Source organism: Pavona decussata, unplaced genomic scaffold (assembly GCF_977016875.1).
Source record: "Pavona decussata unplaced genomic scaffold, jaPavDecu1.1 SCAFFOLD_161, whole genome shotgun sequence".
NCBI lineage: Eukaryota > Metazoa > Cnidaria > Anthozoa > Scleractinia > Agariciidae > Pavona > Pavona decussata.
Window position 1 is genome coordinate 4,442,897 of NW_028145572.1, and position 144,179 is coordinate 4,587,075.

A 144,179-nucleotide genomic window follows, 5' to 3' on the forward strand; every position below is an offset into this window, starting at 1 on the left:
CTTCAAAATGGCGACTTTTTTTCATATACACAGTGGAAACTCGCCTTACGATCACTGTTCTACCGGACCACTTTGGGTGGCACGCTTCTCTGAGAGCGCGAATCCCATGTGAACCGCGTTAATGCGACCAACGAGCACTATGGAAGTTTCGTGCTTTTTAATTTTTCCGGGTTAAAACGACCACTCGCATCCGAAATACAAGGTGGCTTATCTAAAAAAAAACCAAACACAAAATTCACAATTCTCTTTTAATTGTTCTGTTGTTTTCATCTTGACGTCTTCTCAAGAAAAGGTATCAAAATTTGCACAGTTCCGTCTGTACGATCAACACGACCCGTCGTCAGGAGCTATTGGTTTCTATGATTGACGTCCACCAACTGGCGCAACTTTATCGGATTCTTTTGAAGGCGATAGGTCACGTGTTATTGGTAACCGCTGTAAACATTTTCAGTCAAACGCGTCTTCTTGGGATTTTGCTCTGAATTTTTGCTGGTTCATTTTCTGGCATAATTTAAGCTTCACTGTTAATTATTTTTCTAAGTGTTTCTGAGTTCGTACCGCGGGTTAGCCTGCTACTAGGTTTGAAGATACACCAGGAAAATAATGTCCACAGGATCTACCAGTTGTTTTGAACTATAATGCGCAATTTCTACTTTGCACAGGCTAGCTAGTCAACTAAAAGTAAATGATACATGTGAGCCGACCAACTATCATTCTTCAAAAATCAGTTCTACTCGAAAACGAAACTTCAATAGCAAACTTTCTCTATAATATTGTTGATATACTTACAATTCTGTAAGGCGTAAGTTATTTTTCCTTTTGTAAAAGTCACGAACACGCTGTTTTCAATAACAGGATTCTTTCTCTCTCTCTCTTCTTTCGGTTTTTTTTTTATCACGCTAGTCCACAAGCGAGCTATAATATGATTGGCTAAATATGATAAAAATGGCGGGAATCTCCCGTGACAGGTCTTATCGCTAAGAAAAACAACAAAAAAGGCTAAATGAAGTGCGGAAATCGGGGCCCTAATTAAGCAGCGATCAAATTAGTACGAAGTTTAACTCAACTATATCTTACGCCGATGCTAAAGGAACTCCACTGGTTGCCGATTGCTAAGCAACTGGAGGTTAGAGACACTTTAATGGCTTTTAAATGTATAAAGGGATTAGCCCCACCATCCTTGTGTAATAAGTTTACGACAAGAGGCCAGGTGCATACAAGAAATACTACGAATAAAGATAAGCTTAATATACCATCTTTTAGATCAGCAACAGGTCAGCGATCTTTCTCATATAGGGCTGCTCAGCTCTGGAATGACCTTCCAGAAAGTTTAGCAAACATAGAGTCATTTGATGTTTTTAAGAAAGCGATTAAAGGACGGGCCCTTGACGAATTGTAAGCCATTGACACTTAATAGGTGTGATTATGCGTAAATTAAGATTTTAAGATTTTAAGTTTATAAATAATATGGTAATGTTTTATCACTTTTTAAATGTTAAATTTTAGATTTCAATTGTTCATATTACATTTTATTGTAATTGGTATGTGAAAACCCATTTTGATTGGATGAACAAATAAAGATATTATTATGCGCAGTAAAACTATCTGTATGTACAGTATAAGAAAGCACCACAGGGCGCGTAGCGTAACCTGTGAGCCAAGCGAAACTTAAAATAGCACGTGAATAAAAATATAAAATATACAAAAATATATAAAAGTCATAGTCTAAAAATATAAAATATATAAAAATGTATAAAAGTCATAGCTGGTCTATTATTATTATTATTATTATTATAATTGCGACAATAACAAAATGCTTTAATATGATTGGTTCTTAAAAGCCCATATTTATAGCTTAATTTTGCTATGTAACTCCAAAACTGTCCGATTTGACCTGTCCGATTACTAGAAGCTTGTAATCGGACAGGTGAAATCGGACAGTTAAAGAACCAATGAAAATCAAGTAGCAAATGCCACTAGCCAATGAAATTTCACTACATGGCACATGATAACCGATAGAAATCAATGAAAAAATTGTGACCAGGTAAGCTGTCTAGCTTCAGCATTAACTGGAAAAGAAAAATGGTCACTGGTCCAGTGACTTTTATTCAGACATTTTTTTATTGGCACAATTAATTGGTAATAGGACTTTGTGTCGCACAATTCAGGGGTAATCAGGCTCGTAATTTCAAATCGGCCTTGCGCTACGCGCTTGGCCGATTTGAAATTACTTGCCTGATTACTCCCTGAATTGTACTCCACTCAGTCCTATTACCATGACTTATTATTATTATTATTATTATTATTATTATTATTATTATTATTATTATTATTATTATTATTATCAGCTATTATTATTATAAAACGTTCAGCGTTCTCGAGTAATATAGACTTTATATTATTGTTCATTTCCACTAAGTTCTTGCTTCGTCGCAATAACGCATAATTTGTGGATGGTGCGGTCATATTCGCCATTCTGGGTCCTAATGCGCGCCTTCCTGACCAATCCATCCTTGCCAGGATAGGTTTCGACGATCAGCGCCATCTCCAACTGGGACCTCTTACGGTTCGGATTAAAGGGGAAGTATCATCTGGTTTTGGTATCTTTTGTGAAAAATGATGAAATAAGACCTTCAATCAGCTGCCAAATAATTCTAGAATGACGAGAGGAAAGAAATCAACTCAATTCTTGAAAGGAATAACTCATGATCTGTTCTAGCGCATTTTGGAAACAAAAATGCGAGAACTTGAAAAACATTAGCCTAACATTTTTCAAGTTTCAATCCATACCTACCTACTCTGTCTCTGGTCAGAGGCACTAATCGACAGGTTTATTGCTCTGGGGTTATAATTTATAAGAAATTTGACAATTATTTCTCTTATTCTGCTGACAATCAAACATTTTTGGGTTTTGAAATGACAGCAAATTTGCATGATACTTCCTCTTTAAGCTCGAGGACTAAATCGCCGATTGCGACATTCTCTCGCATCTTAAACCACTTGTTCCGCGGTAGTAGCGTTCGCGCAAAGTACTTCATCCAGCAAGCCCAACATCGCCAACTTTGTTTTGGACACTCCTCAGTAAATGTCTTGGATTAACTCTGGATTCTTGCTCTGGTTGGGGAGGAGGGTTGTGCTGTCCGATCAGGATGTCGTTCGGCGTAATGGGTGGTTCCTCCCAGACGTCATCAGAGCGTCATTCGTGTGATGGGACACTCTTAGGCATTTCCGACATCTTCTATTCTCCCAGTCACGATCTCCCATCTTTTGTTGACAGTCGATTCTTGATATACAGTGCAGGAAGCGAGAAGATGCTTTGATTTACAACCAAGGGGACATGATTCGTCATCGGTCATGCTGGAATTATTAAAATGTTGTTCCGATCTCCTACGGTAAGGTTGCTCTCGCCCCCCTCGTTCTCCGACTATGCACGCTTTCAGCTTCGATTTCTTTTTTGCCCCTGGATCGGAGCGCTGCCTTTTGGTGGAGCCAAGTAACTAAATTGGTGACATTTTCTTCTTTCCCTAGGCGTTGCATCTCTCTGCCGAAGTTTGCATCATCCTTGGGTTCAAGTTTGGACAAGAGCCTCGACGTGACGAATGGCGCTTCAGAGGCTTCTCGAACAGGACATCCATTGTCCACAGATATAGAGGTGGCGTAACGAGCCAGATTCTTCGAGTCACCTTTTACAACACCGTAATTGGTGATCTCAGAAAGGAGCTCATCCATCAACTTCCTTTTGTGCGCGAACTCGATGTCAAGTATCTCCCCTGCTCTATCTATGTTTTTGCAGGTCTTCACTTGGTCTGTCCACCAAGATCCTTTGGGCATGGCCTTACGGAAGCGTTGTAGTTGCTCCTCTTTTTCTTGGTTGTATTTAGTCATCCAGTGCCTGAATTCTTTTTTCCAGGTTGCGTACGCTTTCCGTGATCCATCCCATAACGGAACGGACAGTCTTTCTAAGCCACTCACGTGTAGTTTTCTAGCCATACTTTCTGCCATTTGTTTGACTGCTTCTGCGAGTACCCCAAGGACTGCAGTGCTTTCAGAGGTGTTTTGCAATTGAGGGGCGGTGCTAAGTTCCTTTTGATAACTGGCATATTTTTGCAAAGTTTCGAGATGTTGTATTTTGATTTCTTCTCCAGCTTTTAGATTTTCTGTTATTTTTTCGTCCTCTGACGTGACACCCTCTTCGACAAATCTGTCAGCAATAGCTTCTATCTGTTTTTTAATCGCCCTGTACTTGGACTCTATTAGATGCTGCCAACAAGTTCAGTTCAGGTTTCACAGAACTAAGTGTTTCAAATTCGTCGAATAATATGTACAGCGTTATCTCTTTTCCCAGAGAGGGTCTTGATGTCGATCTTAGGAGGCATCGTGTTGCAATAAATTATTGGCGTTCTTTCTGCGTTCACGCCCTTAGCCTCGTTTTCATGCAAAGCAATTGACGTGTGGTCATGATATCCAATCTTGGAACCAAACAAGGCGGTAGTATTCACAAACACGCAAAGCAAAATCCACAATAAATCAGAGAGTTTCTACCTTTTCCGAGAGGTTTTGTCCTTTTGTGATGTGCAGGTTTTCAAAGACGGTCGGTCGCCCTTTTATGCTGTCAGTTGTTCTTGTTCCCTGTCGCTTTGACGCTCTTCTTGAACACGCTGTTTTCAATAACGGGATTCTTTCTCTCTCTCTTCGTTCGATTTTTTTTTTGATCACGCTAGTCCACAAGTTATAATATGATTGGCTAAATATGATAAAAAATGGCGGGAATCTCGCGTGACAGGTTTTATCGCTAAGAAAAACAATAATAAAAAGGCTTAAATTATATGCAGCTGTCAACGACGTGCAGAACACTAAGAAACAAAGGATGTTATTTCAATTCGGCGAAAGCCAAAATTTGCATTAATCGCGAAGCAATCTCGGGAGTTCCAGCGTTTATGATGAATTGATAGTGTTGTATCCGGTTAACATCGTAATGTCTGAGGTTGTCGAACATTTTCAGCAGGAGGCAAGGCTTACAGATGAAAATGAAGCCGGAGAAATTAGACATAAACTCGAAACTCTCGTGAATAACATTCTGGCAGAAGTAGAAAAGCGAGACATGCGATTTCAGGGCACATTGATCCAAAGCGGAAGTGTTTACGAAGGAGTGAAAGTCCACAAGCCAGACGAATTTGACTTCATGATCAGAATCAACTGCCTTACCAACAAGCCATTGTTGCATCCTTGCGACAAAGGTGATGGATATGTAAAACTCGCCCTGAATGAAGACGGATGGGTAGAGTTCAAGGACGAGCAAGGTTTCCTCAGCCCAAACCTACTGTCTCACCATTTTAAGAAGCTTGTTAGTGAATCTTTAAATGACACCGAGGTACCCGAAGGATTGGTTATCCTAAGAACCAACCAGCAGCTGCTGGACAGCACTTGGGGGCCCGTGTACTTTACCTTACTCGGAAACAGCAGTGGTCAAGACAATCCATCTGGACTGATGTATTCAGAAACGCACGGTCCAGCTACAACACTTTACCTCAGGTGGCAAGGTGGCGACAGTTACAATAATTTAGAAGTTACCATGGACTTGACGCTATCCCTGGAGTACCCTATATCCCAGCTTCCTGTTAAGTTGGCAAAACTTCCGCAGTCAGTAGACGAGCACCTCCAACAGACCGGGTTCCACGTCGTCCCTGCTGGATTTGACAGTTGGCGTATCTCGTTCTCCGTGGCCGAAAGAGAAATTCTTTGTACTTCTCCTGATGGGTTTAAAGTTTGCTTCCGAGTTCTGAAGGTCATGAGAAATACCATCTCAGAGCTCCTGGGTTTAGATCCATCCTTGGTGCCATCATACATTTTCAAGATAGTCCTCTTGTCTCAGTTGTTTATAGCAGATAATCGGTGGGATAAAGATTGTTGGGTACAGCAGATAGATAACGTCATAGAGGTTATTTTGCAGGGAATTAGACGCGAGGAAATCCCCAGCTTCTTTATTCCGGGATACAATCTGCTAACCATGACCGATCACGAAAACAAGCTACGACAGTGCATCCTGAGAGAAATGCAAAATGAGCTGCGAGGTTTGAAGATGAAACTCACACCGGAAGACGTGAAAGAAACAAGACAACAGATCAGGGTGTTAGAAATGATTGATTTGCTGGAGTACGTGGTGTCTAGCAGTCTCCATGGAAAGGATCCGACCACGGTGTGGAATAAAATGTTTGTCAACATTGATAATATTCCTCAATCTCACAAGTATGGCGACTTTTGGAATCAGGTCACCGACCTCAACACCAAAGAGCTTGACGAAAATGCCTACAACTTGCTCATTCGGATATGGAGCTTAGTCGAAGTTTTCTTCAAAAGGTTGCTCTCTTCTCTTCAAGGAGAACTGAACTTGTTGGCCCAGAAGTTCTATATGAGGACCTGCGAAAAGAAAAAGGAATACGAGCTTAAGCACAAGGTCACCCCTGGGCAGTGCGACGTCACGCAGATTCCTCTCCATCAACTCGTCTATGAGATCGCCCATGATCTTGCTGAATGTTACACTGACGATGAGGGTTATGCCTTTTGGTCAAATTTACACAAAGGAGTTCCTCCTGATAACAGGTCATCACGTTTCTTCCAGGACGTCGCTGAAGTCACTGTAAATTCAGGAAGTGATCAAGGCCTTGCGATGTTCAAGCAGCGCATGAAGGTGTATCTGGCCTTTGTTCCTGAAGCAGATTTGATGACTCTTGTTGTCAATTATGTCAGCCAGATAATTTCCTTTGCTCGGGATATCTTAAAATTAAAACTAGATTACATCACAATACCCGAGTTAGATTTGGACTAGTACTGTTAAAATTCTACGTCGTCTAATAATCAAGTTTGTAGAAACTAGGACTTTGAACCTTAATAAGTAGATCACCTGCTTCTTCTACCAGCTGGTCTTTTGCACTTTGTTTTGTTTTCGTATTTGTATTGAATGGTGTATTAGAGGAGAAGTTGGAAAAAGTTTTTTAAGACGTGTAGATACGTCAGGTTTTATTTGGCTCTTACTCGCTCAAAAATACTCCAAGTCAAATTAAATCGTGAAAATTTTTTGTCAGAACCACACCTTTAAAGTTTCTGCTAGTGTTATGAATATCTTGACTTTTTTTCACGGATGATGCAGATGAATGCAAGACGTGATTAACACGCACATGATAGGACAGTTTGGATAAAATATGTAAGGATCGATTGACGGAGTTCGTTTTCAAATGCATTAAAGGCTACAGAAACTATAGAATTCAAGGATTTTTTTGTGCAGAGAAATTCCGGCGGTGAAAACAGAAGAACTGGAGATATCATCCTTCCTAGACTAGATACTAACTTTACCAGAAACTCCATACAATACAGAGGAAGACGAGGAGCAGTAGCGTGGAACAGTCTATATAGCAAGGAATTGACGACCAACAACTTAAACAAATTCAAGCACCTACTAACTAAATTTAACATTGCAAAATATACTTTGATGTCATCGATTTAAAAATTACAAAATAACAATTTACAAGAGAACACAACTCTAGTTTTGAGATTAAGATCTTCTGAACAGACACTCACAGAAAAGAACTGTTGGGTGCCTCATGATTAAAAGAACAGTCGGCCACCACACAGGGAATGGTGTACCTCTGGCGTTGGTGCTTATTGGGGGCGGATGGTCCACAGGGTCTTGACTTCCCCTTTTCAAATTTGAACTTTGTCTTCAAATAATCAAGTATGATCGAACCAAAGAAAAACATGTGGGCCTAGTTAACCGGTAAATCGTATCAAGTAAATTTGCTTAAGGCGAAGAATGATAATGTTATTTTGGAAACCTCAAGTCAGATAAATTAATTATCATTTGAGAAAAAATTTTGTTCAGTTGGCACATTGACATCACCTGTTTTAACCCTCACTGACGAAAATTTGAGAGTGTTTACCACCAAATACAAGAGTTCAATATTACTGAAAGATCCTTCAAAGGAATTTTTCATTTTCAGTCTTGCATGACAACTGTCAAGAACAACCGTAGCGGGGGGGGGGGGGGGGGGGTCTAGTGGTTTTACACTTAGTACAGACACCCAAATTACCTTTGGAGTCCCGCAGCAACGACAACTTTTCTGGGGGAAAGGGTGGGGTGGAATCTTACTTATTGTCAGTTTCTGTACTGCCAAGTCAGGTAACATGACTAAGTGGAAAAAAAACGGTTATTTTATTTTTCAATTTGTAAAGAAAAATTTACTAAAATAAAAAGAACATAAAATGCTATCTACATTAGTTTAAAAAAGTTACGATAAAAGTTCGGTACTTAATATTTAAATTAGTTAAATTTGTAAAACGTAGAACAACAAAGCTAAGAACACAAAGTAAAAGGTCTCCTGAAACCTCAGCTAACAGTAGTAGTTTTTAAGTGTCATTTTACCCTCATAAAAACCATTCAGTACCTAGCTACCAGCGCAGTCATTTCAAAATATTACTTACAATAGGTTTTTACAGCCGCTATCTTGGATTAGGAGAGCAAAACCAGTTGGGAAGAGCGTAGGGACTTGCACTCCTCCCAACCAGACATGTTTTGGTGATCAAAAATGATGCACACGAGAGTCAATCTAGCGCTCTTTTGCAAAGAAAAAAAGATCAGATCACAAATTGAAAAAGATGTAAATTTCATGCTGTGTTTGACTCATGATTGGGTACAGGTATGCTTTACAGTTGGTACATTTTAGTAATAGACCTTTTCAAGGTCACGTTTCTGCGTCCTCTGAACCGACAAACTCGCATGCTAGTAATTTATTTTTGGGCGAGACCTCTTAATGGCATTTAGAGATCTGGGACAAATGAACTGGAAGAAAAAGGTCAAGAAAAGAAGAAAAATGGTATCATGAGAGGGTTCAAAGGGGGAAGAGAGTTTGTGAACAAAAAAAATCACTCAGAGGTGAGAGGACAGGAAATGGAAGAAAAAAAGGAAGATAAGGTTCCTGTCCTTCCCATCTACTTATTTATTTAATTAGTAAGCAACTGAAAGCATACAGTCAATTCTACACCACGCATGACCAATATTTTTAACATATGAATCAGTGAAAGATCTAGGACGTTAAGAGTGAAACATTTCAGCTAAAGTTAAAAATTATCACCCTCCGATACTTAGTTTTGCTAAGAATAAGGAAGGGCACTGTCACCACTATGAATAAAGTCTCCAAAATGTGGAGTAGTTTGAATAAAAAATTACACTATATAGTTACATTACATATTACACCTGTCAATGTTTTATTTCAATTTCAATCTCCACTGGATACACGACAAACTGTAATATTTCAGTATCTAGCATTGCATTGTTCATTTTGATATTGTTAAAAAGATGTTCAAAGCCAGCTACCTCTCTTCAGAGATATTAACTAATTTTCATGAATCAATTAAATAAGTTACATAATTTAATGTTTTGCACAAGGAGCTCCTAGGGTTTCATTTTGACGAATTTGCACACAAAAATAACTTATTTGATATTCACTTGTAAGAGCTCTCTATGTTAACCAGGGCTCTATTGCTTCAACAAACACTTCCTTTACTTTGTGCCAGTGAGTGTGGCTTATTCCTGAAAAGGTGTATTGGTGGAGTGACCCTCTTTTGTCCAGACTGTGCAGGCCAAATGTGTCTTCAAGATACACCTGCATAGATGATTCAATGATAATAAAAAACAATCATTGTATCATTGCCATCAAATGACAGGCCACAGGGTCCAAGGAACCACCTGTATAAAATTAATGTCTCCATACAATGTAACTTCTTGATCAAACATGCACGTGAAAAAAAAAAAATAAATAAAAAATAAAAAAATAAAAGAAGAGGAAAGAAAAAAGAAATGTTCATCAAGTTCCTCACACCAGAATGCCCTAACTAGCACCAAAAGGAATTTATATGCAGTGAAATTTTTTTTGATATTACAGAGTTAAATGATAATGCTGTTGTTTATCATGTGAGCAATCTTTGAATCATGATCAGCCCTCAGTCAAATGCTGTGCTTGGATTGTCTCATAACCAACCACATCACTTAAGCAACTCCTTTTCCTGATTCTATAACAATTCAATAATATTATTGTATTTAGGTAAGCATTCACTTTTCATGTCTACACACAATAAAGAAAATGGTGCTGTCACTGGGCCTTTCAAACCATTGGTGTCCAATTCTAAGATCTGTTCACATTTGATGTTCTTAGGAATTTATAAGGAACTTAACCCAGACCAAATAATTGTTGAACTTTACATGTGGTAGAGACTGTGCCAAACCTAATGTACATGGGGATTGAACAAAAACAATAGCAATTCTGCACATTTAAATTAGGTTTAGCACACAAAGTTTAACATTTGAACTAGGCCCATGGTAAATATCCAGAGCAGCTTTGAACAGTTATTTGAATTCTCCCACTGTGATCAAATTTTTACCAGTTGAATTTTAAGCTTTATCACATAGAATTCTAGGAAAGATTAAAAACGCCGTTTACCGTTTCTTAATATCTGCATTGGTTCCGGAGATATTTAACTTTGAAAAATGTGTAAAATATGTAAATGAGAGGACTGATGACGTCACACTATCAACTCAATATAACATCAAGTACATAAATAGAGATATCTCAGTCAATTTACAGCAGAGACCATTGAAACCTGGCAGGTTAATAGTTCTAAAGGCAATACACCTACGGCTTTAAAAAATTCGGTTCCCATGGCAACTCACTCTTTTCCAGTCCCCTCAAACCTGATTTCAATATTTTAGTGATTTTCAGCTTGAAAAACATTTAACAAGGCCACAAACTCGACCTAACATATTTATACGCTTGCTGGATCATGCAGATGAGGCACCATTGTCAAATATCAAAACAGAACGCCAACAGTGGCCAACAAAGCCTTACGTATCAGGGAGGACTGGAACCTGTTGCCATGGTAACAAAATTGATGAGCTCATATTGTGGAGCGCACCTAGAACAATGTCACTGCAAAGAATCAAGCATTTCTAATACAAATTGGCTGAGATATCTTTTTTCATAATATTTGATTAAAATTCGGTTGATATTATGACGTCATCACTTGGCTAATTTGCATATTCTAAAAACTTGAATATCTCTGGAACAAAAAGAGATATTTGAAAATAGTAAACAGCATTCTTCTTCTCGTACATACTACTTGTTTATGTTCTAAAATGGCTTAGATTTGAAAGACGCGAATTTCATCACAGTAGCACTTTAAGTATTTGCACTAATTTAAAAAGCAACTTACAAATTTTGCCAATATAACATGCAGTAAGGCTAGCCGCTAAAGCAGAGTGCATGTTACAACTATCTGTAAAACTGACAAAGAGCACCACTGACCTGTTGATACTTCATGTCCACAACTGTTAGGTTGGTGTTGTAAAACCCAAAATGACTGAAAAATAAAAGACCTCACAAGTCAGCCATTATCACTATCAACTGATTTGCTGGCTTCAGAATCTTCTTCTTCTTCGAGGCACTTTATTTAAGCCTCAATGTGCAGATGTGTATTCAGTGCAGAGCACTAGCTGGGGACACTCTCCAGATCAAATTGGAATTTGGAAATGCTGGTGTTTGAGGAGAGGGGACAACTGGAGCACCCGGAGAAAAACCTCCTGGAGCAAGGACAAGAACCAACAACAAACTCAAGCCACAACACAGGCCATGCATAAACTGATGATACTGGGACTTGTAAAGAGTGATTTAAGTGAGTCAAACGAGCGCCAAAAATTGACAGCAATAACTCTATAATAAAGAGTAAATGATGAGTGAAGTCACGAGGAAGGCAAAATGATTCTCAGACATAGACATCCACATTTGCAGCCATTTGCTGTATGAGAGGGATACGATATAACATTGCACAGTATGCAGAGAGTAAGGATGGTATAATGGTGAGATTACTTACCAGTCCCACCAAAACATGGCCTGGGTTTGATTCCATGGCCATACATAAGAGGTACCCAACGGTTCATTTTGGTGGATATCTTAGAAATTTGAATTTAGTCATAAAGAAAATGTACAGATTTTTTCAGCAAAAATGTCAGCTCAAATTGGAAAACTCATTCCTTTCATTTTTGAAGGTTAAAATATATTTCATTTAAAATGCAAAAAAAAAAAAAAAGAAAACAAAAAAACAAAGGTCAGCTAGCATAGCATTTTCGTAAAAACAACAACAACTGGTAATTTCGGGGAATAAAATTCTGTTTCTGCAACTTAAATTTTCAGCTAAACCTGATCAAAACACATCAACCTGAATACAGCTTACACAAATGTTCTCTATAACTATTGGGCACAATGTGATGTGGGAACACAGCAGACATTTTACAATTGCTTGAATGTTCCTGACCCTGCTCCATGGGTTTATTTTTTTTTAATCTCAACACAAAAACCAAAAATTATTTTCCAACTTCCAATTCAACCAGGAAACAGCAGATCAAGAGCCACTCGGTAGACATCCCCTGTAGACGCCTGTTTTTTTGTTATTTATATTTTTTGTATTATTTTGTTATGGCTATTTAAAGGCAGCTTCTCTTGGACTACTTCTTAGGTGCTAACAACTTTAATTTACTTACACGTACCTTGACTGCCATGGCATAATGACACCATCATCAGGTCCTCCAATCAGAACTAAGTTCTTGATCTGCAAGAAGTTCTTCTTATACCTTTCACTAACTGCAATAAATTAAAGAAAACTTTAAGATTTGGTAGGCTTGGAACTGAGCTTTTCTCATTTGTATGAACTAACTTAAGCTCCTAAATTAGAGCAGATCATCTGCCTGTGTACATGTACCTCTGTAACCATACATTCAGGCCAAATCAATGATCATAATCATGATGATGATGTATGTGTGTGTGCACATGGCAGAAAGGTTATTTTGTAAGAAATGATATTTTGTGACTCAGTCATAACATGAGTTGGTGAGATGGGTACATCTGATTATTATCTCAATTTCTGGTTATGTATTTACCAGTCTTTTAACACAAGCAAAACATAGCTGTAGCCAAGCTTGTGGGTAAGAAGTGTAAGGTGTCATGTGTGTTGAATGGGGTATCAGTTGAGGCCCTTTGGGACACAGATGCACAGGTATCTATTGCATCAAAAGGTTGGCTTAGAGGACATCTGCCTTCTTCAAATTAAAGAAACATTGAAGGGTTGCTTGGGGAGGAAGCAGGACTGAACCTAAAAGGAGCCAATGGTGGACCAATACCATTTGAGGGATGGGTAGAGGTACAGTTCCAGTTAGCCTCTAATACTCAATTATCAACCCCTCAGTGCCACTCCTGGACGCTAGAGACAAGCTGGAATATCCAATCATTGGTTATAATGTCATTGAAGAAGTGATCAAAAGTCAACATCAAATGGCACGACAAGTTCTGTAGGAAACCAAAACGAGTTTTGAAGAGAAGCAAATTGCCTGAGACTGACCACCAGATCCAAGCCGAGAAAGCAATTCTGATGAAGTGCCTGATGGGATACTAACATTTTACTCCAGTCCAGAATGAAGAAATAAGGGGAGCTGAAATCTTCACAAGTTTCCCACCTACCAACAAGGCAGTTAGCTACCCAGCAGCAAACCATCACGTTTCTCATGAGGAGACATGTCACAGTGAAGATGCAGTTGAATCCCAAGTACCAACAGAACCTGTGGATGAATCTTCCAAGGGGAACCAGCCAGACAATGAAGAAACCACTGAACGGCTAACTATGCAGCGGAGAGCACCTGCGTTGTTTACCTATGACACCTTAGGAACACCCAGTTTCTATCACCCAACAGTGCCAAGTACAACAAACCATATTGCACGTGTGATGCCTTTATCAATAGCTATTTCAACAGGAACAGTCAGAGGACAACCTTATACATGGCTGAACTGTGTCTGGCCATGGAGATATCCTGCCCCCTGTTGACATGTTTGAGCGTATCCTTACTCGACCAATTGAACATTAATCCTGATGCATATGAAACTGTGAAACTGTTTAGTTAATTTCATTGAATCCTTACATTAAGTGCGGACTGAGAACATTTTTTCTTCCTCTTTAAACTGAGGAATTTATCAGTCAAAGTCCTTGAACTTTGGTACATGTAATACTTTAAACTAGTTTGAAGAAGTCTTAAGGTTGTTTTACGTTGCTTCAAGTTGTTTGTGTAGTGTCCATTGGTTTGGGCCTGATCACCCCTTTCCAAAACAAAGTCCAGCCGTGTAGTTCAAACTAGTATATTATAATTGTAAGAGAGACAATGGTCACCACAGTCTTATGTCGAGGACGACATCTATTACTGACAGTGGGGGAGTGTGTTAGGGATGAAAAGACATCAGCACCACCCCTCCCCCCTAAAACAAATTATAAGTCGCTAAGTATCTTGGGAAAAATAAAACGCACAAGGTTCATTTTGCCGCCATTTAGATTGTTTTATTTTACCTCTGAGCGTGTGAATCGAGACCTCCCTGCTGCAGCCGCTAACACAAAACTACATGAAGAAGTATAATTTATAGTTCACAGTTTTCCCACCTTGCCCTACCAAGTGTCACACACATACTCATACCCTGTTCAACAACTTTGTTTGGAATAAATGTGATGGAATATTTCAAGCCTGATGAATAAATGAGAATGACGTATTATTCACGTACGTGACACAGGCATACTTGGAAACCAACTAGCCAACCAACCAACTACATTATTTAGTTTTACTGAAATTATATCAAATTACCTGTTACATTGAAAAACTTTGAAGAGTTGAGATTGTTTACAACTGGCAAAAAGATGTTGTGCTCATAATCTTTGTCTTCATGAAATGGATCTGTGGATGTAGAATACAATATTGTGTTATTTAATGTGACACCCTCTGCTAAGAGATTTGAATGTGATCTTTTACTTACTAAAAGATCTTAAGAGCTTGAAATCAAATCATGAATGGGAACTGAACCCATAAACATGACCTTCTGCATACTGGTTGAATGCTTTAACCACTAAGCTACTAGGAACTTGTGGTGAGCTTGGCCATAACAATGTTGAAAGGACCCTTTGGATATTACTAATTCTTATAGCTGCAGTGTATGAACCTACAGTTCGGTACAATAAATGAGGTCATGGGCTTGATTCCCGCCAAGATAAAATATTTTTTCTCTTCCCCATGCGGTGTCCCATTTCTTTACTGGGGCTAATGCTTAGTAGGAAATTAATGGCCTCACTTTACCATACACTGCAGAGTTAATTCTCTGATCCATCATGATCATTACAGTAGGTGTACACTATCTGGCTTACCATGAGTTTGCAGTAATTAAGTCAGAGGTTAAAGCATTTGACAGGTGTCTGGAAGATTGTAGGCTCAATTCTCATTGGTCACTACATTTTTTTTGTCCATGCTCATGACAAAGTAAATACTGGCAGGATCTCTTGTATTTTACTTATAATGGAGTTAAAATTTACAGCCTTCCTTCCTTTACCACCACACTGTTCTTCTGTGTTGCTGATTCCAGCAGCATACCAGACAGGTGTAACATATGAACCTAGTAAATAAGTAATGAACTAAGGAAGTCACGAGTCTCCCAGAAGATCAGTGGTTTAAAGAGCACCCAATGGGAGTGGGGTGAAATCTCATGGGTTCAATTCCCATCAGGGACACCCATGCTCGTCACATTATGGACATTTTATTTTTCTGACTGTCTTATTAAAGAACTTAAAATTTGCCATCTTTGATTATTCAATATAAATAAAATGAGATTGACAAATTAAAGTAATCACCAGTGAGTAGTTTATATTTTTTAATTGGATTCTTACCATTCCAGTAATTTGCCAGGGACAATTTTTTTTGGAAATAGTCACTGTAGAACAATCTGAAACAGAAGTGGAGAAATTAACTTATTACAAGCAAGTTAAAAAACTGAATTACATTTAATTACAAAATCATTTAACCTGCATTTAGAGTTCAAATCAAAACCTCCCTGCTCAACTGGTGAGTACAACTGTATGTAGAAGGATTGCTACAGTGCATCATATTTTTTGTCTGGTGGTTGGTTGTTTACGCATGGTCTGTTATGAGATCTACTTAAATACAAGAAACTTGGCCACACACTACCTCTTGCCTCCCAAGAGTACATTGTTAAATGAGAATACCTGCAGTGAACTGTTAGTGAGATTTAACAGTAAGCTGGGGGTAGCCCAAAATGGTCTAGAATCTCATCCAGGAGGGTTGACACCAATACTCATGAAGGGATTTTATTAGAATCTAGCTATACAATACAATACAATACAATACAATACAATACAATACAATACAATACAATACAATACAATACAATACAATACAATACAATACAATACCTGAATTGACACTCCTCTTGCAGGACTTTTCAGTGACAATGCTAAAATTAATTACAATTAACCCTAACCCTAAAAATAACTAGGATATAATTAGTGAAAAAACACAGTAAAATCTTGAAATCAGTCCCTGTTTAGAAAGTTTTCCATTAAACTAGATCTAAAATTGAGTTTAAAAGAGGAGATAGTTTCCAAAGTTCTTAGGTTTTGATCCAGATTGTTCCAGATGTTCACTGTTTGACAGTAAAAAGTCCTCTGTCTAGTGGTAATTTTGAAAAAGTGAATGTTTAAAAGCTGAAAATTCAATATTTTGCTTTCAGAGACCTCAACATGGGTGTAAAGCCAATCGCTAAGGTAGCAAGGCACGCATCCAGTCATGCATTTAAAATTAATCTTAACACGGTGTTACAAAAGTATAGAATGTGGTTTCACTGGCAGCCAACAAAGTTCTTTCAGTGCAGGCGTAATAAATTATGGTCAAATTTGTTTGTTCCTGTGATCATACATGCGGTAAAGTTTTGAACATATTGCAGTTAACTAATGTTGTTTTCCCAAAGTGTTGCTCTGACCATAACAACTGTTTTAATACTCACATGTAAATGTCTTTGAAGGCAACTGGAGGGAGGTAAGGTTTTAAGTAGCTGGTATCTACAAAGACAAAAAAAAAAAAAAAAAAAACAGAAAATATGACCTTTAGTATTTCTTATGGGATTGGACAAATATTGGTCTGAGCTAACAAAATATACGATTTCAGTTTGAAACTGTGACATTCTAATTTGCTACCATAATTATACATGTTTAGGTATTAGTAAAACTGGTTTGTTTTGCATTTAAAACAATATGTACCTCCATATTGTCCCATCTGGGGGCTTGATAATGAGACAAAACTATCTACATTGTGACCATCCATTGTCTCTATGATAGCTCGTACTGTCAATCCACCTAAAGAAGCATAGAGAAATAATGACCAGACAACAGGCAAAATCTGCTAAACAGGATCCAAATAATAGGGGGTGGGGTGGAGGACTCATGGGCTGGTTGTATAAACAAATAAACAACAGTGGTAAAATATTTGACCAGTTTTCACTTTAGGTTGTCATAGCAACCCCAAGATTTTGCTACCACTTTTGAGGCATAATATCAGCACATTCCTGTGGTTATTTCTGTGAGCATTTGTGTGTTTTTGCTGATCTTTGACATATGTTTGAGATTGCTATGGGAGAAAAGTTGGTGTAACTTTGGTCTCACTCAGATAGTTTATTGCAAATCTGTCATGCAGGTCATGGAATGGGTGGGATGGGTATGTCTTCAAATCTTTTGTTGAGGACTCATGTTTGTTGATTGAAACCCGGAAGCAACTTGCTTATTGTCAACCGTCGGGGTGGGAAGGGAAGTTCTGCAATTCCGATGGTTTTATTTTTGACAAGTTAGACTACAATTTTCCCTCTTGTGTTTGCACCATGATAAAGCTTATGCTAGCACGTGCGTTGATAGCCTGCACATACAGCCGCCTCTCATCACTCCCTATCAGGAGAGGCGGCTGTGGGTATTCGCAGGCTAGTGCGTTGATCTTTTGTCGTTGTTTCACAAATGTAGCACCGTAAAAGTCCCATACAAAGTGAAGTCAATAAACTCAATACCACAAAATTCTGAAATTTGAAAAAAAGCCAGTCAGGCAATGTCATAATCCCAAAAGATTTCTCAGTTTTGTTGCGTGACAGGCAGTAAACAATGAAAAATTAAATCACCATGACCTTCGATTAAAAAAAAGAAGGGAATTGCATACTGCACTTAACCGTTTAATTACTGTTATTGAGAACGATGACTTGCATAATACCTTGGGAGAATCCGATGATGTGAACTCCATCCTTGGCGTATTGCATAACGGCTCGAATTTTCTCGGTCATAGCTGATACTTGTGTCCACAAAGGGGCAAAACTATCCAGCTCTTCGTACAACTTTATCAGGGTGATGTTCGTGCCCGGGTGTGCCTGTGTTATAAAAGAAGCTAAATCTTTCAGGTCTGATGCATGATCGAGGATTCCGTGAACAATGATCACCGGTTTATAACAAGAGCTTTTGACTACAAGCACACACAACACACCAAATAGAAGGTTCGCCATTTTGAAGTTGGACTTCTTCCTTTCACCCTTTGTTCATTCTGTTTTTACAAGGTCACTGATTGGCTCCGGTTTGTAGTCTGATCCAGATCAACCAATCAAAAATCACGGTCTATTAAGGGAAGACCCCTTGCCTTCCCAGGAGATTTAGCGAGTAATTTGGCGCCAACTTCAAGCAAAAATGGCGGCCGCCAGCATAAAGATTTTTTGGGACCACTTTTCGACGGCGCTTGGTAACCGTTCACAAAAATTACGGGTGTGACCTGGGCTCCAGTTATGTTTTCTACTCAAAATGGCGGCTGTCTGTTTCGAATTCTTGAACACTGCTGTACGCGTCTGCTCACCGCGTTTCATCAGATTCTTATTTTAATGGGGGAAAAACGAATAAGCGAGGTTCATACTGGTGGAGTGCAAGGTAAGCAAACCTTTCCCATTCGTATTTCTAAAAAAAAAGAACATGCTAAAAAGTGGTCCCAAAAGGTTGGTCCGTAGCCACATTTTGGGACCACTTTGATGTCAAACATTTAACGTCAAAAGAAACTCACTAAAATGTACTGTTTATGCCCATAAACTGTTAAACTGAAATGTTTTCCAAAAATTACACTTTTTTAATCTTCCAACTGTACATGAAGTAAACATGCTTTATGCATCAGTCAATTAATTAGAGCAGTGCCCATCATCCCACCGCCCCCCCCCCCCCCCCGGGTATTAGTGGTACAATTTTCTAGCCTGGGTATTAGCCAACCCCAGAACATTTGACGGTCTTGTAATTTTTGCTTCATAGCATTCTCACTTTGTTTTGGTGATGGGTTCAGCAAAGAAAATATATTTTTTGTGATTACCTATGCCTATGGCGGGCAAAAATGAGATGGTATATTGATTTCACAGAATGAAAGATCACTGGAACACTAATAAGAAATAAGGCTTAGTTTAGCCTTACGTAACTTTCATTTACAAATATGAAGGTAAGCCCTGGAACAAAGAAATCAACTAGTTTTTTAATGTACACCATGGGTGAGCTGGAATAGGGGGGTGGGGGAGGAGGAGAAGATGGGTACCACTGAAAAATGATGGATGCAAATTATATACTAACTGGATTTGCAAGAACATAATGTACAGAAAACTGGGCACATTTTCCACAATAAAAACCACAGGAATCTTTGGCATGAGCAAAAATGATCTCACCTAGAAATCATCTCTAAGTCTACCTACTTTCTACTGTTACCTCCTGAAGAAAAACCCTAAATATCAACCCTGAATCTCAGCTTAGTAAAGTTAACCATTTTCTTCATAACCATTACCAGTATATAATTTAATGCCAGCCTATTAATTTTGTTATTTTACCTAATTTTATTATTAATACTGTAATCAAATAACACAGCAACAACCTAAAAATGTGACTTTCATTCTTCTTTTTTTTTGTCAATACAATCAAGTGTCAGTGCCTGATTAAATCCATCTGATTTTATTGCAGGTGACATGTTGCTTCCAATGAGAGTGCACAAAAATTAATCCCTGGTAAGAATAGATAATGAACTAACGTGTGCGCCCAGCATTAGGAAGATTTAGTTTTATCCCTTTAAAACTTAGCTGCTTGTGCTGTTGATGCTTTTATCTTTGATTTTCTTCTTGATATCAAAGTGGGTTGTACCCTGATTCTGGCCCTGCCATTGTGGAGAATAGGTAGAACGAGTCCATTTTGATATTTCCCAAAATTTACAAAAGCTGTTGCAAGTGCTGCTAGCGGGGCCTGTCCTCTTGATTTTAAAATGCTTTCCAATCATGTGTCGGCTATTTAATTGGTAAATTACTACTTACTTTTAAGCCAGAATTTGGCACTGATGTCTAATAACTAACTTTTATTACACTTATTGCACAGGTTATACCTTGACAAGATGAAGAGGAAGCAGTGTTTCCATGGTAGAGTTGCAACTTACATTGTTGCAAGTTAAGCACAGCACTTCACTTCTTAGGTTGAAGAAAAATGTTTTGAGAAATGAGAGTTTAAAGTGTTGGGAGATTAAACCATTGCTTTGGCATTGACTGGTACAGTGAACCAGCATTCGGCTGAATTCCTGAAAAAACTCAGAAGCACACTGCTGTTCCCCTTTTTGAAACCTGCTGTTAATGCTGGGAAGCATGCTCATAAGAGAGATGGGATGAACTAATCCAGGGGCAGTCTTGTAGGTACTGATGAAGGATTTGGTACTTCACAAAATGCAGGGCTCTCCTGTGGAACATTGATTAACTTATAAGCTAGTGTACTGCAAATACTGTACATGGATATTAATATTATTTTATGTCTTTTACTTGGTGATAAGAAAACGATTTTGAAGATGGTGGAAAACAATGAGCCCCATTATTAAGGATAGTACAGTACCTCTTCCAGACCTCTATTTTCATAGGTCCCCTAGTACTGTAGCTCCCATTGTTATCTGCTGGGGATCCGTTGTTCTCAACCAATGACCTATTGTTTCGTTCTCCAATCACAGACCTCGTCTAGATAGCTACTGTCTTTCTCATTATTAACAAGTACATTCTCCTAACTGTTGTTGTTCTCTTGTGGTGATTGTTGGCGATTGGAGAATTTGTTTCAACATCAAGGTCATTTATGCTGTCTTTGGTAATCATCACCCGGTCTCCTGTACATGTATATTTGATCAAGTGGTGATTTGTAAGCCACTCTGAAACCACTGCATTCATATTTGAGCTACAAGGGTTAATTATTCTAACAAGAACTGAGTAAATAACAGTTCATTCTGGTGAAAGTACATTCAAGTAGAGTGACACATTTACCAGACCCTGTATGCATTTTTTGTTGTTAGACTTTTACTCGGTTGCCTTACTTGGTTTACAGGGGGAGAATAGCAGGCTAGGGGGTGGAGAGATGTCTTACAGAATGGGTTCATTTCAGTGGGGACAAAACACCAAACATTCTCAGTGGAGCAAATATTAAATTGTGTTTTAATGCATTTCTCTAAATATCATGTTATTTGTACCTAAGATACATTCCTTGCAAATCATGGTGCTTAAGATGTAACCTAGTTAATAGCTAATACAGCCTGTATTTTGAAAAAGTCAGACTATGTTTAACACAGCACTGTATCTTGTCCTATGCAGATTACCCCACCTTTCACACATTCCGTTGAAGGACATCCGTGAACTTTATTGAATTTTGATCTTACCATTGCATTTCGGTCTCTGATCTTATTATCAAGAGTCATGTGTAAGGACTGTGAACTTATTTTCTTGTGGGCTTCTTCTGAGCTTTTCCACAACCTGGTAAATAAAAATAACTTTAAAATGGATGTTGGTGTCATTGCATTTGTTTGTCTTTCTACCCAAGGGAAATCACCTTTTGGGATACAATTTAATTTTTTACTCTTTTGTGTAAATACTTGGGTCAGTGTAGCTAATTTGGTACGTCACTGGACCTTCTACCTAGATCCAGAGGACTCTGAGATTTTGAATTCTAGATTTCAGTCAGGTTTCATATTTCAAACCTAGAGACACAAGAGACAAAAATGCAGGGGTACCCATTATTATGCTTCATCTCACCTGTTCTTTTAGCAAAACATTTCTCTCTGTTGTGCTGAATGCTGTCAAGACCCTTTGAAAACCTTTGTACTGAAAGCATTGCTTGCAAAATACTATTTGCAAAGCAAGTATTGTTTAAATTTTGAATGCCTTTTGGTGTTAGACACATCTTGAATTGAATGCAACAGCAATTACAACTGAGGAAGGTAAAATCCAAAGAGTTGAGTGCGAAATTCCCGCCAAATATTGCGTTAAAGTACGTCATAAGCCATGTATCAGATTTCAAAAGTGGTCCCAAATAATTGCTCGTGTGGTTGTATTAAAGCATACTTTGGGACCAGTTTTTGTTCACCACATCTTCACGTTTGGGGTTCTAGAATTAAGCTGATGACTCAGCGACGCTTAATTTCCCTGCGTTTTACCAGTGTGAGCTCCCTTGTTCATTTTTTTCCTTAAAAATGTATGGATCAAGATAAAACAGAGCTCTAAAAGCCGCCGCCATTTTGAATAGAAAACATAACTGGAGTCCAGGTCACTCCCGTCATTTTTGTGAACGGTTACCAAGCGCGGTCGAAAAGTGGTCCCAAAAAATCTTTCTGCCGGCCGCCATTACTGGCTGATTATTCTTTTCTGTTTTTCTTCTTCTGGCGTGATTTCCGCATTATGGATGAAAAGATCATTCGGTTGTGTGAAGAGGATAATGTGCCTGCTCTCGTTCAGGCTCTTTCAACTCTAAAAAATCAGAAGGTAAGTAATTTCTTCGTTCATCTGTGATTATAAGCTTGTTGTTGCAGCGGCCAAAAGAAATTTAGAACCGTCTGTGGAAGCTTATCAGAACTGAAATACGGTAAATACCCCATATCTGATGGCAGGTGTTCAGTGAGCCTTCAAGGCAACCACAGTGGGATGATTCGAATATGGGCTCAAGGGATCAGGCATCTGCTCCCAGAACGCTTGACAGGCAATTTCTTTTTAATTCTTTTGAACTCTAACCGCATTAAAATGTTGAGAGATGTGTTTAAAGAACTTATGTCTTCTTCTTCTTCTTCTTCTTCTTCTTCTTCTTCTTCTTCTTCTTCTTCTTCTCCTCCTCCTCCTCCTCCTCCTCCTCCTCCTCCTCCTCCTCCTCCTCCTCCTTCTTCTCATTAAAGTTTGCCGTATTAAAACATAGATACATTAAAAAACCCTTCCACATAGAGCACAAAGGCGTAACCTAAACGTCTCCTAAAAGTGGCTGCAATACAAAAGGATACAACTATAAAATGTGCTATGCTTTAAAAAGAACATAAGAAAGGAATAAAATTAAAAAAAGATACTTTTGTAATAAAAAACGTTTCAACATCAATATTTAAATAAATAAAATAAATAAATGACTTAATATAAGTGTTGAAGCATTTGGCACTGTAGCGCTGATTTGGGACACTATAAATCAGTGAAATAAATATACAAACTGAAAATAACATGGTAAAAATCCCACTGGTGGGAGGCAAACCAGTTGGCTATTTACAAAGTGTGGCCTTGGATTTGAAAACGGGGCTACCGTGAAACAAGTTCAAGAGATCAGAGCAGGACTTGAACCCGGACCTCCAGACCACCACTAGGCCACACTGCTTCCCTTCGAATAATCTGGCTTAAAGGTTTAACTGAAATAATCATGTAAAAAGTACTAAATAGCATTTGCTGTGTCTTTCAGTGAAAACTAATCCAGTTATTAGACAGACGGTGACTTTATATGTCCTTGCTATATTGACAGTACTTGAGATCACTGATTTTGCATGTTCATTAATACATTCTGTCCTTTATCTCCAAGTAACTTTCTGTTAATGTGTCCAGCTCTTTGCACCATCCTCCCAGTACACCCATTATAATGTAAAATTGTTCAACTTTGTAACCTGGGGCTCGTTTCTCGAAAGTCCCGGTAACTTACCGGACCGGATAAGTATATTTTTAAATTTTTTTTTTTTTGACGATTACATAGTGATTACAGACATGGTACTTGGTCAATGTTTTTATAGAATTATAAGATTTTAAAATTCAATTCCCATTGCAGGGGTCTGTACTTTAAAAGACATACTTCAGTATCCATGAACATCCTTGAACTGGCAATGGATACTGAAGTATCAGAAACATGTATTCCAAACTTAAGGTTGTGTCGGCATTGTTTTGAAATGTCTGTTACTATGTTTACCTGGTGACTACCTTTTGATACATCAATTTCAACAGGTTGCAGATCTGCTAGAGGGCAGAGCAGTTGATGGAAGGGGTGAACCAGTTCCTTATCTTCAAGCTGTATTCAAAGGCAAGTAGGCATCACTGATGACAAAAATTTTTATAAAACTTTGATTTGATAATTTTGTTTTGCTAAATTTTATAGCTTTAGTCGTAAGTCACTGGCAACTGTTTAATTTTTTCATTTTTGCTGTACCAGGTTTGAAGTTTGAAGCTCTAAGGATCATGGCACTGTAGAAATTCTACGTTATTATATTAATATCATTATTTGTTGTCACTTCTTGTTATTTTTAAAAGTTATTACTTCTGTGCACGACAGGCTCACCTTGTAGCACCAGAGTTGGCTTAGACAGACGTACATTTGTGTTCAAGCATGCTATTCAAATATTAAATGATGGCGACCTAAGTAACAAGGTATGTTTGTAATATACATGTACTTTCATAATGAGTACATGTAGTTTCAAAACAATTTTCCAAATGAAAGCATAGTTAGTGGAGTACTGTATTTTGAATTATAAAAATCTAAATTCTTCACATTACAAAGTTTAAACACATTTTCTTCTTTTTTATTACCGAATAAGAAAACTGTAAATCCAAAGCTTTATTTCGGGGAATGTTTATTGCTTCATGACCAAATAGACAAAATCATGATCAAATTCCTGCTTGCAATTCATTTGTGTTGTCTTTGATTGATTCTCTTCCACCTGTTCATGTTGTTCTTAGTTGCACAGTAAAGCAACTGAGTCATTTACCAGTCTGTATTAATTGAGAAGCATAAGATTTACTCCTGTAAGTACAGTGCAATAAATTATTTACTTGTGGTGGAATGAAATTTAAGTAAAGCCAATCTAGAGTGAATGAATGTGGTCTGTGTTCTATTCCCCTGTTGTACACTCTAATATTGTTAACTGGAGGGTGACTTCAAGGGCTTAATTTCATGTTCCATGGCTTAATTGTTACATTCAGTTCACCCTTCAACCCAATGCTAATGGTTTGTAGTTAGATCAAGTAAGTAGCCAAATTCCTTCAGTTTGATGCAGGGCTGTCAACTCTCCTGGATAATGTGGGAGTCTCCAGATTTTGAACCGTATCTCCCGGTCTCCAGATGTATGTCTGTAATCTCCAGATTTTGAGCCATATCTCCCGGTCTCCAGATTTATGTCTGTAATCTCCCGGTTTTGAGCCAGATTTCTCTAGATTTATGCCTGTAACTTCTCGGATAATTGACAAAGTTTGCGATTTGTCCGAGACTCGACTTTGTGAGAAGAAAATCTGAAATGTGTAGCGTTGTTTCTGGTACTGTTTAATATATGCCCCCCCCCCCCCATCACACTGAACCCGTGAATTTTGCCTTGATGCAACGCCTCTGTAAGGCACTTTGTTATTGCTGGCCGGGGAAGTCATTCTCCATATTTTAAGACGTGTGAGGTTGACAGCCCTGGTGATGGGTGCTAGTTAGTTGGCTTCTGGCAGGGGTGCTTCTGGCTCACTAAGTTGTCATGGATACATGTACCTCCATGCTGTGACTAAATTGCATCAGGTTCCTGCCAACCTGTACATGTAAAAGAGCATGATTTCCCAGCAGCAATGGATATAAGTTTAAACCCACCCTTAAACAACCCTTGCATAACAACGACAACAACAATTTATTATAAGAGAAGACACTTTTTACAATATTAGTTACCCACAATTAGCAAACCACCTTTTAGCCACTTCTGACTTCATGACTTTCTGATGGAGCAAAGCTATATACTTTAGGGAACAGGTGTTACAGTTCCCCTTACCTCTCAAACATAATTCCCTTCTATGCTACTGAAATGCAAAGATAACTTAATAAGGTGAGTATATTTCATACTGATATCTACAGTAAAATTCCATCCACATAAAAATACTGACCTTATATATTAAATACATACATGTAGTAGATGTTGCAAAATATTTTGCGTGTCAAACAAAAAAAGAAACAACCCACACATTCATGCAGTGGAAATCCTGCAGCCCCACCATGGGTCTCGTTCATACACTGTAATTTAACACAGTGTCAGTCTGTTTGACGGATGCATCATTATAATAACCCTGTGATTACAGCCATTTTATCATGGCCTGAAAGATGCTCATGCTGTGTTATTATCAAACTGGATTAATGGAGATGGGGTTACTTTAGCCAAACAATAGTAAGCCACACCATCTCTTTTCTTTCATAATTATGTAAATAAAAATTATTGATATTTAGGCAGTCACCTATTGTACATGTGTTTTATGTAGGCCCATCCTCTACATCGAGAGGATGGATATATTGGTAGGGAGGGGGTCTGAATAATTGAATAAAAATAATGATTGGAAAAAAAAAAAACACCAAAAGGTTTTGCATCCTGTTAGTAGCTGTATTTGTAAGGCTCCACAATACAATGTACGTGTGTGAGCAAATAATGCAAATGGATAGCCCTTCAGTTCAAACATCATAAGCTTATAAATTTGTAACAATCCTGTAATTTCTTTCAATATAGCTTGCAAATCCTTTTTTGTTCTGTATATTCACTTATTTGTTTACTATTTATTTAAGTTTTATTTTAGTTGCTGCTGTTGCTTTGTACACTTTGTTGATAATGTCAATTTGTAAATGCCAAAATTTATTTGCATTTAGTTTAACATAGTCATACCCCATTACCTACCCGCCTGGACTAGCTTTAGCTATTTGCGGGTAGGTATATACCTAACTTGTAACTCTGTTTTTAATAAAGTGTTGTTATTTGTGTGGTTAACATATATATTCAGTACTTTTTACTACACAGCTACATGCACTTGTTTCATCTTTTTTCCTAGGTTGCTACTGAAGTTGTTGGATTTTTGCTGATGGAGGTAGGAAAAATTATTTTCAATATTTGCCTTCTCTGCTGGAATAATTAAGGCCTCTAATGATAGGAAGGGGATTGAACATTTTTGAAATTCATGGGAAACAAGAATAAAATGTTTACTTTCACCTTTAATTTAGCAGGTGAAAGAATAAACCTGCTTATTATGTTATAAAGAACCTGCAGACAGGGAAATTATATCTACGGAAAATTTAAATGAAAAGCACATGTTCCAGTTTGGAATTGTCATCTATCATTAGGAAGCATTGTAAAGTAAACACGTTTTAAGACACTTGCATGTTTCATTGCAGATTAAAAGTTGGTGAAAACCCGCATATTCTTTTTCTATGATTTCTGATACCCAGAAGAGTCATAAATTAACAAATATTTTTAAAGTTAAAAACAGTTATTTTCAACCAAATTCAGTCAAAAATGGTAATTTTAATTGTATCATCAGTGATAATTGGTCGTATAGTTAGGTAGATTTGTCAGATAATTTTTGTTTATCCTGATACATAGATGGCCTTACATTGGTTAGAAAAAGACACTCTTTTTAAAATTAAAAACCTCTTAACTATACAGTTAATTAATGTTTTATTTTTTTGTTTGCTAAGAAGTGTCCCAAAGATTTGTATTTTTCAGTGCAGTAAATGCCTTGATTAAATGCTTCGAAAATATTTATAAATTGCAATCGCCGTAAAACATGCATAATTGTTTGCTCTTGTCTTTTATTATCCATTATTTTTTCTTATTCAGCTGGATGCATTGCCTGGTAAAACTCTTACAGAACTAGCAGATGTGTTTATAAATGCCATCAAAAGTGGTTCTCTCAGTAATGGCAAGTGAGTAGCATTTGTAATATTTTGTCATACTAATTGCTGGTTTGTACATTACCCAGGCAAAACATGGCATTTCTAAACAAAGCAGGGCTGATGACAAGTGTTGCATGATAACCCTTTGTGTCTTTCCCTTCCATTGTTACACCTATAATGGCTGTAACGTGTGCTGGCTTGCCTGAGCTCGGTTTACTAAGCAAAGAATTAAGACCACCAGGAGGCTATGAGAATCTTTTATTCAAAATATGCAGTTTCAACAATCAGTGATAGATAGATAATCTGGCCCAGTAAAGTTGAGGGCACAGGAAATGAAACACTGGACATGCATAAAGGAAAGTGGTAGGCCGTGGGGAGGAGGCAGGATGACAAAAGCACATTTTAATCCACTGCTGAACCGAGAAGAATGACTACTGTATGATCATATTGATCATATGACTGATGCAAGCACCTTAAGGGGAGTATACCTTACACAATTACTTCCTCTCCAAGACACAGGACCACTTGAACCAATTAATATTGCTAACAAGGCATGAAAAGGCATATATTCGATTTCCTTGCATCCAGGTTTTCTTGGTGTAGTTTAGTTTGGTTCTTACATACATGTACCTTGCTGAAAAGTTTTTTTTTTTTAATTTTTATTTTATTCAATTATTCGGACCCCCTCCATTCCAATATATCCATCCTCTTGATGTCGAGGAACACATGTACAATATGTGGCTACCTAAATATCAATAATTTTTATTTGCATAATTTATGAAAGAAAAGCATTATTAAAAGGGAAGGTGTGGCTTACTATTGTTGGGCTAAACTAACCCTATCTCCATTAATCCAAACAGATCTTTAGAACTGTTTCCCAAGGTACTGTCTGCTGTAGCTGCTAAGGACTCCATTCCAATGACAGGAGGTATGATTGACAGTGACAGTCGCCTTCCGGTAATGGCCCAGCTGTGACAAGTTTTGCCCTGATTCCAGATCAATCTGGAATTTGCATGGATTCCCATTGTCTGGAACTTTTTAGGGATCAGAGGGAAGGTTATTTCATAGGGGGCCCACACAATGTGTCTGTGTAGCCGATTGTTATTATATAGTAAATGCAAGTTGGATTTACCGTTTGCTTCATATATATACATATATATTTTTACTTCCATATATATATATATATATATATATATACATGTATGGAACAGTCAACAGCGAACTCAAACTCCTTCAAAATCGCTCAAAAAACCCGCTTTTGAGGTAAAAGGACGACTATATACCACAGATAAGGTAATTCAACGTTTACTTATCATTGATTTATATACATTAAGTTAGCAATATATTGCTATAGGTGAAGCAAATGGTAAATCCAGTGCATTTACTATATAATAACAATCGGCTACACAGACACATTGTGTGGGCCCCCTATGGTTATTTAAGAGGTTCAAGACAGTGGGGACTTAAAGAAGATAGAATGGCAGTGAAATGCAGTGTGATTTCATATGTACTGCCATTGTTGCAGTAAATGCTTGGTACCAAAATTTACAACAAGTCTGCCAAATTACTATAACAATATATTTATTATTATACATGTGGAAACTGTTTCTAAGTCTCATTATAATAATTTCATCGGGCATTGCCGCGTATTTTGCGGGCTAAAATGGAAAATTCAGCGGGCTAAAATATATTTTAGCCCGATGCTCTAAGCCAATGAGAAACAAGAACATAACGTAGCCAGCCAATCAGAACTGGAAACCATTCAACTGTTCGCGCCGTTTTCTTGCTTGTTTGACTGGAAGCGCTGCCATCTGCAAAAAAATTGTTTTGAGCTACAAAATGGCTGAAAAACCTAACGAAGAAGCAAATTCCCAGTAGTTTCAGCTAGCTAGAGAAAAGGACTTACAGAAACTGGTGTACGATGGTGGAAATAATGCCTGTAGTAGCTCCATGGCCGGGGGCGAGGTGAAGGTAAACAGCTTGTCTTCGTCGAGCGAAACCTGCTCAGTTTAGCACGTGCACAATTAATTTTAACACTTGCAAGTGACCATGTCTTCGCTGCTCACAAAATTCTGTTATTTTCCCTTTGAAAACTTAGAAGCAATATTCTCTCGACAAATTTTGCGGTGTTCTGTTGAAGTTTAAAGCTTATACGACAATGAATAGGTTTGAACAATGAAACAAATGTAAAATAAACGCCTGTCTTTGATTTCTTTTCTGAATGCCCTCTGAAATTATTATAATAGTAATATAGTTGATGTTCTTGGGCGTAAATATGTTTTTGGCCCTTCTCAGTACTCATTTTAGCCCTCGCCTGCGGCTCGGGCTAAAATGAGCCTGAGTCGGGCCAAAAACATATTTACGCCCGCGAACATGAACTCTATTGTTATACAGTCGAACCTCCCGTAAGCGACCACCCATAATGTCAAGGATATGTGGTCGCTTAGGGGAGGTGGTCGCTTACCAGAGGTCAGACCGCAGGGGGTCTAAATTTCGGATAATTTACATATGGTAATTGCGAAGATGTAACCCTTTTGCCACTGCTTATCGAAACCCACAGTAATAACTTTTCTTAGCTACAAGTATATTAAGACTGGTCCATCGATTATTATTCGTATCTCACAAATTACTTAATACAGCAATTGAGGCAATTGCTGTGAAAGAGACTTGACTCTTTTATTACTCCAGGTAACGCTGTCTAAAATTTTCAGGGAACGGAACATAAGCAAAAGGATAAGAAAGATAAAAGATAAGAGAGTTTTTCCCTACAAGGGATTCAATCTGATTAAAGTTTATTTCAGTGTGAAGTATAGTATAGTGCATGTGTATTTCATCAATTCTTTCAATGCTACACTGAATGCTAAGTTAAATCAGGAAACACTTCTGGTAGCTCCGACTGTGAGATTTACGGCGTCCGCTGTAATGATGTAGCCAATATGTTACAGCGACACATTTTTCAATTTCCGCCCGTGAGAGGTACAGCAGATTGTGTGTCAAGTGGTCGCCTACGGGAGGTTGAAAACAATTGAAAATTTTAAACAATCATCTTTAAAAGTGGTCGCTTACAAGAGGTGGTCGCTTACGAGAGGTGGTCGCCTACGAGAGGTTCCATCTATAGTGATTTGACTTAAACACTTTTGGTATTTTGGAAAAGAGGTCGCTAATGAGAGGTGGTCGCTTACGAGAGGTGGTCGCAAAGGGAGGTTCGACTGTATTATACATTTGGAAACTGTTTCAAAGTCTTTTCGTGGATGAGAGTGCTGAAATTGATAAACAGCCAGCAGAAACATTTAATGTGATACAGTAACCCTGACATGTTTGCAAGACAATGTAATTGTTAATGTTTGAAAATGTACAAAGTTTGACCTGAAAATCATTGTCTCTTCAATGTCAAATCAAAATATTGATAGTAAAGCTGTTGGAAAGCTCTCTTAGAGGAGTTGCAAGTGTGTTTTTCAGGACACTCATCTGTTTGTGAAATCTTAAATTTTTTGTATTTAAATTCCTCAGAAGATGTTTTCATTATGTTTTTTTTTTTCACAGATTGTGGAGGTGAAATGACAGGCCAGGAATTTAAAAGACATCTTCTGAATACTCTTTGTTCAAACAGGTTGTTGTTATTGTTGTGTTGAGTTTTGTAATAAAAGCTTTCAGTGCGGTACAGTGTAGGCTAATGTACATGAAAGGATTAACAACTTAACAAAACTGTGCATTTCCTTAACATTTTGAATACATGCAAGGTGATGTTAACTGTTGGCATTCCCCAACCAGTTATTATTACCAGAACAACAGTCAAGATGGCAGTCAACTCAGAGTTTGAAGATATAGCAGGAATTCGATGGAGAACAAAAATAAATTTAAGGCAAAAACTTAAAATTGATTGTGTATTCAATAAATTAAGCTGTAGTGCTGGTTTATGACTAGATAGACAAACTTTTAAATCTTTAACCTGTTTTAACAGATGGGATCCACAGTGTGCCATTCATCTGGCTGCTGTCCTCAGGTAAATACAGTTGTATGCCTCCTTTTTTTGTTAACATGGTAAATGTATATTTTGGCATCTCTATAGTGCCTGGAAGTACAATTTAACATTTGCTTCTGACCTCTCTTGTCTAGAACTACAGGGTGTGAAGGACCCATGCTAATCTTATTTTTCACAAACAGTATTATGCAATGTTAATGTGAGAATTTAAATTGTTTGAATTTCTGACCTGCCTAGGACTATCTGCTCTCTGAAAATCAGTGCAAATTTGACTTTATGGGTGTACCACAGCTATCGCTCTTACCTAAGGGAAGATTAAAAACTCAGGGTTTGAAATATTTAGTACCCAGCCACGAAGAAGGGAGTTTTGGCAAAACTCTTACCCCTTACTGACTCCAACTGCCCCCGTCAAAACTTCACAGGGAAAAATAAGAAATGTTGTAAAGTAAGTAATAATAATCCTACTTAAATTTCCAAGTTAAGATGGTGGAAATGTGACAAATCAAAACAATTGACCACTGAGTTTCAGAACTTAACATCTTGATACATCCAAGTTGTACTGATCTTTATGAAAACTATAGAAAATTGTTATGAAACAATTTTAAGAATTTTGGTTCCCACGGTAAAATTGACTAGAAATAGAGTCAAGGTCCCAGTCTGGCTCCCTGTTCCTGCGCAAGAACTCACGCCTTGAACAGGTTGCATGAGCAAGCACAAAAAAATCTTTTGATAAAGTGCTTACAAATGAACAAATCAATTTGTTGGGCAAAGGCCTTAAATCTATCCTAATGTGGTCTGTGACAAATGAAACACATCTTAGAAAACAACTCTTGCATGACTTTGACCAGTTTGCAAGAAGGATGCAACTTCAGTACATTTATCAAGGTCAAAACATAGAACCACACCCTTTCCAAATTGAATCAACATGGAATCCACCAGTGCATGTGAGTTGTGTTGGCTTGTCATTCTTTATTTACACAGGCTTTTGAAGAATCCCACGAACAGAAGCTCAATTCTATGTTTGATAAATTCTGAAACCTTCTGTTTAACGGCAATTTTGGCTCGTTGAATGGTTGATATCGTTGTGAGTACACAGCCCTTTCTAACCGTTTTGGATGTAATGAGAATGGGACATATCAAAACATTGGTTTATGGTGGGAAACAGTTTAGTAGGCATTAATTTTGTCATGAGTTTTGGTGGATTCCGCCATCTTACAAATTTCTGGTAGGTTTTACTGGATAACTTTAATTTAACATTTTTCCCTTTTGTATTTTTGATGGGGTCAGTAAGGGGTCAGCTGACCTAAGGTCAGCGTTTTCTCGAAACCCAGAACCCAGCATTCCTGTCATATAATGTCATGTACTGTTAACGGTTTAAGATCCTGGGGCCAGACTCATAAAGTCCTCCAAAGTGTTGTTTCTTAATAAAAGTCAGTCATATAATTTCCAACAAAAGGCTTTTTTGAAACAATTATTAATACTTATCGTACATCTTAACTTAGGAGGGCTTTGTTAAACTGGCCTCTGGTTTCAAGCATAATATTATACTAGCAGTGCCCTTAAAATGCAACAAATGCATGATCCTTTATTGAGGGACAGATGTATAGGGAAATAAGGTCATATTTTGGGTACCGGCCTGTACTACCCTCAGGCTGTTATTAAACTGCCTTGAACTATTATAAAAGACTTGTAATGAGCTAGAAATTCCACCACTGTGACATGCTATAAACAGAAAGAGATTGATCTTAATAAACCATCTGCTGAGTATTTGCTTTTTTTATTTAGGGATGTACCAATGACCTCTGATGAACTACAATTTGTTATGGAAAAGATATTAAGGTTAGTTGGCACATATTTGTTAATTAGTTTAAAACACCAATGAACCTGCAGAGAAGCAACAGCAGTCAGTAGTTTCAAACGTTGTTCACTGTTATTCAAGTTTTATTCAACCACCAACTGACAGGTTGTACATGAAAAATCATTAACAGTCATGTAAAAATTTATTTATTTATTCGATTAATTTTCCAACTCTGGTGTGATGACTGGTTTCATTATTTGTTTTACTGAAGAGCAATGAAAGAGCTTGATCTTCAGGAGCTGCCTCCACTTGTGTACCAGTTACTGCTACTTTCTACAAAGGTACATGGTATTAAAAGCATTTCATTACAGTGATTGAAAGTCTATTATGTTGCAGTGTGTGACTGTATGTTATGGTTGAAATTTTTTTGTTAATCAACAGATTCAAGCCTGTTAAATTTGTATTTTCCTTGATCTCTGGGTCCTCAGCACAATTCCAAACAGAGGAAAATTAAAAGTCTACCTGCTTTGAAACATTTGAACCAAAAACAGATTTAAAGCACAGCATATATGTGGTGGACAACCTTATTGGACCTGTCGCATAAGACATGACATTGTCTATCGCTAGCCACATTTCACCAGGAAAAGGCAACGACCATGTTATGTTATAACAAATCAGTATGCTTGTAAAATGAAGACCATATGCTGTACATACTAAAATACATTTTAGCAGAAGTGGAAATCCAACATACAATAGTCATTGTTCTGCAATTAAGTTTAATAGGTTAACAGGTTCACCCCACTTTTAAACTTTCCAGATATGACCAGATGAAATCTTCTTTGAAATTAATATGCTGCAGTGTTTTTTTTAGCTTTGGCTATCTGCAATACTTGGCCTTTAATTATTGTTTTATTTTTAAAGGGTCACAAACAGTTTGTTCTGGAGGGAGTAACTTACTTTTTTGACAACTTGGACGAAACTTGCCGGAAGGAGGAAAAAGAGGATAGGTGGGACATTGCACAAAATTGTAGCATCGTTCAGTGGCAGCTTTGTTATTTTTTTATTTATTTTTATTTCATTAGCTTTGCCTTTATGAAACCAAAAAAAAAAAGAAAATCACAGTCAATATGTAGACGTTGGCAGGGTCATTGCAACAGCTAAGTAGCCAATTACTGCGGGCCCAGAAATAAAATATATGTAAAAGAAAGAAAGAAGAAACACATCACATGCAGCACATTATTGGTATGTCTAGAAATCTCGTGGAGTTGCATTTTAAACAAATGATTTTAAACATTCGAGGGTTGTCCGGATTGTTAGCCATGTGCAGGTTTTTGTTGGAGTCTTCTTATGCTCCCTCCCCTTCCTCCTTTTTTCCACGGCGTGGTCAGTGTGATGGGTGCCCGGAAATCTACTGTGGTGACTTATGGCTGCATTGTAGGGATTGCCAGCCATGGGAGCAGTATTTGGACTAGGGGCTGGCTGGCCTCCAGTGGAAGCCGCAGACATCCAGGCATCCAACCTCCTCCAACCTCCATATAGCAATGTAGTTGTTAAATCAAATCAAATAACTTTATTTCATACTATTTGGTTAGAAACACAAAAGAGAAGAAAAAAAATACTGACCTTAACATAGATACAGGTTATATATCAACTAATAAATCTATATGGCTTGAAATCTGAGTGCAGCAGCCAAAGTAGAGGAGCTTTCAGGTTAATTAGGTTTCTCAAAGTACATTTATAGTTATTTCCATAAGGAGAATCAATTTCATTCTGAGATATGAACTTTAAGCAATCTGTCATACACCTGACCGTTACTTTTTTTTATATTTCATGTTTGACCAATGATCAATTTGTACATAATCTTTTTCAGCAGTTCAGAAGTCCAGACAGTGTCCAAGGATCAGCTGCGGCACATGGAAGGAACAGTCATACTTCACATAACATTTGCTGTCAAACAGGATCAGGACCTTGGAAAGGAGTTTATAAAATATCTAAAGGTATTTAAAGTGCTCCAGGTGAATGATTATCGAGGAAAATGATTAGTAGATACTTACAGGGGTTATAGAGGTGTAGCATTGAATTGCTCACCACACCAATTGAAACTCACTTTTGCTTCTTGTTTTCATCTTGCTCTCTTTTATTTTTCTTATTGTATTTTTGCAGGCTCACCAAAGTGCACCTGGCTCTGTATTGACACCTTTCAATGTTGCATTAGCACTTTCTATTGCACAAATACATAGATTTGAAGAAACAGTGAGTTCATGATGTACTTACGTATTACTTGTTGGTGTATTTACTATGAAGATACATGCAATATATCTATTTTCATTCTCTATGTAAACTAAGGCTACTCATGTTAATGGAACTAATCTTACAAGTATTTTTATTTATGCAAACATCAGATATTTGAATTTCTGAAGTCTGCTGTGCTACGAAGTTTCAAAGACGAAGAAAGAAGGAAACAGTCTAAATGGGTGCGAGGTAACTTGATCATATCCAACTATTTATATAGTGGTGCAACTGCAAGGTTTTTTGAAATGAAATGAATGTACATAGAGTGCAAAACAAGGCTTTATTTAAGTCTTCTTGTCTCAAGCTGTTTGAACTAGAGGACGTTAGTGGTTGTTGTTGTTGTTTTGTATAGATAAACCTGAGGCACCTTACCAGTGTACATCTCAAAGCTGTTGCATAAGAATGTTTCAAGGGACTCACAAGGCCAAAAGCTGAAAACTTAGGAGCCTAAGTTCCCGTGAAATATTAGGTGCTGCAAAAAAAAAAAAAAAAAAAAAAAAAAAAAGTTGTGAAAAAGTTGTGTCCACAACAATGTCTTGGGCACCTGGGCTCTGGTTAGGCAACAGCCTTGCATCTAATAAGAAATACTTAGTATGTCATGTATAGAAATGTGCATTATTTAATGGTAAAGCTTTACATACATTTATATAGAGCATTATAGGGCACCCGTCCCTGTTATTTTGACCTAACTGACTTTGAAGTTAAAGTTAAAGTTGCCAAATCTAACCAGTCCTTGCTTGAGGTGAAGGTGCTGGATGCTGTTACAAACATGTTTACAGTTTTATCCTTATCCTTAAAAATGTACATGTAGCCTGAACTAATGACACAAGGAAACACTGTCATTTCCATGCATTTCCAAGGTTTTAATATTAAACAAATAGAACCAGAGCAATGTACTACTAAAGAGCATTTTAATGGTTCCACTGAAGTCAATAAATGGGTTCTTAGAGGTTTGTCTGTGGGGGTAGTATGATATCACTCATCTCAATATGCATCTAATCTCCCCATTGGTCTTCACAGAAAACATTTCAGCATGTTCCTCTGTTCAAGAGCAAGTACTAGAAACAGTTCAAAACAGGTATAAAACGAAGGGTGTGGACAACAATCATGTTTTGCTTTACTTTAGGGCATAGAACCACATGCACAGAAAGTTCATTGGTTGCAATTAGTATTTATTTGTGTTTACTTTTCAATTGATGGTCTCACCCATACATGTGAGTTTTGTAGCCATCCCTTCATCTTACTTTTGTCAATTTTTGTATCTTTTCTTATCCTTGTTTAACTGAGCTGTGACACCATCATTATTACCATTGTCATCATTGCTCATTGCATGAATGAAACTTTATTTACCCTTGGATTATGATTGAGGCTGTTTAGGCCTCTTGCAGAATACATGCTAATGTGCTGAGAAAGAAACAAATAATATGTATATATATAATTAAGTGAAAGAGTTATCCAAAAGAAGTAACATTTGCAACATTGTGTTTCCATGCTGTCTTTACCTACTACTCTTACAGTGCACCAATTAAACCATCCTGCCTGGCTTCAACCTTGTCCTCATAGTGCTTGCAAAACTCAGAGTGGCAGGTGGCGAAGCCTCTGGCAAACACTGCAAAAAATAATTGTGGGGTATTTTGTGATGACACAATTGATTTTTGTCATCACTGTATACAATTTATCCAGGATCAGATGTAGTTGTTTTCATTATTATTTTATTCCAGAAAAAGTGTAGCAAAGACAAGCATTAGTGACTGTGCCACATCACAAAATACTGCACAATTTGTGGAGTATTTTAGCCTGCATAGCAGTCATTTCCTTTTCCTTTAAGCCAAGCAGCGCAAGCACGAAAGACGCACAATGGCATTATTGGGCAAAAAGGAGCAAAAAAAGTAGGAGTGGGGGGGGGGGGGAGGGGCTCCCCCCCACTCCTACCTTTTTGCTCCAATTTGCCCAATGCCCTCAGGCATCTTTCGTGCTTGCCCTTCTTGGCTTAAAGGAAAAGGAAACAACTGCAGGCTAGGAGTATTGTTGCAGCATGTGCCAGGGTCTTTGCTGTCCACTGTTTTGAATTTTGCTCTGACCCTGGAGATGAGGTTTGGCCTTGCTTCTCTCTAGTTTCACTGCCATTCAAGTTTGTTCTTGGGGCACAGGACCTTTGGTGATGATACATGTCTGTCATAATATTCTTTAATAATTTTTTATAGCTTGTTTGGTTGGGATCATGTTACACAAGGACTGGTACAGTTGGGCTTCACCCTGATGGACTCTTATGGACCCAAAAGTTTTGGTATGTCTCATGAATGTGAAATACTGGAGTTAAATGTTCCTTGTGGTGTATAATGTTTATCATTATTATTATTATTATTATTATTATTATTATTATTATTATTATTATAGAAAGTGAATGATGGCGTGACGTTGTAAATTAGTATTTTAGGATCTTTTTAACAACTTTTTTTATTTCATCAAAATTTTAGTCTTACTATTGTTAAAAAATATTGCTTGAAAATAGCTCTGTTGTACTTGGAAATAGTCGCTTTTTTTTTAATCGAAATGAATTTTAAATATTGAATTGTAAATAGGTTTTAATAGCTCTTTTTTTCTACTTTTAACTTGTAAATATCAATTTTGCTTGGAATATTATAATAAAGAAAGATTTTATATTTTTATTATTATTATTATTATTATTATTATTATTATCATTATTATTATTATTGTTGTTGTTAAGGAATGGCAGGTGAATGCATGAGATATCATGGTAGACAGGCCGAACTTTTATCGACCAAGAAGGGAGAGAATTACAGTATTAAAATGTCATAGATTCGTGCCAAAGTCTCATTTGCCCTCCTGAGATCTGCGCTGCTATGCTTGAGAGGCTCACGTTGTACAAGAAGAGCACCGCTGAAGATTGCAGATACCGACTTTGAAAATGATAAACAACTGGCTAGATTTTAGGCTACATTTTAGGATGAGAACGAATTTCTCAGTTTTTTTGATCTTTTCTTTTCTTAATTTTCGCAATTTTAGCTGTTTTAATTGACCGATAATAATCCGCTTATATTTTAATAAGAATTTTTTTTTGTCATCAAGGACCGCATTTTAACTTGCAAATATATTTTTAGTGATGATGCATTGAATTGTAAATAGGTTTTTAATAGTTTTTTTTTTGTACTTTTAACTTGTAAATATCGATTTTGCTCGGAATATTTCAATAAAGTTTAATTATTAAATTATTTTATCATTATTAAGGACTTTATTTTTACTTCCAAATATTTTTTAATTATAATGTGATCATATGAGTTTTTATTACAAATTTACGAATAGCATTAACTTTATGACATTTTGTTTTGTTTTTTTCTCTTTTTAATGTCACTGTTCCGTTTAATATATCCAAACACACAAGCTTTAATGAAACGTAGAGTAATAAACTAAAGTAAGGACCACTAGACACGTTTGGCATTAATTTGGGGGACACCGCTCGGCGATTGGCGTGACTGGCAACTTCTATTGCGTGACCATTTTAAGGCCTCACTTCTCTGGCACTTCCAGCTGCACCTAGGCCAACAACAACAAAACACAACAACGCACTGCAACAGCAGCACAGCTAGGCCAGCAGCGCCACTCCAAGAAGAGTATTGGCAGGTCGCAAAACTAGAGCGCTACGAGCTGCCATCTAGGCCAGCAACGCGCAAACCTAATTAACTGAATGACCTATCATGCCTCACCTATCTCTCCAGCGCTGCTGGGTCGGACCGGAGTATTGGCAGGTCAATATTACCAAAAGTCATTGAAATGAACTAGAGAACTTAGCTTGGGGAAGTCGCTACGCAGACTTAACCGCCACAGATACACGCAAAGCGGGTATCCCCCCAAGCAAAGAAAATCCACACCAAAAAGTAAACTTGCAGGCTAAGGGGAAGGCTAGCCAGTCTTGCATTTGTGATAAAAATAAGAAGTATAATAAGAATATAAATACACTGTTGTAGCCCCAACATGTGGGTAGGTTCGATACAATAAAGAGAGTTAAACAGTGTCGCCAATTCAAGCAGAATATAAAAATAAATGGCAAATAGATATGTTTATTCCCATGCACATAGCTCACAGACAACCAAGGAACAAAGTTGGTGGAAAGTTTCTTGAAAATGAACTTGTAAAACGCACGAAATGTACTCAGAAAAAAGAAAAGTAAACAATCTGAAATATGACTGACAAGAAGGTCCGAGGTTGTGTGAGCCTGTAATGGGTTGGTACTGATTTGAGGTGCATCTGCCTGATACGAAAACCCTAAAAAACCCAGTGGGGAAAAAATAGAGAACGTACTCTCCCAGAAATGCAGATACACAACCCCTGGAGAAAGGGGCAATCAAGTACCAAGACAAAATAAAAGTAGCGGTAGTTACTACAGTGATGACAAAAGCAAATTCCATCATATATGAAGGAGGTGGCCCTGGAGTGCTGATGGTTCCCTTGAGGAGCCAATGGTGGTAAAGCTAGACAGCGTTCAATGTCAGGGCCAATGGCCAGGGTTGTACTGTGCTTATGATAGTTTTTACATCATAGCAAACCAGACATGAATGCACCATTCACTGGTTTAGCCATACAGAAAAAGCGAACTAACTTGTCTCCAGACAATGTCGCAACATATTACAATGTGACTATTGACCAACGTGACAATGATACAGTGATAAGTCTAAAGTACAGTACGTAGAGATGCCCCCCGGGGCTAAGGACGTCACGTTCCATTAACTGCGTTTTACAATTGTATTGTAAAACTTTCAAAAAATATTGTGCTTGAAAGTCTTTTTAATCACAATGAATTGTAAATAGGTTTTAATAGTTCTTTTTACTACTTTTTACTTGTAAATAGCAATTTGCTTGAAATATGTTAATAAAGAGATTATTTATTTAAAAAAAATTAATAATAATAATAATAATAATAATAATAATAATAATAATCTCTTTATTAAAATATTCCAAGTAAAATGTTATTTACAGGTTAAAAGAAGCTATTAAAACTTATTTACAATTCTTTTCGATAAAAAGACTATAATAATAATAATAATAATAATAATAATAATAATAATTATTGTTATTATCGTTATAAAAAATAATATTTTATTGACATATTCTAAGCAAATTGCTGTTGCAAGTTAAAAGTAGAAAAAAGAACTATTAAAACCTGTATTTACAATTCATTTTGATTAAAAAAGAGACTTTCAAGCACAATGTTTTTAAAAGAAAAATAAAAGTTACAAATGTCTTAAAGTTACAATGCTGATTCTTATTCTTTATTATAATAATTATTATTGTTATTATTATTATTATTATTATTATTATTATTATTATTATTATTATTCAAACCAACGAATGGCTGGTCAACTTTCCATTCGGCAGTGTTAATTTCTTTATCTCTATATATGTATCTATTAATTAATCTTTACCTTTATCTTTCATTTAGATGCTACGTCCTTGCCAAATCTGACACCAGCACAACACTCATACAAGTTGGGTTCTGCAGTACTGCTTGATACTTTCAAGGTACAACATCCATTAACCTGGTAATTCAACCATCAAAATAAGTAATTAGCATTGACATGTTATCTTGTTTAATCTTGGTAATAGTCTGTATTGTACACAGTGTGATAGCTGGACATTCCACTGAAAGAGTGAGAGGGTGAGGTAAAGGTCACCTCTTACAATAATAGTGTCACACTAATTGACTGGGTAGAAGGGCAAAAAACTTCCACTCGTTTACCTGTCCAAGATTTTAACTGAGCCTCAAACTCAAAGCCATACCAGCTTGCATAACTGGTGTTGTTTGCATTATTGAAGCTAACATTTATGATGAGAAGCAAACACATAACATCACAATTAATGTTATGTTACGGATTTGCTTTCCTAGCAATCTTCATTGGCAAAAATCTTTCATAGACTTAAACTTCCAAAATGATTACAATACTTGTAAGTTGCAAAACATGTAGCCTATGACAGCAGGTGCCTTTTTCAGCTTTGTTTCAGTTGCCACAAAAAGAGCATGTACAGACCCGGGCTCACCAAGCTAACGTGAGCTGTGACAGCAAACCTTTTGTTTTCTTGCTAGTCAATTAAAATTAGTGATAGACTAGGATGATTTAGTACATGCATGAATGTGTGGTGAGCAACAATTTTGGCATCCAGTTACACAACAGAAAACTTGATATGCGAAACTAAGTGTTTGCACACTGGTTAACAAATTGAAGGTAATTCGATTACAAAAATCATAGCCGTCACTTAAAACAAGCGATAATGTTTCCCTTTCAGGCAACAAAAATTTGAGAAGCACTTTTCCAATGGACAAATGGAAGGACAAAAAGTGTCTTCCTTTGGAATAGGGCTAGTAGTTGGCCATCTCCACAGTGTGCTTAGGAGTTGAATATCAATACTGTTTTGTGCTTGATGCAACAAGTCTAGATTGCACCTCTAATTTCAATTCAATTTCAATTTCTGTTTATTATTATTTCTAACTACAAGGCTACCCAGCCTACTTCATTGGCAGGTGAAACACTGAGATGCTGTCATTAATGAATGGACTTTAACCAGAAAATTTATATTGGACATTATGGACTTAAGAATTTTTATCATTAAGATGTAACTTTTGTTATCCATTCTAGGCCCATGAGTCGGTTCGATCTGAAATCCTTGGACAAATTCTTAACAGAGTGATAACAAAGGCAACAACACCAGTCACTCATTATATTGGTAAGAATGAAATTGTAATTCTGATTCAGATAACCATTCTCACACATTCCTTAGTGATAGTTTCAGAATTGTAATTAGAAGTTTAGGTGCTGAGGGTGACATGACTGAGCAGTTAGGGCACCGGACTTGTAATCCGGATCGAGGTCGCGGGTTCAGCTCCCACTCCAGCTGCTTGCTGGAGCTGTTCTCCTCGGCTGCGCTTGTGAATAACCAACTGATCTAGTGGCACAGTTTTGTACCCTTTTGTAGCTTCTGAATCAGATACTTAGTAGCCCATAATACAATGAGTTATACGTATCTATGAAGCCTGCAGGTCACAAAGGCGTGAACAAGTAACTCATGAAGTAGGTAGAGAGATATGATCAAATCTTTGTAATATTCCATAGATGATGAAGTGCTGATTTACAAACAATGCTAATATGTACCTGTAAGGGCAAGTAACCGGTTAGTGACACAGGCACACAGAAAAAGAAAATCCAAGTTCTCCCGAGGTTAAACCTACGCCCTTCTGATTACTAGTTTGGATGCTCTAGCACTGCGCTACAGGAGAGAATGATGACCCCTACATTTCTAGCAAAGACAGAAACTGGAAGCACACAATTCCTGAGAAAAACAGAGTCAAGGGAAGGGCAAGGGCGATGCTTTGAACTTATACCAATTAGCTCTGTCTTGTCCTTATTCAGCTTAAGCTTCTTGTCTAACATCCAATGGTCAATTTTGCACTTTTGTCCAGAAATGCACCTAACCCTGAATTTGGGTAATTCTTATAAAACAGATCTTTTTGTCGTTTTCATATGACTTCATGTGTGACAGAATTTTGTGTGTTTTAGTGAGGATTAAGGTTAGGGGACACCTTTTGATGTCTATCATACAGTTCATGAATCTCATTTACATTAGCGTGCCAAACAAATTCCCCTGTGCGATCAACAGAAGTCTCTTGATCATTCTTGATCATCAGGACTGAGAGAGGTGAAAGACAAATAAAGCTAACTGTCTTTGGTATAGCAGTGGAAACCCATATCATATCGTACCACCAGACACAGAAGAGGTTCTAAAACTGAGCCCTGTGGAACATAGCAAGTTAACAAATGGTACCTGGAGTTCTCACCCCTTATAACAATAAACTAACTGGTGTGATAGGATCTAACACAGGCGAAAGCTAACCCATTGACACCAAATCGATCTTCAAACCTACAAAAGATTCCCTGTATTAATGTTGCGGTAATCCATGTGTGGTACAGTTTCCTCTTTAGGTCTTGCCAAATCTCTCTCCAGAAGTGTTTCCCTTGTCTCTCATAGTTACTCCATCCTGCTCTTAATCTCACTGAGGTTAGGGTTAGGGTTAGGTAAAGCATTTGATTCCAGGAAACTTGATGTACTTTTATAGTCCAATCAATGTGTTCATTTTCCAGCTGTTTTCTAATATATCATGTCATGCTTTCTTTTCAGACCTTCTTGCCAGCACCATTTCTGCGGCACCACATGTGTTGTTAGAGTCATTACCAAGGGTGAGAGAAGTTATTTTTAATTACTAAATTATGAAACTCTAGTGCCAGTGAGGGTGTTAATGTCTGCACGCTAGTACCAAAGATAAATGGAGATGTAGATGCAATGCCAAGATTTGTTGAAAAGTTTTTCTGCTCCCTGTCTACTTATAGGGTTGATACCTACAATAGAGATGTGACACTTCAATGGCTGCTGTGAGCATGCCCTTTATCCTGCTGAGTGCAGTGAGATACCATTTGGGAGAACAATTGCACCTTTCACATTTTAGTAATAAGTGAAGAGGTCAGCTAATAATTTATTATACTACTTTTTAGGTAAAAGACGCTCTGGATTATCTTTCCTTCTTACCACCAAAGTCAGCTGAAGGTTTTCTTAAAGCAATCCAGGTACTCACTCAGCATTTATGTTGTTTTATATCACCTGCATTTGGCCATGATTTTACACTGTTATTTAATCTTCCAAGCTTTGACCTTTCTTCCAATTTGCTTGTAATTTGAATGATGATTGTGCTTGGAGTACCAGTAATTATGATTCATGAATAGTTGCCAGTACTGTCATTACAAACTTATACATCACACATAAGTGTACAATTCGCTAAAGCAAACTCCACAGCTGAATCAATGAACTGCAATGACATTTCAAATGTTGTGCATTTGGTAACTATTGGTGGCAGTAAAATTTGACATCCACAAATTCAAAATTCACAACATTGTTGTACATTGTAATAAACACTACCACAAGAAAGTACTTCCAAAGAACTAGCTATTATTTGAGTGGTTACACTTTTAGGATTTCATTCATCAATTGGAAAGTTTGAGTCACATTGTATGTCATAATAAACAACACCACAGGGATGTACTGCTCAGTTGGGATCACACTTGAAGATTTCAGTCAGACTCAGGAGATAAAAATTATCACACATTGATACATAATCATTTGTAGCAGTTTCAAGTAGTTGCGTATCTCGTTAAAGTGAATGTTTTCCATTTTCTCTGCAGCCTCTGTTAAAGATCAGTTTGTCTTTGAGGGATTCTCTCATTCTTGTGCTACGAAAAGCAATGTTCTCAAGGTAGAGTAGAACATTTAAAGTAAATGTTTAGTTACTAGAGCTGTTACCAACTTGTAAAGTAGCTATGGGAATTATTTCCACTGTTGCTTAAATGCTTTGTTTTTGTGTCATATGGCACTCAAATCTTAAAAGATGAAATCCACCAGGGGAAAATTAAGGCCCCTGGCTCTTACTGAAAGCTATATAGTCTGATTCTGCTCGATGAACGCATGTTAGAATTAAGGTCTCTGATCAAAGACACGTTTAGTAACCATAATTTTTACCAGTAATCATTATTTGCCTTTCCCCCCGTTTTTCACAGGCAAGTTGATGCACGTAAGATTGCAGTAACAGGATTTCTCCTCATTCTGAAACATTTCAAGGTACAAATTGTCGGGTGTGGGATGAGTGTAAATTTTAAGATGACCTATCACCAAACTCCACTGACCCTACTGTCAACATCACCTTGAAATTAAAAAGGACTGAGATGGAGTTTGACATCTTTTAATGTCACAAAGAAAGAGTGCTATGGTGTAGATTTCGTGTGATGGTGGACAACGTTTTGCCTAGTGGGCTAGGATAAGGTTGAGGAATTTTTTTTTTTACCTGACCCTTATAGAAATTTAAAACGTACAGGCATGATGTATTTCATTATTTTGTTAACAGGCTGTGTTTAAAAACTTGTTAATGTAACGTTAAAGGGCTACACATAGCTGATATAGACTATCAAAAGGTTAAGGAAAACAAGTACGATCAATAAGAAGAATTGAAGCCCTTTACACTGCTGTGGTATCTTACAGATTTTAGGAGGAGGTATTTCATCAAGTCAACCAGCCAGTCAACTGAGCCAACCATTATCACATTCCAGTCAAATTCAAGTGGAGGTACATGTAAGAGGCAGTGGAGTGGGCAATGAGGCGCTGTGTTTAGAGATACTTGGTAATGAAATATTTCAGTAAGCAATACATAAAAATTCTTGGAATAAGAAGGCTATTCCCAAGCTTTCAAACAAAAAAGGCATGTGATAATGAAAGTCCAATAATAGACCTATTTTGGAGAGCCTAGTGAAAAATGTACATGTGAAAACACAATTTAACAGTGACACGTAGCTATAAGGTGACTTCTTACAATGTAGTCTTTAGGTCGGGTTTCAATGAAATCTTGAGTATGTGGAACATCAAGGTTTGTTTTATTGGGGCGAGAAATTGGCTCCAAAATGTTGAGATAAATTGTCACCTTAAAATTTTGTTATTGATTATTTTTTTAAAGTGCCATTGATTATTTTGCTTCCTTTATTTGAAGGAAACCTCCGCAGGTGTCTTACGCAGCAAGCAGATGTTAGGGTGCAACTTTATGAGGTAATGTCAATAGAAGCTCTACATGTGTCATTCTGTGGCATGAATGCAAGTGAGCATTAATTTTTTTCATAAGTAGCATTCTTGGTTTTGTATAAGGAAGGACAGCTTTGTAAACAGCAGATTAAAATGTTTTGAGTTTTTGGTGACAATTTTTGAGCCTAAGAGGCAGTTCCTTACTTATATGTATTCCTAATTTTGTCATAAAGTCAACATTAAAAGTTGTGTAAGTAGTAATAAATACTTTCTAGGCAGAATAATGACATAATAATAAATTATGTCAGTAAACCTCTATGCCTTGAGTCGTAGTGTGCATGACACTTCGACGCCTTCTTCATTTCCAATGTTAACTACTTTTTCTGCATATCAGCCAGCAAAAAGGAGGAAATGGTATTTGCAAAATGACCAGACTTTCATGTGTTTCCACCTATTGCAATGAAGCTCACTTTCATAGAGTTTAATCAATAACGCTTGGAAATGACAAAAAAAAAGTCTTGCAAAGGTAAGCTAACTACAAAATCTTTGGAGGAAAAATACAAAGCTCTCGTCTGCAATGGACGATAAAGAGGAGGATGACACAGGTGACAATTAAAGCACCCCCAAAACGACCCTCTGAACAGGAAATGCGCCTCGTCATGAACGTGCTGTGTACCTACAGTTTGTGGAGCAGCAAGTTGACAATTCAAATGTAACATATCAAGCTCTCTAGAATCATGGAAAGAAATAGATTGACCGCGAAGCCTCAGGGACTATTTAGTATTAACAGGCCATTTCTGTACAGAATAACAGTACAACTACAGTACAGTGCATGTAATACTGCAGTAATCACACCATGGTATTCTTCAACTTCTTTTGGTGCTTTGCATTGTTTTGTACACAAAACATTAGCAAAACTTGAGGTTGACTAGCAATAGAGTTATTTCAGTAGAGTTGACTTAAAGTTAGAGTTAACAACTGCCAAAATCCTGAAGTCCAAAATGTTGGAAGGGAAGGCCAAAATGCTGAATTCAAGAATCGGACTGCCAAAATCCTAAATTCAAGGTTTTGGCAGTCCAAAATCTTGCATTCAGGAGTTTGGCAGTCCAAAATCTTCAATTCAGGAGTTTGGCAGTCCAAAATCTTAAATTCAGGATTTTGCAACTCTAAATCCACGCTATAACTTTATGAAGATATTCTAATAGTAGCTGTCCCCGCAAAACGTTATTCCTTTTTTACTCTTTCTTTGTAAAAAGCCTGAATAAATACATTGTTTGAACAGCAATCAAACACCTAACAAAGCACTGTTTTATTTGCTAATTTCCTATCATTTGTTTCCATCCTCTGATGACTCAAAACTTTTCTTATTTCCCGTGAAAGTTCGAGTTACCGGGAGTCAATTAAATTGGTTATTTCACGCTTTGGTTTCTTCACTTTATTCATCACCTTATTAGTCATATTTCTTGGAAATTTTTCAATTTCTGTAATTGTTTTTGTTTTAGGGACTGTTTGATGTGCTTTGTAGGAACCCTCAGCTGCAACAGCCAATTTTGGACATGCTGAATACTCAGGTAACTTGATTGTTTAACAAGTGGTGTTGATTTCATTTTTTGTTCAGAATATTTCTGCAGCTGTGCACTAATATTTATCCACTAAATTAACTGAGATAGTATGTCTGAGGTCATGCCTTTAAGTTAGCAAATCTTTCAGCAGTTAATAGAGATAACTTCATCTTGGTTTGGAGTTTGGTTTTAACTACACAGGCTATTAAATTTTAAGTTGCATGTTCTTTAAAGAATGTATAAAAACGTCTAACTCTAGTGCCAATATTACATACTACAAATAGTGTAAATTGTCAATTATAACGTTTTGTAATCTGAACTACTGTAATTATTGTAAAGCAGTTTTGTTTTGTTACAATAAACTACAAAGTTGTTGGGGGAAAAAAAATATTACATACTACATATTTTGTGGAGAAAGCTGTGTGTGTTGAGCATTCCAATTTTTCTAGCTATGTAAGTATAAGCATTGGGAACATCTTTCATATCCTGATTCAAAATTTTTTAAAGTTTGAGTTTCCCTCCTTGAGTGAGACTACATTTACTTTATTCTCAAGCATTGTTTTTGTTGTTGTTGTTAAAGTTTCTGAAGTATGCAGAGTCTGATGAAAATGTCAATCCACCGGTCAAACTGGAGCCATGCTTGTCCGCCTCAGGTGATCAAGTTTACCTAACAGAGCCACTGGTAAGTTCCGTAAAGTAAAAGCCTTTTCTTTTATCCAGAAGGCCTTTGGTTCTTATACAAGAAGAATATTTCATTTTAGGCTCATCTGCTGTGTTACCTACTTCACTCCATGGCAAAATGCATCGAAAACCATAACCAAGATGAGGAGGAGGAGAATGGTAGGTAAACTGAAATATCTCTGGAATCAGTGTTGTGAAACCCTTGTATTATTGAATTACAAATGCCGTTTGATAAGAAACAGTACTATGATTGACCTCAGCTAAAGAGAATTTCATGAATCTCACTTCTCCTGCATTTCTAGAGCTGCTTTTTATTGAGGTGTTTTACTGGTTGTGGTCTATTTACTTTATTTTTTAATTCAGAATCTATGGAGCATATTTTCAATGAACTAGAGGATCTATATCAGTCACTTGTGCGCCGAATGAACAAGTCTGAAATGGAGGACTTTGAGCTGGTAACTTTTGTGGAGTCATGTTTTATGAATACGGTTTATGTTTTAGATAACAGTCTTGCTTTTAAGCATAGCATGCAATTTGTCCTTTTATTTATTTATTTATTTATTTATTTTAATCTTAACTATTCCAGGATAAGTCTGCTGATTTTTCCCTGGCCTCAAGTGTTGGTATCAAGAACAACATCTTGGCCCTACTGGTTCTTGGGGTGTATGAGGTGTGTACTATGTTCCCCAGTACTATCAAAACCTTAACACTTTTTTTTTCAAAATTAAGAATTCTAAATTTTATTAATAAACAAGGCTTGTCCTCTGTAGGTCTTGTTAGAGTACAGTTTTGCTGAAGGCGAATTAAGGTAAGTTACATTTCAGCTCACTGAAGCTTGGGAAATGCAATTTGAAAATTTGTATTTATATTACTTCACCATGAAGGCAACATTTTTTTAAAGTCGTGGTAAAGTTGTGTGCTGAGGTTCAGAATAAATGAGCCCCAATTAGAATGATGACATCTATTTCTCAGCAGAGAACAAGAAAATAGTTATATTTGATAGATTAATATAAATTATAGTCTGTTGGCTTTAGCTTTTGTCAAGGGGTTAGGTTTAGCAGGTCAACCATTCCTCAATCTAAAGAATCTTTCTTGCTGGCCTTAATTCTCAAGATCATGTTATTGTTGTTAATAGTACTGAATCAGCTGAAGAAGTAGTCCAGTTGTTTGAAAATTATCAGCAGCTGTCTGAGATACTTAAGGAAAAAGCAAATACTGCTGGTAAGGTTCTCCTCTGTGTTGTTTTAACTAAACCTATTTAGTTGGTAGTACTAGTTTTGCGGTGCACATTGGTAAAGTAGTGTCAAATGATTGTCATTTGGTGACATTTTTTAAAAACTTTCCTATTCTTTGAAAATAGCTTAGAACAACATTGGACTTTCCCCAATATCATTGGATTTGAACAACTTAAGTTTTGCAGAAATATTCCCAAACATGGATACGTAAAATACAACATTATTTCCCAATTAGGCAAACTATTAAAAACTTTCTCCAAAGGAAGTGTTGATTGTGGTGTTGTTGATCATGTCGATGCTATAAAATTGGAAAAACCTACCATTTCTTCGGAGAAATGTGCACGTTTCCTGCTCTTCCCTGATGTATACTGGGACAAAGAGTTACATGTACGAGTATCCTGGAAGAGCAGGGTTTGTTTCAAGACTGAATACAAGATGGCTGGTACATGTAGTAGGAACGGACATGTTTTGCATAATTATCTGAACACACTCACAAGATCACTGTACATTACACTTCATACTTCGTCTTTCTCACCCTAAATGCCATTTTACTTTTATACTTATTTTACAGCATGCTAGAAGGTTCTCCATGTTACTAAATGCAGACATGTTATATGAATGTTCTATTAGAATACTTAGACATCAGTTTTACAGTCCTCTCTTAAAAATAAACTTAGTGGCATCCAGAGGGATTAATGCCCCTTTTTGTTTCATGGACTTGAAACCTTAGTTAGGTTAATACGTAGGCATCTGCATTGGTTGTCTATTTATGTTATCTGTTTATATATTTATATTTTTTTGTTGTAGGAAAGAAAGCTCGGTCAACAGCAGGGAAGCAGGGAGCTAAGACCATGCTGTCTCTAGAATGCTCTGCAACCTTGCTGAGAGCTTTGTTTAGGTACTACTGTTATGTTTAGAGGTGGTTTTGGACCATCCTCCTAAACCTTTGTATAATATTGGATAAAAAATTAAAATGCGCTTAGACATGGAGTTCAGTAGGGGTGCATGTATTAAATCTTCCCTGAAAGATTTCAAATTTTACATTATTTTGTTGTAAAAGGCCCTATAATGCATTGTGTATCATTTAGTATGTTAAATACCTATGGGCATTCTCTCAAGGGTTTAACCCTAACCTACGTGATACCATTTCCTATAAAAACAGGTCACTTCCTGTTAAACAAGAAGCGTTTTTTCTAATTTTTAAATATGGGTAGTATTTTGTTGTGTTATTTATTGAACAGGTCTCATGTCGTCTTTGTTCCTTTTTCCCCTTGGATCCCCATTAGCGACACAGCTCCAAGTCATCAACAAGGTTTAACTCTTCTGAGAGGCTCACGAGACTTGGCAAAGTATGCCATAAATACAGCTCTTCAGAAGCTCAATGAGGTACTTATCAGCCTTTGCCTTCTGAGGAATATAAAAATTACTGTTAGATGGTGGTTTTGTGTATCAAAGAATAATAATAATAACATTTCTATTGCGCAAATTTCATGAAATGTTCAAATGCGCATGACAAGATTAAAAACGTAATAAAAAGGCTAAAAAGCTAAAATTAAAGAAACAAACAATCACTGAATATAAGTCAGCTTATTAAAGTAAATGTCTAGATATGGAGCTTCAAACTTTGCATGATAACCAGAACACCTATATTATAAAGGTTAAGGTGAATTAGTGAATCAGGCCTGTCATTGTGTTTTGAATCAGCCAGCTCCACAATGATTGTAGTCGGCCATAAACCACAGAGAGAGTCTTTATGCCTGTTAACCCAAAGGTTGGGGTGTTCAGTAAGGTTGCTCACTTTCTCAAAAATAAAAAAATCAGTCAAAATTCACCACCTCTTTTACAAATTTAGCTGGAGCCATTCCTTTGGATGCTTAATTAACTCATAGCTTTGGCTAAAAGCATGGTTGAAACTTGGAGGAGCGTGGCTTCTTCAACGCAATTGTTGAAGACAATTAAGAAAGATATGGTTTTCATTTGAGTGGTGTAAAACCTCCACTCAGTCATAAGAGATGTAAACAGTACAGTGAAGCAGTAAGAGGGGAGCATATGAGCCAGCCAGTCATGACTGGGTTTGATTTTGCTTCCATTTGGTTGAGAAAGTGGTGCAAGGTTTACTAACCAATCACAGAGCAAGCAAAATCAAAGTAAGTACCAAATTACTTTTAACAGGAAATTAAAAACTGCTCTATGTAACGACCAATTCAATAATTTTAGGTGTTGAGCAAGGATTAAAAACTGAGCTGATGCAAAATTGTGTAGGAACAATGCATGTCTGTTAAAGTCTCTTTGTCAGGTATTTACAGGGTTGTCTATTCTGGAATCTTATTGCAGAGATTAACGTTAGGTTCTTGGGCACATCTTTTCAAACAGGATTATTTTATATTCATGTTGCGTGACTTTGATATTTTTTCTCCATAGATTAATGAAAATGCAGTTTGTTCAGGACCTGGTGGATCCAGCAAGGAAAATATTTACAAATTTTGCTGTACTAGTGCAAGGTACATCAGTTTTGCTCACTATTTAGATCCTTTGGAAATGGTTTGAGTCCCAAGAAGCACTTTCCATTTGTATGGAAAAACCAGTTTTTTTCTTTTTCTTACTGGAATTACCAGAACATCACATTACTGTTTGCTTCAGAACATTAGTGCCATGCTCCTCAGTGAGATATGCCTTTTATTTTCCAAAATCACCAGTGGAAAGAACCGTTCCATTTTTGTCCCCCAATGTAGGAACCTTTTTTTTCCATACAGTTGAAAAGTGCTTGGGAATTGTGCCGTTCCATTTGGCAGAAAATTCTTACTGATTTTCCATACAAAAGAGCTCAAGATGTCTTAAACTGACTTTGTCATTATTTCTAGAGTGTTCTGGAAGCATGTGAGTGGAGAGAGCTGTTTACAGGAAGACCCTGACAAGAAAGACAAGGTATCTCAGTGCTTAACCCCTGCTTGTTTAATTTTATTCATCCTGTCTTTTCTTGTTAGGGAACCTTAGCTTTCAAGCCGTTTATTTATAATTATATAATTAATTATTGTAAATATTTACTCGTGATGGCAAATAAAGTATTGTAAATTGTAAGATGAAGCATAACAGCGAGCCAAGTGTAAGAGATCTGGACAAAGTTTGCCTGCTAGTGCTTTAAGGTTCTTGGTCTTACGTACGGTGGATAAGTTGAAAGCAGATGTGCTTGTTTTAGGTGAACAATTGGAATTGCTAGTCCAAAGTTGAGAATGTTGAGCTGGCATTAGATTGCAGGAGGAAATGGTGACAGTTTAATCAGATGTGAAAGGAAGAACAGTGCTACGTATGACACATTCCATCCGAACATTGTGCTACACTTTAACCTTTGACTGTGATATTCAAGACATTTCTATGTATTGAAAATTTATGGTTTCATTTCACATGGAAAGACTTCAACAACATAACCCTGGAGTAAATTTGTTGACCCAGCAGTCAAGTATATCCTCGAGGGAAACCTCAAACTCCTAATGGGTAGCGGGTAATGGGTAATGGTTGCTTCTGTTGCTATACCTTTTTGAGATATTCTTGTTGACAACAGCTGTTCCCTTCCCTGTCACTGGCATCTATTATTTTGGTTGCCATACATTTGCACACATTAACAGAAATATAATGTCCAAAGTTTGGTGACTGTTTTTTTTCCACTTCTGGAACACTAACTAAGAAGAATGAATTAAGTCTTTATGTCATTTAGTTCACAATTAATTGTAATCTTCCTCAAATCCGCAGTTCTTTATTCACACTGTTTACTTTCAAATGTTATTCAGGGCAAGAAAATCAACAGTTTGTGCGTGGAGGGATTCTGCTTGGTGGTTAACATCATGTGCTGCCGGTTTCCTCAAAAGTTGCCTCACTTCATGAACATGATAGGTGGGTTTTAAAACCAATTCAGGGGGCCGTTTCATGGTGCTGCAATCACTAAGTGCTACATGACAGAAACACCTTATTAAGGCTCAGTTTTGTGTGAAAATACTTTGGTATGGTTCTTTTTCTTCTGATAGTAAATGGTATTACCAGCAGTCAAATATCCTTATACACGCACCAATACTATTAATACAGGCAACTCTCTCTGAGGGGTAGTTCACTTAAAAATTCCGAGTAGTGTTAATGCATACAAACTCTGTTGCTATCTACCTTTTAATTCAAATATTTGGATGGTTGTAACTTTTTTTATGAGTTTCATTTTTAGGGAGAACAGAATACTTAGTTTTGGTAGGCTTGACAGATATTACTGACAATTTTACCAAGGGAACTCCAATGGACATCAGGTTTCGTGTAGGCAGTAGGAATGGAAAGTTATTTTGTTCGACAATGGAACAGGATTCATTTGTTTATGTATTATATTGTGGAGTGCCGCTGGCCTGTAATAATAGGTAATCCTCGACTAGCTATGGTATTTTTGGAAGGTATTATTTATTATCCTACATGAATCCATTTTTCTTTTTTGCGTCGCTTGGTGATCAGAAGAGATTACCAAATTATGAAAAAAAGAGTTTTATTTTCTAGATTCAAGCCAGGAAGGAGAAAAAGATACAACTGTTGAGGCACCCAACCAAGAAACTGTTTATTCTCAAATAAGGAAATTCCAGGTTTGTTTCAATTCTTACAAGTAAGTCGTGTAGAAAAGTTACATTGCAAGGTGTTAGTGGAGCTCAGCATTAAAATTATACAGGCACATAAATCAAATGGAAAGGAACATTGGTTAAAAACTAATTGGTTGGATTAGAACAGGCATTCAAGCCTATTTCACCAGGCATCGTGACCAGTTACGACTGCCCCGAGCTAAAACAACCAAATACCAGGGAAGCTTCAGGATTATATTAATGGTGCCGCGTAATATGAGATCAGCAACTGACTTAAGTATGTTCAAATCCTTGGCGGAACGCCACTTCGAGCGCTTCTGTAGGGAATCCCATTAATAATAGTGCGTCTCTGTGTATTTTGTTACTGTGCTATTTTGTATTGATTTTCTGTTATTTGTTTATTTCCTATTTAACCAGGACTCTGTTTAAACTAGCTAAGCTAAACCAGATTAAAAAAAAAAAAACCCAGGAACCTGAGGCCTGGAATTCAATAGCAAAGGTCAAATTTTATATATTAGTTTTTCATTTGTGTAAACAATGTAAACGTTTCTTTTCAGCATTTAATTGTGAGCATCATATCTTCCCCTGATGAGGATGGGGACATTAGTTTGAAGGACAGCCAGTCACTTGTAAATGTCATCTCATTGTTAGCTCATCATTTGGAGCCAGATGGACAACAGGTAACTCCTCAAAACTCTGATATTCAAGGGACAGCAAATACAGCAAATGTCATTTTTCAGTTCTTAAGGTTACTCCAAACCTTCGAGGGGCTACTTTTAACCGAATGTTTATTTTTCGGTCAAATTAAAGTTAATTACTTAAACTTACATTTTCAAAAACAAATTATTTGAAATCTTAAAACACGCGCGAGCACATTGAGAAAAAGGTATTTTCGTAAAAAAGTTAATAAGTTTTCAAGGTGACATAATCTCTGTAAGGCGTGGACTCCCCAGCGACCTTTTCGCGGCAACGGCTTCATTTCAACTTATTAGCATTTTTTGTTTACATTCGAGTTTGAGTGCTGTGGTTTTGGAAATAGGCAAGTCAATTTCTTATCACTTTGCAGCACAGAAGGTGCTAAGTATCTTGAATCTTGCTAGGCCAGTGAGCAATGTTTCGTGGACTGCACATACGAAGGCTCTTGAGAAAGCTGCAAACGAGCTCCTCGAAAGAGAACTCAAAAACGCGATGCTACAAGTGAAAAGACACGGGCGTAGTCCTTCTGGTCACTGATTCAACTTGAAAAGTGGGAAACTCCTATCCTTTTAATGCTATAAATGTAGTTTAATTGATATTGAAAGCCTTGTATATTCTATTTTCGATCTTGTAAAATAGAATGGCGATTTGAACTTCATTTTCATTTGAAAAATTCAAGCGAGTTTTTTATCTTGCACGCATGGAAATTATGCGTCAGTCATTAACGTGTAACCAAAAGTTTGAAAATTCATATCTTTTGAACTATTGAACGGAAGAAAACCATGCTTTAAAACGTTATTTAATAAACTATTTGAAAACGTACTACCGAAAGTAGCTACACGTTTAGTTTTTCTTACATCTCCAGTGCGCGTAACGGCCTCTCTGTTGATGCGTGTTACGTGATACTTAAGATGCAAAATGTTCAAAAATCTATAGCTCGGGTTTGAATCATCGTAAAATTCTCGTTCTTGCACCGAAATAAAGCTATTAAAATGTGCTATGAGATGCAGTGAGACATTATTATGCGCGTTTGCTTTTCATTGAAAAATATTCGCATAAACTTTCGTTTCCGGTTTTGTTTACAAGTTCACGATTCACGCTGCGCACTTGTACTTTTTACTGATTTCACCTTGAAACTGTGCAACTCTTATGTTGTTATTGCTGTAAATGTACTTTCATTAAATTTAAAAACCCTCGTGTATTGTAGTTTCAATATTCTATAAAAGACTGTTCATAAGAACTTCATTTTCAATCGAAAAATGGAAGCGAGTTTTTATCATGTGGAACGGGTATGAAATTATGCGTCACTCATTAACGTGTAACCCGGCAAAACGGTTTGAAAAGTCGTATCTCTCGACATATTCAACAAATAAAAAAAAATAAAACCATGTTTTTAAACCTCATTTATTACATCCTCGAGCCTGGTTAAGTGTAGGAGATTGCCTTTGGGGGTTCTAGTATTCTTGCACATCTTGGTTTATAAACCAAAATACGCTCATCAATTCGAAGACTTGCAATGTTACTGAACACAAACAAAACTTACCCGATAGCTTTCATGTCGGCCACTAGCGCCTCCCTATGATGCTGCATTGGCGCTTGCTTGTCGGTTTATCTTCTTTTCTTTTCGTTTCTTTTTTGTTAATCGTTTTTTCCCCTAGGTAATACCGAAAACGTGCTTGTAGAAGCTAACTGGGAAAAACATGACTGAAAAACTATAACTTTCCTGCGAAGCACCATTTTGCTTCCTGTGAACGTCAGGGGTTCTACTATGTTATTGGCTGGCGGCTCACAGTGTGAGCCCGGTGTTGACATAATTCTCCGAGAAGGCGTGACATGCTTCTAAATCTTTAGAAGGCGAAAACTCGCAATACGATTTCTGCAAAATGCCTCCTTTTCAAATGAATTAATAGGGTATGTAGAATTGACGGAATTTCGTGAAATTTGGCCCGAAAGTTAACTGAACAACGAGGAACAAAAGGGTGTCGGCATTTTTTTTTTAATCAAATACTTCCCTCCTGGCGGCCTCGGAACGCAACACGTTTGCAAATTCTTTTTTACTGGAACTTGACAGATATATTAAAAGAAAACCAATAGGAATACGGGGAAATGCTCACACCCTTTGAGAGATTGATGATTTGTGATTAACACTGTGCAGCTACATTTCGTCAGAGATCACGTTTGATACCCAATTAATTCGACGGAATGGCGCTCTGTCATTTTACTGTTTACCGGCTTCCTTCGCCTTAGCAGAGGAATAACCAAAATAGCTTATAATTTTATCGAATTCTGCATTAAATTAGCTTTTTATCGATATATAGATTGTGGTGGTTTCCTAAAAAACAACGCGCGTACGAATTTTTTTCGGGAAGGCACCCGCGAAGGTTTGGAGTAACCTTAATGGGCTTCATCCTGTTTTGATTTGTTCTCTAGTTTGACCAGTTACAGGCCTGGGCTCAGAGAATTTGTGCAGATTACAATGTTGGTAAGAAGTAAAAGATTCATTATAGTAAAATAGGAAAACAAAATCACTTGTTTGTTATAAATTGTGTGCATCCAAAGCTTACTGGAATTAAGAATTGTTCCAGTTTTTATGGGGGCAGGAAAACTGTAGAATAGTCAAAGAAACCAGGGCATCTTCTGCGTCCAGTCATGGACTCACACTACAGTTCTAAGTCTACCTCTTCCCATTGTGCCAACCCTGCTGAAATACTCTAGATGTTTGAAGTTTTGGAAAACAAATAAGATGCTCTTTCGAATATGTAAGTGGAGAGTAACGGCTTGAGCAATGTTGTGTTTTGTAGATGACCCTTCACTCACAAAGTGCTTGATGTCCCTATTGTATTCCTTGACACTGCAGTCCAAAATGAGTGCAGGTTTGGTAAGATAAAATAAAATCTTATGCATGTGTTTTTTCCCTCAAACTTCAGTCAGAGAATAACAAAATTTAAACTTAAATGACTTGTTGCCAATGTATCTGTTTAATCCACCGTCAGTTTACAATACAACAATTTACAGACTTTAACATGGAATATTATGTACGTTCAGGAAATTATCCAAACTTCCTCATAGAAGGTCACCAGAAATTTGTGGGGAAGGAAAGTATGAACCTAAACTGGCATTTCCATATTGTCAGTTGAATTTAAACCAAAAACCTTTTCATGGGGGGAGGTATGGATATTTTCTGTGGTAATACATTGGATACACTACTTGAAAGAACTAGGTGCATGTTGTGATTGGCGTCACACTAATAAAGGGCTATCAGCTCTTATCCTAGGCTTCTTTAAACACAAATGTGCTCCTCTGGTGACATTCCCATTTCTCATTAACCAGGGCTGTCTTCTATCAAGCAACACGTGTTCCATAAAATCATGTATGAACTTGTGGCATTCTACGCACTGCAGTCCTTGTTGGCTTTGAGTTCATTATTGCGGTATTTGCTATGTACAGCTCCTCGGTCTAGATTTAAGGAGGAGGCATCTGGCAAGAGTAAGGATGAACACACTTTTAACAGTTATGTTCAAATTTGTTTTGTCGTTAGGTACGTGATGTAGCCCAAGATGTTCACAGCCAGCTTGGCGATGTTGACCAAGTAAATATTATATTCTTGATAACACATTGATCACCTACGGTTCAGTTGTCTGGCATGTTCTTTTAGAGGTTGCTACAGACTTGTATCATGCCAGTCATTGTATGTTACTAGATTAAAAAACACTGGGATTGAACAGTGTTAAATTGACAAAATGGAAGAACTTGGCTGAGAACAGATTATTTTGCGTAAATGTACTTAAATGTAAATAATGTGTTCTTAAATGTCCTTCTTTTTTGCAATGCAACCTTCCATGTATTGAGCTGCCCATTTTACCAGCCGTGACTCCCAAGTTCCTTGTGAAAAGCAATGTTTTGCAAACTGCGGTTTGGTTCACAGCTTGTGCAGACGTCCAGGTCGCTCTAGGTGAAGCAAACAGCAAGGTGTGCTGTTGGAGTGCAATCATTGATGGTGTAGTGGTCTCAACAGTGCCTTTGACCTGTTGTACAGAGTGTCAAAATTACCGGTAGCACCTAGTCATCATCTTTGTTGTAGCTGTTAACAGTACTAAAGAAAAGACATTCATTTAGGTCTATTACTTTTACTAATGATTGCTTTGTCAGGAAATTGAGGTTGAAGACAGAACACATTACGCTATCATTAACCCAAGGACTGCTGCACCCACTGTAGCTGTAAGTAATAACAACACTTCTTTAGCAAATATATAATGTGTAGTTAATGCCTGTGTTCTGCATTTCTAAATGATCCATTCACACCATCAGTCGGAAAGCTGGCTTCCTTATTTTGGTTTCACTTAGGTTTTCAATTTCAGTACCCAAGGTGAGAGTTGCTTACCCAGGAGAGGGACTCCTGTATTAAAGGGCCTCTAATAGGAGTGAACATTACTGAGTCTGCTATCACTAAGGGTGTACAGGACATGATGCATAAATTATCTGTAGTCATTAATTAAGGTACATCATTTACGGTTACATCCAAGGAAGTAAATGTTGTTGTAGTGTTTGTAGACCAATCGGATATGAAATGTTTAAAATTTTTCACAAACATCATTTAACAACCTTATTTGCATACATCGATATTTACTATTCTGTTTTAGAAAAGTATTTTGTAACGGTTCACGAGCTAAAGCTTGTGGCATCCTCTTATTGGCCTTCCCAGCCCCTTTCACGCGCTTGCTTTGCTTGAAACAGCTTGTAACTTAACTTGTAGCTTGCCACTCACTCACCCATGCCAAAATCAAACAAGCGGGTCTGCTTGTAACTAAAACAGCAGTATTGCAAACATCAGGGTTATCTTTGCATTACACAACGGTAAACATCCACATCTCTTCCCTTTGAAGTCTGTAGGTGATATGATCTTACGTGTCGTCGAAAGATTATTGAAATTATTCACGAAGCTGTCTTGTAGTTTATTTTTTAAACTAATGTGCATTGATATATTATCTGTAGCTGCTCTTGGTGAATCAAATTGAGAAAATTGTGGATGAAATGGACTGGGCATTAGTGAAGGTGAAAGGCGATATGATGTCAAAAAGAACATCAGGTAAGAATGGTACCAAAAAAAGTAATTACACTTGGAAAGTAGAAGTTTACATTTCGCTTGCAGATGAACCTTAACAATATCTTTGTATTGGCTTTGCAATTAGTACCTGTTGGGGAAACGAAAAGGGAGACATTTAATGTGACGCATTCACTGATCATTCTGTTCGTTGAACTGCTTTCCCTGTTTTTAACTGGGTTGAAATAAACGCTGTTTGTTTTTCCTGTTAGAAGAGAAGGTGTCAGATTCCCCAGACAGTTGTCCTCGTGGTATGTTGGAGCAAGCCATATGCCATCGTCTTTGCACTGTAGTAGCTACTCTTCATGAACTGTCCCAGTCTGCTCTACCAGATGGTCCTTGCACAGAAGCAACGCTCAAGGTCACTACGCAACTGTCCGTAATCGCCTATTAACAAATTTGCCTGCCTTTTGCTTGACTGCTTAATAGGCAAACTTTGTCAAAGCTTGTCACTGATTCCGGATTGGCTGCTTATCAAAAACACTCTAAAAATTAACTAAATTGAATTTCCTCGTGATCAATACCAGTAGGACATTAAGAAACAGCGGCTCAAAACAGTTTGCATGCAAATAAAATGTAGTTGATATGAAGTTGTAATTGTTGTCATTGTTGGAGGTATGTGCAATCGCCGTGCAATAATGTGGTATGTCTTTTTAGGTGCTGACAAAAGTGTACATTAGCCTTGGTTGTCTTGCAAGATATGTAAGTAAAAGCTTGTTAAGGCGAATAGACCCAAAATTTATCATTTGCAAATTTGTCATTTTGCTCGTGAACGTTAACTGCTGCAATGGTTTGTCGTTACAGTATCTGTCCCTGTACAGCCAGAAACTTGGTTACTTGCCTGCTAAGTTTGAGAAGTTGGTGAGTACAGAGACTATATTTATATCGATTCAGGTAAAGGACCCAGATCTCTAGTTTATCATCCTGTCATTACATAGTAAACGTGTCGTGCACATGTCGTCACGGTCAAATTCTCAACGAACAACAATGGCGGTCTTTTGAAAAAAAGATTTACAGACCTTTGACATGAGAGAGGTGTCACGTTTAATGCAATCAAACTGCAATGTGTTTATTGTGAGCCGAGGACGAGACGTTCAAGCTGGACGGACGAAAGTGTCAAACTACTGATCTCTACTAACACGAAAACAAATTTTCTGATGGCGCAACCACTTCATCTAATAGTTGTTGAAGAACAACCGAAGCAACGAGTCTTAGCAGAAGAAGTTGAAGAAGTCTGGAAATGAGTATTCCCAGCCACAACTGTGTTTTGACGGTCGGAAAAGTGTTCTATAGGGAACCTCAGACAAATCAACCAAAACTGGTTTAGGTTAAACAGGAACGTGTCGCTCTACCCTGTTGTATAAATGGGTACCGTCTGAGAGGTAATACTCTTCATGCTCAAGCTCTAGACTTTGCCCTTAGCTGCAAATAGGAAACAACTGACCACAAAAGTCTTTTCACTCTCTTAAGTTTTTAAAAAATACAGAACTGATTCTTTCTTTGCTGTACTATTAATTCGATTTTATGAGTTTTTAAAGAACATTTAGTTTCCAGGATGCTCAAGTGAATATATGATAACTGTATTATTTAGGTTAAATGCAACAACTGCAGGGTGTGTGCGTATGACCACGACTACCTAAACTACTTAAGCCGCATTAGGAATAACAAACGAAAGTACAACATGACATGTAACCTTTTAAAATTGATCCGCAGGTCAAAATGACAGGCACCCACTTGTCCCAGCAAGTGTATGCGCTTCTGACTTATATACAGGCCACTCAAACCCAGACTCTTCTGGAGCAGAGTACTATAGCCAAGAATAAACCTAAGGACAAGAAAAAGGCGCCCAGAGGACAGACCGTGCCAGGGAAGGTAAGCAGTGCATGCCAGTATGCACTTAGAAAGATTTCGCGTTGCATTTTGTTGTGAAGCTAATGTAAGGGTGTATTTTCGACTTTAATTTTGGAATACAGTTGTTATTTCCTCTCGGTAGTTTTGATGGATATTTTCCAGATTATTTGACATTATGCCGACGATGCGTACTAGCCGCTTACCACAGGTTTGACAGTACAGTGTGTCTAGGATCTTTCATCTCAATTGCTTCTTTAAATATTCTGCCAGTTTCTTTTTTGGTGGCATTCTGAGAGGCAGGATAGCATCTGACGTTTTGTGGGGTTTTCTTAATTTTCCACCTTGGCGCCTAACATTGTGTAAATTATTTTTAACTAAGCAAACTCTTCTCTTTAGGCTAAGGTGATGAAAGAAGTCAAGTCAATCCCAAACCTGATTTATGCCATTGAACAGTACGAGCGCTACCTTATACAGCTGTCTAAGAAGTCGAAGGTGAGCTACAACTTTCTCCAGCCCTCCCTACTTTTCTGCACCCATTCCCAAAATAAGCACAGATGCTTATGCTAGGATGGTGATTAATAACAACTCTTCCAATTGATATTATTGGCTGCAAGCCGCCATTCAAATTGCAATCCTTCACCATATGCTGCAGTGTTGCATCCTTTGCTTCACGGCAGATACCTTGGTATCCGGTGTCTTCCATCTTCACTAGTATAAAACCTGAAATATTTCCACGTGTTGTGATTCTGTAGATCAACCTGATGGAGCACTTTAAGCGCAGTACAGCACGAGACTTTAAAATCAATGGCGCTACACTGGAGGCTGCACTGAGAGAGGAATCAAGTGAAGATGAGGAGGAAGAGGATGATGGCGATAATGATGAACAAGATGAGGTAAGTAATTAGTTAATTAGTAATTAGTAAACTTGATACAGGCCTCAATCAGGATTGTGACGGACGGGGAGTACTCAAGGAAGAGCACAGTTTCTTCAAAGCGGGGGAAAAGTCAGGGAATTTTGCATTTAAGTCAGGGCGACTCAATATTCTATCTGACGAGCCAGTGAAAGGTCAAGAATTTAGGATATAAGAAAATGATTCACAATCTTTGCCAAGTTTCACCTGTACGTAACAACCTATCAGAAACATTGCTAAAAACGTGGTTTATCTTTACTTCACAGAATAGGTCTGATGAAGAAGAAAACAAAGAACCTCCAAAGAAAAAGGAAAAACTAATGGAACCACAAAAGAAAGCGAGCAAGCTTAGTTTAAAACAGAAGAATTCAAAGCCTCTTTCACGTGAAACAAATAGTAACATTTCTTAGTCCTACCTTAACTTCTAGTTTGTTATAAGTTTATCTCTTGACATTGGAGCGGTTTTTGATTGAGTTTATAAACGCAAAACAAATCAAAAGTAATCATCAACCAGTCACATCAAGCAGAAACAGCATAATGAGCCAATTAGAGTTCAAAGCAAATACGTACCATACTTTCCACACTAAATTAAAAAGCACTATTACTGCTGATTGTTTGAGCATCCGTAAGCAGGCTGTAAGACTGCGTTCACACTTGAGGGAATTAAGTTCAACTTGAACAGCTTTAGACGAAACAAGTTTTTCCCAAACGTGTTCTCAAAAAGATTGTTCCCATTGGAAGTCTTGTCAATATTTGAGCCGGCAGTTCACCTCTGCTGGTTTAGACTTAACACAACAGAATAAAAGCTATTATTTGAAGTCAGAGGGAACATAATTTAAAGGCAATTAAAGAAACTAGAACGGAACTGAGTGTTTACTTTAACTTTTGCTGCCACCGGCGCCTTGTGCAATGGTTTGTAAAACACGCAGACGAAAGTTTTCTCGTTTCTGATCCTGTTCTGCTTCGAACCGTCCTCTTTTCTCTTCTTGCTCGGCTTCTTGTTTACGTCTACGTTCTTCAGACTCCAGGAATCGTCTCTCGGACTCTTGCTGAATTTCAAAAAATTTCTCCATGAAACTTTCGATTTTGTCAGCAGGTGTTGACTTTGGCTGTTTTCTTTTCTTGCCTGCTTTGTTCTAAATTATTTTCAGAAGTAGGTAGGGTAGGTGCATCGTCGTCTTCGCTACCATTGACAGAGACGTTTTCTGCAGTGACAGCCTGACACAAAAATCTCTCCTCATCCAAGCCGTCGACACTTGACAACACAGATTCGGTTCCCAGTGCATCCCACGTGTTGTCACTACTGCTTGACGATCCACGCGCAACTGACGACAGTGTTGACAGTGGAGTTATACTTGGTTTGCGACCTAGCACTTTATCTATTACCTCATAGAAGGGAAAAGAGATTTTTCCTTGACCCGAGGTATTGTTCAGTGTTTTAACCTTCTTATATTTCTGCTGCAAGTTGTGCATCCTGGTCTTGCATTGGTCGCCGCTTCGACTATAGCCGCTTTCTTGAAGTTTTATGGCTATGCCTTCCCAAATGTTTTTCTTACGACCCATGGATGCGAGCTGGCGTTGAATATCTTCTTCTGCCCAAAGACCGATGAGTGTTTTCGTCTCAACAAAGCCCCAGTTTTGTGTTTTCCCAGCGACCAAAGAAACGCCACTGTCCGCCGTCTTGAAGTTGTTTACAAAAACCACGATCGAAACTACCTCGCGAGGTGGTTTCGATGTTGGTTATTGTAAGTATGTTTCGATCTAGTTTCGCGGGTTCAGTCATCAAGTATGAACGCTTGTTTTAGTCAGACATGTTTCAAACGTGATAAACATAACTCGGCCTAGTGTGAACGCGGTCTAACAAACCGAGATTAAACAGGTTAACCTCATTGTTTCTTTGCGTTTAAAGTAAGCTTTGTTTAGAATAAGCATCCTGACATAACATGCTTTATTGCACAAAGATCTATACGTATAAAATAAAATGAAAAGAAAGGAAAGAAGAAAAAGGCATCTTGAAAGGCAGTTTAGAGGTTATCATAGTTGCTGTTATCATAGTTGTAATTTAGGCCTAAGTTAGCTTTAAATAACTCCTAACTAAATCTTTTTCTCCTAGGCTGTCCAAAATAACAAAAAATAATTTTCAGTTTGAAAAAAAATTGAACCTTTAACTCGGCAACGATTGCATTTCTCACCAGGAATCCACGATTTGTGTATTACCGTTACCCTCTCTTTTTGTATTTTGGCAAATTTAAGCAACTCAACGTGGCCTTGTCACAAGCTGGAGGTTTTATGAGACGTCCAAGCGGTTTCTTGGCGACATGATTAGGAGTGTTTGACATACTTTATGATCAAGCCAAAAAAATTTGTCAAACTCAGGAGTCTATGCTCATTCAGCGTGGGGATCAAAACCTTCCATCGGAACTAAGATTTTCTCTTTTCAGACCTATTAAGTCGTGTAGGTTCTTTCACAAAGGTTACTATGACCTCAAAAAGTCTCCCTGGTGTGTAAAATAAATTTGTAGAAACACTTCTAATCTGTTGTTATTGTCGTTCATGTTATCATTGATGCAGTTAACTGAATTGTTTTAACTGTTTCATCCCCAACAAAACTCAACCTGGATAACGGTGCGTGAAACGGAACACGCGACTTCAAGTTTGGAACCATCTTGTAATATCACCTTTTGCCGTTTATTATCAGGAAATAAATTTTCATTTGCGCGAAAATATTGGTCAATAAAATTAATGTTAAATAAGTTTAGCTACAAAATGAAAAGAAGATTCATTAAAGGCAATTAAAATAGCGTTCTATCGAAAACAACACTCTTTAGAGCGAATGAAGATTCATTAGCCTAGGGTTAACGTTCCATTGCGCGAATAAAATTTCAATTACAAAAGATTTTTAGTTTCGTGGTTTCTGACTAATTTCTCACTGGATTTATATCCGCTCGTTAAAGAACATTAAGAATTGTCTAATGTTTGCTCTGTTATTTCCATTAAATTGAACTGATATTCGCATTAATGGTGTTCTTCTCTTTGTAAAATGCCTTATTGATGACGCCGAAAATTAAAACGTTTGTCTATTTTATCATACAATGAATACACATTCGCTTTAATGATTTAATTTTTAACACTAATGAAATTTTATTTCGTGATAATGAAGGGCAAAAGGTGTAATAAAACTTTTTCCAAAACAATTTCCCTTCAGTTTTAAGTTACAATTTTCATCACCTTGAGCTTAAAGTTAGCCTTGAAGAGTTTTTGAACCAGTTGAATCCTCAGTTAACTTTTAATTGGGGATTAGATTTTGAACAACCAGGTAGTTTATTATCGATCATTAAAACATACTTATTTGACACTGTGTTGGCCTTAAAGTGTGTGACTGGGTCTGCCCTTTCTTATCTTGCATCGAAGTTCATGAAATAGAAAAGAGAGGAAGTAAGTAGGCATGTGGCCCCCCGTTGACAACTTTAACATATTCTGGTACAATTCCCTAATTCGAATAAATAACCGGCCCGTTTTCTATAAACATTGGTGAAGCCACGGCATCAGCAAATTTTCTCACTTACAAGCCGAGAATGGTACCCTCCTTAGGTATGACCTTAGTATGAGTAATGAAAAACTTGGAAAGTCATGGAAACTTAAACCAAGGAAAGTCTTTAAAATCAAAATAACTGTGTTACGTCAGCTATCTTATGAGGTGTTCAGGTGGATCTCCAGTACTAAGGACCATAGTGATGTGTGAGACTTCGTTATCACGATGGTTTCCAGCAAACGACAGTAGAATTATTATTAATTTCTTGATTAAAATTACAAAAACACTAGAACATACATGTATAACATTTTATCCTATGCCATAGAGAATACAGCCAATCAGAAACCGAGAAACCCATTGCATATTCTGCAGTATGCAACGGGTAGTATTCCATGAAAAAATCCCCGCGTTCATCGTGGCTTACAATTTTTTCCCACCAGAAGATGGATTGAAGAGCCTGTGACATGTCAAAATTTTCATTCAGAAAAAAATTACTGCCAACATCTAAAACATACAAGAAGAATACCCTAGTATTGACCTTTTTATTTTGAATTCCTGGAATCAGACGTCAAACAGGAAAACAAAACCGATCAGTATGAGTTGCGTGGGATAAATTAGTTATGCAATGCTTTCTCGTGGAATACCATGAATATCCCACTCATACTTGATTCTTGTTTGTATATACACTCGCCTAAAGGCTCATGTGTATACTAAGAAAAATCAACTAACTCTTGGGATATTTCTCTGTATTAGTATACCACTCAAATACATTGCATAACTAGTATCTACCTTAGTGCAAGTGCTTTTAATGACATGAAAATACAGTTTTATTGTTGTTTGATAATTGTTATTACACAGAGTGAACCATCTTGTCATAAACAATGCTAGTTAGTGTGGTAACTCACAGATCTGGTTGTTTGAAGGAGCGAGCCAATTAAACTAAAGACTGCCAGATTTTACAGCACTATAAGAAAATTATGTAATTTAAATGTAGTTATGTTTTATTTCTATTTTTAAAGAGCATTCATGGCACAGAGTAGTGACTATGTACATAACTTTGCACATAACGTAACTTTATTTTAACATTATTTCAAATTCTTGATCTTCGCCTGTGATTACAGTGTTAATTATTATCACTACGACATAGAAGGAATAGACTACTGTAACACTCGTTACAACACCACAATCCAAAATTGGCCAACAATGGAAAAAAGCTTTTAAATAACTCTGGTAGCTAACCATGTCTGACAAAAGTCAGAAATAGTCAACCCTATATGATTCACTGGTCTGGGCTGTGCCAACAAGGACAGGCTGGCCTGAAAGAGCCAACAGTTGTCAGAATTTGGTATATTCTGGCTTTGACAGGCCTGGGCCAGTCAAGGCCAGGTTTGGCCAGTGTAAACACCAAGGAAAGTAAATTTTCCCAGTCTGAGCTGGCCCAGCTCAGCCAAGTCCAGGCTGGGCATAGTAATCAGCCAGGCCCAGGCTAGCCTGGGCCAGTACAGGCCAGCCTGAGCCAGCCAGGGCCGGACAACGTTATGCATGGAAGTATGTTTTTGTTTTCTATACCTGCTTGATCCTTGTATATTCTTGAGATAGCTATTGGAAGATTGCTTTCACATCCTCCGTATAAACAAGATATTTTGATGGTGAAAAATGCAGTCATTCTGCATAGTCACCAAAAAAACTTGCCAGATATTAAAAGTAAAGCTGTAAAGTTCTGACTAAACAGGCAAGTTTCTGATTGCTGATCAGATCAGTGCTTACCTTGATACTCATCCCAAGTCTCCAAACATTTCTCTTTGTAACATTAACTTTCCTCTTCTAAAGGTAAGAAAGGATGAGAGAACATTATGCAACTGATTTTCTTTAAATGTTTAATGCAAATAGGATGTCTTGTGTATTAAATGTTATAAAAATATGTGCAAATTGGATGCTAATTTATGTGACATTGAACACAGTAATATACATTTAATTGATTATTACTCAATTTAGCAGCTGACTTTTGCATTTACCGTACAGTGGTCATAAATTAAGACATTTTCTTTCTTCACTTAAGTTGTCAGTACTAAATTATAATAACCAGGATTCCTCTTGTCTACCAGTTTAAAGATCAAAATAGTAAAGTAACGGTTTTTACCTTTTTAAATGTCTTGGCCAAACGAGAAGCATAATCTCTAAGAGTTGTAGAATGTGCAGTTCCACAATAAAATATTTACCCACCCCTTAATTTATTTGTTTATTCACAAAACTTCCACCTTGTTTGTTTATTCACAAAACTACTTCCACCTTCGCTAATAATGAGTCTCAAAACTGAAAAGATAGGACAATCACTTGTAGAATTACAGACTGAACTTGACTTCTCTCAGTCCTATTCATACAACTGTTTATTGTTACATGAAAATTGGAGCAAGTTCAAGTTGACTTTACAGCATGAGAGCCACAAGGGAGCACATGTAAAATTTACACTACACATGTTAGGAAACTCGACCAACACAGCTTTCCTCTTGAACACAAGGTTTAATGCTCATTAGACATCGATGTACAACCTTTGACGTCCGATATAGCGACATTACAACACTTTCGATATACGAGCGAGAAGAACAAGGGCACGTGACTTAGAACGCTAATTTACTAGGGTAGGGTAGGGTAGTCATAAGTCCAGTCTCTCACGTTTCTTGACCACCCTTCCTGATCTTGTGCGACGGGCTGTAACATCCTCCCCACCTTGTCCTCCTTCGGGGAGGACAACACTGAGTCTAGGTTCAGGAACAGGAACACTCTGAGCGGGAACAACATTCGACTGCAGTTTCTCCCCACCATGTAAAGGAACTTCTTCTTCTTGTAGGGTGGCAGATTCTATTTCCAATCTATGCAGACGTTGTACAGGCCTAGTTAGGATGCTCTTTTGTACTCTCACTGTTGCAGTTCGTACAAGTCCGTCTTTGCCAAGGTGGACCTTTTCAACTCTACCTAGCGGCCATTTTCCACGAGAAACGTTATCTTCAGAGACCAGCACAATATCTCCTACTTGAATGGGTGCTGTTTCCTTCTGCCACTTGTTTCTGTTTAAGTGATCTGCCAATGGCAAGACGAGCAGGTGTGATTGGTAATGGATCTCTGTTGTCGTCACTTACTGCGGTCAGAGCTCTGGAGTTGATTACACCTTCTATCCTGATGAGAAGTGTATTCAGCTCACTGAAGGAGAGAAGTGCTCTTCCAAGAACTTTGCGCAATGGTTCCTTAACTGTTCTACAAAATCTTTCCCACCATCCACCTCTCCATGGTGAGCGTTCTGTGATGAATCTCCACTTAATCCCTTTAGCTGATAACTCTGACTTGATTCGATCTTGATCCAAAGTGTCCCACAGCGACTGGCTCTGTGACTTTGGCTGGTCATACAACTTCTGAATCTCTCTACTTGCAGCTTTGAAGGTTTTTGCATTGTCTGACCACACTGTATGGCAAAGACCTCTACGATTTGTCATGCGACTGAAGGCTTGCAGAAATTCATCTGTCGTTAGGCCATTTGTAAGCTCCAAGTGAACCATACGCGACGATGCACATGTGAACACACACACATATGCTTTCTTGACACTTGAGCCCTCTTTTACATATAAGGGTCCAGCAAAGTCAGTACCAATGTGTACAAATGGTAAGGAGGTTGACACTCTTTCCTCGGGTAGTGATCCCATCTTCTGTGTGCAAGGTCCAACTCGCTGTCTCTGGCAAGGCACACATCTTCTAATAACACGTTTGACATCACGTCGTCCTTGGGTAAGCCAAATCTTCTGTCGTAAGACTGATAGTACAGTTTCTGGACCCGCATGCAACATCTGTCTGTGTACATCTTGTATCAACCTTGCAACTGCTGGATGTCCATGCGGCAAGATTATTTGGTGCTTATTCTCTTCAGGAAGGTCGGCGAACTGTAGTCTTCCACCTACTCTAATCACTTTATCTTCTTTGTCATAATAAGGGTCTAGCTTTAGGAGGCGGCTACTGTTGGGTAGTGTTTTTTTCCCGGCTTTCAACTGCTCGTAGTCTTCTTTATAGACCTCTTCTTGAATCCACATACAGCACTTCAACTCTGCCTGTTTCATCTCCTCAGCTGACAATTCGGTCTCCTCAGACCTCAGTTTCATCTTGAAAAATTTTACGGCCCTCAGTACGTAAGCGGTTACTCTGATCAACTTTATCCACGTTCCATACCGTGACATATCAAGCAATGGCTCTACTACAACTGCGGTACAACCATGGGTAACTCTTCTTTCCTCTTCGCAAGATTTAGGAACGGTATCTTCACTTCGCGGCTGAGTAGGTTGAGACGCACAAGGATGCAACAGCCATGGGGGTCCACTCCACCATAGCGTGCTTGAAATCATAACACCACAGGTCAATCCGCGTGTCAACAAATCTGCAGGATTCTCTTTGCTAGGACAATACTTCCAGTATTCAGGGTCCCATGTTGACTGTATTTCTGCTACTCGGTTTGCTACGAATGGCTTCTAACAAGAACTCCGTCCTCGGATCCAATGAATTGCAACCATGCTATCTGTCCAACAAACAACGCTATCCATCTTGATTGGCAAAGTCTCTGCAACATATTTCAACAATCTGGCATTCACTACTGCCGCTAGAAGCTCTAATCTTGGAAGTGACACTGTCTTGATAGGTGCAACTCTGGATCTTGACATAACTAGCTGTGATGACACCTGACCTTGCTTATCGGTTATTCGAATGTACACTGCGGCTCCGTACGCCTTCGGGGAAGCATCTCCGAAACCGTGTAGTTCGATCCTATGGTCAGGGGTGACACCATTTCCAAAGCAACGGGGAATGGTCACGTCTTTCAACTGCAACAAATCTGATTTCCATGATGACCACTTCTCTTTGGTGTCACTGTCCAATGGGTCATCCCACTGTAGTCCCTTCCGCCACAGCTCTTGAAAAAGGATTTTTCCTCTTACAGTGAAGGGCGATATCAGTCCCATTGGGTCAAACATTTTCGATGCTAGGCTCAGTACGCTTCTCTTCGTCATTGGGTCATGACATGAGATGATGCCGTTTGGTGCCAGGAATCTGAAGCAGTCAGAGGTCAAGTCCCATGACACACCAAGTGCCTTGAGCGGCTCACTTGAATCAAACATTACTAGTGGCGACGAGGCTCTCTTAGCTGGGTCTATGCTATCAATTACAAGCTCTGAGTTGCTTGCCCACTTTGTCAAGTTAAACGCTGCTGTAAACATGATTTCTGACATCTCCTGTTGGAGTTTCAAGGCAGAGCAGTCTGTCTCGGCTCCTGTTAAGCAGTCGTCCACATACATGTTTTGTAGGATTTCCCTTGCAGCATCAGGGAATGTCTCTGCATACTTCTTGGCGTGATTATGGACGGTTGCAATTGCAAGAAATGGACTAGAGTTCACTCCAAATGTCAATCTTTGCATTCTGTAGACTTTAGGTGGTTCATTGATCTGCAAATCTCTCCATAGGTACCGGTGTGCATCTTGATCCTCTGGTGCAAGCTTCACTTGAAGAAACATCTTCTCAACATCTGCCATTAGGCCGATTCTGTGGGTACGAAAACGGATGAGAACAGATGCCAGGTTAGGTTGTAATGCAGGACCAGGAAGGACGCAATCATTGAGAGAAACTCCACCCTCTTCTCGTGCAGAAGCGTCAAATACAATTCTGCACTTTGTTGTCCTTTTGTCTGCGCGGAACACTGCATGGTGTGGTAAGTAACGGACAATACCATCTTCATTTCTCTGCTCAGATACTTCTGCAAAACCTTTCTCTACATATTGGTTGATTGCAGCACAGTAAGATTCAGCTTTAACAGGATCTCGTTTCAGCCTCCTTTCGATGCTTTCGAGTCGTCTCACAGCTTGTGCATAATTGTTCTCCAGTCTGGGATGATCCTTCCTCCAGGGCAGTTGAACTTCATAGTTTTGTCCATCAAATTTCAGTCCTTTGTTGAACTCAGCAACTGCATATTCTTCCTCTTGAGACATGGTTGGGTTTTCAGCTTCAGTAATGCCAATTGATTCTAGTTCCCAGAACCGTTTTAAACTCGCAGTGACTTCATTGTTCTCTATCACTGTTAACATAGATGTTGAGTACTTTGAATAGCAATCAATGGGTCCAGTAAGAATCCAGCCAAGGTGAGATTTTACGGCAATCAACGAATCAGCAGTTGGTCCTCTCTTGTGTATCCCAGTTACAAATGAGTAATAGTAATCAGCACCAATGAGAACATCTACTTGAACTGAATTACGAGGGTAGGAGTCAGCAAGAGTTAAACCTTGTAGGTGAGGATTGTTCTGAAAAATTAACCTGACAGGACCAAGGGGGTTGCAGATCTTGGGTATGGTAAGGGCTTCCATTTCTACAGCTTCTGTTGGTTCTCCCTTAATCGGTAAGAGAGCGAATCGTACTCTTTGTAATCTCTTGGTTTCACTGGTTTCCCCACCTAATGTTGTGACACTCAATAACTCTGTGGGACCTTGCAAGCCAAGAGACTCTGCAATGTTCTTACGTAGGTACGAGCGTTGACTTCCAGAATCTAAAAGAATACGAACTGTCATTTCCTGACCATTCACAGATAACCTTGCTACCGCTGTCTGGAGAAGTGTCTCCTTCACATGCGAGGTAGGTTGGGTTGAGGCCAATCCACTAAGGGTGCTATTGGTCACGTGCTGGGGTGAAGTACTGGGTACATGCTGAAGTGTAGAGGTAATTGGGTACTGGGGTGTGGTCGCTAGGGGCTGGCCATGCAATAACTTGTGATGATGTCGACCACAATTTGCAACTGAACACTTGGGTTGGCGACAAATTTTGGAGAAATGCTTTTAGTTGCTAGGCTTTAAACAATTGTAACACAGCTTGCTTTCTTGGACTAGTTTCCATCTTTCTTCCACTGACTTCCCATTAAACAATGGACAGTTTGGTGAACCATGATCTGCTTTACAAAAACTACAACTTGGATTATTTAATGGTGGTCGTGCTTCACTGAACAAGGCAGAAGCAGTTGATACTCGTTCACGGTCACTTGTATGAGTGTACGCTGACTTCTTGCTTTCATTTCTACCCTTACTGGAACTACGATTATTTGGGTAAGTATTTGTGTGAAGGCCTCTCTCTCCTGCCTCTTTGGACACAACTTGTCGATTAAGAAATTTAAAGAACAAATCGAGATCAATTTCGTCCTCAGGGGTGTCTGCAAGCTCTAACTCCCACTTTTCCAGTAACTGAGGGGGTAATTTTGTCTCGAACATTGGCAATAGGATACATCCGTGGCTCACTGGTTTTTCCCCAAGAGCTTCTAAAGCTCTAGTTCTGTTCTTTAGTGTATCATAGAGATCTCGGAGTAAAGATGCACTAACACTAGACTTGGCATCCATCTTAATGACAGATTTCACTTAGGATGAGATTATCACACGCTTTCTTCCATATCTGTGCTTGAGACATTCAACCGCTGGTTGATAGTTTGCTCCTGTCACCTCAAACCCTTCTATAGTTTGCAAGCATTACCAGTCAGCACTGAACGCAGATAGGTAAACTTTTGAACGTTTGGCAAGTCATCATTGTTGTGCACTGCAGCTTCAAACTGATCCCAGAAGTTTTGGAATTTCAACACATCACCATTAAACTTTGATAGCTCAATCCTGGGCAATTTCAGGTTTGATGATTGGCGACTTTCAGTATGCGCACTTTCTTGGGAGCTTTGATCTTTTACTTTGCTTTCCTTACTAAGGTATTCATGGGTGGAATCAACAGCTTTATCTATGACATCCAAAAGACCCTTCCAACTACGAAGCTCTTCTTCAATATTCTCTTCTGCGATCAAAGCGATTATCTGATTTCTCAACTGAAGATAACTCTCTCGATACTGGGTTAATCTTTCGACTCTGAGCTGTACTTTAATCTTGTTGTTAGCGTTTTGAATTAGTTCTACAATGTCACGAATCAAATCGTCCAAATCCATTTGCAATGTCTAAGCCTTTCGTTTAATGGAACTTATTTCCTGGGCTTGTTCCTCATTAACCGGTCGAGGAGACTCTTTCGAAACCTCAGTGAAATTCGAGCTCTCTTGCAATTCTGGCTTAACATCAACATTGGACTGCAAAACATATTGAGCGTTTACTAACCGTTCAAGTAAGACCTTCTTCTTTCCAGTCGTCGGCAAACCCTTTTCGTTAAGCCTTCCGCGAAGTTGTTCGACTGTGAGGGAAGATAAGTCCTCTTGTTTAAGCATTTCGCTGCCATGATTACTCGCAGCCATCTTGACGCCACGTGGTAAATTGCTGTTGACCGTACGAAGATTCAACTCAGTCAATCCACGGCATAAATATCGTCTTCATCCGACCTCGAAGGACCAATTAATGTTAAGAAACTCGACCAACACAGCTTTCCTCTTGAACACAACGTTTAATGCTCATTAGACATCGATGTACAACCTTTGACGTCCGATCTAGCGACACTACAACACTTTCGATATACGAGCGAGAAGAACAAGGGCACGTGACTTAGAACGCTAATTTACTAGGGTAGGGTAGGGTAGTCATAAGTCCAGTCTCTCACGTTTCTTGACCACCCTTCCTGATCTTGTGCGACGGGCTGTAACAACACACAAGTGATTTCTCCATCAACACTGATTCACTTTTCATTACCATTTTTCATCACCACCCTCCTCTTTCTTACTGGACTTACCACAGGTGAGGATTTGTTCCATGTTGGGAACTCAGGTTTAACATTTGTACTCTAAAAAAAGATAAATCCATCAATAATGTTTCCCTTACAATGTTCTTTCAAGGTGTTATTATTCAAAGGAAAGCTACTAAGCCACACCTTCCTTTGCTATGCAACTGTCAATGTTGAACCAAAAGAGTGGGAGAGAGGCTAGCAAGTTGTAATCATAATTTTTCAATTTTAAACTTTTTTGTCCAATGCCTCACCCTGTAACCCAAGTGGTGATAAAATCAGGTTATACCCTCTTGTTTAACTAGAGTTTAACTGCGTATTTGTTGAAATGTAAATGTTTATTCATTTCTAAATACATCACAATTATTACAAATACATCAAGAATAACTAAGTATACAAGAAAAACAAATTACCCCGGTATATACATATATTATTTGTGGAATGTGAATTTTTTAGTCATTCTGTAGTGTAACTCCTAATTTATCATGTTGTTCCATACTATTTATTGCAGGGTATTCTATGGTAGTTCCTTTCTTCTTGTTCCATTAAACAAAGTGATCCAACATTTGAACGGTCACACTTTAAAATTTTATCCACAGACTCAAAAGTTAAAACCCTTGATGCAGCATAATAAACAGCAACCAAGGGAAGTGCTGCTAAGTAGCTGTTATTTAAATGGTCACACTTAAGGGTTTTATCAACAACCTCAAAAGCTGGAACTAATACTTGATACTATGCAATAAACAGTACCACAGGAAAGTACTGCTCAGTAGCTGTCATTTTGTTGGGCCCACTTTACGATTTCCACAGATTCGAGAACCACTATGTACAGATTAGCAAATAATACTGTGGGAAAGTACTGCTTGCTCGCTTTTGTTTGAATGGTCAGACTTTAGAATTTCATCCTCAGGCTCTGAAAAAAAAGGCCATTCCGTACAACAGAGTAGCCTGCAGTGCTATAAGGGTTATTAAGGGACTACTGAATTGTCACACTATACAACTTCAGGGTGTAACTATGCTTGGACATTTTAAGTTGGGAATGAACAACAGATGCAATTATTGTGGGACAGGTCTATTTTGCAGGTAACATTCCACAGGTCACAAGTACAGGTCAATTTTGCAATGGGATGTAACCAAGAGTCAAAGCATGCCCTAGGCCTGAATTAGCTCTTCTAATTTTAGTATGGGGTTAGGGCTAGGAGACCCTGTTTAGCTTGGTTGTATACAATTATCACAGTGAGCTGTATTTGTGACCTGTGACATGTAAAAAAAACGTTTTATATTTGTTGTATTAAATAAAAACTTTACTTGGCCTATCATGAATTGCCTATCACAATCTGATTTGACAAAGACGGGACAACTGTATCCAGCGAATAAGTCGCTAATCCAGTGGATACAATGTATCGGTTGGAGTACATTTTATCTGCTGGATAGCGATAAATCCACTGGATAGAGTTATCCGCTCTTTGAACAACCGGCTCCAGAAGTTTTAACTTTTAAAAAAGTAAATTAAAGGTAGAGTTAAGATTTGAATGGTGACTTACTCATGTGGAAGTGTAAAAAAACGATAAAGCCTGCCTTAGTTATACTTGTGGGTGCCTAGCTTCCTCCAGGGATGAAAGGAAGAGGAAATCTGGAGAAGAATAATTTTGGCAGGACCATTGTGCCGTTTTTAGCGGGAAGGTTTGGTTATGTTAATGAAGATCCGTAGCTGTTCGATGTCGTATTTATGTGGCTTAGTTATTGTTGATTTTTTTGACCACCTGGTGGTAAAAAGGGCATCATTAAGTCCGGATACCCGTAAGTCACTGGCACCTTTCAAAGAAACGAAACGTGTCTTCCATCCTTCCATCGTTGAAACAGCTTTTAAGCGCTAATGCTTTAGCGATGGGTGGTGGAACGATCCAGAAGGAAAGTTTATCAGCAACTCTTCAATGTTCCTGTCCACTGTAATCTTTAGTTTAGCCGGTATTACCGTGAGTTGTGACACATTTTCAAAGTTATGTCGTGATCGAATTAAGGAAATGAACAGTTGGTTTTAGACTTAAAAAATTTTCCTTGACCTCCAGACTGTGTGTTCATCGTCAGAAAAATCCGCCATTACCCACAATGCAACGGGAACCTTCATTCTTGTACCACAGCCCAACCAACAACGTAAGACGTAGGAAAACTAACCCCTAAACGTAATAATTACTAACCCCCAAACGTAAGCATCCTTAACCCCCAAACGTAAGAAAACTAACCGCCAAAATGTATGAATTACTAACCCCCAAACGTAAGAATCCTTAACCCCCAAACGTAAGAAAACTAACCCCCAAACGTAATAATTACCAACCTCCCAACGTAAGCATCCTTAACCCCCAAACGTAAGAAAACTAACCGCCAAATGTAAGAATCCTTAACTCCCAAACATAAAAAATCTTACCCCTAAACGTAAGAACTACTAAGCCCCACACGTGAGAAAACTAACCCCCGAACGTAAAAAAACTACCCCCAAACGTAAGAATTACTAACCCCCACACGTAAGAAAACTAACCCCCAAACGTAAGAAAACTAACCCCCAAACGTAAGAAAACTAACCGCCAAACGTAAGAACCACTAGCCTACAAACGTAAGAAAACTAACCCACAAAACGTAAGAATCCTAAACTCCCAAACGTAAAAAATCTAACCCCCAAACGTAAGAATTACTAACCCCAAAACGTAAGAATCCTTAACCCCCAAACGTAAAAAAGCTAACCCCCAAACGTAAGAATTACTAACCCCCACACGTAAGAACACTTACCCCCAAATGTAAGAAAACTAACCGCCAAACGTAAGAATTACTAACCCCCAAACGTAAGAAAAGTGACCCCCAAACGTAAGAATCCTTAACCCCCGAACGTTAGAAAACTAACCCCCAAACGTAATAATTACAAACCCCCAAACGTTAGCATCCTTAACCCCCAAACGTAACAAAAAAACCGCCAAACGTAAGAATTACTAACCCCCAAAACGTAAGAAAACTGACCCCCCTAACGTAAGAATCCTTAACCCCCAAACGTAAGAATCCTTACCTCCCAAACATAAAAAATCTTACCCCTAAACGTAAGAACTACTAAGCCCCACACCTAAGAAAACTAACCCCCAAACGTAAAAAAAGTACCCCCAAACGTAAGAATTACTAACCCCCACACGTAAGAAAACTAACCCCCAAACGTAATAATTACTAACCCCCAAACGTAAGCATCCTTAACCCCCAAACGTAAGAAAACTAACCGCCAAACGTAAGAACTACTAGCCTACAAACGTAAGAAAACAAAACCCCAAACGTAAGAATTCTTAACCCCCAAACGTAAAACAGCTAACCCCAAAACGTAAAAATTACTAGCCCCCACATGTAAGAACACTTACCCCCAAACGTAAGAAAACTAAAAGCCAAACGTAAGAATTACTAACCCCCAAACGTAGGAGAACTGACCCCCAAACGTAAGAATCCTTAACCCCCAAACGTAAGAAAACTAACCCCCAAACGTAATAATTACTAACCCCCAAACGTAAGCATCCTTAGCCCCCAAACGTAAGAAAACTAACCGCCAAACGTAAGAATTACTAACCCCCAAACTTTAGAAAACTGACCCCCAAACGTAAAAATCCTTAACCACCAAACGTAAGAAAACTAAAACCCAAAAGTAATAATTACTAACCCCCAAACGTAAGCATCCTTAACCCCCAAACGTAAGAAAACTAAACGCCAAACGTAAGAACTACTAGCCTACAAACGTAAGAAAACTAAACCTCAAACGTAAGAATCCTAAACTTCCAAACATAAAAAATCTAACCCTCAAACGTAACAATTACTAACCCCCAAACGTAAGAATCCTTAACCCCCAAACGTAAAACAGCTAACCCCAAAACGTAAAAATTACTAACCCCCACACGTAAGAACACTTACCCCCAAACGTAAGAAAACTAACCGCTAAACGTAAGAATTACTAACCCCCAAACGTAAGAAAACTGACCCCCAAACGTAAGAAAACTAACCCCCAAACGTAATAATTACTAACCCCCAAACGTGAGCATCCTTAACCCCCAAACGTAAGAAAACTAACCCCCAAACGTAAGAATTACTAACCCCCAAACGTAAGAAAACTGACCCCCAAACGTAAGAAAACTAACCCCCAAACGTAATAATTACTAACCCCCAAACGTGAGCATCCTTAACCCCCAAACGTAAGAAAACTAACCCCCAAACGTAAGAATTACTAACCCCCAAACGTAAGACAACTAACCCACAACCGTAAAAAAACTACCCCCAAACGTAAGAATTACTAACCTTCACATGTAAGAAAACTAACCCCCAAACGTAAGAATCCTTAACCCCCAAACGTAAGAAAACTAACCCCTAAACGTAATAATTACTACCCCCCAAACGTAAGCATCCTTAACACCCAAACGTGAGAAAACTAAGCGCCAAACGCAAGAACTACTAGCCTACAAACGCAAGAAAACTAAACCCCAAACGTAAGAATCCTAAACTTCCAAAGGTCAAAAATCTAACCCCTAAACGTAAGAATTACTAACCCCCAAACGTAAGAATCCTTAACTCCCAAACATAAAAAATCTTACCCCTAAACGTAAGAACTACTAAGCCCCACAGGTAAGAAAACTAACCCCCAAACGTAAAAAAACTACCCCCAAACGTAAGAATCACTAACCCCCAAACGTAATAATTACTAAACCCCAAACGTAAGCATGCTTAACCCCCAGACGTTAGAAAACTAACCGCCAAACGTAAGAACTACTAGCCTAAAAACGTAAGAAAACTAACCCCCAAACGTAAGAATACTCAACTCCCAAACGTAAAAAATCTAACCCCTAAACGTAAGAATTACTAACCCCTAAACGTAAGAATACTTAACCCCCAAACGTAAGAATTACTAACCCCCAAACGTAACAATCCTCAACCCTCAAACGTAAGAAACCTAACCCCCAAATATAATAATTACTAACCCCAAAACGTAAGAAAACTAACCGCCAAACGTAAGAATTACTAACCCCAAAAGTAAGAAAACTGACCCCCAAACGTAAGAATCCTTAACCCCCAAACGTAAGAAAACTAACCCCCAAACGTAATAATTACTAACCCCCAAACGTAAGAATCCTTAACCCCCAAACGTAAGAAAACTAACCGCCAAACGTAAGAATTACTAACCCCCAAACGTTAGAAAACTGACCCCCAAACGTAAGAATCCTTAACCCCCAAACGTAAGAAAATTAACACCCAAACGTAAGAACTACTAGCCTACAAACGTAAGAAAACTAAACCTTAAACGTAAGAATCCTACACTTCCAAAGATAAAAAATCTAACCCTCAAACGTAAGAATTACTAACCCCCAAACGGAAGAATCCTTAACCCCCAAACGTAAAACAGCTAACCCCAAAACGTAAGAATTACTAACCCCCACACGTAAGAACAATTACCTCAAAACGTAAGAAAACTAACCGCGAAAAGTAAGAATTACTTACCCCCCAACGTAAAAAAACTACCCCCAAACGTAAGAATTACTAACTCCCACACGTAAGAAAACTAACCCGCAAACGTAAGAATCCTTAACCCCCAAACGTAAGAAAGCTAACTTCAAAAGCAATAATTACTAACCCCCAAACGTAAGTATCCTTAACCCCCAAACGTATGAAAACTATCGGTCAAATGTAAGAATTTGTAACACCCAAACGTAAGAAAACTGACCCCCAAACGTAAGAATCCTTAACTCCCAAACATAAAAAATCTTACCCCTAAACGTAAGAAGTACTAAGCCCCACACCTAAGAAAACTAACCCCCAAACGTAAAAAAAGTACCCCCAAACGTAAGAATTACTAACCCCCACACGTAAGAAAACTAACCCCGAAACGTAAGAATTTTTTACCCCCAAACGTAAGAATCCTTTACCCCCAAACGTCAGAAAACTAACCCCCAAACGTAAGAATCCTAAACTCCGAAACTTAAAATATCTAACCCCTAAACGCGAGAATTACTAACCCCCAAACGTAAGAATCCTTAAACCACAAACGTAAAAAAGCTAACCACCAAACGTAAGAATTACTAAGCCCCACACGTAAGAACACTTACCCCAAAACTTAAGAATCCTTAACCCCCAAACGTAAGAAAACTAACCCCCAAACATAACCATTCTTAACCCCCAAACGTAAGAAAACTAACCACGAAACGTAAGAATTACTAACCCCCAAACGTAACAATCCTCAACCCTCAAACGTAAGAAACCTAACCCCCAAATATAATAATTACTAACCCCAAAACGTAAGAAAACTAACCGCCAAACGTAAGAATTACTAACCCCAAAAGTAAGAAAACTGACCCCCAAACGTAAGAATCCTTAACCCCCAAACGTAAGAAAACTAACCCCCAAACGTAATAATTACTAACCCCCAAACGTAAGAATCCTTAACCCCCAAACGTAAGAAAACTAACCGCCAAACGTAAGAATTACTAACCCCCAAACGTTAGAAAACTGACCCCCAAACGTAAGAATCCTTAACCCCCAAACGTAAGAAAATTAACACCCAAACGTAAGAACTACTAGCCTACAAACGTAAGAAAACTAAACCTTAAACGTAAGAATCCTACACTTCCAAAGATAAAAAATCTAACCCTCAAACGTAAGAATTACTAACCCCCAAACGGAAGAATCCTTAACCCCCAAACGTAAAACAGCTAACCCCAAAACGTAAGAATTACTAACCCCCACACGTAAGAACACTTACCTCCAAACGTAAGAAAACTAACCGCGAAAAGTAAGAATTACTTACCCCCCAACGTAAAAAAACTACCCCCAAACGTAAGAATTACTAACTCCCACACGTAAGAAAACTAACCCGCAAACGTAAGAATCCTTAACCCCCAAACGTAAGAAAACTAACTTCAAAAGCAATAATTACTAACCCCCAAACGTAAGTATCCTTAACCCCCAAACGTATGAAAACTATCGGTCAAATGTAAGAATTTGTAACACCCAAACGTAAGAAAACTGACCCCCAAACGTAAGAATCCTTAACTCCCAAACATAAAAAATCTTACCCCTAAACGTAAGAAGTACTAAGCCCCACACCTAAGAAAACTAACCCCCAAACGTAAAAAAAGTACCCCCAAACGTAAGAATTACTAACCCCCACACGTAAGAAAACTAACCCCGAAACGTAAGAATTTTTTACCCCCAAACGTAAGAATCCTTTACCCCCAAACGTCAGAAAACTAACCCCCAAACGTAAGAATCCTAAACTCCGAAACTTAAAATATCTAACCCCTAAACGCGAGAATTACTAACCCCCAAACGTAAGAATCCTTAAACCACAAACGTAAAAAAGCTAACCACCAAACGTAAGAATTACTAAGCCCCACACGTAAGAACACTTACCCCAAAACTTAAGAATCCTTAACCCCCAAACGTAAGAAAACTAACCCCCAAACATAACCATTCTTAACCCCCAAACGTAAGAAAACTAACCACGAAACGTAAGAATTACTAACCCCCAAACGTAAGAAAACTGTACCCAAAACTTAAGAATCCTTAACCCCCAAACGTAAGAAAACTAACCCCCAAACATAACTATTCTTAACCCCCAAACGTAAGAAAACTAACCACGAAACGTAAGAATTACTAACCCCCAAACGTAAGAAAACTGACCCCCAAATGTAAGAATCCTTAACCCCCAAACGTAAGAAAACTAACCCCGAAATGTAATAATTACTAACGCCCAAACGTAAGCATCCTTAACCCCCAAACGTAAGAAAACTAACCGCCAAACGTAAGAATCCTTAACTCCCAAACATAAAAAATCTTACCCCTAAACGTAACAACTACTAAGCCCCACACGTAAGAAAACTAACCCCCAAACGTAAAAAAACTACCCCCAAAAGTAAGAATTACTAACCCCCAAACGTAAGAAAACTGACCCCCAAACGTAAGAATCCTTAACTCCCAAACGTAAGAAAACTAACCGCCAAACGTAAGAAATACTAACCCCCAAACGTAAGAAAACTGACCCCCAAACGTAAGAATCCTTAACTCCCAAACATAAAAAATCTTACCCCTAAACGTAACAACTACTAAGCCCCACACGTAAGAAAACTAACCCCCAAACGTAAAAAAACTACCCCCAAAAGTAAGAATTACTAACCCCCACACGTAACAAAACTAACCCCCAAATGTAAGAATCCTTAACCCCCAAACGTAAGAAAACTAACCCCTAAACGTAATAATTACTAACCCCCAAACGTAAGCATCCTTAACTCCTAAACGTAAAAAACTAACCGCCAAACGTAAGAACTACTAGCCTACAAACGTAAGAAAACTAAACCCCAAACATAAGAATCTTAAACTTCTAAACGTAAAAAATCTAACCCTTTAAAATTAAAAATTACTAACCCCCAAACGTAAGAATCCTTAACCCGCATACGTAAGGAAACTAACCCCCAAACGTAAGAATTACTAACCCCCACACGTAAGAACACTTACCCCAAACGGTAAGAATACTACCTGCCAAACGTAAGAATTACTAACCCCCACACTTAACAAAACTAACCCCCAAACGTAAGAATCCTTAACCCCCAAACGTAAGGAAACTAACCCCCAAACGTAAAAATTACTAGCCCACAAACGTAAGCATCCTTAACCCCCAAACGTAAGAAAACTAACCGCCAAACGTAAGAACTACTAGCCTACAAACGTAAGAATCCTAAACTCCGAAACGTAAAAAGCCTAACCCCTAAACGTAAAAATCACTAACCCCCAAACATAAGAATCCTTAACCTTCAAACGTAAAAAAGCAAATCCCCAAACGTAAGAATTACTAACCCCCACACGTGAGAACACTTACCCCCAAACGTAAGAAAACTGACCCCCAAAGGTAAGAATCCTTAACTCCCAAACGTAAGAAAACTAACCGCCAAACGTAAGAAATACTAACCCCCAAACGAAAGAAAACTGACCCCCAAACGTTAGAATCTTTAACCCCCAAACGTAAAAAAACTAACCCCCAAACGTAAGAATCCTTAACTCCCAAAACATAAAAAAATCTTACCCCTAAACGTAAGAACTACTAAGCCCAACATGTAAGAAAACTAACCCCCACACGTAAAAAAAACTACCCCCAAACGTAAGAATTACTAACCTTCAAACGTAATAATTACTAACCCCCAAACATAAGCATCCTTAACCCCCAGGCGTAAGAAAACTAACCGCCAAACGTAAGAACTACTAGCCTCAAACGTAAGAAAACTAACCACCAAAAGTAAGAATCCTAAACTCCGAAACGTAAAAAATCTAACCCCTAAACGTAAGAATTACAAACCCCCAAACGTAAGAATCCTTAACCCCCAAACGTAAAAAAGCTAACCCCCGAACGTAAGAATTACTAACCCCCAAACGTAAAAAAACTAACCGCCAAACGTAAGAATTACTAACCCCCAAACGTAAGAAAACTAACCGCCAAACGTAAGAATTACTAACCCCCAAACGTAAAAAAACTAACCCCCAAACGTAATAATTACTAACCCCCAAACGTAAACATCCTTAACCCCCAAACGTAAGAAAACTAACCGCCAAAAGTACGAATTACAAACCCCCAAACGTAAGAAAACTGACCCCCAAACGTAAAAATCCTTAACCCCCAAACGTAAGAAAACTAACTTCCAAACGCAATAATTACTAACCCCCAAACGTAAGCACCCTTAACCCCCAAACGTATGAAAACTATCCGTCAAATGTAAGAATTTGTAACCCCCAAACGTAAGAAAACTAACTTCCAAAGCAATAATTACTAACCCCCAAACGTAAGCATCCTTAACCTCCAAACGTATAAAAACTAACCGTCAAAGATAAGAATTTCTAACACCCAAACGTAAGAAAACTGACACCCAAACGTAAGAATCCTTAACCCCCAAACGAAAGAAAACTAACCCCCAAACGTAATAATTACTAACCCCCAAACGGACGCATCCTTTACCCCCAAACGTAAGAAAACTAACCGCCAAACGTAAGAGTCCTTAACTCCCAAACATAAAAAATCTTACCCTTAAACGTAAGAACTACTAAGCCCCACACGTACACAAAATAACCCCAAACGTAAAAAAACTACCCCCAAACGTAACAATTCGTAACCCCCACACGTAAGAAAACTAACCCCGAAACGTAAGAATCGTTAACCTTCAAACGTAAGAAAACTAACCGCCAAACGTAAGAACTACTAGCGTACAAACGTAAGAAAACTAACCCCCAAACGTAAGTATCCTAAACTCCCAAACGTAAAATATCTAACCCCTAAACGTAACAATTACTAACCCCCAAGCGTAAGAATCAGTAACCCCCAAACGTGAAAAAGCTAACCCCCAAACGTAAGAATTACTAACCCCACAAGTAAGAACACTTACCCCCAAACGTAAGAAAAGTAACCGCCAAACGTAAGAATTACTAACCCTTAAACGTAAGAAAACTGACCCCCAAACGTAAGAATCCTTAACCCCCAAACGTAAGAAAACTAACCCCCAAACACAATAATTAATAACCCTTAAACGTAAGCATCCTTAACCCGCAAAACGTAAGAATTACTAACCCCCACACGTAACAAAACTAACCCCCAAACGTAAGAATCCTTAACCCCCAAACGTAAGAAAACTAACCCCTAAACGTAATAAATACTAACCCCCAAACGTAAGCATCCTTAACTCCTGAACGTAAAAAACTAACCGCCAAACGTAAGAACTACTAGCCTACAAACGTAAGAAAACTAAACCCCAAACATAAGAATCTTAAACTTCTAAACGTAAAAAATCTAACCCTTTAAACATAAAAATTACTAACCCCCAAACGTAAGAATCCTTAACCCGCATACGTAAAACAGCTAACCCCAAAAAGTAAGAATTACTAACCCCCACACGTAAGAACACTTACCCCAAAAGGTAAGAAAACTACCTACCAAACGTAAGAATTACTAACCCTTAAACGTAAGAAAACTGACCCCCAAACGTAAGAATCCTTAACCCCCAAACGTAAGAAAACTAACCCCCAAACACAATAATTAATAACCCTTAAACGTAAGCATCTTTAACCCCCAAAACGTAAGAAAACTAACCGCCAAACGTAAGAATTACTAACCCCCAAACGTAAGAATCCTTAACCCCCAAACGTAAAACACACTAACCCCAAAACATAATAATTACTAACCCCCAAACGTAAGAAAATTAACCGCCAAACGTAAGAATTACTAGCCCCCAAACGTAAGAAAACTGACCCCCAAACGTAAGAATCCTTAACCCCCGAACGAAAGGAAACTAACCCCCAAACGTAAAAATTACTAGCCCACAAACGTAAGCATCCTTAACCCCCAAACGTAAGAAAACTAACCGCCAAACGTAAGAACTACTAGCCTACAAACGTAAGAATCCTAAACTCCCAAACGTAAAAAGCCTAACCCCTAAACATAATAATTACTAACCCCCAAACGTAAGAAAATTAACCGCCAAACGTAAGAATTACTAACCCCCACACGTAACAAAACTAACCCCCAAACGTAAGAATCCTTAACCCCCAAACGTAAGGAAACTAACCCCCAAACGTAAAAATTACTAGCCCACAAACGTAAGCATCCTTAACCCCCAAACGTAAGAAAACTAACCGCCAAACGTAAGAACTACTAGCCTACAAACGTAAGAATCCTAAACTCCCAAACGTAAAAAGCCTAACCCCTAAACGTAAAAATTACTAACCCCCAAACATAAGAATCCTTAACCTTCAAACGTAAAAAAGCAAATCCCCAAACGTAAGAATTACTAACCCCCACACGTGAGAACACTTACCCCCAAACGTAAGAAAACTAACCGCCAAACGTAAGAATTACTAACCCCCAAACGTAAGAAAACTGACCCCCAAACGTAAGAATCCTTAACTCCCAAACGTAAGAAAACTAACCGCCAAACGTAAGAAATACTAACCCCCAAACGTAAGAAAACTGACCCCCAAACGTAAGAATCCTTAACTCCCAAACATAAAAAATCTTACCCCTAAACGTAAGAACTACTAAGCCCCACACGTAAGAAAACTAACCCCCAAACGTAAAAAAACTACCCCCAAAAGTAAGAATTACTAACCCCCACACGTAACAAAACTAACCCCCAAACGTAAGAATCCTTAACCCCCAAACGTAAGAAAACTAACCCCTAAACGTAATAATTACTAACCCCCAAACGTAAGCATCCTTAACTCCTAAACGTAAAAAACTAACCGCCAAACGTAAGAACTACTAGCCTACAAACGTAAGAAAACTAAACCCCAAACATAAGAATCTTAAACTTGTAAACGTAAAAAATCTAACCCTTTAAACATAAGAATTACTAACCCCCAAACGTAAGAATCCTTAACCCGCATACGTAAGGAAACTAACCCCCAAACGTAAGAATTACTAACCCCCACACGTAAGAACACTTACCCCAAACGGTAAGAATACTACCTGCCAAACGTAAGAATTACTAACCCCCACACGTAACAAAACTAACCCCCAAACGTAAGAATCCTTAACCCCCAAACGTAAGGAAACTAACCCCCAAACGTAAAAATTACTAGCCCAAAAACGTAAGCATCCTTAACCCCCAAACGTAAGAAAACTAACCGCCAAACGTAAGAACTACTAGCCTACAAACGTAAGAATCCTAAACTCCCAAACGTAAAAAGCCTAACCCCTAAACGTAAAAATTACTAACCCCCAAACATAAGAATCCTTAACCTTCAAACGTAAAAAAGCAAATCCCCAAACGTAAGAATTACTAACCCCCACACGTGAGAACACTTACCCCCAAACGTAAGAAAACTAACCGCCAAACGTAAGAATTACTAACCCCAAAACGTAAGAAAACTGACCCCCAAACGTAAGAATCCTTAACTCCCAAACGTAAGAAAACTAACCGCCAAACGTAAGAAATACTAACCCCCAAACGTAAGAAAACTGACCCCCAAACGTTAGAATCCTTAACCCCCAAACGTAAAAAAACTAACCCCCAAACGTAATAATTACTAACCCCCAAACGTAAGCATCCTTAACCCCCAAACGTAAGAAAACTAACCGCCAAACGTAAGAATCCTTAACTCCCAAAACATAAAAAAATCTTACCCCTAAACGTAAGAACTACTAAGCCCAACAGGTAAGAAAACTAACCCCCAAACGTAAAAAAAACTACCCCCAAACGTAAGAATTACTAACCTTCAAACGTAATAATTACTAACCCCCAAACATAAGCATCCTTAACCCCCAGGCGTAAGAAAACTAACCGCCAAACGTAAGAACTACTAGCCTCAAACGTAAGAAAACTAACCACCAAAAGTAAGAATCCTAAACTCCGAAACGTAAAAAATCTAACCCCTAAACGTAAGAATTACAAACCCCCAAACGTAAGAATCCTTAACCCCCAAACGTAAAAAAGCTAACCCCCGAACGTAAGAATTACTAACCCCCAAACGTAAAAAAACTAACCGCCAAACGTAAGAATTACTAACCCCCAAACGTAAAAAAACTAACCCCCAAACGTAATAATTACTAACCCCCAAACGTAAACATCCTTAACCCCCAAACGTAAGAAAACTAACCGCCAAAAGTACGAATTACAAACCCTTAAACGTAAGAAAACTGACCCCCAAACGCAAAAATCCTTAACCCCCAAACGTAAGAAAACTAACTTCCAAAGGCAATAATACTAACCCCCAAACGTAAGCATCCTTAACCCCCAAACGTAAGAAAACTAACCGCCAAACGTAAGAACTACTAGCCTACAAACGTAAGAATCCTAAACTCCCAAACGTAAAAAGCCTAACCCCTAAACATAATAATTACTAACCCCCAAACGTAAGAAAATTAACCGCCAAACGTAAGAATTACTAACCCCCACACGTCACAAAACTAACCCCCAAACGTAAGAATCCTTAACCCCCAAACGTAAGGAAACTAACCCCCAAACGTAAAAATTACTAGCCCACAAACGTAAGCATCCTTGACCCCCAAACGTAAGAAAACTAACCGCCAAACGTAAGAACTACTAGCCTACAAACGTAAGAATCCTAAACTCCCAAACGTAAAAAGCCTAACCCCTAAACGTAAAAATTACTAACCCCCAAACATAAGAATCCTTAACCTTCAAACGTAAAAAAGCAAATCCCCAAACGTAAGAATTACTAACCCCCACACGTGAGAACACTTACCCCCAAACGTAAGAAAACTAACCGCCAAACGTAAGAATTACTAACCCCCAAACGTAAGAAAACTGACCCCCAAACGTAAGAATCCTTAACTCCCAAACGTAAGAAAACTAACCGCCAAACGTAAGAAATACTAACCCCCAAACGTAAGAAAACTGACCCCCAAACGTAAGAATCCTTAACTCCCAAACATAAAAAATCTTACCCCTAAACGTAACAACTACTAAGCCCCACACGTAAGAAAACTAACCCCCAAACGTAAAAAAACTACCCCCAAAAGTAAGAATTACTAACCCCCACACGTAACAAAACTAACCCCCAAACGTAAGAATCCTTAACCCCCAAACGTAAGAAAACTAACCCCTAAACGTAATAATTACTAACCCCCAAACGTAAGCATCCTTAACTCCTAAACGTAAAAAACTAACCGCCAAACGTAAGAACTACTAGCCTACAAACGTAAGAAAACTAAACCCCAAACATAAGAATCTTAAACTTGTAAACGTAAAAAATCTAACCCTTTAAACATAAGAATTACTAACCCCCAAACGTAAGAATCCTTAACCCGCATACGTAAGGAAACTAACCCCCAAACGTAAGAATTACTAACCCCCACACGTAAGAACACTTACCCCAAACGGTAAGAATACTACCTGCCAAACGTAAGAATTACTAACCCCCACACGTAACAAAACTAACCCCCAAACGTAAGAATCCTTAACCCCCAAACGTAAGGAAACTAACCCCCAAACGTAAAAATTACTAGCCCAAAAACGTAAGCATCCTTAACCCCCAAACGTAAGAAAACTAACCGCCAAACGTAAGAACTACTAGCCTACAAACGTAAGAATCCTAAACTCCCAAACGTAAAAAGCCTAACCCCTAAACGTAAAAATTACTAACCCCCAAACATAAGAATCCTTAACCTTCAAACGTAAAAAAGCAAATCCCCAAACGTAAGAATTACTAACCCCCACACGTGAGAACACTTACCCCCAAACGTAAGAAAACTAACCGCCAAACGTAAGAATTACTAACCCCAAAACGTAAGAAAACTGACCCCCAAACGTAAGAATCCTTAACTCCCAAACGTAAGAAAACTAACCGCCAAACGTAAGAAATACTAACCCCCAAACGTAAGAAAACTGACCCCCAAACGTTAGAATCCTTAACCCCCAAACGTAAAAAAACTAACCCCCAAACGTAATAATTACTAACCCCCAAACGTAAGCATCCTTAACCCCCAAACGTAAGAAAACTAACCGCCAAACGTAAGAATCCTTAACTCCCAAAACATAAAAAAATCTTACCCCTAAACGTAAGAACTACTAAACCCAACAGGTAAGAAAACTAACCCCCAAACGTAAAAAAAACTACCCCCAAACGTAAGAATTACTAACCTTCAAACGTAATAATTACTAACCCCCAAACATAAGCATCCTTAACCCCCAGGCGTAAGAAAACTAACCGCCAAACGTAAGAACTACTAGCCTCAAACGTAAGAAAACTAACCACCAAAAGTAAGAATCCTAAACTCCGAAACGTAAAAAATCTAACCCCTAAACGTAAGAATTACAAACCCCCAAACGTAAGAATCCTTAACCCCCAAACGTAAAAAAGCTAACCCCCGAACGTAAGAATTACTAACCCCCAAACGTAAAAAAACTAACCGCCAAACGTAAGAATTACTAACCCCCAAACGTAAAAAAACTAACCCCCAAACGTAATAATTACTAACCCCCAAACGTAAACATCCTTAACCCCCAAACGTAAGAAAACTAACCGCCAAAAGTACGAATTACAAACCCTTAAACGTAAGAAAACTGACCCCCAAACGCAAAAATCCTTAACCCCCAAACGTAAGAAAACTAACTTCCAAAGGCAATAATTACTAACCCCCAAACGTAAGCACCCTTAACCCCCAAACGTATGAAAACTATCCGTCAAATGTAAGAATTTGTAACACCCAAACATAAGAAAACTGACCCCCAAACGTAAGAATCCTTAACCCCCAAACGTGCGAAAACTAACTTCCAAAGCAATAATTACTAACCCCCAAACGTAAGCATCCTTAACCCCCAAACGTATGAAAACTATCCGTCAAATGTAAGAATTTGTAACACCCAAACGTAAGAAAACTTACCCCCAAACGTAAGTATCCTTAACCCCCAAACGTAAGAAAACTAACTTCCAAAGCAATAATTACTAACCCCCAAACGTAAGCATCCTTAACCTCCAAACGTATAAAAACTAACCGTCAAACATAAGAATTTCTAACACCCAAACGTAAGAAAACTGACCCCCAAACGTAAGAATCCTTAACCCCCAAACGAAAGAAAACTAACCCCCAAACGTAATAATTACTAACCCCCAAACGGACGCATCCTTAACCCCCAAACGTAAGAAAACTAACCGCCAAACGTAAGAGTCCTTAACTCCCAAACATAAAAAATCTTACCCTTAATCGTAAGAACTACTAAGCCCCACACGTACACAAAGTAACCCCAAACGTAAAAAAACTACCCCCAAACGTAACAATTCGTAACCCCCACACGTAAGAAAACTAACCCCGAAACGTAAGACTCCTTAACCTTCAAACGTAAGAAAACTAACCGCCAAACGTAAGAACTACTAGCGTACAAACGTAAGAAAACTAACCGCCAAACGTAAGAATTACTAACCCCCAAACGTAAGAATCCTTAACCCCCAAACGTAAAACACACTAACCCCAAAACATAATAATTACTAACCCCCAAACGTAAGAAAATTAACCGCCAAACGTGAGAATTACTAGCCCCCAAACGTAAGAATCCTTAACCCCCGAACGAAAGAAAACGAAACCCCAAACGTAATAATTACTAACCCACAAACGTAAGCATCCTTAACCCCCAAACGTAGGAAAACTCACCGCCAAACGTAAGAATTACTAACCCCCAAAACGTAAGAAAACTGACCCGAAAACGTAAGAATCCTTAACCCCTAAACGTAAGAAAACTAAGCCCCAAACGCAATAATTACTAACCTCCAAACGTAAAAAAACTTACCGCGAAACGTAAGAATCCTTAACTCCCAAGCACAAAAAAAATCTTACCCTTAAACGTAAGAACTACTAACACCCACACCTAAGAAAACTAACCCCAAAACGTAAACAAAGTACCCCCAAACGTAAGAATTACTAACCCCCACACGTGAGAAAACTAACCCCCAAACGTAACAAAACAACCCCCAAACGTAAGAATCCTTTACCCCCAAACGTAAGAATCCTTTACCCCCAAACGTAAGAAAACTATCCCCCAAACGTAACAATCCTAAACTCCCAAACGTAAAAAATCTAACCCCTAAACGTAAGAATTACTAACCCCCAAACGTAAGAATCCTCAACCCCCAAACGTAAAAAAGCTAACCCCCAAACGTAAGAATTACTAAGCCCCAAACGTAAGAACACTTACCCCAAAACGTTGGAAAACTAACCGCCAAACGTAAGAATTACTTTTCCCCAAACGTAAGAAAACTGTACCCAAAACGTAAGAATCCTTAACCCCCAAACGTAAGAAAACTAACCCCCAAACGTAATAATTACTAACACCCAAACGTAAGCATCCTTCACCCCCAAAAGTAAGAAAACTAACCGCCAAACGTAAGAATTACTAACCCCTAAACGTAAGAAATCTGACCCCCAAATGTAAGAATCCTTAACCCCAAAACGTAAGAAAAATAACCCCAAATGTAATAATTACTATCCCCCTAAGGTAAGGATCCTTAACCCCCAAACGTAAGAAAACTAACCGCCAAACGTAAGAATCCCTAACTCGCAAACATAAAAAATCTTACCCTTAAAGGTAAGAACTACTAAGCCCCACACGTAAGAAAACTAACCCCAAAACGTAAAAAAACTACCCCCAAACGTAAGAATTACTAACCCCCACACGTAAAAAAACTAACCCCCAAACGTAATAATTACTAACCCCTAAACGTTAGCATCCTTAACCCCCAAACGTAAGAAAACTAACGGCCAAACGTAAGAACTACTAGCCTACAAACGTAAGAAAACTAACCCCCAAACGTAAGAATCCTAAACTCCCAAATGTAAAAAATCAAACTCCTAAACGTAAGAATTACTAACCCCCAAACGTAAGACTCCTTAACCCCCAAACGTAAAAAAGGTAATCCCCAAACGTAAGAATTACTAACCCCCACATGTAAGAAGACTTACCCCCAAACGTAAGAAAACTAACCGCCAAACGTAAGAATTACTAACCCCCAAACGTAAGAAAACTGACACCCAAACGTAAGAATCCTTAATCCCCAAACGTGAGAAAACTAACCCCAAACGTAATAAATACTAACCCCCAAACGTAAGAAAACTAACCACCAAACGTAAGAATTACTAACCCCTAAACGTAAGAAAACTGACCCCCAAACGTTAGAATCCTTAACCTCCAAACGTAAGAAAACTAACCTTTAAACGTAATAATAACTAACCCCGAAACGTAAGCATCCTTAACCCCCAAAAGTAAGAAAACTAACCGCCAAACATAAGAATCCTTAACTCCCAAACATAAAAAATCTTACCCCTAAACGTAAGAACTACTAAGCTCCACAGGTAAGAAAACTAACCCCCAAACGTAAAAAAACTACCCCCAAACGTAAGAATCACTAACCCCCAAACGTAAGTATGCTTAATCCCCAGACGTTAGAAAACTAACCGCCAAACGTAAGAACTACTAGCCTAAAAACGTAAGAAAACTAACCCCCAAACGTAAGAATACTCAACTCCCAAACGTAAAAAACCTAACCCCTAAACGTAAGAATTACTAACCCCTAAACGTAAGAATACTTAACCCCCAAACGTAAGAATTACTAACCCCCAAACGTAAGAAAACTGACCCCCAAACGTAACAATCCTCAACCCCCAAACGTAAGAAACCTAACCCCCAAATCTAATAATTACTAACCCCAAAACGTAAGAAAACTAACCGCCAAACATAAGAATTACTAACCCCAAACGTAAGAAAACTGACCCCCAAATGTAAGAATCCTTAACCCCCAAACGTAAGAAAACTAACCCCCAAACCTAATAATTACTAACACCCAAACGTAAGCATCCTAAACCCCCAAACGTAAGAAAACTAACCGCCAAACGTAAGAATTACTAACCCCCAAACGTTAGAAAACTGACCCCCAAACGTAAGAATCCTTAACCCCCAAACGTAAGAAAATTAACACCCAAACGTAAGAACTACTAGCCTACAAACGTAAGAAAACTAAACCTTAAACGTAAGAATCCTACACTTCCAAAGATAAAAAATCTAACCCTCAAACGTAAGAGTTAGTAACCCCCAAACGTAAGAATCCTTAACCCTCAAACGTAAAACAGCTAACCCCAAAACGTAAGAATTACTAACCCCCACACGTAAGAACACTTACCTCCAAACGTAAGAAAACTAACCGCCAAAAGTAAGAATTACTAACCCCCCAACGTAAAAAAACTACCCCCAAACGTAAGAATTACTAACTCCCACACGTAAGAAAACTAACCCCCAAACGTAAGAATCCTTAACCCCCAAACGTAAGAAAACTAACTTCAAAAGCAATAATTACTAACCCCCAAACGTAAGTATCCTTAACCCCCAAACGTATGAAAACTATCCGTCAAATGTAAGAATTTGTAACACCCAAACGTAAGAAAACTGACACCCAAACGTAAGAATCCTTAACCCCCAAACGTAAGAAAACTAACTTCCAAAGCAATAATTACTAACCCCCAAACGTAAGCATCCTTAACCTCCAAACGTATAAAAACTAACCGTCAAACAAAAGAATTTCTTACACCCAAACGTAAGAAAACTGACCCCCAAACGTAAGAATCCTTAACCCCCAAACGAAAGAAAACTAACCCCGAAACGTAATAATTACTAACCCCCAAACGGACGCATCCTTAACCGCGAAACGTAAGAAAACTAACCGCCAAACATAAGAATCCTTAACTCCCAAACATAAAAAATCTTACCCCTAAACGTAAGAACTACTAAGCCCCACACGTACACAAAGTAACCCCAAACGTAAAAAAACTACCCCCAAACGTAACAATTCAAAACCCCCACACGTAAGAAAACTAACCCCGAAATGTAAGAATCCTTAACCTTCAAACGTAAGAAAACTAACCGCCATACGTAAGAACTACTAGGGTACAAACGTAAGAAACCTAACCCCCAAACGTAAGAATCCTAAACTCCCAAACGTAAAATATCTAACCCCTAAACGTAACAATTACTAACCCCCAAACGTAAGAATCACTAACCCCCAAACGTAAGAATTACTAACACCCACAAGTAAGAACACTTACCCCCAAACGTAAGAAAACTAACCGCCAAAAGTAAGAATTACTAACCCTTAAACGTAAGAAAACTGACCCCCAAACGTAAGAAAACTAACCCCCAAACCAATAATTAATAACCCTTAAACGTAAGCATCCTTAACCCCCAAAACGTAAGAAAACTAACCGGCAAACGTAAGAATTACTAACCCCCAAACGTAAGAATCCTTAACCCCCAAACGTAAAACACACTAACCCCAAAACATAATAATTACTAACCCCCAAACGTAAAAAATTAACCGCCAAACGTAAGAATTACTAGCCCCCAAACGTAAGAAAACTGACCCCCAAACGTAAGAATCCTTAACCCCCGAACGAAAGAAAACGAACCCCCAAACGTTATAATTACTAACCCACAAACGTAAGCATCCTTAACCCCCAAACGTAAGAAAACTAACCGCCAAACGTAAGAATTACTAACCTCCAAACGTAAGAAAACTTACCGCCAAACGTAAGAATCCCTAACTCCCAAGCATAAAAAATCTTACCCTTAAACGTAAGAACTACTAAGCCCCACACCTAAGAAAACTAACCCCCAAACGTAAACAAAGTACCCCAAAACGTAAGAATTACTAACCCCCACACGTGAGAAAACTAACCCCCAAACGTAAGAAAACTACCCCCAAACATAAGAAATACTAGCCCCAACACGTAACAAAACTAACCCCCAAACGTAAGAATCCTTTACCCCCAAACGTTAGAAAACTAACCCCCAAACGTAAGAATCCTAAACTCTCAAACGTAAAAAATCTAACCCCTAAACGTAAGAATTACTAACCCCCAAACGTAAGAATCCTCAACCACCAAACGTAAAAAAGCTAACCCCCAAACGTAAGAACACTTACCCCAAAACGTTAGAAAACTAACCGCCAAACGTAAGAATTACTTTTCCCCAAAGGTAAGAAAACTGTACCCAAAACGTAAGAATCCTTAACCCCCAAACGTAAGAAAACTAACCCCCAAACGTAATAATTACTAACACCCAAACGTAAGCATCCTTCACCCCCAAAAGTAAGAAAACTAACCGCCAAACGTAAGAATTACTAACCCCTAAACGTAAGAAATCTGACCCCCAAATGTAAGAATCCTTAACCCCCAAACGTAAGAAAACTAACCCTAAATGTAATAATTACTATCCCCCTAAGGTAAGCATCCTTAACCCCCAAACGTAAAAAAAATAACCGCCAAACGTAAGAATCCGTAACTCCCAAACATAAAAAATCTTACACTTAAAGGAAAGAACTACTAAGCCCCACACGTAAAAAAACTAACCCCAAAACGTAAAAAAACTACCCCCCAACGTAAGAATTACTAACCCCCACACGTAAAAAAACTAACCCCCAAACGTAATAATTACTAACCCCTAAACGTTAGCATCATTAACCCCCAAACGTAAGAAAACTAACGGCCAAACGTAAGAACTACTAGCCTACAAACGTAAGAAAACTAACCCCCAAACGTAAGAATCCTAAACTCCCAAACGTAAAAAATCAAACCCCTAAACGAAAGAATTACTAACCCCCAAACGTAAAACTCCTTAATCCCCAAACGTAAAAAAGGTAATCCCCAAACGTAAGAATTACTAACCCTCACATGTAAGAAGACTTACCCCCAAACGTAAGAAAACTAACCGCCAAACGTAAGAGTTACTAACCCCCAAACGTAAGAAAACTGACTCCCAAACGTAAGAATCCTTACCCCCAAACGTGAGAAAACTAACCTCAAACGTAATAAATACTAACCCCCAAACGTAAGAAAACTAACCGCCAAACGTAAGAATTACTAACCCCCAAACGTAAGAAAACTGACCCCCAAACGTAAGAATCCTTAATCCCCAAACATATGAAAACTAACGGCCAAACGTAACAAATACTAACCCCCAAACGTAAAAAAACTAACCGCCAAATGTAAGAATTCTTAACCATTAAACATAAAAATCTTACCCCTAAACGTAAGAACTACTAAGCCCCACACGTAAGAAAACTAACCACCAAACTTAAAAAAACTACCCCCAAACGTAAGAATTACTAACCCTTAAACGTAAGAAAACTAACGCCCAAACGTAACAACTACTAGCCTTCAAACGTAAGAAAACTAACCTCTAAACGTAAGAATCCTAAACTCCGAATTGTTAAAAATCTAACCCCTTAACGTAAGAATTACTAACCCCCAAACGTAAGAATCCTTAACCCCCAAACGTAAGAAAACTAACCGCCAAACATAAGAAGTACTAACCCCCAAACGTAAGAAAAGTAACCGCAATAAGGTAAGAATCCTTAACTATTAAACATAAAAATCTTCCCCCTAAACGTAAGAACTACTAAGCACCACACGTAAGAAAACTAACCACCAAACGTAAAAAAACTACCCCCAAACGTAAGAATTACTAACCCTTAAACGTAAGAAAACAAACGCCCAAAAATAAGAATCGTTAACCCTTACACGTAAGAAAACTAACCCCCAAACGTAATAATTACTAACCCCCAAAACGTAAGCATCCTTAACCCCAAAACGAAAGAAAACTAACCGCCAAACGTAAGAACTACTAGCTTTCAAACGTACGAAAACTAACCTCTAAACGTAAGAATCCTAAACTCCCAAACGTAAAAACTCTAACCCCTTAACGTAAGAATTACTAACCCCCAAACGTAAGAATCCTTAACCCCCAAACGTAAAAAGGCTAACCCCCAAACGTAAGTATTACTAACCCCCACACGTAAGAACACTTACCTTCAAACGTAAGAAAACTAACCGCCAAATGTAAGAATTACTAACCCCCAAAAGTAAGAATCCTTAACCCCCAAACGTAAGAAAACTAACCCCCAAACGTAAGAATGCTTAACCCCCAAACGTAAGAAAACTAACCCCCAAACGTAAGAATTACTAACCCCCACACGTAAGAACACTTACCTTCAAACGTAAGAAAACTAACCGCCAAATGTAAGAATTACTAACCCCCAAAAGTAAGCATCCTTAACCCCCAAACGTAAAAAAACTAACCGCCAGACGTAAGAATCCTTAACTTCCAAACATAAAAAAATCTTACCCCTAAACGTAAGAACTACTAAGCCCCACAGGTAAGAAAACTAACCCCCAAACGTAAAAAAACTACTCCCAAACGTAAGAAAACTAACCCCCAAACGTAAGAAAACTAACCCCCAAACGTAATAATTACTAACCCCCAAACGTAAGCATCCTTAACCCCGAAACGTAAGAAAACTAACCGACAAACGTAAGAACTACTAGCCTACAAACGTAACAAAACTAACCCCAAACGTAAGAATCCTAATGTCCTAAAAGTAAGAAAACTAACCCCCAAACGTAATAACTATTAACCCCCAAACGTAAGCATCGTTAACCCCCAAACGTACGAAAACTAACCGCCAAACGAAAGAAGTACTAACCCCCAAACGTAAGAAAACTAACCGCCAAACGTAAGAATCCTTAACTCCAGAACATTAAAAATCTTATCCCTAAACGTAAGAACTACTAAGCCCCACACGTAAGAAAACTAACCACCAAACGTAAAAAAACTACCCCCAAACGTAAGAATTACTAACCCCTAAACGTAAGAATCCTTAACCACCAAACGTAAGAAAACTAACCCATAAACGTAATAATTACTAGCCCCCAAACGTAAGCATCCTTAACACCCAAACGTAAGAAAACTAACCGCTAAACGTAAGAACTACTAGCCTAGAAACGTAAGAAAACTAACCCCCAAACGTAAGAATTACTAACCCCAAAACGTAAGAAAACTGACCACCAAACGTAAGAATCCTTAACCAACAAGTGTAAGAAAACTAACCCCCAAACGTAAGCATCCTTAACCCCCAAACGTATCAAAACTAACCGCCAAACGTAAGAATTACTAACTCCCAAACGTAAGAAAACTGACCTCAAAACGTAAAAAAACTAACCCCCAAACGTAATAATTACTAACCCCCAAACGTAAAACCACTACCCCCAAACGTAAGAATTACTAACCCCCACAAGTAAGAAAACAAACCCGCAAACGTAAGAATCCTTAACCCCCAAACGTAAGAAAACTAACCCCCAAACGTAATAATTACTAACACCCAAACGTAAGCATCCTTCACCCCCAAACGTAAGAAAACTAACCGCCAAACGTAAGAATTACTAACCCCTAAACGTAAGAAATCTGACCCCCAAATGTAAGAATCCTTAACCCCCAAACGTAAGAAAACTAACCCCAAATGTAATAATTACTATCCCCCTAAGGTAAGCATCCTTAACCCCCAAACATAAGAAAACTAACCGCCAAACGTAAGAATCCCTAACTCCCAAACATAAAAAATCTTACCCTTAAAGGTAAGAACTACTAAGCCCCACACGTAAGAAAACTAACCCCAAAACGTAAAAAAACTACCCCCAAACGTAAGAATTACTAACCCCCACACGTAAAAAAACTAACCCCGAAACGTAATAATTACTAACCCTTAAACGTTAGCATCCTTAACCCCCAAACGTAAGAAAACTAACGGCCAAACGTAAGAACTACTAGCCTACAAACGTAAGAAAACTAACCCCCAAACGTAAGAATCCTAAACTCCCAAACGTAAAAAATCAAACCCCTAAACGTAAGAATTACTAACCCCCAAACGTAAGACTCCTTAACCCCCAAACGTAAAAAAGGTAATCCTCAAACGTAAGAATTACTAACCCCCAGATGTAAGAAGACTTACCCCCAAACGTAAGAAAACTAACCGCCAAACGTAAGAATTACTAACCCCCAAACGTAAGAAAACTGACTTCCAAACGTAAGAGTCCTTAACCCCCAAACGTGAGAAAACTAACCCCCAAACGTAATAAATACTAAACCCCAAACGTAAGAAAACTAACCACCAAACGTAAGAATTACTAACCACTAAACGTAAGAAAACTGACCCCCAAACGTTAGAATCCTTAACCTCTAAACGTAAGAAAACTAACCTTTAAACGTAATAATAACTAACCCCGAAACGTAAGCATCCTTAACCCCCAAAAGTAAGAAAACTAACCGCCAAACATAAGAATCCTTAACTCCCAAACATAAAAAATCTTACCCCTAAACGTAAGAACTACTAAGCCCCACAGGTAAGAAAACTAACCCCCAAACGTAAAAAAACTACCCCCAAACGTAAGAATCACTAACCCATAAACGTAATAATTACTAAACCCCAAACGTAAGCATGCTTAACCCCCAGACGTTAGAAAACTAACCGCCAAACGTAAGAACTACTAGCCTACAAACGTAAGAAAACTAACCCCCAAACGTAAGAATACTGAACTCCCAAACGTAAAAAATCTAACCCCTAAACGTAAGAATTACTAACCCCTAAACGTAAGAATCCTTTACCCCCAAACGTAAGAATTACTAACCCCCAAACGTAAGAAAACTGACCCCCAAACGTAACAATCCTTAACCCCCAAATGTAAGAAAACTAACCCCCAAATATAAAAATTACTAACCCCTAAACGTAAGAAAACTAACCGCCAAACGTAAGAATTACTAACCACAAACGTAAGAAAACTGACCCCCAAACGTAAGAATCCTTAACCCCCAAACGTAAGAAAACTAACCCCGAAACGTAATAATTACTAACCCCCAAACGTAAGCAACCTTAACCCCCAAAGGTAAGAAAACTAACCGCCAAACGTAAGAATTACTAACCCCCAAACGTTAGAAAACTGACCCCCAAACGTAAGAATCCTTAACCCCCAAACGTAAGAAAATTAACACCCAAACGTAATAATTACTAACCCCCAAAAGTAAGCATCCTTAACCCCCAAAACGCAAGAAAACTAACCCCCAAACGCAATAATTACTAACCTCCAAACGTAAGAAAACTTACCGCCAAACGTAAGAATCCTTAACTCCCAAGCATAAAAAATCTTACCCTTAAACGTAAGAACTACTAACACCCACACCTAAGAAAACTAACCCCAAAACGTAAACAAAGTACCCCCAAACGTCAGAATTACTAACCCCCACACGTGAGAAAACTAACCCCCAAACGTAACAAAACAACCCCCAAACGTAAGAATCCTTTACCCCCAAACGTAAGAATCCTTTAGCCCCAAACGGAAGAAAACTAACCCCCAAAGGTAAGAATCCTAAACTCCCAAACGTAAAAAATCTAACCCCTAAACGTAAGAATTACTAACCCCCAAACGTAAGAATCTTCAACCCCCAAACGTAAAAAAGCTAACCCCCAAACGTAAGAATTACTAAGTCCCAAACGTAAGAACACTTACCCCAAAACGTTAGAAAACTAACCGCCAAACGTAAGAATTACTTTTCTCCAATTGTAAGAAAACTGTACCCAAAACGTAAGAATCCTTAACCCCCAAACGTAAGAAAACTAACCCCCAAACGTAATAATTACTAACACCCAAACGTAAGCATCCTTCACCCCCAAAAGTAAGAAAACTAACCGCCAAACGTAAGAATTACTAACCCCTAAACGTAAGAAATCTGACCCCTTAATGTAAGAATCCTTAACCCCCAAACGTAAGAAAACTAACCCCAAATGTAATAATTACTATCTCCCTAAGGTAAGCATCCTTAACCCCCAAACGTAAGAAAACTAACCGCCAAACGTAAGAATCCCTAACTCCCAAACATAAAAAATCTTACCCTTAAAGGTAAGAACTACTAACCCCCACACGTAAAAAAACTAACCCCCAAACGTAATAATTACTAACCCCTAAACGTTAGCATCCTTAACCCCCAAACGTAAGAAAACTAACGGCCAAACGTAAGAACTACTAGCCTACAAACGTAAGAAAACTAACCCCCGAACGTAAGAATCCTAAACTCCCAAACGTAAAAAATCAAACCCCTAAACGTAAGAATTACTAACCCCCAAACGTAAGACTCCTTAACCCCCAAACGTAAAAAAGGTAATCCCCAAACGTAAGAATTACTAACCCCCAGATGTAAGAAGACTTACCCCAAAACGTAAGAAAACTAACCGCCAAACGTAAGAATTACTAACCCTCAAACGTAAGAAAACTGACTTCCAAACGTAAGAGTCCTTAACCCCCAAACGTGAGAAAACTAACCCCCAAACGTAATAAATACTAAACCCCAAACGTAAGAAAACTAACCACCAAACGTAAGAATTACTAACCACTAAACGTAAGAAAACTGACCCCCAAACGTTAGAATCCTTAACCTCTAAACGTAAGAAAACTAACCTTTAAACGTAATAATAACTAACCCCGAAACGTAAGCATCCTTAACCCCCAAAAGTAAGAAAACTAACCGCCAAACATAAGAATCCTTAACTCCCAAACATAAAAAATCTTACCCCTAAACGTAAGAACTACTAAGCCCCACAGGTAAGAAAACTAACCCCCAAACGTAAAAAAACTACCCCCAAACGTAAGAATCACTAACCCATAAACGTAATAATTACTAAACCCCAAACGTAAGCATGCTTAACACCCAGACGTTAGAAAACTAACCGCCAAACGTAAGAACTACTAGCCTACAAACGTAAGAAAACTAACCCCCAAACGTAAGAATACTGAACTCCCAAACGTAAAAAATCTAACCCCTAAAAGTAAGAATTACTAACCCCTAAACGTAAGAATCCTTAACCCCCAAACGTAAGAATTACTAACCCCCAAACGTAAGAAAACTGACCCCCAAACGTAACAATCCTTAACCCCCAAACGTAAGAAAACTAACCCCCAAATATAATAATTACTAACCCCTAAACGTAAGAAAACTAACCGCCAAACGTAAGAATTACTAACCCCAAACGTAAGAAAACTAACCCCCAAACGTAATAATTACTAACCCCCAAACGTAAGCAACCTTAACCCCCAAAGGTAAGAAAACTAACCGCCAAACGTAAGAATTACTAACCCCCAAACGTTAGAAAACTGACCCCCAAACGTAAGAATCCTTAACCCCCAAACGTAAGAAAATTAACACCCAAACGTAATAATTACTAACCCCCAAAAGTAAGCATCCTTAACCCCCAAAACGCAAGAAAACTAACCGCCAAACGTAAGAACTACTAGCGTACAAACGTAAGAAAACTAAACCTTAAACGTAAGAATCCTACACTTCCAAAGATAAAAAATCTAACCCTCAAACGTAAGAATTACTAACCCCCAAACGTAAGAATCCTTAACCCCCAAACGTAAAACAGCTAACCCCAAAACGTAAGAATTACTAACCCCCACACGTAAGAACACTTACCTCCAAACGTAAGAAAACTAACCGCCAAAAGTAAGAATTACTAACCCCCCAACGTAAAAAAACTACCCCCAAACGTAAGAATTACTAACTCCCACACGTAAGAAAACTAACCCCCAAACGTAAGAATCCTTAACCCCCAAACGTAATAATTACTAACTCTTAAACGTAAGCATCCTTAACCCCCAAAAGTAAGAAAACTAACCGCCAAACGTAAGAACTACTAGCCTACAAACGTAAGAAAACTAACCCCCAAACGTAAGAATCCTAAACTCCCAAACGTAAAAAATGTAACCCCTAAACGTAAGAATTACTAACCCCCAAACGTAACAAAACTAACCCCCCAAACGTAAAAAAAGTACCCCCAAACGTAAGAATCCTAAACTCCCAAACGTAAAAAATCTTACCCCTAAACGTAAGAACTACTAAGCTCCACAGGTAAGAAAACTAACCCCCAAACGTAAAAAAACTACCCCCAAACGTAAGAATCACTAACCCATAAACGTAATAATTACTAAACCCCAAACGTAAGCATGCTTAACCCCCAGACGTTAGAAAACTAACCGCCAAACGTAAGAACTACTAGCCTACAAACGTAAGAAAACTAACCCCCAAACGTAAGAATACTGAACTCCCAAACGTAAAAAATCTAACCCCTAAAAGTAAGAATTACTAACCCCTAAACGTAAGAATCCTTAACCCCCAAACGTAAGAATTACTAACCCCCAAACGTAAGAAAACTGACCCCCAAACGTAACAATCCTTAACCCCCAAACGTAAGAAAACTAACCCCCAAATATAATAATTACTAACCCCTAAACGTAAGAAAACTAACCGCCAAACGTAAGAATTACTAACCCCAAACGTAAGAAAACTAACCCCCAAACGTAATAATTAATAACCCCCAAACGTAAGCAACCTTAACCCCCAAAGGTAAGAAAACTAACCGCCAAACATAAGAATTACTAACCCCCAAACGTTAGAAAACTGACCCCCAAACGTAAGAATCCTTAACCCCCAAACGTAAGAAAATTAACACCCAAACGTAATAATTACTAACCCCCAAAAGTAAACATCCTTAACCCCCAAAACGCAAGAAAACTAACCGCCAAACGTAAGAACTACTAGCGTACAAACGTAAGAAAACTAAACCTTAAACGTAAGAATCCTACACTTCCAAAGATAAAAAATCTAACCCTCAAACGTAAGAATTACTAACCCCCAAACGTAAGAATCCTTAACCCCCAAACGTAAAACAGCTAACCCCAAAACGTAAGAATTACTAACCCCCACACGTAAGAACACTTACCTCCAAACGTAAGAAAACTAACCGCCAAAAGTAAGAATTACTAACCCCCCAACGTAAAAAAACTACCCCCAAACGTAAGAATTACTAACTCCCACACGTAAGAAAACTAACCCCCAAACGTAAGAATCCTTAACCCCCAAACGTAATAATTACTAACTCTTAAACGTAAGCATCCTTAACCCCCAAAAGTAAGAAAACTAACCGCCAAACGTAAGAACTACTAGCCTACAAACGTAAGAAAACTAACCCCCAAACGTAAGAATCCTAAACTCCCAAACGTAAAAAATGTAACCCCTAAACGTAAGAATTACTAACCCCGAAACGTAAGAATCCTCAACCCCCAAACGTAAAAAAGCTAACCCCCAAACGTGAGAATTACTAAGCCCCAAACGTAAGAACACTTACCCCAAAACGTTAGAAAACTAACCGCCAAACGTAAGAATTACTTTTCCCCAAACGTAAGAAAACTGTACCCAAAACGTAAGAATCCTTAACCCCCAAACGTAAGAAAACTAACCCCCAAACGTAATAATTACTAACACCCAAACGTAAGCATCCTTAACCCCCAAACGTAAGAAAAATAACCCCAAATGTAATAATTACTATCCCCCTAAGGTAAGCATCCTTAACCCCCAAACCTAAGAAAACTAACCGCCAAACGTAAGAATCCTTAACTCCCAAACATAAAAAATCTTACCCTTAAAGGTAAGAACTACTAACCCCCACACGTAAAAAAACTAACCCCCAAACGTAATAATTACTAACCCCTAAACGTTAGCATCCTTAACCCCCAAACGTAAGAAAACTAACGGCCAAACGTAAGAACTACTAGCCTACAAACGTAAGAAAACTAACCCCCAAACGTAAGAATCCTAAACTCCCAAATGTAAAAAATCAAACCCCTAAACGTAAGAATTACTAACCCCCAAACGTAAGACTCCTTAACCCCCAAACGTAAAAAAGGTAATCCCCAAACGTAAGAATTACTAACCCCCACATGTAAGAAGACTTACCCCCAAACGTAAGAATCCTTAATCCCCAAACGTGAGAAAACTAACCCCCAAACGTAATAAATACTAACCCCCAAACGTAAGAAAACTAACCGCCAAACGTAAGAATTACTCACCCCCAAACGTAAGAAAACTGACCCCCAAACGTAAGAATCCTTAACCCCCAAACGTATGAAAACTAACGGCCAAACGTAACAAATACTAACCCCCAAACGTAAAAAAACTAACCGCCAAATGTAAGAATTCTTAACTATTAAACATAAAAATCTTACTCCTAAACGTAAGAACTACTAAGCCCCACACGTAAGAAAACTAACCACCAAACTTAAAAAAACTACCCCCAAACGTAAGAATTACTAACCCTTAAACGTAAGAAAACTAACGCCCAAACGTAACAACTACTAGCCTTCAAACGTAAGAAAACTAACCTCTAAACGTAAGAATCCTAAACTCCGAATTGTTAAAAACCTAACCCCTTAACGTAAGAATTACTAACCCCCAAAGGTAAGAATCCTTAACCCCCAAACGTAAGAAAACTAACCGCCAAACGTAAGAAGTACTAACCCCCAAACGTAAGAAAAGTAACCGCAATAAGGTAAGAATCCTTAACTATTAAACATAAAAATCTTACCCCTAAACGTAAGAACTACTAAGCCCCACACGTAAGAAAACTAACCCCCAAACGTAATAATTACTAACCCCCAAAACGTAAGCATCCTTAACCCCCAAACGAAAGAAAACTAACCGCCAAACGTAAGAACTACTAGCTTTCAAACGTAAGAAAACTAACCTCTAAACGTAAGAATCCTAAACTCCCAAACGTAAAAACTCTAACACCTTAACGTAAGAATTACTAACCCCCAAACGTAAGAATCCTTAACCCCCAAACGTAAAAAAGCTAACCCCCAAACGTAAGAATTACTAACCCCCACACGTAAGAACACTTACCTTCAAACGTAAGAAAACTAACCGCAGAATGTAAGAATTACTAACCCCCAAAAGTAAGAATCCTTAACCCCCAAAGGTAAGAAAACTAACCCCCAAACGTAATAATTACTAACCCCCAAACGTAAGAATCCTTAACCCCCAAACGTAAGAAAACTAACCCCCAAACGTAAGAATTACTAACCCCCACAGGTAAGAACACTTACCTTCAAACGTAAGAAAACTAACCGCCAAATGTAAGAATTACTAACCCCCAAAAGTAAGCATCCTTAACCCCCAAACGTAAAAAAACTAACCGCAAACGTAAGAATCCTTAACTTCCAAACATAAAAAAATCTTACCCCTAAACGTAAGAACTACTAAGCCCCACAGGTAAGAAAACTAACCCCCAAACGTAAAAAAACTACTCCCAAACGTAAGAAAACTAACCCCCAAACGTAAGAATCCTTAACCCCCAAACGTAAGAAAACTAACCCCCAAACGTAAGCATCCTTAACCCCGAAACGTAAGAAAACTAACCGACAAACGTAAGAACTACTAGCCTACAAACGTAACAAAACTAACCCCAAACGTAAGAATCCTAATCTCCTAAACGTAAGAAAACTAACCCCCAAACGTAATAATTATTAACCCCCAAACATAAGCATCGTTAACCCCCAAACGTACGAAAACTAACCGCCAAACGTAAGAAGTACTAACCCCCAAACGTAAGAAAACTAACCGCCAAACGTAAGAATCCTTAACTCCAGAACATTAAAAATCTTATCCCTAAACGTAAGAACTACTAAGCCCCACACGTAAGAAAACTAACCACCAAACGTAAAAAAACTACCCCCAAACGTAAGAATTACTAACGCCTAAACGTAAGAATCCTTAACCACCAAACGTAAGAAAACTAACCCATAAACGTAATAATTACTAGCCCCCAAACGTAAGCATCCTTAACACCCAAACGTAAGAAAACTAACCGCTAAACGTAAGAACTACTAGCCTAGAAACGTAAGAAAACTAACCCCCAAACGTAAGAATTACTAACCCCAAAACGTAAGAAAACTGACCACCAAACGTAAGAATCCTTAACCAACAAGTGTAAGAAAACTAACCCCCAAACGTAAGCATCCTTAACCCCCAAACGTATCAAAACTAACCGCCAAACGTAAGAATTACTAACTCCCAAACGTAAGAAAACTGACCTCCAAACGTAAAAAAACTAACCCCCAAACGTACTAATTACTAACCCCCAAACGTAAAAACACTACCCCCAAACGTAAGAATTACTAACCCCCACAAGTAAGAAAACAAACCCGCAAACGTAAGAATCCTTAACCCCCAAACGTAAGAAAACTAACCTCCAAACGTAATAATTAGTAGCCCCCAAACGTAAGCATACCTAACCCCCAAACGTAAGAAAACTAACCACCAAACGTAAGAACTACTAGCCTACAAACTTAAGAAAATTAATCCCGAAACGTAAGAATCCTAAACTCCCAAACGTAAAAAATCAAACCCCTAAAAGTAAGAATTACTAACCCCCAAACGTAAGAATCCTTAACCCCCAAACGTAAAAAAGCTAACCCCCAAACGTAAGAATTACTAACTCTCACACGTAAGAACACTTACCCCCAAACGAAAGAAAACTAACCGCCAAGCGTAAGAATTACTAACCTCCAAACGTAAGAAAACTAACCCAAAACGTAATAATTACTCACCCCCAAACGTAAGCATTCTTAACCCCCAAACATAAGAAAAGTAACCGCCAAACGTAAGAATTAGTAACCCCAAAACGTAAGTAAACTGACCCCCAAACGTAAGAATCCTTAACCCCTAAACGTAATAATTACTAACCCCCAAACGTAAGCATCCTTATCCCCGAAACGTAAAAAAAGTAACCGCCAATAGTAAGAATTACTAACCCCAAAACGTAAGTAAACTGACCCCCAAACGTAAGAATCCTTAACCCCCAAGCGAAAGAAAACTAATCCCCAAGCGTAATAATTACTCACCCATTAACGTAAGCATCCTTAACCCCCAAACGTAAGAAAACTAACCACCAAACGTAAAAATCCTTAACTCCCAAACGTAAGAAAACTAACCCCCAAACGTAATAATTACTAACCCCCAAACGTAAGAAAACTAACCCCCAAACGTAATAATTACTAGCCCCCAAACGTAAGCATACCTAACCCCAAACGTAAGAAAACTAACCACCAAACGTAAGAACTACTAGCCTACAAACTTAAGAAAATTAATCCCCAAACGTAAGAATCCTAAACTCCCAAACGTAAAAAATCTAACCCCTAAATGTAAGAATTACTAACCCCCAAACGTAAGAATCCTTATCCCCCAAATGTAAAAAAGCTAACCCCCAAACGTAAGAATTACTAACTCTCACACGTAAGAACACTTACCCCCAAACGAAAGAAAACTAACCGCCAAACGTAAGAATTACTAACCCCCAAACGTAAGAAAACTAACCCCAAAACGTAATAATTACTCACCCCCAAACGTGAGGATTCTTAACCCCCAAAGGTAAGAAAAGTAACCGCCAAACGTAAGAATTAGTAACCCCAAACGTAAGTAAACTGACCCCCAAACGTAAGAATCCTTAACCCCCAAACGTAATAATTACTAACCCCCAAACGCAAGCATCCTTAACTCCAAAACGTAAAAAAAGTAACCGCCAATAGTAAGAATTACTAACCCCTAAAAGGTAAGTAAACTGACCCCCAAACGTAAGAATCCTTAACCCCCAAACGAAAGAAAACTAATCCCCAAACGTAATAATTACTCACCCATTAACGTAAGCATCCTCAACCCCCAAACGTAAGAAAATTAACCCCCAAACGTAATAATTACTAACCCCCAAACGTAAGCATCCTTAACCCCCAAACGTAAGAAAACTAACCGCCAAACGTAAGAATTACTAACAAACAAACGTAAGGATACTTAAGTCCCAAACTTAAAAAATCTTACCCCTAAACGTAAGAACTACTTAGCCCCACACGTAAGAAAACTAACCCCGAAACGTAAAAAAACTACCCCCAAACGTAAGAATTACTAAACCCCACACGTAAGAAAACTAATCCCCAAACGTAAGAATCCTTAACCTCCGAAGGTAAGAAAACTAACCCTCAAACGTAATAATTATTAACCCCCAAACGTAAGCATTCTTAACCCCCAAACGTAAGAAAACTAAAAGCCAAACGTAAGAACTACTAGCCTACAAACGTAAGAATTACTAACCCCCAAACGTAAAAAAGCTAACCCCCAAACGTAAGAATTACTAACCCCTACACGTAAGAACACTTACCCCCAAACGTAAGAAAACTAACCGCCAAACGTAGGAATTACTAAATTCCAAACGTAAGAAAACTAACCGCCAAACGTAAGAATTACTAACCCCCAAACGTAAAAAACCTGACCCCCAAATGTAAGAATAATTGACACCCGAACGTAAAAAAGCTAATCCCGAAACGAAAGAATTACTAACCACCACACATAAGAAAACTTACCCCCAAACGTAAGAAAACTAACCCCCAAACGTAAGAATCCTAAACTCCCAAACGTAAAAAATCTAAACCCTAAACGTAAGAATTACTAACTCCCACACGTAAGAACACTTACACCCAAACGTAAGAATTACAAACCCCCAAACGTAAGAAAACTGACCCCCAACCGTAAGAATCCTTAACCCCAAAACGTAAGAAAACTAACCCCCAAACATAATAATTACTAACCCCCAAACGTAAGAAAACTAACCGCCAAACGTAAGAATTACTAACCCGCAAACCTAAGGATACTTAAGTCCAAAACTTAAAAAATCTTACCCCTAAACGTAAGAACTACTAACCCCGAAACGTAAGAAACCTTAACCCCCAAACGTAAAAAAGCTAACCCCCAAACGTAAGAATTACAAATCCCCACACGTAAGAACACTTACCCCCTAACGTAAGCATTCTTAACCCCGAAACGTAAGAAAACTAACCCCCAAACGTAAGAATCTTAAACTCCCAAACGTAGAAAATCTCACCCCTAAACGTAATAATTACAAACCCCCAAACGTAAGAATACTTAATCCCCAAACGTAAAAAAGCTAACCCCCAAACGTAAGAATTACTAACCCCCACACGTAAGAACACTTACCCCCAAAGGTAAAAAAAATAAACCGGTAAACGTAAGAATTACTAACCCCCAAACGTAGGAAAACTAACCTCCAAACGTAAGAATCCTTAACCCCGAAACGTAAGAAAACTAACCCCCAAAGGTAATAATTACTAACCCCCAAACGTAAGCATCCTTAACCCCCAAACGTAAGAAAACTAACCGCCAAACGTAAGAATTACTAACCCCCAAACGTAAGAAAACTGACCCCCAAACGTAAGAATCCTTAACCCCCAAACGTAATAATTACTAAACCCCAAACGTAAGCATCCTTAACCCCCAAACGTAAGAAAACTAACCGCCAAACGTAAGAATCCCTATTTCCCAAACATAAAAAATCTTACCCCTAAACGTAAGAACTACTAAGCCCCACACGTAAGAAAACTTACCTCCAAACGTAAGAAAACTAACCGCCAAACGTAAGAAGTCATACCCCCAAACGTAAGAAAACTAACCGCCAAACGTAAGAATCCTTAACTCCCAAACATAAAAAATCTTACCTCTATACGTAAGAACTACTAAGCCCCACACGTAAGAAAACTAACGACCAAACGTAAAAAAACTACCCCCAAACGTAAGAATTACTAACCCCTAAACGTAAGAACACTAACCCCCAAACGTAAGAATCCTTAACCCCCAAACGTAAGAAAACTAACCCCCAAACGTAATAATTACTAATCCTAAAACGTAAGCATCCTTAACCCCCAAACGTATGAAAACTAACCGCCAAACGTAACAATTACTAACCCCCAAACGTAAGAAAACTGACCCCCAAACGTAAGAAAACTAACCCCCAAACGTAATAATTACTAACCCCCAAACGTAAACATCGTTAACCAACAAACGTAAGAAAACTAACCGCCAAACGTAAGAATCCTTAACTCCCAAACGTAAAAAATTTAACCAGTAAACGTAAGAATTACTAACCCCCAAACGTAAGAATCCTTAACCCCTAAACGTAAAAAAGCTAACCCCCAAACGTAAGCATTACTAACCCCCACACGTAAGAAAACTTACCCCCAAACGTAAGAAAACTAACCGCCAAACGTAATAATTACTAACCCCCAAACGTAAGCATCCTTAACACCGAAACGTAAGAAAACTATCCGCCAAACGTAAGAATCCTTAACTATTAAACATAAAAATCTTACCCCTAAACGTAAGAAGTACTAAGCCCCACACGTAAGAAAACTAAACACCAAACGTAAGAAAACTACCCCCAAACGTAAGAATTACTAACCCTTAAACGTAAGAAAACTTACCCCCAAACGTAAGAATCCTTAACCCCCAAACGTAAGAAAACTAACCCCCAAACGTAATAATTACTAACCCCCAAGCGTAAGCATCCTTAACCCCCAAACGTAAGAAAACTAACCACCAAACGTAAGAACTACAAACCCCCAAACGTAAGAAAACTAACCGCCAAACGTAAGAATTACTAACCCCCAAACGAAAGAAAACTGACCCCCAAACTTAAGAATCGCTAACCTCCAAACGTAAGAATCGTTAACCCCCAAACGTAAAAAAGGTAACCCCTAAACGTAAGAATTACTAACCCCCACACGTAAGAACACTTACTTTCAAACGTAAGAAAACTAACCGCGAAACGTAACAATTACTAACCCCCAAAAGTAAGGATCCTTAACCCCCAAACGTAAAAAAACTAACCGCCAAACGTAAGAATCCTTAACTCCCAAACATAAAAAATGTTACCCCTAAACGTAAGAACTACTAAGCCCCACAGGTAAGAAAACTAACCCCCAAACGTAAGAAAACTAACCGCGAAACGTAAGAATTACTAACCCGCAAACGTAAGGATACTTAAGTCCCAAACTTAAAAAATCTTACCCCGAAACGTAAGAATTACTAACCCCCACACGTAAGAAAACTAACCCACAAACGTAAGAATCCTTAACCCCCAAAAGTAAGAAAACTAACCCCCAAACGTAAAAAAACTACCCCAAAACGTAAGAATTACTAACCCCCAGACGTAAGAAAACTAACCCCCAAACGTAAGAATCCTTAACCCCCAAAAGTAAGAAAACTAACCCTCAAACGTAATAATTATTAACCCTAAAACGTAAGCATCCTTAACCCCCAAAAGTAAAAAAGCTAACCCCGAAACGTAAGAATTACAAATCCCCACACGTAAAAACACTTACCCCCAAACGTAAGCATTCTTAACCCCGAAACGTAAGAAAACTAAGCCCCAAACGTAAGAATCCTAAACTCCCAATCGTAGAAAATCTAACCCCTAAACGTAAGAATTACTAACCCCTAAACGTAAGAATCCTTAACCACCAAACGTAAAAAAGCTAACCCCCAAACGTGAGAATTACTAACCCCCACACGTAAGAACACTTACCCCCAAAGGTAAGAAAACTAACCGGTAAACGTAAGAATTACTAACCCCCAAACGTAAGAAAACTGACCCCCAAACCTAAGAATCCTTAACCCCCAAAGGTAATAATTACTAAACCCCAGACGTAAGCATCCTTAACCCCCAAACGTAAGAAAACAAACCGCCAAACGTAAGAACCGTTAACCCCAAAACGTAAGAAAACTAACCCCCAAAGGTAATAATTACTAACCCCCAAACGTAAGCATCCTTAACCCCCAAACGTAAGAAAACTAACCGCCAAACGTAAGAATTACTAACCCCCAAACGTAAGAAAACTGACCCCCAAACCTAAGAATCCTTAACCCCCAAAGGTAATAATTACTAAACCCCAAACGTAAGCATCCTTAACCCCCAAACGTACGAAAACTAACCGCCAAACGTAAGAATCCCTATTTCCCAAACATTAAAAATCTTTCCCCTAAACGTAAGAATTACTAAGTCCCACACGTAAGAAAACCAACCACTTAACGTAATAATTACTAACCCCCAAACGTAAGCATCCTTAACCCCCAAACATAAGAACCCTAACCCCCAAACGTAATAATTACTAACCCCCAAACGTAAGCATCCTTCACCCCCAAACGTAAGAAATCTAACCGACAAACGTAAGAATTACTAACCCCAAAACGTAAGAAAACTAACTGCCAAACGTAAGAATCCTTAACTCCCAAACATAAAAAATCTTACCCCTAAACGTAACAACTACTAAGCCCCACACGTCAGAAAACTAACCCCTAAACGTAAAAAAACTACCCCCAAACGTAAGAATTACTAACCCCCACACGTAAGAAAACTAACCCCCAAACGTAAAAATCCTTAACCCCCAAACGTAAGAAAACTAACCCCCAAACGTAAGCATCCTTAACCCCCAAACGTAAAAAAACTAACCGCCAAACGTAGGAACTACTAGCCTACAAACGTAAGAAACCTAACCCCCAAACGTAAAAATCCCAAACGTAAAAAATCTAACCCCTAAACGTAAGAATTACTAACCCCCAAACGTAAAAATCATTAACCTCCAAACGTAAAAAAGCTAACCCCCAAAAGTAAGAATTACAAACCCCCACACGTAAGAACACTTACCCCAAGACGTAAGAAAACTAACCGCCAAACGTAAGAACCCTTAACCCCCAAACGTAACAAAAGTAACCCCCAAACGTAATAATTTTTAACCCCAAAACGTAAGCATCCTTAACCCCCAAACGTAAGAAAACTAACCGCCAAACGTAAGAACTACTAGACTACAAACGTAAGAAAACTAACTCTCAAACGTAAGAATCCTAAACTCCCAAATGTAAAAAATCTAACCCTTAAACGTAAGAATTACTAACCCCCAAACGTAAGAATCCTTAACCTCCGAACGTAAAAAAGCTAACCCCCAAACGTAAGAATTACAAACCCCCACACGTATGAACACTTACCCCCAGACGTAAGAAAACTAACCGCCAAACGTAAGAACCCTTAACCCCAAACGTAACAAAAGTAACCCCCAAACGTAATAATTTTAAACCCCAAAACCTAAGCATCCTTAACCCCCAAACGTAAGAAAACTAACCGCCAAACGTAGAGATACTTAAGTCCCAAACTTAAAAAATCTTACCCCTAAACGTAAGATCAACTAAGCTCGACACGTAATATAACTAACCCCCAAACGTAAGAATCCTTAACCCCCAAACGTAAGAAAACTAACCCCCAAACGTAATAATTACTAACCCCCAAACGTAACAATCCTTAACCCACAAAAGTAAGAAAACTAACTCTCAAACGTAAGAATCCTAAACTCTCAAATGTAAAAAATCTAACCCTTAAACGTAAGAATTACTAACCCCGAAATGTAAGAATCCTTAACCCCCAAACGTAAAAAAGCTAACCCCCAAACGTAAGAATTACTAACCCCCAAACGTAAAGAAAACTGACCCCCAAACGTAAGAAAACTAACCTGAAAACGTAAGAAATACTAATCACCAAACGTAAGAAAACTGACCCCCAAACGTAAGAATTATTAACCCCCAAACGTAAAAAAACTAATCCCCAAACGTAATAGTTACTAATCCCAAAACGTAAGCATCCTAAACCCCCAAACGTAAGAAAACTAACCGCCAAACGTAAAAATTACTAACCCCCAAACGTAACAAAACTAACCCCAAAACGTAAGAATCCGTAACCCCCAAACGTATAAATTACTAACCCCCAAACAAAAGCATCCTTAACCCCCAAACGAAAGAAAACTAACCGCCAAACGTAACAACTACTAGCCCACAAACGTAAGAAAACTAACCAACAAACGTAAGAATCCTTAACCCCCAATTGTAAGAAAACTAACCGCCAAACGTAAGAATTACTAACCCCCAAACGTAACAAAACTGACCCAAAAACGTTAGAAGCCTTAACCCCCAAACGTAAGAAAACTAACCCCCAAACATAATAATTACTAACGCCCAAACGAAATCATCCTTAACACCCAAACGTAAGAAAACTAACCGCCAAACGTAAGAATTACTAGCCCACAATCGTAATATTTACTAACCCCCAAACGTAAGCATCCTTAACCCCCAAAAGTAAGAAAACTAACCGCCAAACGTAAGAATACTTAACTCCCAAACTTAAAAAATTTTACCCGTAAACGTAAGAACTACTAAGCCCCACACGTAAGAAAACTAACCCCCAAACGTAAAAAAACTACCTCCACACGTAAGAATTACTAACCCCCACACGTAAGAAAACTAACCCCTAAACGTAAGAATCCTTAACCCCCAAACGTAAGAAAACTAACCCCAAAACGTAATAATTACTAACCCCCAAACGTAAGCATAATTAACCCCCAAACGAAAAAAAACTAACCGCCAAACGTAAGAATCCTAAACTCCTAAACGTAAAAAATCTAACCCCTAAACGTAAGAATCCTTAACCCTAAACGTAAAAAAGCTAATCCCCAAACGTAAGAATTACTAACCCCCAAAAGTAAGAATCCTTAATCCCAAACGTAAAAAAGCTAACCTCTAAACGTAAGAATTACTGACCTTCACACGTAAGAAAACTCACCCCCAAACGAAAGAAAACTAACCCCCAAACGTAACAATTACTACCCCCCAAACGTAAGAAAACTGACCCCAAAACGTAAGAATCCTTAACCCCCAAACGTAAGAAAACTAACCCCCAAACGTAATAATTACTAACCCTCAAATGTAAGCATCCTTAACCCCCAAACGTAAGAAAACTAACCGCCGAAGGTAAGAATCGTTAACTCCCAAACATAAAAAATCTTACCCCTAAACGTAAGAACTACTAAGCCGCAAACGTAAGAAAACTAACCCGCAAACGTAAAAAAACTACCCCCAAACGTAAGAATTACTAACCCCCACACGTAAGAAAACTAACCCCCAAACGTAAGAATCCTTAACCCCGAAACGTAAGAAAACTAACCCCCAAACGTAATAATTACTAACCCCCAAACGTAAGAATCCTTAACCCCCAAACGTAAGAAAACTAACCGCCAAACGTAAGAATTACTAACCCCAAAACGTAAAAAAACTAACCCCCAAACGTAAGAATCCTTAACACTCAAACGTAAAAAAGCTAACCCCTAAACGTAAAAATTACTAACCTCCACACCTAAGAAAACTTACCCCCAAACGTAAGAAAACTGATCGCCAAACGTAAGAATCCTTAACCCCAAAACGTAAGAAAACTAACCCCCAAACATAATAATTACTAACCCCCAAACCTACGCATCCTAAACCGCCAAACATAAGAAAACTAACCGCCAAACGTAAGAATTAGTAACCCCCAAACGTAAGAAAACTAACCCCCAAACGTAATAATTACTAACCCTCACACGAAAGAAAACTAACCCCCAAACGTAAAAAAACTACCCCCAAACGTAAGAATTACTAACCCCTAGACGTAAGAAAACTAACCCCCAAACGTAAAAAAAATAACCCCCAAACGAAAGAATCCTAAACTCCCAAACGTAAAAAATCTAACCTCTAGACGTAAAAATTACTAACCTTAAAACGTAAGAATCCCTAACTCCCAAACGTAAGAACACTTACCCCCAAACGTAAGAAAACTAACCGCCAAACGTAAGAATTACTAACACCCAAACGTAAGAAAACTGATCGCCAAATAGAAGAATCCTTAACCCCCTAACGTAAGAAAACTAACTCCCAAACGTAATAATTACTAACCCCCAAACGTAAGCATCCTTAACCCCCAAACGTAATAAAACTAACCGCCAAACGTAAGAACTACTAGCCTACAAAAGTAAGAAAACTAACCGCCAAACGTAAGAATCCTTAACTCCCAAACATAAAAAATCTTACCCCTAAACGTAAGAACTACTAAGCCCCACACGTAAGAAAACTAAACCCCAAACGTAAGAATCCTTAACCCTCAAACATAAGAAAACTAACCGCAAACGTTATAATTACTAACCCCCAAACGTAAGCATCCTTAACCCCCAAACGTAATAAAACTAACCGCCAAACGTAAGAACTACTAGCCTACAAAAGTAAGAAAACTAACCCCCAAACGTAAGAATCCTAAACTTCCAAATGAAAAAATCTAAACCCTAAACGTAAAAATTACTAACCCCCAAACGGAAGAATTCTTAACCCCCAAACGTAAAAAAGCTAACCCCTAAACGTAAGAATTACTTACTCCCACACGTAAGAACACTTACCCCCAAACCTAAGAAAACTTACCGCCAAACTTAAGAATTACTAGACCCCAAACGTAAGAAAACTAACCCCCAAACGTAATAATTACTAACCCCAAACGTAAGCATCCTTAACCCCCAAACGTAAGAAAACTAAAAGCCAAACGTAAGAACTACTAGCCTACAAACGTAAGAATTACTAACCCCCAAACATAAGAATGCATAACCCCCAAACGTACAAAAGCTAACCCCCAAACGTAAGAATTACTAACCCCCACACGTAAGAACACTTACCCCCAAACGTAAGAAAACTAACCGCCAAACGTAAGAATTACTAACCCCTAAACGTAAAAAACGTGACCCCCAAATGTAAGAATAATTGACACCCGAACGTAAAAAAGCTAATCCCCAAACGAAAGAATTACTAACCCCCACATGTAAGAAAACTTACCCCAAAACGTAGGAAAACTAACCACCAAACGTAAGAATTACTAACCCCCAAACGTAAGAAAACTGACCCCCAAACTTAAGAATCCTTAACCCCCAAACGGAGGAAAACTAACCCCCAAACGTAATAATTACTAACCCCCAAACGTAAGCATCCTTGACCGCCAAACATAAGAAAACTAACCGCCAAACGTAAGAACTACTAGCCTACAAACGTAAGAAAATTAAACCCCAAACGTAAGAATCCTAAACTCCCAAACGTAAAAAATCTAACCAACAAAACGTAAGAATTACTAACCCCGAAATGTAAGAATCCTTAACCCATTAAACGTAAAAAACCTAACCCCGAAACGTAAGAATTACTAACTCCCACACGTAAGAAAACTGACCCCCGACCGTAAGAATTCTTAACCCCCAAACGTAAGAAAACTAACCCTAAAACGTAATAATTACAAACCCTCAAACGTAAGCATCCTTAACCCCCAAACGTAAGAAAACTAACCGACAAACGTAAGAATTACTAATCCCCAAACGTAAGAAAACTAACCGCCAAACGTAAGAATCCTTAACTCCCAAACATAAAAAATGTTACCCCTTAACGTAAGAACTACTAAGCCCCACACGTAAGAAAACTAACCCCCAAACGTAAATAAAAAATACCCCCAAACGTAAGAATTACTAACCCCCACACGTAAGAAAACTAACCCCCAAACGTAATATATACTAACCCCCAAACGTAAGCATCCTTAACCCCCAAACGTAAGAAAACTAACCGCCAAACGTAAGAACTACTAGCCTACAAACGTAAGAAAACTAACCCCCAAACGTAAGAATCCTAAACTATCAAACGGAAAAAATCTAACCCTTAAACGTAAGAATTACTAAGCCCCAATAGTAAGAATCCTTAACCCCCAAACGTAAAAAGGCTAACCCCCAAACGTAAGAATTACTAACCCCCACACGTAAGAACACTTACCCCCAAACGAAATAATTACTAACCCCCAAACGTAAGAAAACTAACCGCCAAACTTAAGGATACTTAAGTCCTAAACTTAAAAAATCTTACCCCTAAACGTAAGAACTACTAAGCCCGACACGTAGGAAAACTAACCCCCAAACGTAAAAAAACTACCCTTAAACGTAAGAATTACTAACCCCCACACATAAGAAAACTAACCCCCAAACGTAAGAATCCTTAACCCCGAAACGTAAGAAAACTAACCCCCAAACGTAAGCATCCTTAACCCCCAAACGGAAGAAAACTAACCGCCAAACGTAAGAACTACTAGCCTACAAACGTAAGAAAACTAACTCTCAAACGTAAGAATCCTAAACTCCCAAACGTAAAAAATCTTACCCTTAAACGTAAGAATTACTAACCCCCAAACGTAAGAATTCTTAACCCCAAAACGTAAAAGAGCTAACCCCCAAACGTAAGAATTACTAACCTTCACACGTAAGAACACTTACCCCCAAACGTAAGAAAACTAACCGCCAAACGTAAGAATTACTTACCCCCAAACGTAAGAAAACTGACCTCCAAACGTAAAAAACCTTAACCCTTAAACGTAAGAAAACTAACCCCCAAACGTAAGCATCCATAACCCCCAAACATAAGAAAACTAACCGCCAAACGTAAGAATCCTTAACTCCCAAACATAAAAAATCTTACCCCTAAACGTAAGAACTACTAAGCCCCACACGTAAGAAAACTAACCCCCAAACGTAAAAAAACTACCCCCAAACGTAAGAATTAGTAACCCCTAAACCTACGAAAACTAACTCCCAAACGTAAGAATCCTTTACTCTCAAATGTAAGAAAACTAACCCCCAAACGTAAGCATCTTTAACCCCCAAACGTAAGAAAACTAACCGCCAAACGTAGTAACTAGTAGCCTACAAACGTAAGAAAACTAACCCTCAAACGTAGGAATCCTAAACTCCCAAACGTAAAAAATCTAACCCTTAAAGGTAAGAATTACTAACCCCCAAACGTAAGAATCCTTAACTCCCAAACGTAAAAAAGCTAACCCCCAAACGTAAGAATTACTAACCCCGACACGTAAGAACACTTACCCCTAAACGTAAGAAAACTAAGAGCCAAACGTAAGAACAACTAACCCCAAAACGTAAAAAAACTACCCCCAAACGTTAGAATTACTAACCCCCAAACCTACGAAAACAAACTCCCAAACGTAAGAATCCTTAACTCATAAACGTAAGAAAACTAACCCCCAAACGTAATAATTACTAACCCCCAAACGTAAGTAACCTTAACCCCCAAACGTTAGAAAACTAACCACCAAACGTAGGAACTACTAGCCTACAAATGTAAGAAAACTAACCCCCAAACGTAAGAATCATAAACTGCCAAACGTAAAAAATCTAACCCCTAAATGTAAGAATTACTAACCCCCAAAAGTAAGAATCCTTAACCCCCAAACGTGAAAAAGCTAACCCCTAAACGTAGGAATTACTAACCCCCACACGTAAGGACACTTACACCCAAACGTAAGAAAACTAACCGCAAAACGTAAGAATTACTAACCCCCAAACGTAAAAAACCTGACCCCCAGACGTAAGAATCCTTAACACCCAAACTTAAAAAAGCTAACCCCCAAACGAAAGAATTACTAACCCCCAAACGTAAGAAAACTAACCCCCAAACGTAAGAAACCTAACCACCAAACGTAATAATTACTAACCCCAACACGAAAGAAAACTAACCGCCAAACGTAAAAATTAGTAACCCCCAAACGTAAGAAACCTAACCACCAAACGTAAGAATTACTAACCCCCACACGTAAGAAAACTAACCCCCAAACGCAAGAATCCTAAACTCCCAAACGTAAAAAATCTAAACCCTAAACGTAAGAATTACTAACCCCCAAACGTAAGAATCCTTAACCCCCAAACGTAGGAATTACTAACCGCCTCACGTAAGAACACTTACCCCCAAACGTAAGAAAACTAACCGCCAAACGTAAGAATTACTGACCCCCAAACGTAAAAAAACTGACCCCCAAACGTAAGAATCCTTAACCCCGAAACGTAAGAAAACTAACCCCCAAACGTAATAATTACTAACCCCAAAACGTAAGCATCCTTAACCCCTAAACGTAAGAATTACTAACCCCCAAACGTAAGAAAACTAACCGCAAAACGTAAAACCACTAGCCTACAAACGTAAGAAAACTAACCCCCAAACGTAAGAATCCTAAACTGCCAAACGTAAAAAATCTAACCCCTAAACGTAATAATTACTAACCCCCACACGAAAGAAAACTAACCCCCAAACTTAAAAAAACTACCCCCAAACGTAAGAATTACTAACCCCCACACGTAAGAATCCTTAACCTCCAAACGTAACAAACTAACCCCCAAACGTAATAATTACTAACCCCTAAACGTAAGCATCCTTAACCCCCAAACGTAAGAAAACGAAACGCAAAACGTAAGAACCACTAGCCTACAAACGTGTAAAAAAACTACCCCCAAACGTAAGAATTACTAACCCCCACAGGTAAGAAAACTAACCCCAAAACGTAAGAATCCTTATCCCCCAAACGTAACAATCTAAACCCTAAACGTAAGAATTACTAACTCCCAAACGTAAGAAGCCTTAACCCCCAAAAGTAAACAAGCTAACCCCCAAACGTAAGAATTACTAACCGCCACACGTAAGAACACTTACCCCCAAAAGTAAGAAAACTAACCGCCAAACGTTAGAATTACTAAACCCCAAACGTAAGAAACTGACCCTCAAACGTAAGAATCCTTACACCTGAAACGTAAAAAAACTAACCCCCAAACGTAATAATTACTAACCCCTAAACGTAAGCATCCTTAACCCCCAAACGTAAGAAAACTAACTGCCAAACGTAAGAATTACTAACCTCCAAACGTAAGAAAACTGACCCCCACACGTAAGAATTCTTAACCCCCAAACGTAAGAAAACTAACAGCCAAACGTAAGAATCCCTATTTCCCAAACATAAAAAAATCTTACCCCTAAACGTAACAACTACTCAGCCCCACACGTAAGAAAACTAACCCCCAAACGTAAAAAAACTACCCCCAAACGTAAGAATTACTAACCCCCACACGTAAGAAAACTAACCCCCAATCGTAAGAATCTTTAACCCCCAAAAGGAAGAAGACTAACCTCTAAACGTTATAATTACTAACCCCTAAACGTAAGCATCTTTAACCCCCAAACGTAAAAAAACTAACCCTCAAACGTAATAATTACTAAACCCCAAACGTAAGCATTCTTAACCCCCAAACGTAAGAAAACTAACCGCCAAACGTAAAAATCCCTATTTCCCAAACATAAAAAATCTTACCCCTAAACGTAAGAACTACTAAGCCCCACACATAAGAAAGCTAACCCCCAAACGTAAGAAAACTAACCGCCAAACGTAAGAATTACTAACCCCGAAACGTAAGAAAACTGACCCTAACCGTAAGAATCCTTAACCCCCAAACGTAATAATTACTAATCCCCAAACGTAAGAATCCTTAACCCCCAAACGTAATAATTACTAATCCCCAAACGTAAGAAACCTAACCCCCAAACGTAATAATTACTAATCCCCAAACGTAAGAATCCTTAACCCCCAAACGTAAAAAAGCTAACCGCCAAACGTAAGAATTACTAACCCCCAAACCTAAAAAAACTGACCCCCAAACGTAAGAATCCTTAACCCCCAACCGTAAGAAAACTAACCCCCAAACGTAATAATTAGTAAACCCCAAACGTAAGTAAACTAACCGCCAAACGTAAGAATCCCTATTTCTTAAACATAAAAAATCTTACCCCCTAAACGTAAGAACTACTAAGCCCCACACGTAAGAAAACTAACCCCCAAACGTAAGAATCCTTAACCCCCAAACGTAAGAAACCTAACCCTCAAACGTTATAAATATCAACCCCCAAACGTAACAGAACTAACCGCCAAACGTAAGAACAACTAGCCTACAAACGTAAGAAAACTAACCCCCAAACGTGAGAATCCTAAACTCCCAAACGTAAAAAATCAAAACTCTAAACGTAAGAATTACTAACCCCCAAACGTAAGAACCCTTAACCCCCAAACGTAAAAAAGCTAACCCCCAAAAGTAAGAATTACTAACCCTCACACGTAAGAACACTTACCCCCAAACGTAAGAAAACTAACCGCCAAACGTAAGAATTACTTACCCCCAAACGTTAGAAAACTGACCCCCAAACGTAAGAATCCTTAACCCCCAAACGTGATAATTACTAACCCCCAAACGTAAGCATCCTTAACCCAAAACGTAAGAAAACTAACTGCCAAACGTAAGAATTACTAACCCCCAAACGTAAGAAAACTGACCCCCAAACGTAAGAATTCTTAACCCCCAAACGTAAGAAAACGAACCCCCAAACGTAATAATTACTAACCCCCAAACGTAAGCATCCTTAACCCCCAAACGTAAGAATCATTAACTCCCAAAATAAAAAAATCTTACAAATAAACGTAAGAACTACTAAGCTCCGCACGTAAGAAAACTAACCCCCAAACGTAAAAAAACTACCCCCTAACGTAAGAATTACCAACCCCCACATGTAAGAAAACTAACCCCCAAACGTAAGAATCCTTAACCCCCAAACGTAGGAAAACTAACCCCCAAAGGTAATAATTACTAACCCCCAAAGGTAAATATCCTTAACCCCCAAACGTAAGAAAACTAACCGCCAAACGTGAGAACTACTAGCCTACAAACGTAAGAAAACTAACTCTCAAACGTAAGAATTACTAACCCCCAAACGTAAGAATCCTTAACCCTTAAACGTAAAAAAGCTAACCCCCAAACGTAAGAATTAATAACCCCCACGCGTAAGAACACTTACCCCCAAACGTAAGAAAACTAACCGCCAAACGTAAGAATTACTAACCCCCAAACGTAAGAAAGCTGACCCCCAAACGTAAGAATCCTTAACCCCCAAACGTAAGAAAACTAACCCCCAAACGTAATAATTACTAACCCCCAAACGTAAGCATCGTTAACCCCCAAAAGTAAGAAAACTAACCGCCAAACGTAAGAATTACTAACCCCCAAACGTAAGAAAACTGACCCCCAAACGTAAGAATCCTTAACCCCCAAACGTAATAATTACTAACCCCCAAACGTAACAAAGCTAACCCCCAAACGTAAGAATTACTAACCCCCCCGCGTAAGAACCATTACCCCCAAACGTAAGAAAACTAACCGCCAAACGTAAGAATTACTTACCCCCAAACATAAGAAAACTGACCCTCAAACGTAAGAATCCTAAACTCCCAAACGTAGAAAATCTAACCCCTAAACGTAAGAATTACTAACCCCCAATCGTAAGAATCCTTAACCCCTAAACGTAAAAAAGCTAACCCCCAAACGTAAGAATTACTAACCCCCACACGTAAGAACACTTACCCCGAAACGTAAGAAACCTAACCCCCAAACGTAATAATTACTAACCCCCAAACGTAAGAATCCTCAAACCCCAAACGTAAAAAAGCTAACCCCCAAACGTAAGAATTACTAACCCCCCCCGAGTAAGAATACATACCCCCAAACGAAAGAAAACTAACCGCCAAACGTAAGAATTACTTACCCCAAACGTAAGAAAACTGACCCCCAAACGTAAGAATCCTAAACTCCCAAACGTAGAAAATCTAACCCCTAAACGTAAGAATTACTAACCCCCAAACGTAAGAATCCTTAACCCCCAAACGTAAAAAAGCTAACCCCCAAACGTAAGAATTACTAACCCCCACACGTAAGAACACTTACCCCCAAACGTAAGAAAACTAACCGTTAAACGTAAGAATTACTAACCCCCAAACGTACGAAAACTAACCCCCAAACGTAAGAATCCTTAACCCCGAAACGTAAGAAAACTAACTCCCAAACGTAAGAATTACTAACCCCCAAACGTAAGCATCCTTAACCCCCAAACGTAAGAAAACTAACCGCCAAACGTAAGAATTAACCCCCAAACGTAAAAAAACTGACCCCCAAACGTAAGAATCCTTAACCCCCAACCGTTAGAAAATATTAACGCCCAAACATAATAATTAGTAAACCCCAAAACGGAAGCATCCTTAACCCCCAAACGTAAGTAAACTAACCGCCAAACGTAAGAATCCCTATTTCTTAAACATAAAAAAATCTTACCCCTAAACGTAAGAACTACTAAGCCCCACACGTAAAAAAACTAACCCCCAAACGTAAGAATCCTTAACCCCCAAACGTAAGAAAACTAACCCTCATACGTTATAATTATCAACCCCCAAACGTAACAGAACTAACCGCCAAAAGTAATAACTACTAGCCTACAAACGTAAGAAAACTAACCCCCAAACGTAAGAATCCTAACCTCCCAAACGTAAAAAATCGAAACTCTAAACGTAAGAATTACTAAACCCCAAACGTAACAACCCTTAACCCCCAAACGTAAAAAAGCTAACCCCCAAAACTAAGAATTACTAACCCCCACACGTAAGAACACTTACCCCCAAACGTAAGAAAAGTAACCGCCAAACGTAAGACTTACTTACCCCCAAACGTAAGAATCCTTAACCCCGAAACGTAAGAAAACTAACTCCCAAACGTAATAATTACTAACCCCCAAACGTAAGCATCCTTAACCCCGAAACGTAAGAAAACTAACTCCCAAACGTAAGAATTACTAACCCCCAAACGTAAGCATCCTTAACCCTCAAACGTAAGAAAACTAACCCCCAAACGTAAGAATTATTAACCCCCAAACGTAAAAAAACTGACCCCCAAACTTAAGAATCCTTAACCCCCAACCGTAAGAAAACTAACCCCCAAACATAATAATTACTAAACCCCAAACGTAAGCATCCTTAACCCCCAAACGTAAGTAAACTAACCGCCAAACGTAAGAATCCCTATTTCTTAAACATAAAAAAATCTTACCCCTAAACGTAAGAACTACTAAGCCCCACACGTAAGAAAACTAACCCCCAAACGTAAGAATCCTTAACCCCCAAACGTAAGAAAACTAACCCTCATACGTTATAATTATCAACCCCCAAACGTAACAGAACTAACCGCCAAACGTAAGAACAACTAGCCTACAAACGTAAGAAAACTAACCCCCAAACGTAAGAATCCTAACCTCCCAAACGTAAAAAATCGAAACTCTAAACGTAAGAATTACTAAACCCCAAACGTAAAAAAACTACTCCCAAACGTAAGAATTACTAACACCCACACGTAAGAAAACTAACCCCCAAACGTAAAAAAACTACTCCCAAACGTAAGAATTACTAACACCCACACGTAAGAAAACTAACCCCCAAACGTAAGAATCCTTAACTGCCAAACGTAAAAAATCTAAGCCCTAAACGTAAGAATTACTAACCACCAAACGTAAGAATCCTTAACCTCCGAAAGTAAAAAAGCTTACACCCAAACGTAAGAATTACTAACCCCCACACGTAAGAAAACTTACCCCCAAACGTAAGAAAACTAACCGCCAAACGTAAGAATTACTAACCCCCAAACGTAAGAAAACTAACCCCCAAACGTAATAATTATTAACCCCGAAACGTAAGAATCCTTAACCCCCAAACGTAAGAACTACTAGCCTACAAACGTAAGAAAACTAACCCCCAAACGTAAGAATCCTAAACTGCCAAAAGTAAAAAATCTAACCCCTAACCGTAAGAATTACTAACCCCAAAACGTAAGAATCCTTAACCTCAAACGTAAAAAAGCTAAATACTAAACGTAAGAATTACTAACCCCCACACGTAAGAACACTTACCTCCAAAAGTAAGAAAACTAACTGCCAAACGTAAGAATTTATAACCCCAAAACGTAACAAAACTAACCCCTAAACGTAAGAATCCTTAACCCCCTAACGTAAGAAAACTAACCCCCAAACGTAATATTTGTTAACCCCAAAACGTAAGCATCCTTAACCCCCAAACGTAAGAAAACTAACCGCCAAACGTAAGAATTACTAACCCCCAAACGTAAGAAAACTAACCCCCAAACGTAAGAATCCTTAACCCCCAAACGTAGGAAAACTAACCCCCAAAGGTAATAATTACTAACCCCCAAAGGTAAATATCCTTAACCCCCAAACGTAAGAAAACTAACCGCCAAACGTGAGAACTACTAGCCTACAAACGTAAGAAAACTAACTCTCAAACGTAAGAATTACTAACCCCCAAACGTAAGAATCCTTAACCCTTAAACGTAAAAAAGCTAACCCCCAAACGTAAGAATTAATAACCCCCACGCGTAAGAACACTTACCCCAAACGTAAGAAAAGTAACCGCCAAACGTAAGAATTACTAACCCCCAAACGTAAGAAAGCTGACCCCCAAACGTAAGAATCCTTAACCCCCAAACGTAAGAAAACTAACCCCCAAACGTAATAATTACTAACCCCCAAACGTAAGCATCGTTAACCCCCAAAAGTAAGAAAACTAACCGCCAAACCAAAGAATTACTAACCCCCAAACGTAAGAACACTGACCCCCAAACGTAAGAAAACTAACCGCCAAACGTAAGAATTACTAACCCCCAAACGTAAGAAAACTGACCCCCAAACGTAAGAATCCTTAACCCCCAAACGTAATAATTACTAACCCCCAAACGTAACAAAGCTAACCCCCAAACGTAAGAATTACTAACCCCCCCGCGTAAGAACCATTACCCCCAAACGTAAGAAAACTAACCGCCAAACGTAAGAATTACTTACCCCCAAACATAAGAAAACTGACCCTGAAACGTAAGAATCCTAAACTCCCAAACGTAGAAAATCTAACCCCTAAACGTAAGAATTACTAACCCCCAATCGTAAGAATCCTTAACCCCTAAACGTAAAAAAGCTAACCCCCAAACGTAAGAATTACTAACCCCCACACGTAAGAACACTTACCCCCAAACGTAAGAAAACTAACCGTTAAACGTAAGAATTACTAACCCCCAAACGTACGAAAACTAACCCCCAAACGTAAGAATCCTTAACCCCGAAACGTAAGAAAACTAACCCCCAAACGTAATAATTACTTACCCCCAAACGTAAGCATCCTTAACCCCCAAACGTAAGAAAACTAACCGCCAAACGTAAGAATTACTAACCCCCAAACGTAAGAAACCTAACCCCCAAACGTAATAATTACTAACCCCCAAACGTAAGAATCCTCAAACCCCAAACGTAAAAAAGCTAACCCCCAAACGTAAGAATTACTAACCCCCCCCGAGTAAGAATACATACCCCCAAACGAAAGAAAACTAACCGCCAAACGTAAGAATTACTTACCCCAAACGTAAGAAAACTGACCCCCAAACGTAAGAATCCTAAACTCCCAAACGTAGAAAATCTAACCCCTAAACGTAAGAATTACTAACCCCCAAACGTAAGAATCCTTAACCCCCAAACGTAAAAAAGCTAACCCCCAAAACGTAAGAATTACTAACCCCCACACGTAAGAACACTTACCCCCAAACGTAAGAAAACTAACCGTTAAACGTAAGAATTACTAACCCCCAAACGTAAGAATCCTTAACCCCGAAACGTAAGAAAACTAACTCCCAAACGTAAGAATTACTAACCCCCAAACGTAAGCATCCTTAACCCCCAAACGTAAGAAAACTAACCGCCAAACGTAAGAATTATTAACCCCCAAACGTAAAAAAACTGACCCCCAAACGTAAGAATCCTTAACCCCCAACCGTTAGAAAATATTAACGCCCAAACATAATAATTAGTAAACCCCAAACGGAAGCATCCTTAACCCCCAAACGTAAGTAAACTAACCGCCAAACGTAAGAATCCCTATTTCTTAAACATAAAAAAATCTTACCCCTAAACGTAAGAACTACTAAGCCCCACACGTAAAAAAACTAACCCCCAAACGTAAGAAATCTAACTGTTAAACGTAAGAATTACTAACCCCCAAACGTAAGAATCCTTAACCCCGAAACGTAAGAAAACTAACTCCCAAACGTAATAATTACTAACCCCCAAACGTAAGCATCCTTAACCCCCAAACGTAAGAAAACTAACTCCCAAACGTAAGAATTACTAACCCCCAAACGTAAGCATCCTTAACCCTCAAACGTAAGAAAACTAACCCCCAAACGTAAGAATTATTAACCCCCAAACGTAAAAAAACTGACCCCCAAACTTAAGAATCCTTAACCCCCAACCGTAAGAAAACTAACCCCCAAACATAATAATTACTAAACCCCAAACGTAAGCATCCTTAACCCCAAAACGTAAGTAAACTAACCGCCAAACGTAAGAATCCCTATTTCTTAAACATAAAAAAATCTTACCCCTAAACGTAAGAACTACTAAGCCCCACACGTAAGAAAACTAACCCCCAAACGTAAGAATCCTTAACCCCCAAACGTAAGAAAACTAACCCTCATACGTTATAATTATCAACCCCCAAACGTAACAGAACTAACCGACAAACGTAAGAACTACTAGCCTACAAACGTAAGAAAACTAACCCCCAAACGTAAGAATCCTAACCTCCCAAACGTAAAAAATCGAAACTCTAAACGTAAGAATTACTAAACCCCAAACGTAAAAAAACTACTCCCAAACGTAAGAATTACTAACACCCACACGTAAGAAAACTAACCCCCAAACGTAAAAAAACTACTCCCAAACGTAAGAATTACTTACACCCACAGGTAAGAAAACTAACCCCCAAACGTAAGAATCCTTAACTGCCAAACGTAAAAAATCTAAGCCCTAAACGTAAGAATTACTAACCACCAAACGTAAGCATCCTTAACCTCCGAAAGTAAAAAAGCTTACCCCCAAACGTAAGAATTACTAACCCCCACACGTAAGAAAACTTACCCCCAAACGTAAGAAAACTAACCGCCAAACGTAAGAATTACTAACCCCCAAACGTAAGAAAACTAACCCCCAAACGTAATAATTATTAACCCCGAAACGTAAGAATCCTTAACCCCCAAACGTAAGAACTACTAGCCTACAAACGTAAGAAAACTAACCCCCAAACGTAAGAATCCTAAACTGCCAAAAGTAAAAAATCTAACCCCTAACCGTAAGAATTACTAACCCCAAAACGTAAGAATCCTTAACCTCAAACGTAAAAAAGCTAAATACTAAACGTAAGAATTACTAACCCCCACACGTAAGAACACTTACCTCCAAAAGTAAGAAAACTAACTGCCAAACGTAAGAATTTATAACCCCCAAACGTAACAAAACTAACCCCTAAACGTAAGAATCCTTAACCCCCTAACGTAAGAAAACTAACCCCCAAACGTAATATTTGTTAACCCCAAAACGTAAGCATCCTTAACCCCCAAACGTAAGAAAACTAACCGCCAAACGTAAGAATTACTAACCCCCAAACGTAAGAAAACTGACCCCCAAACGTAAGAAAACGAACCCCGAAACGTAATAATTACGAACCCCCAAACGTAATAATTACTAACCCCCAAACGTAAGCATCCATAACCCCCAAACGTAAGAAAACTAACTGCCAAAGGTAAGAATCCATAACTCCCAAACATTAAAAATCTTACCCCTAAACGTAAGAACTACTAAGCCCCGCACGTGAGAAAACTAACCCGCAAACTTAAAAAAACTACCCCCAAACGTAAGAATTACTAACCCCCACACGTAAGAAAACTAACCCCCAAACGTAAGAATCCTTAACCCCCAAACGTAAGAAAACTAACCCCCAAACGTAATAATTATTAACCCCGAAACGTAAGAATCCTTAACCCCCAAACGTAAGAACTACTAGCCTACAAACGTAAGAAAACTAACCCCCAAACGTAAGAATCCTAAACTGCCAAACGTAAAAAATCTAACCCATAAACGTAAGAATTACTAACCCCCACACGTAAGAACACTTACCCCCAAGCGTAAGAAAACTAACTGCCAAACGTAAGAATTTATAACCCCCAAACGTAACAAAACTAACCCCTAAACGTAAGAATCCTTAACCCCCTAACGTAAGAAAACTAACCCCCAAACGTAATATTTGTTAACCCCCAAATGTAAGCATCCTTAACCCCCAAACGTAAGAAAACTAACCGCCAAACGTAAGAATTACTAACCCCCAAACGTAAGAAAACTGACCCCCAAACGTAAGAATCCTTAACCCCCAATCGTAAGAAACCTAACCCCCAAACCTAATAATTACTCAGCCCCAAACGTAAGAATCCTTAACCCCGAAACGTAAGAAAACTAACCGCTAAAAGTAAGAATTACTAACCCCCAAACGTAAAAAAACTGACCCCCACACGTAAGAAAACGAACCCCGAAACGTAATAATTACTAACCCCCAAACGTAAGCATCCTTAAGCCCCCAACGTAAGAAAACTAACCGCCAAAGGTAAGAATCCTTAACTCCCAAACGTAAAAAAGCTAACCCCGAAACGTAAGAATTACTAACCCCCACACGAAAGAAAACTTACCCCAAAACGTAAGAAAACTAACCGCCAAACGTAAGAATTACTAAACCCCTAAACGTAAGAAAACTGACCCCCAAACGTAACAATCCTTAACCCCCAATCGTAAGAAACCTAACCCCCAAACATAATAATTACTCAGCCCCAAACGTAAGAATCCTTAACCCCGAAACGTAAGAAAACTAACCCCCAAACGTAATAATTACTAACCCCCAAACATAAGCATCCTTAACCCCCAATCGTAAGAAACCTAACCCCCAAACGTAATAATTACTCAGCCCCAAACGTAAGAATCCTTAACCCCGAAACGTAAGAAAACTAACCGCCAAACGTAAGAATTACTAACCCCCAAACGTAAGAAAACTGACCCCTAAACGTAAAAATTCTTAACCCACAAACGTAAGAAACCTAACCCCGAAACGTAAGAATTACTAAACCCCTAAACGTAAGAAAACTGACCCCCAAACGTAAGAATCCTTAACCCCCAATCGTAAGAAACCTAACCCCCAAACGTAATAATTACTCAGCCCCAAACGTAAGAATCCTTAACCCCCAAACGTAAGAAAACTGACCCCCAAACGTAAGAATCCTTAACCCCCAAACGTAAGAAACCTAACCCCCAAACGTAATAATTACTAACCCCCAAACGTAAGAATCCTCAACCCCCAAACGTAAAAAAGCTAACCCCCAAACGTAAGAATTACTAACCCCCCCGAGTAAGAACACATACCCCCAAACGTAAGAAAACTAACCGCCAAACGTAAGAATTACTTACCCCCAAACGCAAGAAAACTGACCCCCAAACGTAAGAATCCTAAACTCCCAAACGTAGAAAATCTAACCCCTAAACGTAAGAATTACTAACCCCCAAACGTAAGAATCCTTAACCCCCAAACATAAAAAAGCTGACCCCAAAACGTAAGAATTACTAACCCCACACGTAAGAACACTTACCCCCAAACGTAAGAAAACTAACCGTTAAACGTAAGAATTACTAACCCCGAAACGTACGAATCCTTAACCCCGAAACGTAAGAAAACTAACTCCCAAACGTAATAATTACTAACCCCCAAACGTAAGCATCCTTAACCTCCAAACGTAAGAATTACTAACCCCCAAACGTAAGCATCCTTAACCCCCAAACGTAAGAAAACTAACCGCCAAACGTAAGAATTATTAACCCCCAAACGTAAAAAAACTGACCCCCAAACGTAAGAATCCTTAACCCCCAACCGTAAGAAAACTAACGCCCAAACATAATAATTACTAAACCCCAAACGTAAGCATCCTTAACCCCCAAACGTAAGTAAACTAACCGCCAAACGTAAGAATCCCTATTTCTTAAACATAAAAAAATCTTACCCCTAAACGTAAGAACTTCTAAGCCCCACACGTACGAAAACTAACCCCCAAACGTAAGAATCCTTAACCCCCAAACGTAAGAAAACGAACCCTCATACGTTATAATTATCAACCCCCAAACGTAACAGAACTAACCGCCAAACGTAAGAACTACTAGCCTACAAACGTAAGAAAACTAACCCCCAAACGTAAGAATCCTAACCTCCCAAACGTAAAAAATCGAAACTCTAAACGTAAAACTCTAACCCTTAACCCCCAAACGTAAAAAAGATAACCCCCAAAAGTAAGAATTACTAACCCCCACACGTAAGAACACTTACCCCCAAACGTAAGAAAACTAACCGCCAAACGTAAGAATTACTTACCCCCAAACGTAAGAAACCTGACCCCCAAACGTGAGAATCCTTAACCCCCAAACGTAAAAAAACTAACCGCCAAACGTAAGAACTACTAGCTCACAAACGTAAGAAAACTAACCGCCAAACGTAAGAACTACTAGCCTACAAACGTAAAACTAACCCCAAAACGTAAGAATCCTTAACCCCCAAACGTAATAAAGATTACCCCCAAACGTAAGAATTACTAACCCCCAAACGTAAGAAAACTAACCCCCAAACGTAAGAAAACTAACCTCCAAACGTAAGAATTACTAAACCCCTAAACGTAAGAAAACTGACCCCCAAACGTAAGAATCCTTAACACCAAACGTAAAAAAGCTAACCCCGAAACGTAAGAATTACTAACCCCCACACGAAAGAAAACTTACCCCAAAACGTAAGAAAACTAACCGCCAAACGTAAGAATTACTAAACCCCTAAACGTAAGAAAACTGACCCCCAAACGTAAGAATCCTTAACCCCCAATCGTAAGAAACCTAACCCCCAAACGTAATAATTACTCAGCCCCAAACGTAAGAATCCTTAACCCCGAAACGTAAGAAAACTAACCCCCAAACGTAATAATTACTAACCCCCAAACGTAAGCATCATTAACCCCCAATCGTAAGAAACCTAACCCCCAAACGTAATAATTACTCAGCCCCAAACGTAAGAATCCTTAACCCCGAAACGTAAGAAAACTAACCGCCAAACGTAAGAATTACTAACCCCCAAACGTAAGAAAACTGACCCCTAAACGTAAAAATTCTTAACCCACAAACGTAAGAAACCTAACCCCCAAACGTAAGAATTACTAAACCCCTAAACGTAAGAAAACTGACCCCCAAACGTAAGAATCCTTAACCCCCAATCGTAAGAAACCTAACCCCCAAACGTAATAATTACTCAGCCCCAAACGTAAGAATCCTTAACCCCCAAACGTAAGAAAACTGACCCCCAAACGTAAGAATCCTTAACCCACAAACGTAAGAAACCTAACCCCCAAACGTAATAATTACTAACCCCCAAACGTAAGAATCCTCAACCCCCAAACGTAAAAAAGCTAACCCCCAAACGTAAGAATTACTAACCCCCCCGAGTAAGAATACATACCCCCAAACGTAAGAAAACTAACCGCCAAACGTAAGAATCCTTAACCCCCAAACGTAAGAAAACGAACCCTCATAAGTTATAATTATCAACCCCCAAACGTAACAGAACTAACCGCCAAACGTAAGAACTACTAGCCTACAAACGTAAGAAAACTAACCCCCAAACGTAAGAATCCTAACCTCCCAAACGTAAAAAATCGAAACTCTAAACGTAAAACTCTAACCCTTAACCCCCAAACGTAAAAAAGATAACCCCCAAAAGTAAGAATTACTAACCCCCACACGTAAGAACACTTACCCCCAAACGTAAGAAAACTAACCGCCAAACGTAAGAATTACTTACCCCCAAACGTAAGAAACCTGACCCCCAAACGTGAGAATCCTTAACCCCCAAACGTAAAAAAACTAACCGCCAAACGTAAGAACTACTAGCTCACAAACGTAAGAAAACTAACCGCCAAACGTAAGAACTACTAGCCTACAAACGTAAGAAAACTAACCCCAAAACGTAAGAATCCTTAACCCCCAAACGTAATAAAGATTACCCCCAAACGTAAGAAAACTAACCACCAAACGTAAGAATTACTAACCCCCAAACGTAAGAAAACTGACCCCCAAACGGAAGAACCCTTAACCCCCAAACGTAAGAAAACTAACCCCCGAACGTAATAATTACTAACCCCGAAACGTAAGAATCTTTAACCCCCGAACATAAGAAAACTAACCCCCAAACGTAATAATTACTAACCTCAGAACGTAAGCATCCTAAACCCCCAAACGGAAGAAAACTAACCGCCAAACGTAAGAATCCTTAACTCCCAAACTAAAAAAATCTTACCCCTAAACGTAAGAAGTACTAAGCCCCTTATGTAAGAAAACTAACCCCAAAACGTAAAAAAACTACCCCCAAACTTAAGAATTACTAACCCCACACGTAAGAAAACTAACCGCCAAACGTAAGAATCCTTAACTCCCAAACTAAAAAAATCTTACCCCTAAACGTAAGAAGTACTAAGCCCCTTATGTAAGAAAACTAACCCCAAAACGTAAAAAAACTACCCCGAAACGTAATAATTACTAACCCCCAAACGTAAGCATTCGTAACCCCCAAACGTAAGAAAACAAACCGCCAAACGTAAGAATCCTTAACTCCCAAACAGAAAAAATCTTACCCCTAAACGTAAGAACTACAAAGCCCCACACGTAAGAAAACTAACTCCGAAACGTAAAAAAACTACTCCAAAATGTAAAAATTACTAACCCCCACACATAAGAAAACTAACCCCTAAGCGTAAGAATTGTTAACCCCCAAACGTAAGAAAACTAACTCCCAAAAGTAATAATTACTAACCCCCCGACGTAAGCATCCTTAACCCCCAAACGTAAAAAAACTAACCGCCAAACGTAAGAACTACTAGCTCACAAACGTAAGAAAACTAACCGCCAAACGTAAGAACTACTAGCCTACAAACGTAAGAAAACTAACCCCAAAACGTAAGAATTACTAACCCCCACACGTAAGAAAACTAACCCCGAAACGTAAGAATCCTTAACCCCCAAACGTAAGAAAACTAACCCCCAAACGTAATAATTATTAACCCCGAAACGTAAGAATCCTTAACCCCCAAACGTAAGAACAACTAGCCTACAAACGTAAGAAAACTAACCCCCAAACGTAAGAATCCTAAACTGCCAAACGTAAAAAATCTAACCCCTAAACGTAAGAATTACTAACCCCAAAACGTAAGAATCCTTAACCTCAAACGTAAAAAAGCTAACTACTAAACGTAAGAATTACTAACCGCCACACGTAAGAACACTTACCCCCAAGCGTAAGAAAACTAACTGCCAAACGTAAGAATTTATAACCCCCAAACGTAACAAAACTAACCCCTAAACGTAAGAATCCTTAACCCCCTAACGTAAGAAAACTAACCCCCAAACGTAATATTTGTTAACCCCCAAATGTAAGCATCCTTAACCCCCAAACGTAAGATAACTAACCGCCAAACGTAAGAATTACTAACCCCCAAACGAAGAAAACTGACCCCCAAACGTAAGAAAACGAACCCCGAAACGTAATAATTAGTAACCCCCAAACGTAAGCATCCTTAAGCCCCCAACGTAAGAAAACTAACCGCCAAAGGTAAGAATCCTTAACTCCCAAACGTAAAAAAGCTAACCCCGAAACGTAAGAATTACTAACCCCTACACGAAAGAAAACTTACCCCAAAACGTAAGAAAACTAACCGCCAAACGTAAGAATTACTAACCCCCAAACGTAAGAAAACTGACCCTCAAATGTAAGAATCCTCAACCCCCAAACGTAAGAAAACTAACCGCCAAACGTAAGAATTACTAAACCCCTAAACGTAAGAAAACTGACCCCCAAACGTAAGAATCCTTAATCCCCAAACGTAAGAAAACTAACCCCCAAACGTAATAATTACTCAGCCCCAAACGTAAGCATCCTTAACCCCCAAACGTAAGAAAACTAACCGCCAAACGTAAGAATTACTAACCCCCAAACGTAAGAAAACTGACCCCCAAACGTAAGAATCCTTAACCCCCAAACGTAAGAAAACTAGCCCCCAAACGTAATAATTACTAACCCCTAAACGTTAGCATCCTTAACCCCCAAACGTAAGAAAACTAACCGCCAAACGTAAGAACTACTAGCCCACAAACGTAAGAAAACTAACTGACAAAAATAAGAATCCTCAACTCCCAAACATAAAAAATCTTACCCCTAAACGTAAGAATTACTAAGCCCCACTTGTAAGAAAACTAACCCCCAAACGTAAAAAAACTACCCCCAAACGTAAGAATTACTAACCCCCACACGTAAGAAAATTAACCGCCAAACGTAAGAATCCTTAACCCCCAAACGTAAGAAAACTGACCCCCAAACGTAAGAATCCTTAACCTCCAAACGTAAGAAAACTAACTCCCAAACGTAATAATTACTAACCCTTAAACGTAAGCATCCTTTACCCGCAAACGTAAGAAAACTAAACGCCAAACGTAAGAATCCTTAACCCCCAAACGTAAGAAAACTAACCCCCAAACGTAAGAATCCTTAACCCCCAAACGTAAGAAAACTAACCCCCAAACGTAATAATTACTAACCCCCAAACGTAAGCACCCTTAATCCCCAAACGTAAGAAAACTAAGCGCCAAACGTAAGAACTACTAGCGCAGAAACGTAAGAAAACTAACCGCCAAACGTAAGAATCCTTAACTCCCAAACGTAAAAAATCTAACCCCTAAACGTAAGAATTACTAACCCCCAAACGTAAGAATCGTTAACCCCCAAACATAAAAAAGCTAACCCCCAAACGTAAGAATTAGTAACCCCCACACGTAAGAAAACTTACCATCAAACGTCAGAAAACTAACCGCCAAACGTAAGAATTACCAACCCCCAAACGTAAGAAAACTGACCCCCAAACGTAAGAATCCTTGACCCTCAAACGTAAGAAAACTAACCCCCAAACGTAATAATTACTAACCCCCAAACGTAAGCATCCTTAACCCCCAAACGTAAGAAAACTACCCGCCAAACGTAAGAATTACTAACCCCCACACGTAAGAAAACTGACCCCCAAACGTAAGAATCGTTAACCCCCAAACGGAAGAAAACTAACCCCCAAACGTAAGAATTACTAACCCCCACACGTAAGAAAACTTACCCCCAAACGTAAGAAAAGTAACTGCCAAACGTAAAATTTACTAACCCCAAAACGTAAGAAAACTGACCCCCAAACGTAAGAATCCTTAACCCCCAAACGTAAGAAAACTAACCCCCAAACGTAATAATTACTCACCCCGAAACGTAAGCATCCTTAACCCCCAAACGTAAGAAAGCTAACCGCCAAACGTAAGAAATACTAACCCCCAAAGATAAGAAAACTGACCCCCAAACGTAAGAATCCTTAACTCCCAAACATAAAAAATCCTACCCCCAAACGTAAGAATTACTAACTCCCAAACCAGACACCCTTTTATAGCTGTTAGCGACTTCGGCGCTCCCCCAAAAAAGCGATTTGAAACCTGACACTTCCGGTTCAATTTTCCCCACCCCACTCAGGCAAGGTCAAATTCCCCACCCCCGGGCAGAGAAAATAGTCAAATGCCCGGAAGGGGCGGGGGGGGGGGGGGGATGTGTTAGTTTCGATTTGATCGGCGCATTACTAGACGAGGGCCTTACATTGGATTAGCGGGTTGAAAGAAAATTTGAAAGGAAGGATGCAAGATGCTAGGTTAGGAATGGGTGGGAAGTGGGGCGTTTGTCATTCTCATGGCGGGAGGCGGAAATTATTGATTTTTCCGGGCGAGAAATCGGGATAGATGATGACAATGCACTTGAATATTTCACGAATCCGTGAAGAGGAACTAGTTTGGTTGTTTATTATTCCGTTTTTTCCATCCTGTCTGAAATCAGTTCTACAGAGATCTTTGTCAATCCCATGAGTGCTCATTTAATGTTCACGCACAATAGAAATGACAATATACAGTACCGCTCGAAACTATTGAACCCTTAGCACGCGGTAAAACCTCGTCTTTGCCGATCGTGATTGCCGCGAATTCACCGCGGTGGGACGAAAACGGCGACCGCGGCAAATACGAAAGCAACCGAAAGCCGCGGTGAATTAGACGCGGCAATGCCTCGGTAAATAGTGACTTATTACTATTGTCGGGGTATTGTTTAACATTTATATACACAAGAAATGTGAGGACTCACCGAATCGGAAGCCATCGGTCGACTGTTGTGACCAGTGCGATTCGAATTCCCTAGTCTTGTGTGACTGTCATTTTATCCCAAAATACTCAATGTCTCTGAAGAATTCTGATGAATGAGTGCAGGTCATCGTATCAACATTTTTTCTGGTTGACGAATACACCAGTAGCGTCAAAAGGAAGAAAGAAAATCGAGCAATTAAGTTTGAAGAACCAGCCGCCATATTTGTTCGGTTTGAGGTAGGTTGGTCAGGTGTATGGGGACATGATGTACCTACCAGTTTTCAAAGTACTGCCGCTGACCGCATCAACAAACTTCGTAAGAGTATTAAAGTCAATGGACAATCGATCTTAAATTGCTTGCAAAGCAATTATGCTAGTATGACCATGTCCATGTCTCTTTCTGTAATCTTCTACGGGCATTGTAGGCCAAATAGAAGCGAAGAAGAACAATTTTTCTCCGCTAATGTATGCATGAAATTGGTTATCACCTTCGCAGATGTCACTTGTCACGCGAAAATGTGACTGAGATCGACCTAATGTTGCAAGCAATGTTAAAGAGATGACTGTGAGCCCAAAACACAGAAACAGCCTTAGCAGGCCCCCAAAACGTGTCAATATGCTGAGCATAAAGGGAAGTTTGAAAACTTGAAGAAGGAATTGTAATCAAGTTCAAAACTGCGAGGGAGATTTACACTTTGTTGGTGAAATGGCACAAGTGGGTTCCCGTAAGTACCATATGTACTACTTTTGAGGCACACAATTATTCAGACTTGAAAGTGTAGCACTTTAGAAGTTAGATCGACAAAGTACAGTCCTTGTGTTACTGTGTCCTGAAACCCAAGGTATTTTCATTTCTGTAGGCCGTTATCAGTGCTTCTAGATCCGAAGAAGGCTCCACTCCATACTAAGAGGTAACAGCTTTGTATAATTCAGCTCCGCTTTCTGGTGCAATCATATTACATACCAGATGACGATCCTCACTGACGTTTTCAACACACTGTGACTTGGCTTCTGGGCACTTTCCCACAGAATGTCTCACTGAAATGCAAGAGGACTGTGCAGTGCATTTGACTGCTCATCCACAAGTTTCATTGAAAATATAGAAATAATTTATTAGATATTTGAAGGTTCTTAAAATAAGTCAGAATTTTGAGAAAGTTGAGTTTTTGTTGTGCCACTAATAGCCCAGCTTTTGCAAATGGCGTTGACAATGTCCTGTTCAAGTGACTGTTATTTTAGTAATTTGACATATTCTGGTTTGATTTTACCATTTGTTTTAAGAATATTAAGAGGTTGCTATCACTGATGTAATTCTTATGTTCCTATGCTAAATATACGCTAGGCAGCAAGCACCCAAAATAAAACTAATTTTGGCTTCATGAAAGGCCCTTGTAAATTTGAGGGTTTCCGGTATCAATGACATTCGCCTCAAAATCTTGACCATTATCCAGAATAAAAACCAAAGAATTGTGTTTTCTTTTATTGCATATCAACCTTGTTTTGTGGAGAAATTCTGAAGGAAATCAAAATTTTGATCCAAATTAAGTGGCCAATTCTTAGTTAGACAGCCTCTTAATAAACATTCTTTGCAAGGACCTTCAGTGAAAATACTCACTTGTCTTAGTAGTTTTACCATTATATTCTATTTTGTTTAAAGAATTTCTGTTTGTTCACTGTCGAGATTGTCAGAAATAAATGCTAAAATAATTAGAAATACATGCAAGAAAAACGTGTCAGTAGTTTATGCTAACCAAATTAGAAAATAAAACTCCAAGGGAAATCCTAAAATAAAACGAAAACTCCAAGGGAAATAATGAACATGGACCAAAAAACTGAGTTCAAATAGACTGCTCTGAAGTTAGTGGTATTGAGTTAAAAATGGTGTGTCACTGCCAAAAAAAAAATATCTTGTAAAACAGCAAACCAGCCATTAGTTTTGTCAGCAAAATCACAAGAATATTGCTTGTTTGGAGAATAAACAGTCCTTTTATTACACTCCTGATTTTTTTGTTCATTTAAGAATGTTAAGCAAGCAAAAAGTTTCACTTCTACAGGAAAAATCCAATATTTCATGCCAGATTGGAGAATGATTTCACTTCAATATTTGGCTGGAATTTGCTATAAATAATGGTAATTGAACTGAGTGGAGTGCAATTTGGTCTGAAATCATACGATTGATTAGAAATCACAATTTAAGACCAAAATTGACCCTACAAAGGAGGCGTTAACTTGAAGGAGACATTTATTCAACTGATCTTGGATATGAAGACAGGACAACACTTGCAATGTTTGGATTAGTTATGTGTTTGATGTTGTGATTTGTTTGTACTCTTCTGTATCGTGCTAAGGCCGATTTTCATGTCAGCAAGGAGGATTCTATTTTGAATTGGCAGTTCACCCTACCACAGTGACGTGTTTCAATTGTTCTGTTGTATGTTTCTAGTTAGTTTTCAAATTAGCATTATAAATTTATTGTTTGATCTTCTCGTCATTAAGTCAACTTCGTACACTGCCACTCTGCATATACTATAAGTACAGTCAGTACTGTACATTAGTGTTAGTGGTGGTAAGTATTGCATTGTTAGTGTGACATAAAGCTGATAAAAAAAATAAAAGAAAATAAAACAAGCATATTCTAGTTTCCTTTCGGTCTCGTCACAACTTTTTCTTTGTAAACAAATTTAAATTATTTTATTGTGTCTTGTTTGTAATTTCTTTTTGTCTCAAAATGATAATATGTCTAGAAAGAGGTTGTTGTTCATTGTGGTAGATACAATAATAAAAAGTGTATTAGCATTTTCTCACGGTGTAGTCTGATGCACAGATCTCCCTGTTTCCCCGATGCAGATTTCGCACTCGTAGGGAATCCTGTAAACCAAGCCATCTTGTTTAGTCAGATCGACAGTGTCCTTAGGTCACATTAAGTGTGACCTAAGTGTTCTTCTGCACAATAATTTTCCACCAATAATTAACAATAATTCTCCACCATAAGTTTCCAAAAATTTAAGGTGGCTTTGAACTCTTTTGAATAATTTTTTGCAATTTTGCCCAAAAATTGTTATCTGCAGTTCTGTATTAAAAATGGGATCATTGAGCTTGTTTTAGAGTCATAAGGAAATGAGGTGTATTTTTACAATTTACTCTGTTGTTTATGGTAAAGTATGTGTCGAAAAAGTGACTTTAACTTGTTGACAAATGTCAAGGCATATGTTTTATGCCATAACTGTTGTATTAACTGATAAAGAAGGGATCTATTGGTTTGTCATAGTATGAGTGCTGTCGTTATTTTATTTATACATTAATGCAAATAGGATGTCTTGTGTATTAAATGTTTTTAAAACGTGCAAATTTGATGATAATTTATGTGACAATGAACACAGTAATATAAATTTAATTGATTATTACTCAATTTAATTATAGCAACTAACTTTTGCATTTACCATATAGTGGTCATAAATTAAGACACATTCTTTCTGGGCTTAGGTTGTCAGCACTTTATTATAATAACCTGGATTCCTCTTGTCTACCAGTTTAAAGATCAGAATAATAAATTAACAACTTTTACCTTTTAATTGTCTTGACCAAATGGGAAGGGTAATCATTACGAGTTGTAGAACACATATGCAGTTTCAGAAAAAATCCCTACCCACCTCTTGGAAGGTCATTGAATTTTCTAGGCAGACGGTGGTCTTAAAAGAGAATCACAGTGTTTGTTCTGTGAGACATGTTTTGACAGATTACTGTCATCATCACTTTGTAACTATAACAACTAGATCCAAACAACTGTCATGTGCAGAAATATAATTATCTTAAGGAATAAATGCTATCGAACTGCTAATTTATGACCATTTGATTATTGGATGAGTTTTCTTCAGTCCTTAGTATGATAACCTGAACTGAGCAAAATGCAAC

The 144,179-nt window shown here is 38.5% G+C and overlaps 3 protein-coding genes and 2 long non-coding RNA genes across 7 annotated transcripts; 3 read left to right on the plus strand and 2 right to left on the minus strand.

The window, feature by feature from the left end:
• Positions 1 to 4,973: 4,973 nt before the first annotated feature.
• LOC146464934 (cyclic GMP-AMP synthase-like receptor) lies at positions 4,974 to 8,383 on the plus strand. The gene has a single exon (XM_085129393.1). The coding sequence runs from the start codon at positions 4,976 to 4,978 to the stop codon at positions 6,824 to 6,826; it is 1,851 nt and encodes a 616-aa protein (XP_084985519.1). The 5' UTR covers positions 4,974 to 4,975; the 3' UTR covers positions 6,827 to 8,383.
• Positions 8,184 to 18,478, minus strand: LOC146464935 (lysosomal thioesterase PPT2-A-like). The gene is made up of 8 exons (XM_085129396.1): positions 18,167 to 18,478; positions 17,176 to 17,271; positions 16,923 to 16,977; positions 15,790 to 15,845; positions 14,720 to 14,809; positions 12,590 to 12,683; positions 11,352 to 11,406; positions 8,184 to 9,656 (listed from the first exon to the last, which is right to left on the minus strand). The coding sequence occupies exons 1-8, from the start codon at positions 18,450 to 18,452 to the stop codon at positions 9,513 to 9,515; spliced, it is 876 nt and encodes a 291-aa protein (XP_084985522.1). The 5' UTR covers positions 18,453 to 18,478; the 3' UTR covers positions 8,184 to 9,512.
• A 131-nt stretch (positions 18,479 to 18,609) lies between these two features.
• Positions 18,610 to 63,821, plus strand: LOC146464936 (Fanconi anemia group I protein-like). 3 transcript variants are annotated; one of them, XM_085129164.1, is made up of 51 exons: positions 18,610 to 18,634; positions 22,587 to 22,733; positions 24,210 to 24,285; positions 24,535 to 24,629; positions 27,039 to 27,074; positions 27,824 to 27,909; positions 28,740 to 28,807; positions 31,423 to 31,489; positions 31,841 to 31,882; positions 33,647 to 33,700; positions 33,931 to 34,000; positions 34,581 to 34,666; positions 35,530 to 35,656; positions 35,823 to 35,912; positions 36,062 to 36,140; positions 36,972 to 37,029; positions 38,156 to 38,238; positions 41,410 to 41,489; positions 42,602 to 42,689; positions 44,139 to 44,197; positions 44,510 to 44,581; positions 45,194 to 45,264; positions 45,566 to 45,626; positions 46,044 to 46,182; positions 46,546 to 46,601; positions 48,077 to 48,145; positions 48,717 to 48,818; positions 48,898 to 48,976; positions 49,181 to 49,272; positions 49,404 to 49,487; positions 49,588 to 49,625; positions 49,953 to 50,038; positions 50,860 to 50,950; positions 51,339 to 51,438; positions 52,474 to 52,553; positions 52,914 to 52,977; positions 53,838 to 53,940; positions 54,577 to 54,659; positions 55,211 to 55,333; positions 57,780 to 57,831; positions 58,151 to 58,227; positions 58,888 to 58,938; positions 59,499 to 59,567; positions 60,342 to 60,444; positions 60,666 to 60,811; positions 61,108 to 61,152; positions 61,255 to 61,311; positions 62,164 to 62,322; positions 62,698 to 62,793; positions 63,054 to 63,194; positions 63,479 to 63,821. In XM_085129164.1, the coding sequence occupies exons 2-51, from the start codon at positions 22,650 to 22,652 to the stop codon at positions 63,620 to 63,622; spliced, it is 4,161 nt and encodes a 1,386-aa protein (XP_084985290.1). In that variant the 5' UTR covers positions 18,610 to 18,634; positions 22,587 to 22,649; the 3' UTR covers positions 63,623 to 63,821. The 3 variants fall into 3 exon arrangements, with proteins under 3 accessions (XP_084985290.1, XP_084985292.1, XP_084985291.1); XM_085129166.1 differs by having other exon boundaries at positions 60,342 to 60,435; positions 60,663 to 60,811; XM_085129165.1 differs by having other exon boundaries at positions 35,533 to 35,656.
• LOC146464937 (uncharacterized) lies at positions 18,670 to 22,195 on the plus strand. Its single transcript, XR_014868417.1, has 3 exons — positions 18,670 to 18,864; positions 19,924 to 19,967; positions 20,329 to 22,195. It is a non-coding gene; the product is annotated as an uncharacterized LOC146464937 (long non-coding RNA).
• Positions 63,822 to 68,506: 4,685 nt separating the features above from the next.
• Positions 68,507 to 75,195, minus strand: LOC146464938 (uncharacterized). The gene is made up of 2 exons (XR_014868429.1): positions 74,895 to 75,195; positions 68,507 to 68,568 (listed from the first exon to the last, which is right to left on the minus strand). It is a non-coding gene; the product is annotated as an uncharacterized LOC146464938 (long non-coding RNA).
• Positions 75,196 to 144,179: the final 68,984 nt, after the last annotated feature.

Excerpts from the sequence above, each read along its gene's own strand:
- LOC146464934 (XM_085129393.1), top strand. The coding sequence starts at position 4,976 with ATGTCTGAGGTTGTCGAACATTTTCAGCAGGAGGCAAGGCTTACAGAT.
- LOC146464936 (XM_085129164.1), top strand. The coding sequence starts at position 22,650 with ATGGATGAAAAGATCATTCGGTTGTGTGAAGAGGATAATGTGCCTGCT. Across the intron at positions 45,627-46,043 it reads TCATTCTGAAACATTTCAAG|ATTTTAGGAGGAGGTATTTC; the intron begins GTACAAATTGTC and ends GGTATCTTACAG. Across the intron at positions 51,439-52,473 it reads CTCTTCAGAAGCTCAATGAG|ATTAATGAAAATGCAGTTTG; the intron begins GTACTTATCAGC and ends TTTTCTCCATAG.
- LOC146464935 (XM_085129396.1), bottom strand. The coding sequence starts at position 18,452 with ATGGCGAACCTTCTATTTGGTGTGTTGTGTGTGCTTGTAGTCAAAAGC. Across the intron at positions 17,272-18,166 it reads CATCATCGGATTCTCCCAAG|GTGGATTGACAGTACGAGCT; the intron begins GTATTATGCAAG and ends ATGCTTCTTTAG. Across the intron at positions 14,810-15,789 it reads CCTGGCAAATTACTGGAATG|ATCCATTTCATGAAGACAAA; the intron begins GTAAGAATCCAA and ends CTACATCCACAG.